General features: G+C 36.7%; 2 protein-coding genes and 2 pseudogenes across 11 annotated transcripts in view; 1 reads left to right on the top strand and 3 right to left on the bottom strand.

Moving 5' to 3' along the window:
- Aldh8a1 (aldehyde dehydrogenase 8 family member A1) overlaps positions 1–13,120 on the bottom strand; it is a 17,691-nt gene extending 4,571 nt beyond the window's left edge. Inside the window, exons 1-5 of the mRNA XM_020160988.2 lie at positions 12,904–13,120; positions 9,441–9,588; positions 7,945–8,100; positions 5,752–5,901; positions 2,279–2,535 (exon numbers count right to left, since the gene is read on the bottom strand). Coding sequence (XP_020016577.2) covers positions 2,279–2,535; positions 5,752–5,901; positions 7,945–8,100; positions 9,441–9,588; positions 12,904–13,041 — 849 coding nt within the window. The 5' untranslated portion in view covers positions 13,042–13,120. The remainder of the gene's footprint in view (positions 1–2,278; positions 2,536–5,751; positions 5,902–7,944; positions 8,101–9,440; positions 9,589–12,903) is intronic.
- Positions 13,121–25,986: 12,866 nt separating this feature from the next.
- Hbs1l (HBS1 like translational GTPase) lies at positions 25,987–109,496 on the bottom strand. Of its 10 annotated transcripts, XM_020160965.2 has the most exons (18): positions 109,291–109,482; positions 105,965–106,030; positions 95,944–96,057; positions 93,387–93,581; positions 60,109–60,217; positions 54,752–55,014; positions 54,179–54,344; positions 50,899–51,016; positions 45,799–45,945; positions 44,256–44,330; positions 43,463–43,580; positions 42,918–42,986; positions 40,281–40,385; positions 36,384–36,474; positions 35,911–36,019; positions 30,755–30,855; positions 27,709–27,853; positions 25,987–26,645 (listed from the first exon to the last, which is right to left on the bottom strand). In XM_020160965.2, the coding sequence occupies exons 1-18, from the start codon at positions 109,331–109,333 to the stop codon at positions 26,634–26,636; spliced, it is 2,046 nt and encodes a 681-aa protein (XP_020016554.1). In that variant the 5' UTR covers positions 109,334–109,482; the 3' UTR covers positions 25,987–26,633. The 10 variants fall into 10 exon arrangements, 9 of the variants coding, with proteins under 9 accessions (XP_020016554.1, XP_073930162.1, XP_073930153.1 ...); XM_074074061.1 differs by lacking the exons at positions 93,387–93,581; positions 95,944–96,057; positions 105,965–106,030; positions 109,291–109,482 and adding an exon at positions 92,156–92,459; XM_074074052.1 differs by lacking the exons at positions 93,387–93,581; positions 95,944–96,057; positions 105,965–106,030; positions 109,291–109,482 and adding an exon at positions 91,947–92,059.
- On the bottom strand, positions 79,494–80,329 carry LOC141423329 (10 kDa heat shock protein, mitochondrial pseudogene; annotated as a pseudogene).
- On the top strand, positions 109,332–140,679 carry LOC109684479 (small ribosomal subunit protein uS2B-like; annotated as a pseudogene).
- Positions 140,680–144,179: the final 3,500 nt, after the last annotated feature.

Genomic DNA, 144,179 nt, shown 5'->3' with positions numbered 1-144,179 from the left:
CACCCAGATAAGTAAAGAAATGGAGCTGCTTTACTTATTTTGGCTGAAATCCATTTGTTGCTTTATATTGATTGTGATCTTTATCCTATTGATACTTTAAAGCATCCCCAAGAGGAACGTTCATGAGTCAATCTCTCTGCAGTTTTGATCACCTACCATGTATCAGGTACTGGTGTAGACAATGTTATCTACTGAAACCAAGACCCCACCATGTGGAGCACACGGTCTCATAAGAAGACAGACAAAAACACAAGTAAACACACAATACATGATACAACTTCAGGCAGTGATCAAGAGAAAACTAGGTAAGGGATGGAAATAGAGACTGATGGGGTGGGGACAGTGACTTTAGTAAAGGAAGTCATGGGAAGTACTTATCTCCACACTCAATGTGAATTTATCTTAATACAGAGAGTTCATCTCAAGTTTGCTTATCTCAATACTCACCCCACAGTTTGTCCCTCTCTTGCTGTCTTGAAGCCATCAAAACACTTGGTTGAATTGTTCATTTGCTTATCCTAACGATTAAGTCAGTTGTAATCAAAACATTCTATTTTCTATTGATTCAAACATCCTCTACTGTTCTAGCCATCTTCTCTAAGAATTACAGTAAGAGACATAATTACATCTATGTCTATCATAAAAATAATAATTTAAAGTAACAATTTTCACTCTACATTCACAAAATCCTGTTAGAAGGCATTACTGTTGTTCAAGTGATTTTACAAGTATGGAAATATAGATTCAAAAGGTAATGTGACATCGATGTTATTTGGGTTAGGAAAATGTAGCTCTCTCTCTTTCTACTCCTCTTCCTTTCTATGGAAGTTCTAATTCTTTGACATAAGTCTTTATCTTCTACTAAAATTAAAATGTCCCTTGGAGCCAGGTTATTCCAGAGGCACCTGCACACCCATGTTTATGCGGCACTATTCACAATAGCCAAGTTATGGAAACAGCCAAGATGCCCCACTACTGATGAATGGATCAAGAAAATGTGGTATCTATACACAATGGAATTTTATGCAGCCATGAAGAAGAACAAAATGTTATCATTCGCTGGTAAATGGATGGAATTGGAGAACATCATTCTGAGTGAGGTTAGCCTGGCCCAAAAGACCAAAAATCGTATGTTCTCCCTCCTATGTGGACATTAGATCAAGGGCAAACACAACAAGGGGATTGGACTTTGATCACATGATAAAAGCGAGAGCACACAAGGGAGGGGTGAGGATAAGTAAGACACCTAAAAAATTAGCTAGCATTTGTTGCCCTCAACGCAGAGAAACTAAAGCAGACACCTTAAAAGCAACTGAGGCCAATAGGAAAAGGGGAACAGGTACTAGAGAAAAGGTTAGATCAAAAAGAATTAACCTAGAAGGTAACACCCACGCACAGGAAATCAATGTGAGTCAATGCCCTGTATAGCTATCCTTATCTCGACCAGCAAAAACCCCTGTTCCTTCCTATTATGGCTTATACTCTCTCTACAACAAAATTAGAAATAAGGGCAAAATAGTTTCTGCTGGGTATTGAGGGGGTAGGGGGGAGAGGGAGGGGGCGGAGTGGGTGGTAAGGGAGGGGGTGGGGGCAGGAGGGAGAAATGACCCAAGCCTTGTATGCACATATGAATAATAAAATTTAAAAAAAGAGAAAAAAAATGTCCCTTGGAGCAAACCATTCAGTGTTTGTGCTCACTGACATCAATGCTAAATTGCTGCAGAAAGACAGGCACTGTTCCCATGTTCCGGAAGCTGCTGTCTGATTGATCTGGTCTAGTGTTCTTAACCCTCTGGGATGCTTCCACCTGGAAGAATCTGACAAAAACTACAGAGCCTATAAGAATATCTGTGATGTAATTTCTGGAGATGAAAAAATGTTCTGAAGTTCTCATGACTCCAAGCTGAGAAAGCTGCTCTGAGATGTTACAGGTAATGGTGTCAGTGCACTGGGGAGTCTCTTGGGGAAAAGAATAAGGTCTACTGGGAACAGCATAAGGGCAACAATATGACAACTGTGTGAATAAAGAAAAAGAAATGCTTAGAGCAGCAAAATCAATTGTTCTGCCCATGACTGGACCCTGATAAAAGTTGTGTAACTGAAGAAGAGAGACTTGATGAACAGAAGCTATGACTCTTTCAGGCCACTGATGGATGGTGAATAACACACTGTACTGATCCTCCTTTCACGAAAATGACAGTATTGAACTACTCACTTCTGGGCTTTGCACTGTAATGAAATAAATCTCAGTTGGCATGGTTATGGGGTTTGACCATACCTGATTAGCAAAGCTGGATCTGATGGTTGTTGGAATACATTCCTCTAGGTTGGCATCCTCAAAGATGATGGCAGGATTCTTGCCTCCCAGCTCCAGGGATAGCTTTTTGCAGTGGGGGGCACTCAGCTGTGTGATCCGTTCAGCTGTGGGCTGGCTCCCAGTAAAGGAGATCAAGGGCACCTCTGGGTGGGACACCAGGGCCTCACCTACCCTGGGTCCTGTTCCAAACACAACATTGACCACCCCTGGTGGGACACCTGGATAAGAAATAGTATCTGTGTAATTCTCCCATCTGTTGAGGACTTCAGGTTACATGGAGACTCTTAGGAGTCTTGAATGAGGGGCGCTTTAGTGGGGGAAGCACTAGATTAGGTGGGTTTTATAACACCTGAAGCTTTTATAGCTGCCTCCAGGTTAATAGTAAAGCAAGGACTGTAGAGTCACCTCTGCTTATAGAGTTTGTCTGGGTGCTTTGGCTTGGTGAGGTGCAGCATAGAATGTATTCTGAGTAATTCATTCCATAATACAGACTAAGTCTTAGGGGCTGAGGATGCAGAGACAGCAAGTGAGAGCACCTGGGTCATGGATTGGGGCAAAGAAGAGTCTGGAAGGACAGCAATTAATGGAAAGAAAACAAGGTCACATTTCCCACCATTCCTGGTTGGGACCCTGCATGTCCATCAAACATGGAGCATCTGTGGGGGCAAATGGGGAGTAAGGAGAGGAGGCAGGGATAGGAGACTTTTGAAATCCTGAAGGCAATAATGAATTGAATCACTTCTAATGTTTATGATGGCATTTTAACAGAGGGTGAGAGAAAACACTGAACCATATACTTCTCACCACAAGAAAATGAGCTTGTTTCAGCAGGCTGATTGCCTCACACACTCTGGATTAACATTTTCATTACATTTCCTTGGACTTTGATGTTAATATGTTAAGAGACGTCTGCTGGCCATGATTTCTTGGTACAGTTTTGCCATTTGATACAGACATTAATGAAATTGTTATAGTGACATCTTCCCTCTAACCCTTAAGAGATTCTGGTTATAAGAGAAGGAAAGCACTTTAATTAGCAGACAGAAATTCAGAAAAATTCAGGGTAGGTGGATAAAAAATAAGTTAGGGACAATGAACAGACAAGAACACAGCATCTCAAATGCTAGGACTTGGCAGAGAGGCATAAAGAAGAATTTTAAGTTTAACTGGAAGAGGAAAAGGGAAAAAACTAATGGAAAAGGGCAAAAACTAAATAAATAAATAAATAAAAAGACAGTGTACACTCCAGGAATGAGAGCAACCACTGGGGGGCCCAACCCCCTCCCCCCCCCCCGCCCAGTGAATACTCTAGAATTCTCAGAGGTATTTTCTGTGTATGATTTTATTTTCAAGGAAGGTCATCTATCAAGTTTGCATGAATACCTGGGACTAGAGCAACCAGCTCTTTAAACACACTGAATGTAGTAGCAGTGTGTTTTCATTTTTTCCCCTTACACTCTTAAAAGTTTCTTTTGCATTGCTGAAAAGTAGAATGTTGTACATGTGATTTACATGTTCAATCCAGGTGGAGAAACCAAGGACTTCAGAGAGGTGCAATTTAAGCAGCATTACACTTGATGCTTGTCAGGAAAATTTAGCAAAGACAGCCCAGGGAAGAAAGAGGAGAAGGGCTGCCTTGGTCTAATAGGCCCATTAGTTCATAAGAAATGAAATCAATGCTGTACAAATGGATGGAAATGGAAAACTCTCACACAGAGAGTTTCCAGATTCTGGGGAGAGTGGTTAGAAAGGAAGACTCAGCATAGATCAAAACCTGTTTGATTTTAGGAGAAAGTGCTCAAGGCAACAAGGCTCCTTGCCTCATCCATGTGTCCCTTCCCTACATAGGATCAAAGTGGAGTGAAAATCCGTACTACAGTTTGGATCTGGAATGTCCTCCTACAGCCCATGTGTTGAAGGCTTAGTCCTCAAGCCATTGTGCTACTAAGAGGTGGTGGAACCGTTAAGAGGTAGGGCCTAGGGGAGGAAGTTAGGTCATTGGGGCTGTGACTTAGAGGGAAAATTGGGACTGTGAACCCTCTTCTTCCCTGGTCTTTGCTTCCTTTCCTGCCATGAAGTGGTCAGCTTCCTCTGCCACATGTACTTCCTCACTATAGGTCCAAAACCAATGAGGCCAACTGACTACACACTGAAACCTCCAAATTTGTATGCCAAAATTATCTTTTCCTCTTTTTTAGACTGATTTACCTCAGGTAACATAAAGCTGACTGACACAGCCCCAATTCTGTCCCACTCTATGAACCTCTCTCTAAGAAATATCTTGCACTCTTGTATACACCAGAGACTCAGTTTTGCAAATAATGGATTAAAATATGGTCACCTATGTAAGGATGGGCTGACAGATTCTGGGACACAGAAGAGGTGGGCAATTGTGTACTATATCCACAAGGCGTAGGGTATCCATAGATGTCATCCCAAAGACCTAGGTTGGGAGGCCTCACTTCTCTGTGGGATACCAGGGTTACAAATCCCAGTGCCCTTCCCTAAACAGGCTCATTTTCAGCCTATCCTCTAAAGAACTGGTCGAACTTCACTTAAAGCTAATGTGTGTGCTTTTGCTTCAAGAACAAATGTATCCGGATTTGCATACTCTTGGATAAGGGAGAGCCCAGCAGAATTTTCTTTGTCAACAGCAGAAGTTAACACAGCCAGAAGGATGATAAGTCTATCCTTATCACCCAGTCATGATTCCCACCCTGGCTGTGGGAGCATGAGCTGGAGGACCTAACAGTAGAGACCTCCCAGGTTACCTGCTGGGCTTTCTACCTGTCACCATCTGAGGCAGGGTCAGGCTGCACCTGTGCAGAGTTAAACCCCCAAACCAATCCAGGAATAGACTCTGAATCTGACCATTAAACTATAACAGAAAGAGGACAGGGAACTAATGTCAGACCCTCGTTATACTGGCAAGGGGCCAAATTCTATCAGCTTCCAAGTAGTGGTCCCAGATGAATGGGAAACAGAGTGTATACTGAAATCTCTTGAAAATGGCTGTGTCCACTGGGTCTTCTGTAAGTGTACAAACTATAGGAATACCTAGCAGTATTTTTCCATCAAGATTAACTGTGGCTCAAATCTAAGATTTAAATTGACTGTCGAAGATACTATCTCGAGTCTTTGACTTGATCAGGGCTATAATCCCTTTGTGCATTTCTGCACTACCAGCTCCTCCTCTGTGGGTAGCACTATTCTGCAGCAGCACTGTTTGGTGTTGAATAGAGGAAGCACTCTGAGAAACACCTTCTGGGGATGAAGGTGATTTCTCAGAAAAGGATCAGAGAGACAAAGCCCAAAGAGGTCACCGGAATGGATTTTACTGCTGAGTTCCACTTCTGTGAAATAGAACTATGCTCCAGCTCTATGCTTCCTCCCCACCCCACCATACACATCCCCAAACCCCAGCACCCAGTTACCTGCTTTATCCAAGAATTTGCACAACATCCATGCAGTCACTGATGTTAGCTCGCTGGGCTTGGCTATTACAGTATTCCCAGCAGCAATGGCTGGAGCTATCTTCCAAGTCAGCAAGTAGAGTGGCAAATTCCAAGGGCTGATCAGACCCGCTAAAGGATGAGAACAAAAGCATCCACATGATGACTTGCCCCCAGAGGCAGACTGGCCCTGGGGTTACTAAGGCAGAACTCCTTCAAGCTGCAGGGAATTTGATTTACTCTTTTTTTGGTGGCACTGGGATTTGAACTCAGGGCCTCACACTTGCTAGGCAGGTGTTCTTACTCCTTGAGCCACTCCACCAGCCTTGATTTACTATTAACCTCCCCCCCAACTTTGTTTATTTATAGACAACTTTTGGGAAATCATTTGAAAATATGTTACAAGTGATTTACCTTTTGAAACAAAATAAAATCAATACCATGTACCCATTCCTTGATGAGTCGTGATTATCACTGTAAACCACTGGCAACATAAGCTGCAAGTAGGCTGTCACCAGGCCATCGCTAAGCTCCAGAATGAAATGTATCTTGAGATTTATAGACTGATCTTTTCTTTAAAAAAATTCTCCCTCCTCAATTTTTAAGTTCTTCAGCTCCTGTTTCATTTATAGTTTCTCCACCTCTGTTTCTAACCTACTGTGGATCGAGAAATAAAAATCCAAGCTTTATAGAATTATTTGTAAAATAGGAACATGCCCCCATCAGTAAAGCCAATGCCTAGCCTGTGAAATCTGCCTTGGTTATTTACAAGATTTTAATATAAAAATTCTCTCTAGATTGTCACCTGACCAATAGGTTTGCAGGATAAGGAACTTATTAAGCATCTAGACTGAGTCTCCACGAGACATTTGAAATTGTCCATGTTGTCAGCCACAGCACACACAAATCTAAAATGTTCTTTATAAATAAAGAAGCTGACTCACTTTATTTTACACTCTGCCCTCAAATGCGTACTATGAATGTAAATATATATATTTAAACTTCCCATAGAAAATTTTGTTCTTTAAAGGATAACAGGATTTTTTCTTTTGCAGCAAAATACTTTAGCATATTTCTTATGAGGAGGATGAGGGTTTCTATGATGGCTTGGAAATAAGACTTCTGGAGGGTTCAAAGAATAAAAGCAGTGAAATGCCTGATTTTCTTTCCTTTTATATTCATAAACTGTGGCTAGTTAGCTTTTCTTCTCAGGGGAACAGTGACATCTAGTGGATATTTTTAGCCATAGCATCTGCTAGTTATATGTTCTTGAAAGGACAAGAGGCAAAGGAATGAATGAGAAGTAGATAGTTGTCAGTCAAGGCGGGTCTACCATGTATCTGGCACTATTCAAAGTGTCCTACACTTATTAATTTATTTAATTCACATATGTTATTAAAACATATGTAAAGATAAAATTAAACTATTATCCCAGAATTGCTTTTCTTTTTGGTGGTATTGGGGGTTGAACTCAGAGTCTTGTGCTTGTTAAGCAGCTGCTTTACCATTTAAGCCACATCCCTGGCCCATTTTTGTTTCAATTATTTTGGGGATAGGGTTTTGCATTTTTGCCTGGACCAAGATCCTCTTATTTAGCTTCCCACATAGCTGGGATAACAGGCACAGAACACAGTGCCCAGCTATTGACTGAGATGAGTCTCTTAAACTTTTTGCCCAGGCTGGCCTCAAACCTCCATTCTCCCTATCTCCACTTCCAGAATAGCTAGGATTACAGGCTTGCGGCACCATGTCTGGCATTATCCAGCTTTTAAGAGAAGATACTGAAGCACACAGATGTTAAGTGACTTCTCTGTGCAATTCTAGAGTTTAAACCACTGCTTTCTCAGGTTTTTTTTCTTTTCTTTTCTTTCCTTTTTGGTGGTACTGAATATATATTATATATTAATATATCTATATATAAATCCTGGTGTGGGAATTTTCTCTTAGCATCATTCTTTTCCCTATGATTTTCCAAGATACTGTTCCAGGAATAAGTAGGAAATTTGACACAAAGACAACAAATTACAAAAAAATTCTTGAGGCCAATGAATTTTCAGCAAAAAGTAGGAAAATGGGCCTTTTTCCTTTTTCTTAGTCTTTCCTTGAGACCAGTGTCCAGAATTGTCTGAGCCTCTCTGCGTGATCCCGATGCAGGCTTTCCCTGGCAGCACCTACCAATTCCCACGGGTGTCCGCACCGTGTAATGCAGACACCCCAGGTGGTCCATTTGTGTGCACTCAGTTGTGTGGTGCAGGATGCAGGAAGCAAAGAACCGGAAGTTCTGTACAGCCCGAGGGATGTCCATAGTTCTTGCCAGCATTAGGGTTTTCCCTGTGGGAAGGAAATGACATAAAGCACTGCCAGGTTGTTTCATGTGGAGTTAGTAGAGACCCTATGACAATCAGCAGTCACTGTGCTCCTATCCACACTCACAGTGGACTAGCCTCAGTTCCTTCCAGCCCTGAGGAACTATTCCTTGACCTCACAGAGCTGACTATGGTTGGATAAAACCAAGAAATAATTAAGTGTGAAGTAACTGGGTTAAAGTTGAGTCAGTTCATTTTTGCTTTGTGGACTGAACATTTCACAGCTTTCATGGTGAATTTGCCAGGTGCTAAAACTTCATCCACATAAGCTCTATTGTGTCACTAGGCTTTGTAAGTACCATGAAGGGGTTGAAATAATGAGTGTTGAGACAGCTGTATTAGTTTATCACCTATGAACATGTGAAGTGCATTAAATGTCCTCCCAACACATGGCAGAGTCATCAGAAGGGCTGGCAGGATCCAGCCACAGCATTCTGTGTGCCACTCAGTCACTCACCCCAGGCCCATGCCTGTCCTGGCTCCAGGATGGAATGGAAGGTGAAGCATGACTTACCTGAGTTACTCCTGAGTGCCCTTAAGTGGTGCAGGGAGACTCAACCAGGAATAGAGCAGAGGAAACCCTTTCTTTTCAAGGGCTTGCACTCAGGGTGCTTTCCCTGGCAACACCAGGAAAACTTGAAGTTGGTTTATAATGTGCATATAATTTTTTAAACACTTGGCTTTTCCTAACAGGTATTAGTGCAAAGCTTTACAAATATTTTCTCCCATTACTCTGACCTCTGGGAAGGAGTGAAAAAAACTGGGAGCTTGTGTTGGAAGTAGACTAGTGACTGCTACATCAGAGACTTTCTAAATAACCTGACTATAACTACTCTTCGGATTGTTTTTACTTTGGAACTCTCTGTGCGGAACAAGTGGAAGATTACATGATTGGGCCTCAGTGCCTCACTTCTCTCTATACCCATGCCCTTCACCATGAATCTTTGCAGTTCCTTCTTCCAAACAACAGAATGCATTTTCTGGTCCATTGATTTTGGATTCAGCCACTGACTTTGCTTTGAATGCGGCAGGAGCCAGCCAGCTGCACCGTTGGCCTTCTAAACCCTTGGTTGGTTTTGCCTCCACCTTTGCCATTGTGTGATGATCCAGGAGGGATTATGGGTAATGACAGGTGTCCTGAGTCCCATCTGCTGTGGATGAGGCAAGAGAAGATCTGCCAAACCAGAACGACAGCTTACCAATATCTGCGTAAAGTGACACCTCTAGTGATAGACATCTGCACTCAAACCCTGGTTTCGCTGGAGAGTATGGAAGATGGACAAAGTCTTCCACAGACACTCTCACCTTGGTCTTTTGATTCTGCCTGGGCCAACTCCTCCAGAGACTGCTCCAGCAAGTCAGCCAGCCGGTTCAGGACCTGAGCACGCTCCTCGGGGCTCCAGGATGACCAGATGGGAAAGGCCTCTCTGGCAGCCTCCACCGCAGCCTCGATCTTTGGGTAGCAAACAGAGGATAGGGTCACCATAGAGCTGTGCTCCTGAGGGGCTTAGACCCAGAGTGCAGGGACCTCCAAGCCTGATTATTTTTTTCTGCCTAATTTCAGTTCTTCAACCTGTCCCTGAGCTACACACAAAGTAGATGCCACGGGTGTTTCTGCCACAAGCAAACAGGGACTCCACAAAAACAAATTAAAACACTCTACCTCAACCAAAGTGTCTAGAATGTGGCAATCGAGTAATTAGAAAGAAGCAATCTGAGTTTTAACAAATGTGCAGTTTCGATCCTTTTCCAAAGAGTAGACCTTTCGGAACACTGTGTGGGAGAGGAAATGCGATCCAGATGTAGAGCTCTTAATCAAAAGCTCTTAATCCACATCTAACATTCTATAGTCCAAAATGTTGTGTGAAGTTGCATCCTTGGGCTGTTATTAGTGCTTGGAATGATGATTCCCATTAGTCATTTGTTGTCTAAATTTTATATCTAAGGAAGTATGGCTAAGTACTTTATATATAAATTATTTAACTGAACCCCTTTAAAATTCTGTACACTGAGGGTTTTTTTGCCTTTTTCACAGGTGAAGAAACTGAGGCACAGACAGACTAAGTAACTTGCCAGCTAATAAGTGACAGAATCACAATTCATACCCAGAACTTTGTGGCTCCAAAGACCACAAGCTGAGCTATGGCATGACCAGCATCCCTGCCCCCTGCTTGACAAAAGAGGCCTCTGTTGGAGAGGAGGAGATCTGGGGAAGAACAGAAAGTCTGAGGATCTAGTTTTGTAATGACAGCCAAAGGAAACAACATTTGAGAGGCCCAGGCAGCCCCAACGCTTGGCCAGAATGAGATGCAGTTGAAATGAATCAAGTGCTTTTCTGCCTTTCTCCTCTTGGCAATGTCTAAGCAGTGCCTTTTCCAGAGATAGTAATTGTACAACCTATGTCTCAACCCCTCTCCTCTCTCCTGCTCATGATGAATAAAATCTCTTCCATATCTGAGCCCTGGCTCAGCTTCACAATCCTACCCCTTTCTTCTGTCATGTGACCTGACTATCCACCCTCCTGAGTCTAGACCAGTCCCTCTCAGAAAACTTCACCTACAATTCTCCTTTGTTTCTTCCAAGAACAAGAAAGTCATTTTCAGCTGAGAATTAAGATTAAGATCCTCATCTTCATTAGAAATTTCTGGAAAGATGACAGCTTTACCTCTTAAGCTGAATCTCATGTGAACCTATAAATAGAATGAGGGAAGAGAGGAGGGCTTGGAAGGAGGGTTCATTGAGATGATAGTCAACATAAGTCGATCTACTAATATTCCCCAAATTGTCTTATGTCACGTGTCTTATGTCCATGTAACAGAGACTATGTATTAGTCTACTATTACAAAAACGTTACTGTGAGCTAATGCTTAAAAAAGCATTTTACTATCTGCCAAGAAATAGGCTGCACATTAATCCATCCAATACTCAGAACAACACTATGAAGTAGGTATCATTAGTATCCTAGTATTATTAATGATGTATTATTAAATGGGGATTCTGAGGCATGAAGAGGTGAAACTCGAAGTCAACGTCATAGACATCACAGGGTGGAGCTGGGCTTTGAAGCTGGGCAGTCTGACTCCAATCTGTGCCTATGGCTACAGCACTACAATGCAAACAAGCTGCAAAAAACGTGTGTGCACCTCACCTACTGACTTGAGTATCGAAGACAAAAGTGTTAGCACACTGTCCTCTGAATACAGATGAAAATAGACTGTAATTTCTAGCTTGTTACATTTCACTCCTTGGGACAATCCCAGGAAAACGGCCTGGTAAATGAGAAGCACATAACTAAAGTTATATAATGGAAGCCACTCATTTTCTGTGAGTGACTATTCTGGAAATTTGCATGTAGCTCATGTGGTCACCATTTTTCAAGACAAATAAATGGGATTTCTGGGATCTAATAGAGTATTTGTGAGTTGGATTTCTGGAAAATAAAAATATACTCGTTACTGTAATAGAAGGTGATGTTTTACATTTCATTCTATTTTCTGAAAAGGTCTGAGCCATTAGCTGCAGAAAATATTCCACCTGAATTTGGCATATTTGTCATTTTTAACTTCACTTTGGAAAACACTGTGAGAAAAGGAGCAGTAAAAAAACAAAACTAGATTTCTCACATCCATCTTGGGTCATTTTGAAGCAAACAAAATTGCAAGTTATAGTTTAACAACAAACCAGTCAATATTTGCAAACATTAATCCACAAGTCTAAAGGTTTTTTTAATGCAAAACAGGCTTGAAATTTTAAAATGGAGAATAGTTGAGTTCTTAAAAAAAAAAAACTTTGCACATAATGCAAATTTATATATGAAAGCTACAGCTATGTTTTAGATAATCTAGTTACTTATCCCTTAAAAAGAATAAATGATCACCTATTAAGAGATGAGCATACATATGTCAGACACATTTTATCACCCCAGATATATTTATATCCTCAGTGCAATAACTGATAGCTAATCAAAAATGTCTCAAATATGAAATTCCCCCAAGTAAAATCGATTCATCACTAACAAAAGAAAAAAATAAAGGGAGGAAAAAAAGGAAGGAAGGGAGGGAGGAGGGAGGGTAATAGAGGTGCAGAGAAGGGAGGGAAGAAAAGAAAAGAAAGAAAATCATTATTTCCTCACTTTTATAGGAGAAAGGGAGGAAGGAGGGAAGAAAATGTAACGGTGTGTGCCATTATTCACTTTCAGTTAAAAAATGTTAAATCTAACTCCAAAAATATATGAGAATTTGATTTTGAGTTTCATCATTCAAATGATTGATCTCATTATACTAGGTCTTTTGAAGTCATGAGGAATTATTACAAGACAATCTGAAATAAAGCCCCAAGGGTTTTGTTGTTGTCCTCCTTGTTTTGGTGAACTGACACATTTTTTTTCTTTTTAGAAATCCATGGCTATAGTGGTAAATCCAGATGAAACTTGTAAAGAAAGAATGCACTTAGTAATAATTGAAGTTCTTAAAATAACACTTTGTACTATATACCTATTAGGGAATATCTAAGAGTTACAAAAATCTACACATAGAGCTGTGTGTGGTTAGCTAGAAAAATGACTTGCTTCTGAATATAGCAACCTAAGATCTGTTTTGTGTTCCATACATGTTCATTTACAAGATAAACCTTCTTACAGCCTTCCTTCTGGCAATGTTCAACAATTCTGCTCCCTCCTCCAATCCCCTTTGCCTTTAGAAAATTAAGTTATCCATAATTTGCCAACGTACTAAAGGCACATAAGTCTTCGCTAAGCAAGTATACTCACCTCTTTTTTTCCACTATCAGGCACTTTGCAGTACACCTCCCCTGTTGATGGGTCGTAAGAATCTAGGTAGGAATCACAAGGTAAAAATTTTCCACCTATGAAGTTTTCCAGCATCAAAAGTCCCTTTGTTCCAGCCATGGTAAGGAAAAATGCTGTCTTTCCCTCTACAATTCTTCACTGGGTTTGTCCTCACATCTTTGCCCCTACTCCTGAGTGAGTCTCCTCTTTCCCAGCCCCTAAATCTTTATCTGCCAATCAGTGTGAGTGGGAGGAGACCTGACACTCAAAAATCATTCCAGCCTCCAAACTCAGGACAAAGAGAGCTCTCTGATGTTTCCAGACTCCCAGGACATTATGAAAAATGGATTATAATGTGTTAAATTAATATCAACTTATGTGTCCATAACCCTTTCAAATCATCAAAGGCACTTGTATGTATGGTTTTATTGGATTCACACAGTAAACAGTTCACTGTTTAAACATTAAGTGCAAAACATGAAGGCAGTCTTTTTCATGAATTCACTTACTCCACACAATAACCCTGTATGAAGTTAATATTATTACCTCCCCTTTTATACAATAAACTGAGCCCCAGCAAGGTTAGACAATGTACCCAAGGTCACATAGTTAAAACAAGTCATAGTCCTTTAGCCTTCAACTCATATACTTTTTCCTCAAATGAGTACCACCTTCACCCTGCAGAAAAGTGACTGAAGACAGACTCCTTCTGTCATTTCTTAAGTTCTTTTTCACCTTGTCTGTCTTCTCTGAAATCTGTCTCCTCATCCCAAAAGTGGGGCTATAACAGCATCTCACATCTTCCCAGAAATGCCATGGAAATGAATATGCAAGCCAAAAAAGTGTGTGTCATACTTAGCAAACTAGGGATTCCTGTCCAGTTCTACAGGCTGATAAGAGAAATGAACAATCCAACAGAAAAGATAAGCAAAGGGTATAATAAAAGCAGTTCAATTGGTTAATGAATACACCAATGAATGCTCAGCCTCATTGTGAATCAAAAAATGTGAAATACGGAGTGGTTCCTTGTTAACCAATCAGACCAGAGAGCATTTCTGAAAATGAATATCCACTTTATGTGAGATGGAAGAAGCACATGTGCTCCCATTCCATCAATTACAGGGTTCACAGAACACTTTTTGGGCAATTTGCCAGCGTCAACATGTTAGTGTGCCTACTTTTGGTCTAGCAATTTTCCTTCAAGGACTATCTCCTACAGAATTACTTCTTCATGGACAAGTAGGTGAGTTGCAAGACATCATTTTGTATGATAATTAAAAAGATGAAAAACTAAATATCTACCAATTGGTGAATTAATTGTTATATCCAAAATAAGTATCACTATTTCCACACTAGAAGGATGCATTGTTGCCAGACACAATGGTGCACATCTATAATCCCAGTTACTTTGGGAGGCTGAGCTCAGGAGTTTAAGGCTAACCTGTACATCATAGCAAGACCCTTATCTCAAAAAAAAAAAAAAAAAGACAGGAAAGAGAAAAGAATGTGTTGGTAAGTGAGAAAAGGAAACTAGAGAATAGTATGTATGGTAAAATCCCTTTTGAGGGAGCAGTTAAAGTTTTCTTCCCCTTTTTCTCTACATATTTTTAAATTGCTTGATTTATGATGAGCCTACATTAACATGCTACTTTTCCATTATAATTTAGCTGAATAATGGATATAAATATTCCTAGGTCGTCAGTCAGAATGGGATATTGGCTGGCTGTGCACCTCCTCAGGCCCTGTCTCCTTCCATCTCCATCTCTCTGTAGATAATCTACAAAATTCTTGTCAATCACTGATGCAAAGCAACATGCAATCTGTCCCCTGTGCAACTAAGCTGCCGGCCTCTCTGGATACTAAAATTACCTATGACTCTGCTGCATGAAGGACCAACTTCCTGTTCCTTTCTCGCTTGCAGTTCAAAACCTCCACAGAAGCTTTGGAAATATTATTTATTTTAGCTAACATACTTACATTCTTGGGAAGCTCTCCATACCCAAAAGAAACAGGAAAGCAGTCTAAAGATGAAAATGTTTCCTCAGCTTAAAATTATTTTGGGGATTATTTCCCCTTTTTTTTTAAAATTAGGATGTAATTAGGGGGACTCATCGTGACAATTCCAAATAGGTTTACATTGGACATTGGCTAGATTGCCCCCTATCTCTTCCCCTTGACCCCTCCCTTATTTTGTTTCTTGAGATAGGGTGTTGCTGTGTAGACTAGGCTGGCTTGGAACATGTGACACTCCTTTTAAGCTAACAATCAGCTTAAAATTTTTTAACATTTCATTTTCCAGGTTACTTGTGTGTGTTTTTTTTAATCTCATATTAATGATTATTGCTCATTTTGCTGTGCTTTTGTTATTGGTCATATAAACATACATGAACAAATAAATATAACAAGAGCATACAATTAGGGTACAATTTGGTAACACAGGAACTGGGGCAGGTTTTTTGAAGTTGAATGTAGGGAGATGTTTGCATAGATGTTGGAGGGCAGGAAGCCCCACAAGGGCTGCTGAGATCTCCCAGACGTTATCAGCTGTGAAACTCAGCCTCCATTCTTTAGATAGGGAGAAAGAAATAAGAGATGGCTTTGGGAACCAGAAGCTTGAAGGAACACACCTGGACCCTACCTCAGTCTGTGCTGGGCTCCTGGTGGCCTGAGTGTGGCTGCAGCTGGAGGCCAAGAGCAGCTCCAGGCTGGAGCAGGAATGTCCCCTGTGGCTTGAGGGACACCAACAGGGACTGGAGCCAGAAGATGGTCTGTTCCCTCACTTTCTCCATCAGGCTTTTTCCTAGGGCCTCCCTCTGGCAGAAAGCCATCTGGAAATGAGAGTGAGAAATACAGTTCACAGGCCCCAGCCTGGCACCCCAGTGCCAAGGAGCCAGGAGTGGGCTTGGAGCTGAGGCAGTGAGTGGATGGACAGCCAACCAGTGAGGATTTTGCAGCCTATTTCTTGGATCTTCCATTCCCAGCTCCTGATGCTCTTTTGGCCTCTTCAGAACCTCTCAGAAGGTTCTTCCAAGTACTTCATGCTCAAAGAGTGCATCCCTCTCCCTTTTTTCAAGCCACTAAATTAAAATTTATCTCATCCAAGCTATAAGGAAAAAACGTATGATATACGACTGGAGCATCTCCAGTGAATGTTGACTGATTAATGGGAATGTTAATTTTATATAGTTCTTAATGAGCCAAAAGATTCCAATTAGAGGTTTATTTCAGGGACTTTCTGCAGAAAAGAACTTTCCCAGAACAGCACGGATGAGTTTCTGGCCATGTTACAACAGAAGAGGGTTAGAAAGGGGACACAATGCTTCTAAACAGCACTTTGTGCTTGTCAGAACTTCCCACCCAGGAATAGGCCGGGTCACTGGGCAGGCGTGGGCACTAATCACAGTGACATCTCCTTGTCTTTTGCTATTGAAGTTAACCCTTACCTGCTTTTTTCATAATGTACTGGTCTTCACCTCATGTGCCCCTCTATCTTGTCAGCCCTTTTCTGACCAAAGTGAAATTGTTTAGCCCATCCTACAGGTCAACCCCAGACCTCACTCTGAAGTCCAGGCTCAGCTGAGGTGGAAGGGAGACTTAGCTTGGAGGACATAGCAGGCCTCATGGAGAGTCTGGCCTACCTCTTATACCTGAGTTCTGGTGTGCTCAGAGCTCTCAGGACTTTCTCTCTAAACTTGATACCAACCTTCCTCTTGTCTGTTCCCCTTGAAGAGACATAAAATCTTGTATCTGGGCCTGGGGGTTGAGACCATACCTCCAGGTAACTCCTTGCCTCACCATACATCTGGGTGTCCTGTTCTCTAGACTGATGTCTCTGCTCTCCAGTCATCTGCTAAAGGTTCATTCATTGTGTCCATGACTTTAGATTATCATTCTTACACACAGATGAAACACATTTCAATTGACAACTACCTCCACATCTCTGGGGGTGTTCCAGTGCCAGGTCCTGCACAGTGAGGAGACTCAAGGTCTTGAGCTCAACTGACAAAAAATTATAAATGTGAGCTGTTAAGTATACTAAGATTCTAAGAGAACCAGTAGAGACAAGGATGAGTAGAGAGCAGGGTGCCTTCATCCACAGAGAAAAATTATTCTCATTGAACAGAGTGAGGAAATCCTGACTTAGGGAGCTCTGAAGTGTTTTAAAGCTCAGAACCTAGGAAGTGCAGTAAGTCTGTTCACTGAACATTTCCTGTATGCCAGGAGCATTCAGAAAGATAAAGGTGACTGATATTGGAAAAACTCTTGTCCTTTTTGGGGAGGCAGAGTGGTGAATAAAATTCACAGTACAGTGGCTTTGTATTGTGCAATGTCAGAGGTGTGAATTAGATTCAGAAGAAACAGGGCAGGGAATTGAGAATCCAACTGAGTGGAAGGAAGTGATCACAGGGTGAAACTTTTGAGACAGACCAGAGAAGATGTTTAAGGAAGGATGGGAAAGAAGTTAAAAGACAGAAAAGATGAAAAAGGCAATTCCAGGTCAAGAAACTACTCCTACACACAGTAGGACTCAATGCAGCAGCCCTAAGCCTAGCTCCCTTACCAAAGAAGGAGGTGAAAGCCCAGTGCCAAGTTCGGGGGAAACTTGAAGCTGTGGCCAGTTAAAAGAAGATAGAGTACCTGTGTGTTCCTCCGCCAGTTCTGAGACAACAAAAATTTAACACAGTTAGTGGAATGTCAAGTTGATACTGCTTTTGCCAGTACTGGAGCCTGAGCTCAGAGCTTTCCACTTGCTAGACACGTACTCTTACCATTTGATCCATGCCCCAGCCCTTTTTTTTTTTTTTGCTTTAGTTATTTTTTTTGAATACAGGCTCACTCTTTTTGCCAGAGAATAGCCTCCCACACAGTGATAATACCCATGCCCCACTACACCCAACTTGTTTGTTGAGATACAGTCTGGCAAATTTTTTTGACTGGGCTAGCCCCAAACAGATTTTTCCATTGTGTCTTCTGAGTAACTGGGGATACAGTTACAAGGTGTCTGTGCCACCATGCCCAGCCCAAAATATTTTTTAAAAAAGAAAGAAAATATTCCAGTCAACATTAAGTACCATGAACAGATGATGGGTGAGGGTAACTTCAACAGTATTTAACAGCAATGTTGTATTTCATTAAGGGATGAGCTCATGGGTTTCTATTGGTTTTGATGCACATATGAATTATCTGCCTTCTTTGCTTTTATCAAATATATAATAAAAATTGAAGAACACCTTGTACAATACTTTTTTCAAAGAACAGTTCTGTATTTTCAGAAACCTTGCACCTAGTTCCCCATTAATACCTTACTAGAGCAGTAGACTTGCCACATTTATTGAATCAGTAGCAACACATTTCTATTAACTAACATCCATAGTTCATTCATATTTCCTTAATTTGGACTGAATGTCTTTCTGCTGCAGGATCCTGACCATGACACCATATCGCACTTGTCCTCTCAGCAATGAGCCTCTAAGATTTTCCTCGTGTTCAGTGACTTTCATGGGTTTGACTATTGTCAAGAATTTTGTAGGATGACCCTCTATTGGAATTTGATTGTTTTTCTGGTAAGTACACTGGTGACAAGAATTTCTGAGAGGAAGGACCACATCATTGCTTACATGGTACTTACCCTCATCCTGCCTTCACTGTTGATGTTAACCATGGTCACCCGGCTGTGGCAGCACCTAACAGGTTACTCCACTATAAAATCCTTCCTGTTCAACCCTTTCCTCTGCTGTACTCTTTGGAAAGAAGCCATCATGCTTAGCCCACATTTAAGAGTGACAGCCGTGTTCATCTTCTTTAGGCGGACTATCTACATAGATTTTGGAATGCCTCGTCAAGGGAGCTCTGGCTGTCCTTCCCCTGCCTTTATTTGAAATTTTATTTGCATAATATAGGCTGTGGATACATTCCTGAAGACTCACTTTCTTTTCTGCATTTTTGTAGAAGTGTTTATTTAGCTAATTTTTCTGTATATCGATAATAAAAATATTTAAGGCTATACTTTGATTCCTTTTGAATATATATAATATATAATGATATGTACATCATAGACTGGTATACACACATACATTTGCATGTGTGTTATATATTACAAGATACATATCCTATATAATGACAGGTATATGTTATGACCATGACTTTTTTCTTTTATTTATATTCTTTTCCATTCACAAATGATGACAGATGACATAAAGAACAGGTGCATACAGATAAACAATAGGTTGTGGAGGTGAGGAAGGACATATTGGGAGGAGTGGAAAATGAGGACTTGCAAACAAGATAAAACCAGGGATACCAATAGTTAGTAAAAGGCTTAATATTAGACTCTGTGCATTTGGGACTGAGCCTCCACTTTGGCTATAAAGCTTCCTAGCAGCTGAAACAAAGAGGGAGCCATTGTGAATATGCAGCTGGCTGAAATTTCAGCAAGTACTGAACTACTGAATAAGTAGTGTCATTTTCATTATTTCTAGATAAATTTAAATTTTCTCTCATTTTAGTTAGCAGTTATTTAAGAGTGTCTTTTAAAGTTCACAAGATTCAGGTATTTTTTAAAACTTACTTTATTCCAATTGTACTACATAGAACCTGTGAATATTATGTCGTTGATAACCTGAGGTTTTCTTCATCACAAAGAATATGTTCCATTTTTGTAAATAGGCATTTCGTAAGGTGTTTAAGGAAATAAACCTAATCCCAAGGAAAATTCCTGAAATTAATGACAGTACACCATCACTTGTAGGGCTCCATCAGATCAATATATTTTGATGAAATTACCTTGGTTCAACATCTGGCTTATGAACTTTGAGGCCTGATTTTGTTAATGCACCAAGAATGGGTCCATTTGCTATGTAATTCCCAATTTATATGCATACTATGAGAAGGAACTATCAGAAATCTAGATTCGTGAGTCATTGCTGGCACATTCTGTTCTCTGATCAAACTATTTGAATTGCCAGAAAAAAATCAAACTTGGAAACTAAATATCCCAAGTTCATTAGCACATTTATTCTCACTAAGCAGAGAAACTTAGGAAGCTCAATCAAAAAGCTGAAGTGTTAACAAGAAGGAGTGTGAAGGGACACTAGACAAATCAAAACTCAATAATATTTGAATCTATTTCAGCTGATACATACATCTTCTCTTTGGGCCTGGCCAAGGCAGACTTTCTTTTCTAGACAGAGTGTTATGGTTTGAATATTTGTGTCCATTCAAAATTCATGTCGAAATTTAATTCTCAGTCCAAGAATATGTAGAGATGGGGCCCTCACAGAGGTGATTATGGCATGAAGGCTCTCCCCTTGTGGGTGGCATTAGTGCCTTTCATAAAGAGGCTTAAGAAAACAAGTTCGTCCTTTTGTCTCTTCTGCCAAAAACAGTGCTATCCCTTTCTGCCCTGTGAGGATGCTATAAGAGGCACCATCTTGGAAGCAAAGAGCCCTCACCAGACACAAATCTGCTAGCAGCACCCTGATCCTGGACTTTCCAGTCTCTAGAAGTCTAAGAAATAAATTTTCTCTAATTATAAATTACCTAGTTTAAGGTATTTTGTTATAGCGACAGAACAGACTGGGACACAAAGTTCTGAATGTAATTAAGTCCTTTAATTTCTAATAAATTTTTATTATGCCTTTTTTGTGGTACTGGTATTAGGGTTTGAATCCAGGGCCTCACACTTGCCAGTCAGATGCTTACTATGTAGCCAGGCTGGCCTCAAACTTGTGATCCTCCTGCTTTGACCTCCTCCCAACTTGATGGAATTACAGATGTACGCCACTTTCACTGTGCCTGGCTTCACTGTGCATTTTGATGCTATTTGGTGCACTGTTTTTCTTTAACTCATTGTGCATTGTACCTCTTACCAATGAGATGTTCTTGATCATACTGTTCGCTTGCTATAAGCTCTTAGTAGGATATTATTACTCCCGATTTGTAGAGGCAGCATAGTGTAGCTAACATGCTCAGTTAGATTTAAATCCAAGATCAAACCAGGCCTCTGTAATTTACTTATCAGTCCCTCTGAGCTTCACTTTTCTACAGACTGAGGTTAATAATACCTGTCTCATGTAACTACACAAATGTCATATTAGATGAACTGTTGTGAAAATTGCCCAACACTTTGTAGATACTAATCATTTATTTTTGTGCCCTTTTTTTCATGAGGTTTTATTTTAGGCTTTTTGTTTTTTTGTAAATAGCATATAATGCATTAGCTTTGCAGTTTCAGTCTACCATTTTAAAAGAAAAATATAAATTTTCAGATTGTTACAATTGCTACTTTTGACTTCATTTAATTAGCTTTGTTATTTTCTGTCTTTTGCTCTACAGACTAAAATTTCTTTGCTTTTGTTTTTTATTTTTTTGGCAGTTCTAGTGTTTTAAACTCAGGGTCCTCACAGTTGCTAGGCAAACATTCTACCTCTTGAGCCATGCTTCCAACCCTTCACTTTTCAAACTATTTTTCAGATAGGGTCTTGCATTTTTGCTGAGAGTTGGCTTCCAACTGTTATCCTTCTACCTATACCTCCTAAGTAGCTGGAATTACAGCTTGCATAACCACGCCCAGCAGTCTTGCTAACCTTTTGCTTAAGCTGGCTTAGGACCATGATCGTCCTAGCTCCACCTCTTGCAGAACTGGGATTATGGTGTGAGCTACAGCACCTGGTCTTTTTACTTTTGTCTTTACCCATGATATTAATAGTTCCATTCATTCCATTAAGTGGTCTCTCTAAAGTCTTAAAAGTTTGGTTTATGTGATTATCAGAATAACAAAACAATGTAGTGCTTTGTGGACTTTATATAATTTAATGCCTTTTCTCCTACCACTTCCTATCTTCATACTTTATTTCATTATTTTCATTGTATTTTACAGCTATATTTACTCTGTTAATTTCTACATACTTAAGTGTTTCAGAATGAAGAAAATGCAACTCCCATAGCTAAGAACTGGCCTGGCACTCGCAGACAAGCCTTGTTGTTCTCCTGTTGAACATTAACAATTCTAAAAGCTCCGACTTCAGATGTGGTCACTCCATGATCTTGCGAAAGGAAACTACTGTGTGATCGTTATCTGTGCAGGCTGTACAGTGACTAAAGGGCTCCCTCTTGTGGCGAACACGAGTGACTGCCGCTTCTTTCCATTACTCTTATCTCCTACATAAAAATTACCCCACTTTCTGACAGCAGCCAATCCAGACACCCTTACTCTGCTGGGCCCCTCCCCAAATTTGCATGTGCTTAAATTCTGTAACAAGCTCCTCCTTGCACCTTCTTACTGAAAAACACCTACAACTCCTGATAGTTTGCAGCACCAGTCTCCACTACACATGTCCTGGTGGTCTTCGATGACACCAGTTACCAGCACCAGCAGTTTGCTGCCAAAGTTCCTATGGCAGCTCCCCAGCCTCAAAGACAAGTGATATCTTTAAGACCCAGGCATTTTTAATCCTCCCCACCCCTTTGCCAAGGCATCTGAGCCTCTCTCGCCTCAGCTGAGTGTGGACTTTGTGAGTTACAATCTTCCTAATCTAAAGTCAAAAAGCCTGAGACTGTTTAATCTAGTTTCCCTGAAGATGACTTTTTAGGCTGTTTTGTGTCCAAGACATTTTATTAATTTGTTTTTTTAAACAGAAAATACAGTTGTAATCCCTTTGAGACTTTTACATAAAATATGGTGCACTCTCTTCATGTGCAATCTTACAGTGGTTTCCAAGGTTAGCTTCTCTACTGATCCAACTTTCTATAACTGTATTTGTATTCTTTACAGCCTCCAATGAGTATATGAATCTAGGATTTAGGTTCACAAGTAGTCTCTTTTATACCAACACTCCTCTCAACCAGGCAACATCCCCTTAAATTAGCCACCAAGTAACAGTTATTTAAAGATGGAGCTCAGTGGTAGAGCACTTGCCTAGTATGTGTAAGGCCCTACATTCCACCCCCTAGCACAGAAAAATAAATGTTTCCTCTGACCAATGACAGTCTGTATGATTAACAAATAAAATACATGCTGATAAAGCCTGAAAGAAGTCTTATTTCTGTGTGCTCAGAACACCTCAAGTACTGCAGATTTTCCCCAGGACTGTTTTATTTCTTATTCACCATTAATTAAAAATATGCCCAAGCCAAGTGTTGGAAAGCATGATGTATAAATCACTCTCAAGCTAGTAGATTCCTGGAGCTGGATGACTGCAGTTTTCCTCCTGGATGCTAGCACACGACTCCTCCATATTTGACAGGGTCAGGCCAGTTGAGGAGACTAAATCGTGGCGTCACTCACTAGGCAGGAGGAAAAACAAAAGTAGCTCTGGAGTTGTTGCTGAGCACCTCATCTTGCTCCTTAACCCACCTGTCAGGCCTGTGTGCTCTGTGGGGCAAAGGCAGCTTCGGTCCCACTGCTCCATTCCCATTAGTGTGGCTCTTCTCATTGGAAGTGGCTAGTCCTAGAGTTCTTTTTACTGTTGATGGGACTTGAAATATTGCTGGTTTGGAGGTCAAAAGTTGCCTGTTACATTATTTCACCAATAATATAAATATAAATATAATATAAAACCTGCTTCTCTTTCTCACCCTGCTGTATTTCTGAATTTGCAGGTGAGGGATTATCCTTTATAAATTATGTTGATTCGGCAGAATCTTATTTATGTGGTTTCACATCAGCATTAATGGCACTTCCTCCTCCCCTGGTCCCTTCTGTATTGTCTTCAGGGAGCATTCCTCTTAGATCCTGCCATATCATTAATTCTCTGTCAGAGTTTACGGTACGGAGAAGCCCTTGGCTGGAATATCAGTCCTGTGAAGATTTGAGCCCAAGCTTTCTCCTAACCAGGTGAGGAAGAACTGAATGTTTTTCTACTTACATATTTCTATGGCTATTTTAGAGATGGAAGATGATGACCCAGTTAGTTTTCATTGGGCTGCTTCTCTATTTTTTAAGATGTATAATCTTGACTAATTTCTATACATCATGGTAATTTTATTTACATAAAAAAACACTATTAATACTACTACTGAAAAATCGTATCATAAAATAAAAACATCCTAACTAATGTTCTGAATAATGTAAAAAAATATGTATCAGAGAAGCAGAACGATGCATCAAAAAGCAAACAGCAGTTATGTTTGGGTGACAGAACTGTGGGTGAATTTTATTCGTTCCTTTTATTTTCTAAATTTTTAAAGTCAATGGCCAAAATTTAACAATGTTAAAATTACTGATTTGCATGTTCATGAGAGAAACAAAGAGAATAGGTCTAGAAACTGTTTTCTAAGACATCTCTCACAATACAGTGCATCAGACAGTGTCACAAATGAATGTGTTTCAATAAAAACAAGCACTAAGTCAAAACATGATTGTGTAATGTTCTCAAGAAAGGCTACCCTAGAGGCAACTGATCAGTATGGTCTCACAAAGAGTAAGGTCAGAGGACAGAGACATATGTCTGAAGAAACAGTGAAACCATAAAAAGGAAGTCAAGACAAGAAAATACCTGAAGCAATATGATGCAAAATTCAGTAGGTACGGACAGAAGTGCTAGGGCGAAGGAGTCAGACCACAAGCATGCTTGGGCACGCCTGAGTACCTCTTGTTGCTAATTAACCCCAACCTACACAGAAACACTCGTTTTCCCACAGTGGGTCTTTTCGGTAACATCACTCCTTTTAACAGCAAACTATTGTAAACATATACAAATAAGAAGATTGCAACACTTATCACAGTTGAAGAAGGAAGAGATGAATAAACATATTCATTTTTATGACTTAGTTTTTTATGCTAAAATTCCAAATTCTACATAGACAGTGGAGGTGTCTTGTTCTTGTTTCCCCTGCAACTGCTTCCCCCCCTTCTTAATAGCACCTGAATTTCAACCCCAACCTCTGCCTCCAACTCCCAGTTCTGTGCTTTGGGTTCTATTCACTTTATAACTCACTATGATGATGTCCCAGGGAAAGAAAATCCAGTCACAGTCAATGATGAGATGGTTGTAGGACTTGTAGAAAAAGACATGCTCTTTTGGCCTGTCCTTGCCCAGGCTGGAGTGTGTGAGAACACAGCATGAAATCACTACATCCTGTCTAAAATCTGGCATTGCAGGGAGATTCTGTGTGGACTCTGAGAGCAAACCAACAGGACAGGGAGAGTGGCGACCTTGTAGACATCGTAAGTGGCCAACCTAGACTAATTCAAAGCTAGGGCTGCCTCTAATTGTTTCAGTTATGTCAATCAAAAACTTTTCTTGCTTGCGTAAATCACTTTATGTTTCCGTCATAGGCATACATTAAATTTCTGGTTAATGTAATTTATAAATAAAACACTTCCTCATCTGAGCAAATTTACTCAAGTGAAAACTACACAAATACTTTTTAGAAAAGAAATATATGGGTATGTTCACTTCATGATATCCAACAAGTGGTACACTTATGATTTGTACACTGTACCACATGGATGTTATTCTTCACTTAAGAACTAAGGTGTGACCGTGCATGCCTGTAAATCCCAGCACTCAGGATGCTGAGGCAGGAAGACTGTGAGTTTGAGGCCAGCCTGGGCTACATATTAAGATGCTGTCTCAAAAGAAGGAGGAATGCTGTTGCACATACTAAGTCACCAATATGCAAATCACATCATTTTCTGATAAAAACGTTTATCGTGAACAGTCCCTCAGATCCAAGTCCCAGACTTAGCTGATTATAAAATATACTCTCAAGTTCCCTGGATGAAGGAGGCAGCCCAACAAGTACATATTAAGTATGTATTTGTCACTGAAACTTTAAAGAAAAATATGAGTCTTTCTCCTAGTGGACCACAATCTATAAGGTATGCAAGACATACAGTTACCATATACAAATTTCTAGAAGCAAGAATGGCAAAACCAAGTTACAGTTAGAAATGGATAAGATTAAATTTGATTCACTGTTAGCATTAGAAAACAAGAATTCATGTAAAAGAGCCAGGAAATTTTCAGGTGAAAAAGATTCCACAAAACTCCCAAGTCATGTTTAGCGATAGTGGTGGAGACTCTATCTCATAAATGTCTAAGGAACACAGCATATTCTGTATTATGTTCACACGAAGGCATTTTATTAGCTGGCTTTTCAACTTAAATAATGTCTTGGTTAACAAAGGAACAACTTCCATTAATTGCAAATTATGGTTTCAGAAGATGACTTGTTGGAGGATGGAAATATTTATGCTCAACACAAAATACCTTTATTATAACCTTCAGCCAATCTTTTCCTAGAGTTAACTAAAAGAAGTGCCCAGGTCAAACATCAATTACTCCCAAAGCCCACTTAGTTACTTTCCCTAAAACATGTGCAGAACAACTGAATGAAAAGGGAAAACTGCAAGTACGCTGTGGTTAGCTGGAGGTAGAATCCATTGCATGACGATTTAAATATTCTGTTACTACTTCTGACACTTGCTGTAAGGCTCACAAAGTAAATCCACTCACTGTCCTTCCAAAGGCAAAGATGCTTTTTAAAATCAAAGTGCAATATTAGCCTTTCATTGTCAGTTGGCAACTTGAAATTTTTGCAGGAGTGGTTATTATTAATTTTTTATAGCTAATTAGAGCTTCACTTTTTTTCTTTCATTTAAAAGAATACCAGCTGCACATTGTCTCTTTAACTGCATAATTGGATTCCTGAAAAACAGCCGTTGGCTATTTCACTGAACTTAGAAATGTAGTAGAAATTCTGACCCATCATTCTTTTATCTGTAAAGAAAAAATAAGACATCTGCTATAGTTTAATCAGTCACATTATAAGAGTAACAACAAAAAGAAAATGACAGCGGAATAATTAAATCAAGAGGAAACTTTTCTTTCCCTACTTTTTTCTCACTTCCCTAGCCATCCTATTTCTAAGATTCACTATAATCTCTCCTTATCTCCCACTCTGTCTTTAGAGTGATCCTTTATAGAGAATGCCTTGACATATTAAACATGATGTTAATGACAATCTTGATGAGCTAGTATTTACTGAATGCAGTGCAATCACCATGCCAAGTGTTCTGTGTGGCGCATTTCGCTTCATAGTAACTGTAGATTCTACTAGCTCATGGCTACAGAAGAGTAAACTGAAGGATAAAGGTACTTGTGGTACTAGCAATCAGTGGAGCAAGACAAAAGTGAGCCCTTTAACTCTGGGCCTGTTCTCTTCACCCTACACTGCTATACACATATATTTTATACAAATGATGTACATAAAGTTACTCGATGGTTTAGAAACTTAAGCACGGGGTTTCACATGATAGAGTAAGCTTTAATGCAACTTAAAGCTCTGTACTCAAAGTATATATCCAATTACATGAACTTAACAGTTTTATGTAGGCAACAATCATATGAAGTAATGAACTACCCTTTAAAATATAATATTCATAAAATTTATGTTAACTGTGATAATGTGAAAGAAAATCAAATTAAATGAAAAAAAATTTAATGAGGGTTCTTCCATTAAACAAAATCACTACATTTAATTCATGTGACTCCTAGTATCTATACTCTCATAATTTGGATTATATTCTTATACAACCTCTTATCAACAGATTTTCTTATATTTTGATCAGTATCAGTGGTGAAGATTATAGTTTAGAAGTTTCACTATGTGAAAGTCCAAAACCAAACATTATCTTCCCATCATTCTTTTAACTTTTAAATGTAAATTTTCACTTCTTATTCCAATACTTTACCCACAATTTTCTTAAGCCATAAAAAGGAAAAAAAAAAAAACCCCCAAGAAAACATGACCACAGATGTATAATCAGTCACTTCAAAGTACCTCGGTGACAACACCAGCTGCTATCGTAGAGCCGCTGTACCGTAGCATAAACCTCCCCAGCTCTTTGAAATCTTTATAGAGCTCCAGAGCTACTGGTCTTTGCGTCTGTAGCTCCACCAATGCATTCTGGCCTTTAGTCAGCAGCCTATTAAGAAAGAGGGGAACAAAAGAATAAATGGATATACCATGATAATATCCTGAGAAAGGAATACTTCACTTTTGATCAAAACATTGTCTTCCAAACACGAAAAGAAAAAGTTGTGGATTTTCTCTCTTTTTTTAAATGAAAATATATGTCTTTGAGTTTTCTGGGTTAGTTAAAAGAAATGAGAACAGTAATTCTAGATTTAAGCGGCTGAGCACATTAGCTTACACGTAGAATTCCAGCTATTCAGGAGGCGGAGATCAGGAGACTCCAAGTTCAAGGCCGGCCCAGGCAAAAGTTAGCAAGACCCCATCTCAACCAACAAGGCAGGCATCGTGGCCTGCCTGTGAGCACATCTGGTCCCAGGCCAGCCTAGGCAAAAAGCAAGACCCTATCTGAAAAATAATCTAAAGCGAAAAGGTCTGGAGGCATACTTCAATTGGTAGCATACTTCCCTGACAAGCACAAGTCCCCAGTACCACCAAAAGAAGAAACATCGGATAGTTCATATATTTATATTTTAGCAATCTTCCAATATAATTCTAAGTCTTAAAGGCCTCCTATAACTTAAAATACTCAGTGCCCATTCTGCTCGATGTTTTTATTTATTCCCCAAAGACATTGAGAAGTTTCAAGACAGTGACAACCAAGTGCTACTAAGGTTTAACATTTTTAAATGCATTGAAGAGGAATACAATGCCTATGTCTTTCCCAATAAAATTATCTTTGTTTTGTGGTTTTTGAGATAGGGTCTCACTATGTAGCCCAGGCTGACCTCAATCTCAAGAGTCTCCTGCTTCCACCTTGAGTGCTGTGATTGTAAGTATGCACCACCATGTCTAGCACCAGTAAAATTAAATTTGCAGAGTGTGTTAGAAAGTTATCGTTACTGATTTGCTTTTTGGGCTGGGAATCCAGCCCAGGCCCTTTCTCATGCGAAGCACAAGCTCTGCCAATGAACTCTACCCCGAGCCTGCAAACTATGTTTAAAGAAGAGCCAAGACTATGCTAACTCAGTCTACTGCATCCAACCCTATCTCTTTCCTCACAGAGGATAATAGTTCAGGACAAAATCACATAAGGAGCTTTTTAACAATACAAGGCTTACAAAAAATGAAGAATAGGGCCTGGGCCAAATTATTTATGGTTCCATACAAATAAGTAAACAAAATCTCTGGGCATAGGCCCCATCCAGACCTAGTGAAAGAGTAGAAACAAAAAATGGACAGTTGGGAAATAATTTGATTGTGATGTACTCTAGAGGACAGAGGACGGAAAACATAAACTCTCCTAAAAGATTAGTCCAGAGACAGTCTAACCAAACAAGTTCTAAAAAAGAAAACACACAAACATTTTCAAATACTGACTTTATAGATAATTTCAGCCCAACCATTAGAAAAGAGATAAACTATTCATGATTTATTCTTAATTTATTTTCTATAAAGTTCAATTCCATTCTGCATAAAATAATCAAGTATACAGGATATGTGAACTAAAATGAAGGCAAAGGCCAAGTGGTGTTAGTGAAATATAAGAAAAGGACAGACTACAAATAGATGGTAGGGAAAACTAAGAGAGAGTATATTGAGCTAGGATTTTATACGGGGTACAAGGAAGGGAAAAGTCAGGATTAGACAGGATGAGCCAACTTCAGGTTGAATATTTTCCAAATCAATTGTCTGGGTCAAACAACTTAGCTCCTGCACAAAATTTTACATAAGCCAACTAAATGGTTTAGAATCTTGCTTCTGTCATTTGCAAACTCTGGGCCACTTTGCTAGCCTCTTCATATGACTGAGAATGTAAATTATGTGAAAGCATTCATGATAGAGCCCATAAAAATGTGGTCCTCAGGAAATGTTAATCTAATGCTTCTGTCCCTTTTCTCAGAACACTATAGTGAACACTCATTCTAAAGGCTAAAGACTCCTGCTAAGAGGAGCCACCTTCAAGAGCAATAGAGTAGCTCTCTCTCCTCAGAAGCAGGCTTGGTAAGATTCTCTCTTCTACCTGCAGCCAACCCATTAACCTGCTCAAAACCTGTGGGCCTCTGACACAGGTGAGGAGTACCCAAGGATAAAAAAGGGGACTTTGGGTGGGTTTCCCCATAGGACTGAAGTTGAGAAAAACCCCAAAACAGAGGCAGACAAGCCAAGCTGTGAAAGCCTTTACTTGAATTAGAGTAAGAAATCTGCATTTTGCAACATCCACTTCTAGCCTTTTTATATTTTGCTTTTATTTACAGTACACTTAGTTTCTTAAATTTTCCTTGAAAAATTCCAAACTTGTCTTAGCCAAAGAGGAACTGAACTGTCCACACACCTAGGCCTGGACACTAAATGGTAATCAAAGGACCAAATTGTGGTGATCACTTCAGCTTAAGGATATATGTGGACTTTGAGCAGAAAAGAAAACTTTCTAGGTGGAAAAAAGCAAGGGGTTACAGAACCTGTATATGACTTTCTTCTTAGCGTAGGGAACAAGATCATTAAGCAGGTGACAAGAAAGATAAAGAAAGCATGAAAATGAAATTTGGAACCAGTAGCTAGACATAATTCATCTCTCAAAATGTAGGGATAGTTTTTGAAATTCCTTTGGTCTTCACATCATTAGCGTCTAGGGCCTGATGCATACATACATATTTTTTTATTTTATATTTTTATTTATTTTTTATTTCCAATTCATACTCCCCCACATGTAATAGTAATCATGTCTACAATTCATAGCTAAATAGGAGCTTAAATTTTTACTTTTATTTTTGTTTTAACTTAGTCATGAAAAATACAATCTCTGGAACAAATAAAAACAGATTTTACTTACCTCTGAAATGGCACATATTGCTATCTGTAAGGAATTTGGCAAAACTGTTAATGCTTGTGATCTCTGCATTAAAACACTCACTTTGGCTTTTTCTTTGTGACTTCACCGGTGCTTTTGCTTAAGACGCTAATCAATCGTTTAATAATGGCAGGTTCACTGACAGTTTGGTAGTGTAACAGCACCTAAAACAGAAAATTGTAACACTAAAAACTGTTTACCATAGCAGCCCTGGCCTTCCCTTGTGGCACTCTCATTCTATTACACTCGACTAGATACTCCTGCATGGAGTGGTTCAGAGTCTCTGGTGGCTGCTTTATGTCCCACCTCTACAAGGGAAAATGGTTCTGAGAGGCAGCAGTTCATTTCTATCCCTGCATGTACTGTTTAAAGTTTACACAGTAAACATCCTGTCTGCTTTCTCCATTGTAAAGGTGAGGACAATCACACCTTAGAGTCAGAACAACTGTCACATTGTTATTATTATTGTCCTTACTATTATTACTATAAGAAGTAGTAAGGAAAGAACCTGGGGTTGAATCCCAACTCTTTCACTATAATCTATCTGTACCTCAGTTTCCTCTGTTGTAAATCAGGGAAGCTTTTACAGCATTATGCAAAGAATTACATAGAATGAGACAGTGCCTATGGCATAGTTATAGATGTTCAACAACTATGAATTGTTTCAGCATAAAAATGAGGGAAGGGGGGGGATCATGTCATATTCAGCAGCAATTAATGTACTCATTATTGGGTAATGAGAAAAAAATACTATAAATATGGAGATAAAGAAGAAAAAATTTTAAGGTCCCCTGAGTACCAAATATTGAGTGACAGAATTTATATGTACTATTTAATCATATTTTTATGGGATTTTAGATAGGATTTGAAGTCCCAAAGATACACAGTCAAATCACTTTCGCTGGGGACAAGTTCTCTTTTTTTATGTAGCTTGTATTTATATTAAGAGCAGCAACAATTCATATATATTACATTTGCTAGGATCACAACTGAACATATGAACACAGAATCAGCTCCACACCATGAATACTGCTGGAAGTGACAATTTAGGATTATCAATTCACTGCTGCCATGTCCGTCACAAGTAAAAACATCATAGAAAAAAATCCCCAAACACACATCTTTCAGTACATAACACTGAAGGCATGCTGGGTAAGCGCACACTGCACACAGTGTTATCAGCAACTTACTACCCAAGATTAAGAGTCTACTCTTAATACAAAGTGGAATGAGAGCATGAAGATACATCCATAATGCAGCCCCACATTTTGTTTGTTTCTGACTTTTTTTTCCTTGAACAATTTGGTAACAATGCACCTTTAGTATAAAAGTATTTTTCAACTTTATTAGTATTCAGGACATTAGGAGTTGAGAACCTCTTTTGGTAACAAATACAGTAGTTAGGAATACACATCCCATTCAGGGTGCATAGCTTTATCCTGAATTCCTTCCAGTTAAAAACAGGGCTGGCTGGCACTGTGAGGAGATATAGATCAAGAATCTACAAAAAATAACATAACATGTTTGTTTTTTTACCTAAGGTTACATCCTCTGTTACAGTCTACTGCTTGAATACTTTATAAATACAAATTAAAAAGTAAGGTAACAACTCCAAACAGTCTAAGTTGTTTGTTCAACTCTTTTGGGGACAAGTTCTTTAACCTGCAAAGTTCCCAGCCTCAGGCTCCTTAGACTAAAATGAGGAAAGTCAGATAATGTCATTTTGAAGTACTGCCTGGCACATGGTAAGCATTCAGGTAATTGATGATCTTATATATTAGATTACAGAACAGCTACTATTATCCATGTTTTACATGTAAAGAAAATATCAAAAAGAGTGGCTATGGTGCCATATGCAAGAGCTGAGTTTTTATGTATAGGTCAGTTGAGGAGCTGTGAATCACAAGATCTCTCTCTACTCAAGCTTATGTAGGGGCCTGTAGAAATCACTTAAATAGAATCGTTCATTTCATAAAATAAACTAAGGCTTGGTCAGATCCTAATCCAAACCAAAATAGTAACAATGACATCCTCATTCAAATAATGTTTCATGTGTACAAGCCATGAAGCCAGGTTCCTTAGTCACTTTTTGAGCTATAGTCCATAGTCTGGGTGTAGTGAAAAAACCAAATTCCCAGGAAGTAGTAAAGATACCAAATTTTAATTGGTTTGCATTTTATAATATTTTTGGTAGGACTGGGGTTTGAATTCAAGGCTTGCACATTCAGAAAACCAAATGAGGCTGGAGGTGTAGCTTAGTGGCAGTTCCCTCTTCCAGCATGACAGAGACCAGGGGTTCCACACCCAGTGCTAAAACAACATAAAGAGAATGAAAGAAAACAGAAACGTAGGGTTAGTTCACGCCTATAATCTCAGCTACTTTGAAGGTGGAGATTAGGATGGTGATTCCAGCTAGGCAGGGGTGGCTATCATCTCACACACCATCTCATACACCAAAACTGGGTATGGTCATACTTCTGAATTTTGAAACATACTGGTCCGAAGGGCTTTAGGGTTAAAACTCTGCTCATGTGGAGTTATGAGAATCAAATTATCTAGTGTTTTATAAACTAGTTTGTTTTGTTAAATCGCTAGGACGTCAGCATTTTAAAAATCTCAATGAATATAAAGTCACTGAAATAAAATACTAAATTGGATTTCTTCAGAATTAAAAACTTTAGTGCATCAAGGGATACTATCAAGAGAATGAGAAAACAACCCCCAGAGTAGGAGAAAATATTTTAAATTATATGTCTAATAAGTGAGTAATACTCTGAACAAATAAAGAATGCCTACAACTGAACAGCAAACAAATAATTCAAAAATGAGGCAAGGACTTCAACAGACATTTCTCCAAAGATATATAAATGGCTAATAAACACATGAGAAGATGCTCAATCATTACCAAAATTCAAATAAAAAACATCAGATACTACTTTATACCCATTAATTTGGCAGTTTTTAAAAAAATTACATTCCTGCTCCAAAAAACGGAAATTAAGTGCCGACAAAAACAAAGAAGTGGAGAAAATGGAAGTCATGTGCATGGCTGATGGGAATATAAAATGGTACAGCCTCTGCAAAATATAACTTAGCAATTCTTCAAAGAGTTGAAAAGAATTACCACAATCCAGCAATTTCACTCCTAGGTTTAGGTCAAAAGAATTGAAAGCAGGGACACAAACAGATATTTGTACACCCATGCATCATTATTCATAATAGACAAAAAATGCCAACAACCCAAATGGTCAACAAGTGATTGCATAAACCAAGTGTGGCACATACACAAAATGGAATGTTATTCAGCCTTAAAAAGGAGTAAAGTTCTGATGCATGCTACAACATGAACGAACCTGGAAAACATTATGCAAACACAAAGGACAAACACAATATGACACAATCACAAAAGAGACCTTGAGCAGGCAAAACTCACAGAGGAATAAAGAAGAGTGGTTACATAGGGATGAGGAAAGGGATAATGGAGTTTACTGATGAATGGGTATAGACTCTGAGTTTAAGATGCTAACGTTTGGCAGACAGAAAGTAGTGATGGTCATACAACATTGTAAATGTCACTGAATTACATAGTTAAAATGGTTAAAATAGTAAGTTTTGTTATGTACAGTTTACCAAATTAAAAAAATCAAATATGAATTCGGTTCAAGTCAAAATCATTTTTCTATTATTTCCTCTTTAAAACATATAGCTTGCCATATAAACTATGGGAAATTCACATATACTTATTACGTAGCATGGAGGAATTAGTGACCTCTTAACCTCTCTACCTCTCCACTGGCAAATATCATTATTTCCGGAGTAAAAACACGCAGCAACCTTCCTTCCTTCTTCCCATAGGACATACTGCTTTCTACGAGTAAGTTCCACTCACTCAAAAGCAATCACTCTGTATTTACTTTCCAATTGATATATGAATTCTGAATAAAAATAAAATATTTTCACTGGGCACCAGTGGCTCATGTCTGTAATCCTACTTGGGAAGCCAAGATCAGGAGGATCAAGGTTCGAGGCCAGCCCCAGCAAATAGTTTACGAGACCCCATTTACAAAATAACCAGAGCAAAATTGACAGGAGGTACAGCTCAAGTGATAGAGCACCTGCTTTGCAAGCACAAAGCCCTGAAATTAAATGCCAGTCACACATACACAAAAAAAATTAATATTCTCAACTATAACAATATTTTGGTGAGATATTTTTACTCCTTTTTTAAGAAATTCAGCATAATTATTAAAGTAGTTAAACAGTATTTTACAAGTATAACATTTACAGGATCAAATTTACATAGAAAAAATTAAAGAATTATAAGCACAGTACAGGATTATCTCAAATGCAGACATGTAATTATAAGATAAAGATGAGATGAGATGAGAAGAAAAGGTCTAACAACAACAACCAAAAAATGCTTGTCTATTAAACTACAAAGGCAAGGCATGCAACTAGAGAGTATGGTCCTAAATCTATGAAAAGATTACATAGAAAACTATTAAACAAGAAATTGGGACTATTCACGAGTAATATCTTTTCTGGATAAGTAACTTAGAGGGTAAGATCCCCCTCTTTCCCTAAACTGTGTCTGTTCAAGGATGCTGGAAAATGATGAGCTGCACACCAGTGCGCATCAAGAAGGGTCTCATTGTGTTGTTTTAGCACAATTAAAATTTATTTATAGAATCTCCATGATATACCTATAAATATCAATATGTACACATACTGGGTAAATAACATGTACATATAAAAATACATCAAAATGTAAAGAGGAGGTATGTATGGATTGTGCAATTATGGAGCACTCTTATTTCCTATATTTTTATAGTTTACAAAATTTTCTTTAATAGTCAGAAACACTGCAAATAAGCATATTAAGCAAAACCAAAAACCAGAAAGACCCAATCTAAAAAATATAAACTTTACTACACAATAAAAATCTACCTACCACTTTCCTCAGATGAATTTTATTATCATCAGTTTGTATCCTACTGATTATGAAATATATTCCCAATTGAGCTGTTTGAAAAATTCCTCAGGCTCAAGAATCAAAATGAAAACCAAAAAACATGATTTTCAAGTTCTAACTTTGTTTTTCTAGATGAGAATGAGATGTCAATTTAACATAAATATAGCATCTAAATATAGCATTCCTTTTCTGGATAAGATTACTCTGAATTTATAAAAAAACAAGAATAAAATATCATGAAACTTACAGGAAATCCTTTAGTGATTGGAATTTCAATATTAAAGATGAGGATTCGGGCTCTGAAACGAGTGCAAGCTTTAATGGGTTCTTTGGGGCCACAAAATATGCAGCCAACACTGTAACGACAGCAACCACAACAACAATGAGGGAAGGCAGATAGGGACAAAAAAATATACATCCAATAGGCATATCTTTAAACCCCTTATTAAACTACAATAATTAAGCAAATTGGAAACTTTTTTTAACTGCTCCCTTCTCAGTTGAAGCCTGGCTTTATACTTCACAGCTTTCATTCCAAGAACATGCCAAGTTTGTGTGCTAATGGGTATTAATTCCAATTTTACATAACATTGGCTAAAAGTACAAGTGTCTATTTTGGGCCAAATAAGACTCTAAATTGAGCTAGTGGATTGCGAAATTCATGTGTTTTGCTGTCCTTTACCCTGAACAATAGTTGCTTAAACTCATTTTCTTACTCACTTGATTTTGATGATATCCATCCCAACTAAAGTAAGACTAACATGATCGCCTGCCGCCGCCCAATCGACAGGTTCATCATGCAGAGTGATTCCTGGAAATGAGTAAGAACCAAAGCATACAGTGAAACACTTCAATACTGAGCCATAACAACCAAGAGAGTTTGGCTGGTTTGTGCTTCATCAGTCACTACTCATCATTTTCAATTTGAATGGCTTGAGAATGAGAAGTGTTAACTGTGAGCGTTGAGGAAAACACACTTCCTCCAGACTTGACTCTTCTAGAACACCACAACATAAAGTGACTTGTATTTGTCCATAAAAGGCTGACTTCTGCTCATTTACACAATGAAACTATTGTCATTAAACAGAACCTATTAAAACATTTGTTATATTAATGTGTATAGGCATAATAAGCAGTTCAAATTATTCCCAATAACATACGAGACAGGACTGGAGAAGGCACCTAGTAGTATTTTATTCTCTTAAGCTTTGCTTTGATGTTTGTGCTATTGTTGTTGTTTAGGAATTTTTTTTTTGTTTTTTTGACACACGATCTCCCTACATAGCCCAAGCTGGCTTGAAACTGGATCCTCTTGCCTCAGCCTCCTGAATGCTAGGATTACAGGTGCGCACCACCACACCTGATGAGCTTTGCTTTTAATTAGACAACTACCCAAACAATATCCTATATTATCCAAGTAATCCATGGGACAACCCTGCTCAGTCAGAATTTCAAAAGATCTACCCAGGAAGCCCCTTAACTATTCATGTCTCAAAGAGAACCTCCTCTCAGAGAGAACTGTACACTGATAAGGGAAAGAGATTAAGGAAGCAGCAATAGGAAAATTGAACTTAAAAACTATCCCAGATGTGGCTATATACAGGGACATGCATTTATTTACCCAGAGACAATTGTGGAGAGAAGTTCACCAGGACTGTGCTCAGTTCCTTTTTCAAAGGCTTTTGAAAGATATCCTTTATTTTCTGATTTTATGGGTTAAATTATTAGTTAAGTTCCTTCCCATTGGAATTTGGGCTTTGTGATGAAGACAGTGCATAGACCTACCACTGTGGAATAGTCACTGACTAACATATATTCAATAAATTATAACTCACCCATATCCTTATGAAAATATACATTTTTCCTATACATCATACTCTTTCTTTTTTTTCCTCGAATGCAGCATACTCTTAAGGGACCAGTTCTGACCTTTAGGGAGCTCAGAAACTAAATCTGCTACAACCAAGTAGAAATTCCAAATCACTTATCAACATATCAAGTCCACAGAGAGTAGTAAAAAAAAAAAAGAGTCTCATTTTGTAATGTCTGACCAATGAGAAAAATCCAGTAAGACAAAAATGGGACAGTGTAACATGGCTGGGGGAAAGAAGAACCAGAAAATAAAATTACCTTTGGAAAGCTTATATTGTTAATTGAACTGGTAATATGAAAGCCTTTCAAAATCTTACTCCAATCTCTATTGCATGTAAATAGCTACCTCTTGTTTTCAATCTCCATATTTCACAGCAAATATCAGATATGACCATTTAAAATTTAATTTACTGATTAAATTTAATTAGTTGACATTTGACAACATGTCTTTTTAAAATTTATTTTTAACGTTTTTCTCATTAAGACAGTCTCATTTTGTAGCCTAGGCTGACTTTGGATTTACTATGTAGTCCAGGCTGACCTTGAACTTGTAATTTCCTGTAACAGCATCCAGACTGTAAGTGCATACCACCACCCCTGACTTGACAAACATTTCTTAATATAATAACAGCTAGCATTTTTGGAGTCAAGAATCTGTTTTTTGTTTTTTTGGTGCGACTGGGGTTTGAACTCAGGTCTCCACACTTTCAAAGCAGGCATTCCACTGGTTGAGCCACACCTCCAGTCCATTTTGTTTGCTCTGGTTATTTGAAGATAGGGTCTCTCAAACTCTTTGCCCAGGCTGGCCTTGGATCGAGATCCATCCAATCTCAACCTCCCAAGTAGCTAAAATTACATTTTGTGAGCCACCAGTTTACTCCTGATGAAAGTTATGCCTTTTCTTTTCAGAGTAATGCTGGTATAAGCAGACATGAAATTTTGTATAATCCAGGAAACTGAGAAAAACCAACTGGGTCAGAACTGAGGACTGAGAACCTCCACTCTGTCAGGAGAGAAGTTCTCAGAAGCAGAGAGCTTCTTTTTGATGCTGCTCCTGGGGCTTCTCTTTTAAGAACCACTGATGAGAGAGGTTCTCTGTGGAGAAGAGTAAAGAATACAGGACTTTCAGAGATGACCAAATAAGGATTTTAGAAGTCACAAGGGAGGCCATCTTAAGATCTGTGATAACTTTGGGATCATGGTCTCAATTCAAAGCTGCTAATTATACTAAAAAATTCTTATTCTCAAAAAAAGCTCATTAGCTTACAGAGGAATCAGTACTTCAAAAGTATTGAAGCTCTTAATTACTTTTAAAAACAAAAACAGAACTGCTCTTGCAAACTATACAACCATGAAAAATGCCTTTTTAAAGTACATATTACTTTTTATCTAAAAAGAAATTTCATGATCCCTAGCAGGTACACAGAAAAAGGTCAAATGGAAATGCTTGTTTTCATTTACTTACTCACTTTTAAATGTAGGTTAAACATACCACATAAACAGATAATCATTAATTTCTTATAATCATGATATTTGGCTGGGTGTGGTAGTAGATGCCTGTTGGAGCCTGAGGCAGGAGGATCATGAGTCTGAGGCCAGCACAGCAATACTCTTTTCTCGAGAAAAACAAGGACTGAGGATATAGTTCAGTGGTAGAGTACTTGCCTAGGAATGTACAGACTCTGGGTTCAATACCCAGCACTATCAAACAAAAAAATCTGCCTTTAAATTGAGCAAATTAAACAAAATGTATATTCAAATTTATAAACTACTCAGGTGCAACACTGGATATGAACTAAACAACAACAGAGGGAAGTACTAAAGAGTTTCATTCAGCTTAATATTGTTACAAATAATACTAACTTCATAGTATAAAACATTATCAGTTTTATATTGATGTCATAGACTTAGTTGGAAGTCAGATTATAAGGATAGAACTGTGAACTTTTTAAACAAAATTAGGAAAAGAACAATACCTACACACATAAAGCTAAATGGTTAGAAGACAGCAATAGTTACTGACCATCATCAAAAAACACACACATAAGATCTCTGTGCAAAAACAGTACTGTGGCAATTTAAACCAGCTCTAGGGCTGGTAGAATGGCTCAAATGGTACACCTCCTGCTTAGCAAGTGTGAGATCCTCAGTTTAAATCACTACGACCAAAAAAAGAAAAAGAAACCAGCTCCATTTCTCTTTTAGAGGTTTTTTAGGTTTTGCTGTGTTTGCATATTACTTAGGTCTTCCAATAATACAGATATAACGTGTGTGTGTGTGTGTGTGTGTGTGTGTGTGTGTGTGTGTGTAAGTACATATACACATAAATGTGACCAAAGCTGCTAACTTATTCTGAAGCACAATTTTCAAAATGACAGATCATCTGCTTTGCCACTGACTGGTAGATTAGATTCAGATTTAGCTTCTTCTACAGAATATGATTTCAAATGTGTTTGTCAGGTGTCTACACACCTGGTTCAGTCCTAACCAGGCTTCTTGAATCAGTGCCAAAAACAGAATACTACCACAGTTAGAATGTTATATGTACATATATACATACAGAGTCACAACTGAAGAAAATCGTTTAATGTTTTTACATTTTAATCTTCAACAGTTAGTATCATTTTGACAGTCAGTTACAATTTCAGTAAGAGGTTATTTACTTTGGAGTTATAACTAAACTACTTTTTAAAAAAATATGCTGTCTCAAGGCTTGTTTAGCAAAAGAACCTTGAAGATGAATACCTTTCGTAGTACAAGTTTCGTTAGGAGGCATTGCTAGCAGTCGGTCACCAGTCTGAATATAACCAGCTTCAATTTTACCAGTCACACAAAATCCAGATCCTTGATCTGCAAAACATACCAAACTCTTGTAGTTTATGTACCAATGTTATCTGATGATTACTACTGGCATATTTAGTCCTGCAGTTATAAAACCAATAATTCAATGAGTATTCTACTAAATATGGCATAACACATTCTAATTGTTTTCTTACAGATAAAATATTCATATTATAGGAAGCAGAGGTTCATTTCTTTTTCAAATATTTATGGAGTGATTACTGAATACTAGGTACACTATTAAACTTTGGGGGATAAGAGATATAAACAGAAATCAATACCTGTAAGAAATTTACACAAGTGAAGAGAAAGACAAAAACAATTACGTTGAACTGAGACAAATGCTACTTAAAATAAGCAGGAAAAGGTGCATCTAATAACTCATGATGGTCTCTGGGGGTGTAACTCAGGAGCAGAGCACTTGTGCAGCATATGCAAGTTCCTGGGTTCTATCCCCAGCACTAACACTAGATAAATAAATTAATTAATTAAATAATCCATGTTGGTTACAATGTACACTTTACCCAGGCATTCTGAAGGAGCAGGAATAGAAATTTAGCAGGTAGTTAGTGTATGGGTTGGGAAAGACTGAAGACTGTTCATCCAGGAAACTTCATGTGCAAAGCCAAAACTGAATGAGGGATGTGCTAAGAGCCATGCATTATTTGGGAGCAGGAAGAGGGGTGGGGTGGATATGAAATAATGAAGGAAAGGGAAGATGTGAGACAAGAGGTGGGCAAGGCAGAAATAATAAAGTGGCATCATAAATGACACTTAAGGTTTGACTTTTATCCGTCAGTAAAGTAATAGAAAGCCAATAAAGAATCGTGAACAGAGGAGTGACATGATGGCATTTCTGTGTTAAGAGTGGATGCTTGATGGAAATGCACAGGGTGAATTCAAATTTTGGGAATGAAGAATAACAAGTTTAGAGTAAAATGTAAGTGAAGGATAGTAGGAAAAGGGAGAGATCCAAGTTGGTGCATTGACTAGGAGACAGAAAATTAAGGAACATGATCCACTCTAGCACTGGCAAATTTCAAGTGTCTATGAAATATAGGCAGCAAAGCTGCATTCCAGAAGTGCCAATCATGCCACATTCCATGAGCACAGCACCCCAGGAGTCCACTCCTTAGGCATAAGTCCAGTAGCAGTAAGGTGTATATGTGTGGAGGGCAGGAGAGCCCTGGGTTGGAGATCAGATTTGGGAAGCATCTCTACCAGCATCAGAGGAATCGCCACCTTTAAGTAGGGTAGAAGTAAGATAGAATGGAAAGTATGTATCAACTCTGGCAAACAGGATGTTACTTGGTGACCTCAGCAGGACTGCACTGAGAGGAGCACAGTAGGCAAAACCCAGAAAGCAGCCTCAAGACAGAGTAAGAGGTGAGAATGTAGTCAGCAGACGTCAGTTAAAAGAAAGTAACTGCCCCTTGCATTTTAACTAGATAATAGGTATTTTGGAAACCATTTCCACATTCCCTCTACCACTAGAATACTGGACGTTAATAATGGTAATGATACACTTCTGTTTCATTCCATCATTTGCCCTCAAGGGGTTCAGATGGAGTAAACAGCACAGAAACAGTAGAGGGATGCCTTGGGGAATATGTGGGTGAGCATGTCAGTTATGAGCTTATTGCTCAGTTCCAATTCCACTTGTCATTGTCTACTCTGTGATGATGGAGATTTGGGGGAACTGACATCTTTACAGTATTGATTATTCCGATACAAATGTTATATCCTCTAATTTACTGAGATCTTTTATTCGATTTCCACTTGATGGTTTTCTAGACAGGATTTTATACACATCGAGTTAGATATGCTTAGGTATTTAACACAATACTTTCTCCAATAGGGTCTGAGCCTCTTCCTGTTTATCCTTCCTCAGCCCTAGGGTACCATATAGGGTTTCTTGATATCATATAGCTACTCTTTTATCAGTTAATAATTCTAGATATTAAATTTCACATTTTATCTATGAGTGATATTTATCTCCCACCTAGACTGTCTCAGATGAGTAGGAAATGGGCAAGTAAAGAGAAAGAATACCTAAACATGGAAACATGGGTTGACATAGCAGCAATACAGGTCCTAGGTTGTTGAGAGACAGTTAATGATCTAGTTTGGCTAGAGGATATGGAAACTGAAGGGATCTAATGGGAAAATAAAAACTATAAAGGATAAGATTTTCTTAGACCTGACAGGTGGAGTATGAGATGAAAAATGGTGAGCAAATTGAAGGGTTTTCTAGATAAGGGAGCTAAGTGATTAGAACTGTGCATTTTAAGATTAATTTGAGGGCTGAGGGTGTAGCTCAGTGGTAGAGCGCTTGCCTGGCATGCATGAGGGGCCCTGGGCCCCATCCCCAGCACAGCAAAAAAGAAAAAAAAAGTTAAGATTACTTTGTCACTGGTCTTTACATTGAAGTGGAAAAGTGAAAATGGGAGATCAGTACAGTAACTTAGTCCAGGAAAGGAAGACAGAAAAAAGGAAAGGAAGGAAGCCAGGGAGAAGACACTCTAAAGAGGCAGCACTTACCTTTGAAGACATCTGACACACATAATCTAAAAGGCTTGTCAATAGATCGCTGAGGAGACTTAAAAGAATCTGGAAGAAAACAGCAAAAGTAAGGTATAATTTAATAAGCGCAGTGGAGGGGTAGCACAGTGGTAGCTTAGCATGTGCAAGACCCTGCGTTCAATTCCTAGCACTTAAAAAAAAGTTTTCACTCACTCCAATGAATCCACCATTATAGCACTACTTCTATAAAATCATTATATTTTATAAATACTAATAAGTAGTAAATGACTGCTATTCATATAATACTTTGCATTTGTAAAATGTATTTCCCACGTTAGCTCACTTAATTTCAACCAGTAGAGCAGGCTTAAGTTTCACTAATTAAGATGAGGAAAACTGACTATTAGTTTAAATATTACACTGATTTCAAAACTGATAACCTACTTCCTCTAACTACAAATCCTATGCTTTCTCATACATATTGAAGTCTCTCATAAAGAACACCAAGTAATTCTTAGTATCGCGTTTATAATGCATGCAAATTAGAATGGCCACATACTTACCAATGTGTTCTAATAAGCATACACCTTTATACCACTCTGTGAGTTCACTTGACTGCGACCTTGTGATTAGATTTTCACCACTGAGACCACTTGTAGGGATAAAAGCTACATCACTCTCCTATTAAAAAAATTGAATATATGAAACTCAGTATAACACTGTTTAAACAAAAAGTTAATATTTATCATTACCATAACTGCAACAAGTTTGCAAAAGTAACAACATACTTTTACAAACAGAAATCTCAGAACTACAGCTCTGAGGTTATCCAATTCAATACTTTCCCATTTTCTTAAGTAATTAATTAATTTATTTATTTCTTTTGCAGTGCTGGGGTTTGAACTCAGGATTTCATGCTTGCAAAGCAGGCACTCTGCTCCTTGAATCACACCCCCAATCCATCAGTTTTTTTGACTTTGTGGGAAACTTGCATAATGACTCCAAAATACTCAAGCATTTTTACCTGGTAATACAGGCATATTACAGATTTTTGCTGGAGAAATTATTTTCTACCAACTGTTCTGTGACCTCCCTAAACTCACACTATCTAGTACAACAGATGTGTGTAGGGGGTGGGGAGACTTTTACTAATATAAAATCCAAGCCAAATATTCAACATATGTAATTTTCTAAAGCGAAGTAATCCAAAGAATATATTCCGTACAAATATCAAGAGGAAATAAAAAGCAAAAAGTGTTAATCATACTTAAGACAAGAATATTAATATACTAGTTTTTTCCTCATATCAGTAAAATGACTTAGAAAAATAACCAAATAAATTTAAAATTATCATACCTTAAAACCTGCTTGCTTAAGAAAGTGCCCAAGTTTTCCAGTAATCTCTTGAAATCTTTCTTGCTGCCAGTTAACCTGATAAAGATCCAATTTATATTTAGAATTACACTTGAAACATGAAATATAAAATTTAAACCTCTGCAATATAATTAAGACTATGTTAAATATAAGTATGAAATCTATTAACAATTAAAACTCAGAGAATATAAGCTCTTACCATTAATATGGCCTAAAATTAATTTTTCCTAAAACAAAAAGTCTACAATCACTAACACATCCAGAACTTTTTATATATGCTAAAAGTAATTTCAAATTTGGGGAGAAAAGTGAGTAATTTATTAAAGTTTGTATCAACTGTTGGAATAAAATAATTGAAACCTACCACAGCCAAACAGACTAAGAAGATATATGTAATATTTGGGTTTCAATGTACTAATGTCTGAAATTTATGTGAAAACACATATCAAATAAGACGGATTAATGACTGATAAAAATGTAGATACACGGAGAAAAATGTGATCAAGGAAGTAGTAGAGTCTTGAGTATTAGGCACAAATATGGGTGTTTACTATAAAATTTTTTCAACTTTCCTCTACATTTAAATTTTTCATATTAAAATGCTAGGGAAAAAGTTAAATTTATATATAATAAGGATACTATAAAAGAACTAACAGAAAATATAGGTAAAAAGAAAACCTAAACACAAAAAAAGAAATATTTATATATCTAAATATATATCCAAATAAAAAATAATCAAGTTATAGAAACAATTTCTAAAGGAAAGACATATTTTAGTATTATTAATATTCATAGAACAATGCAATTTTTAAAAAAGAAAGATCATGGGGTTTTTTTGCTTTTTTTTTTTTTTTTTTTTTTTTTTTTTGGTGGTACTAGGGGCTGAATTCAGGGTTTCATGCTTGCTAGGTGAGCACTCTACCGTTTGACCCATGTGCCCAGTCTAGGAAGATTACATTTTACATGTCAAATTAAAAAATAATTTTTAATAACAGTCTTGATAGGAGTTTGGGAAAGTGCCTAGAGTAATAAACAGAACACTTTCAAAGGCATTTGGATCACGTTCAGCAAGTCTTATAAGATACATGCCTTTAGGCCCAGAAATTTCCACAGAACAAAGCATTTCTAAATACATACACACATACACGTGAACAAGTAGAAATTTTCAAAAGTGGGGGACTGTTTGGGATAAATCATATCACTAAAACAGACTAGAATAAAGCCATAAAAATCTTTGGAAACAAGAATATTGTGAAGAAAAAGATTCTTATCTATAAAAATAAATTGTATGGATGTACAAAATGAGATAGAGTTATAATATAAATGTACATTATTTTGCACTTAAAAATAATTTTTAAGCTTTTAAGTTTTGAAATAAGTTTTTTTGCTTAAAATTACTAATATTAAGTAAAATTTATTTAACATATGGATAGCAAATTTATCTCTAAAAATACATCAACTTAAGTAACAAAATATACACATATACTATGTGGCAAAATAATATCTTAATCAGCACATTACATACCTGATCCATCTTATTGACTGCAACTGCAAGCTGTGTCACTCCAAGAGATCGGACCAGAAGGCCATGCTCTCGTGTTTGTCCACCAGTCTCAAACCCAGCTTCAAACTCTCCCCTGCTGGCATCCACAACTAAAACAGCTACGTCTGCCTGAGGGGGCAAAAAAAATCAAAACTGGAAATAATGCCACACTACTTTAATTCAAAGGACAGATAACTATTTGGTTTAAACACCAAAGCAACTGAAAAAAAAAAAAAGAATCCCAGATGGATTAAAGAGTTTGACTAAAAAATATATACTAGTACATACTCACATGACACCAAAAAATAAAGTCTTAAAGAACAATAAGAAAGTCCATACCTGATTACATAACAATTAAAATATCTAGGCAAAGGGGGAAAATGTGTAATAAAATTAAAACGTAAAGAAAGAGGGACAAACATTCTCAGCATCTAAAGTAAGAGCAATGTAGTCTTTACCAAAAAAAGAAAAAAGAAGAAAAATTAAAAGTCATAGCTCCATAGAATGCTAATTAAGATACAAACAAGCAATTTACTAAATATAAAGGACCAGCCATGAAAAAATTCAATTTATTAGAATCAAAAAGAAAAAGAAAAAGGAAATTAAAAAACACTAACATACTCCCCTGTTCTGTTTTTATAAGTTGATGTGTTAAAGATTTAAAAGACTTTTTTTTTTTTTTAAATACTATAAGCAATGGGCTGAGCACTCTCATACACTTACAGGACTAAGTCCACAATCTTCTTGAGGACATTTTTACAGTAACCCTATAATTATTCACATTTTGTTTCCCATGAATTCCACCTCTAGGAATTTATCCTAGAGAAATAATTATTATTCTACAAAGAAATTAATCAGAATACCATTGATGATACAAACTTACAAATAAATGAATTATCAAAAGACACCACGTTCAACCTCTACAGCTATTGAAAAAGCTTGTACAACAAATTACACAAATTTCTCTCACCTTCATGAACCATTTTGTGAATCAGAAAGACATTTCTCCTCTCATACAGGAGCAAGCTTTTTTCTCTCACTCCTGGTTATTACTGAACCTAACTGGGGCAAACTTGGGGCAACTGGAGATTTGGAAAAGATATAGGATAGACAGACAGACAGAAAGTAGGGTCAGGTGTGTTGGGCACTCTGGTGGAGATGCACAACCCTCATTGCTTCTTTTCTCTACGTTTATTCTTTAAGGCCTTACTCCTTTACAGTTCTTTAAAACCTTGCTTCTAAAGACTTCTTTCAAACCTTGCTTCAAATCTCTTTCCTTAGACTCACCCTGTCCCATGTTTCCTCTTAGCTGTTCTTTAGCATAATCTCTCAAAGACTTTGCCCCCAGAGTTGCACTGTCTCTTTAGCTTTCTTAAAGCCTGGATGCTCAGACTTGCAAACAGCTGCGCCTAAAATCCGCATGTGCATAACTCTTAAAGTCTGGATCCTTAGACTTGCACTATCCCATGTTCTTTCTAACTTTTCTTTAGCTTAGCTTTTCTAAAGCCTATGTGTAAAGTTCTCAGTGCAGACTTGCACTGTCCCATGTTCTCTCTTTAGCTTTCTTAGTCTCAGCCCTCAGGCTTGCTGGCAATTAATTCCCCTTTAGCAATTCTTTTCCCTTCAGCAATTCTTTTCCCTTCCAAAAGCCTCCCACATCAAAAAGCCAAAAGCCCAAACACCTTTTCCATCAAAAACCCAAAAAGCAAAAGCCTTGCATCCTCCTTCAGCAAGTGTTTTATAGCCAGTGGTAAACAGGGTGGAGCATCAGTTCTCCCGGAAGAGCGTGACATTGTAACAAAGACGTTACAACTTAGGCGAACCAGCTGTCTTCTGTGGCTAGGGCTGTGCCTACCTCAGCCTACAGATAAAAGCTGTTGAGCTGCATCTCGCCTTCCTTATACCCAGTTCTCATAGTCTTCTCATAGTCCGTTCTCTACATCATACTTAAATAACATGCCAAAAACATAGGAAGAAAAAAAGCTAATGTTTAGTTAGCTTGTTTTCCTTGTTAGCCTCATTGAAATGAGTTTTGCATGTTCCCCGTTTTTTTGTGTGTGTTGATGGTTCTTTATGTGATTCTACTTGCATCTGGTGGATCAGACTATACAACTTTGCAATAGTTTGTGCAACCATACATGTTCCTCCATGTCCATTCCTATCAAGTATTTCTGTCAAGGCACTGTCAGGACATTTGCAAAAGAATGTTCATGTTCCCTTTCACAGTACATACCTCTTCTCAAAAAACATCTGCTTTTCTAACGGGATGTAGTAGCACACAGCTGTAATCCCAGCTACTCAGGAGAGAGAGACAGGAGGACCAAGAGTTCAAGGCTCACCTGGGCAATGTTAGTAAGATGCTATATCAAAAACAAAATGCAAGCGAAGGAGTTCAGGTGTGGCACAAGTGGCTGAGCACTTGCCCAGCAGATGTGAAGCACAGGTCACAATGACTAAATGCCATTGCATTTCTGTCCTTAGCTATCTCAGACTGAGATAGTTCTCTGATATTCCATCCACATCATTAAGTGCTCCAGCCTCCTGGTCAGAACACAGTTCACAACAGCTTATGTCTCTGTTGCTTCCTCAATGACAGTGTATTTGTTCTACTTAGTTTGTAAAGAATTTCACATACATGATCTCATATGAAATGGTCGCAAAATAAGTAAAGATACTATGCTCTAGCAGAACTTTATGATTTGAATTACAAGCAGCATCTGTATGCTTTGTCTTGTGGGGCAATCTGCAATATTCTTTTTCTTCTTACTCCCAAAAATTCCTTCTGCTTTAATTCTACTCTGAAATGCAGCATTTATTTTTAATCCTTCATGACTTGAGGTGCTGTACTCTAGTTTCAGTAAGATCCAGTTTTTTTGATCAAAGATTCTTAGTGAACAGTATAAACAGGAGCAATTTGAACACTGGCTTCTTCACTCATATTGCAGTCACTAACAGGTCTCATACTTCAGGCAAGTTGCCAATTTTCTCTAGGTTATTAATTCACTTACTTCAAAGAAACAGCAAGCGACTGTGGGGGAAGGAGTAGTTTATATAAAGCACGCATCTCTGAACTTGCAAATCCCATGCTTGATAATAGTAATCTCTTTCTCATCAGGTTTTCTAATAACTACAGAATTTGCCTTCTTAGGTTAAAATGCAAAATTCATTGAAATGGTATTAAGACAACTAATGCTGTAAGTGTTCCACCTAGTCCTCTTTCCTTTTAATCTCCAAAAAATTGCTAGGCAATTTATCTGGCTTTTGGGAGCTCAAAGGTCTATACATTTTCAATACAATGGAATTTTTAGCAATTCAACTATATAATCTCTAAAATATTCTCCTATCCTGATTCCATATGGAGTTTGGAATAAGTGGTCTTTATGACAACTCTGGACTTCCAGGTTCTAGAATTCAAAACCATTTAATTATAACTGATTTTTTTTTCTCACATTTGTCTCTTCCATTAAGCTATGAAAATGTGCTCTGTATGAAATGTGCTCTGTAGTTACTGCATCCCACACTGCCTCCCAGAGTACGTGGCACATAGCAGACATTCAGTAAGTATTCACTGAGTGAAAATTAGAAAAAGAGAGGGAGGCAGGGAGGGAGAAGTTCATAGAAAGAAAGAAAGGAGGAAATTTATACTGTATCCTTTGATAAATGCAATGAGGATAATATACTCCTCATAGGCATATTATGGAGATAGGTATTAAAATAGGGGAAATATAAAATAAAAAAAATAAGGGAAATAAAAAGTAGGTATTAAAATAGAGTTCTTATAAGTGTTATAGTATACTGAATGCATACTTAACACCTAGCATAGTGTCTTGCCAATATTAGGTACTAAGTCAATAGTGGTCAATTATCATATTTCAATCTTTTATAACATTTGGTCCATGAAATCTTAATATGCTAAATTATACATTAGCTTTCTAAAATGGAATCAAATTAATTTCTTATTTATCTTTGAATATGTTCTAATCTATTCGTATAATAGCCCTTTTAGGTTGACAAATGCTCCTATTTCCCATTACCTTTCAATGGGTGGAAACCTGAAAGTGGTAATGTGCTTAAAGTTATTGACATAGCCAAATTTTTTAACTCTTCTCATGTTTTCCAATAATCATCCCTTATGAAAGAAATCAATACCCTATATATGCAGAGCTATTTTCATTGTCGTAATTACTTAAAGTAATACATCCTTGATATTTTTTCAGTATCCTTATTAAGAATCATGTAAGTTTACAAATTGCAATTACTTCTCAATCCTTAAAGAAAGTAAGTAAAACCTGAACTGCCCTCAGTATAGGAGGCAGTTTCAGTTGCCACACCAGTGAGGACTGAGAGCTGTCCATGTGTTAGCGAGTTTCCCAATCCTTACAGGTGAGAAATGGTGGTTGTAGGCCTCTAATTTGCATTTCTTTCTTTTATTAATGACCAAACGTTAACAACAATTTTTAAAAATAAATAAATGGAGCATGAATCCCAAGTTTATTATTTCTGCATAAATTAGGTCTTTTAAAAATATAGGACTTCAATATAGAGTAATAAGGCAGACCTTGAAATAGTCACTTCATCTTGGTAATAAATTAAATATAAGGCTATCCTTAAAGTGCTTTACCATTATTTTTAAACAACAAAAAATTCATAGCTTTTAAACATTTGTTTGTTTGGTTTTTGGCAGTACTGAGCTTTGAACTCCAAACTTCTGGCTTGCTAGGCAAGCTCTACCACTTGAGCCACACCCCCAGCCCTTTATTGCTCTGGTAATTTCTGAGCTAGGGTCTTATCTTCTGCCCAGGCCAGGCTGGACTATGATCCTCTTATTTTGCACTTTCATGGTAGCTGGGATGATGACAGGTGCATGCCACTGCACCCAGCTTTTTCTGTTGAGATGAGGTCTCAAAAACTTTTTTGCCTGGGCTGACCTAGAATCACTATCCTCCCATCTCAGCCTCCCAAAGTAGCTAGAATTACAGGAATGAGCTAAAGTCCTAGAATTAAAACCTCAGCATCAAGAAATTTATGTCAAATCAGGGCTCTCTTTCTCTATATATACATATTTAAGGAAATATCTGGTACCTGGGCTGCTCCTGTAATCATATTTGGAATGAAATCCTTATGGCCTGGAGCATCCATTAATGTAATAACTTTGGTTGTAGTTTCAAACTTTGTCATACCAACATCCATTGTTACTCCCCTTTAAAAAAAAAACAAAATGGTTAGAATGTACTATGTAAACAGACAGTGATATGGGTTAAATTATTTAGTAACAGGCTAAATGACAATGTAAATTCTTTAGCAATAATGGGAACTTTATTATATATTTATTTTTAATAATTAAGCTATCACAATTGGTGCTAGAACGTCTACTATAATAGAATTACAACTGTATGGATTTAAAACATTGTCGATGCAGCAAGAACTCAATCAAAATGATAAATACATATCATTTCCTCAATTTTTTGTAAGAAAGAGTGTAAACTGTAAACAAATAAAGATATACTGAGACTCTAGATGGAAGAAAAATTATGCTGCACATGAAAAAAGGATTAAATGAAAAATGATCACAACCAAAAGGTAGTTTTCCTCATGTTCCATGTTTATGCCTCATTAACTACAGAAATAAATTACAAAACTTTCACTTGCAAAGTTGGTCAGTGTGTTACATTTAGAAAACAGAAGATGTCAGAAGTATCCAACTGTTTAAAAAAAAAAAAAAAAAACAGACAGGGCTGGGCACTGGTGGCTGTACCTAAAATCCTAACTACTTGAGAGGCTGAGACTGGGAGGATGTAGGTTCATAAGACCCCATCTCTAAAAAGTAACCAGAGTAAAATGAACTGAAAGTGTGACTCAAGCAGCAGAGTGCCTGCTTTGCAAGCACAAAGCCCTGAGTTCAAACCCAAGTGAATGAGTGAATGAATGAATAAATAAATCAATGAATAAACTAAAAGAGATAAACAGAAGCTTGCTTCATACTTCATTTCATCCTTCTTGGAGACCAACACAGTACCTTTTTTCAGACACAAAAAGGAACACTCAGATTACAATAAAGCCCAAGAAAGGTCTACAAGAACACTGTCATTCTAGACCTCGGGAATTTAAAAGGTCACATCACATGGGAAACAAACTAGGTTTGCCTCAGGATCACTTAAAGTAATAAATACGAGTCTTAACAATTAGAATGATAAACTAGTTTTACACTAGCAGTAAGATAGCTGTGGGTCTCCTCAGTCAAGCCATTTAAGTTTAATTTGAAGCCATAGCCATTTCAGTACATGAAAGGGACATTTAATTCACTTTAATAATCTCCAACCATAGGCACCTTCAGAATAGTGCAGGTCAAAGACTTATTCTGAGCTCCTCCCCAGACCATTTAATTCAACTGTATTTTTTTGATTCAGCTCTGGTGTGGAACTGTAACCTTAAGGATATTAGAGTGTCACCCAGTTTATTAATTTCTGTTCAACATCTAGGAAGAACAGAAGATTTACAAATATTTGATATGGTGAGGGTAAGCAACATGTTATTTTGTTGAATGCTATTTAGGAACATATAGTGAGATGAGCTAAAACTTCTACTACATATCTAGAAGCTTCTGCTATGTACAGAATAATAGTCTGATAATTATACCAGGGTGAGCAATAGAGAACTAGCAGCAAAATAAAATAAAAATGACAACCAATCAGCAGACATAGTATCCAAAAAATTAAAATGACTGATCATTATAGGAACAAATAGGTTATTAGCTCACTTGTCAGTAAGTAAATTTAAGCAAGACATTCTAATTTAGATTACATTCTTCTCAAACTCTTTATCTACTAGATGACACAAAGAAAACTAAAAGGACATATTCTTTAATAATCTGCTTGTTAAGTGAATAGGTGGAAATTATTTAGTCTTCTAATGTTCATATCATATACAGTTTCAATACACAGTTCCACTGTTTTCCAAAATATGGCAAGTATCCAGCTAATTTTTCTTAGTATGGTAGAAAACAGGTTTGCAATATGATAAAGTTAAAAAGACACAAGGAAATCTAAGGCCACTGATAGAAATTCCTGCTTATTGGAAGAGCTAAGGAATATTGTACCTGATTTACTGAGAATTGCCTTATATATTATGATGTACACTAAGACTGCAAAAAAAATAACTTACACAAAAAAGCATGAAAATTCAGATAGATTCTCTAATCATATTCAGATTAAAAAAGGCATCAGGGAACACGATTTAATCTCTTTGTTAATTCAGAAGGACTTTCACAGGACTTCACAGGTGTTAAGTCCTTATTTTGACACAATTGGTGTATCTGTCATTTCACTTTATTAAGGTGTCCTTTGCTCTCCCATCCCTAAGATGATGATATCACCACTCTAAAGACTTGGCAGAGTGGCTCAAGTGCTAAAAGTGCTGCCTAGCAAGCAACCTGAGTTCAAACTTCAGTACCTCCAAAAAGGAAGGGAGGAAGGGAGGAAGGGAGGAAAGGAGGAAGGGGGGGGGGAAGAGGAGAGGGAGCGGGAGAAGGAGAGAGAGAAAGAGAGAAAAAAAGAAAAGGAAAGAAAGAGAGAGAAAGAGAAAGAGAGAAAAAAAGAAAAGGAAAGAAAGAGAGAAAAAGAAAGAAAGAAAGGTTGTTCTTTAGTCAGAGATATATGAATATCTAGATTCTCCTGCTAGAAACCCTCCACAGTTAGCATTAAACACCAAAACAGACAGAGGAGGAATAAATGACTAGATTCTATCAATATGGTAAGATACAGGTTTAATTCTTTCTTTTTTTTGACTCTTTTATAAAGTATAAAAATGAATTAAGTCTAGTATTCTGGATTCACTGGTCATTCTGAATCTAGATAGAAAAAAATCTATTACAGTTACCTTTCCTTTAAAACCTGATAGGAAGACTCTCACTCATAAGCCACATCTGTCATCCCAGCACTCCAGAGGCTGAGGCAGAAGTATCTCAAGACCATATTGGGCTACATAGCGAGACTGCTTTAAAAAAATCAAAAACAGTAACAAAAAAATCTTACTCATAACCTTTAACTCAAAATCAAGGCAATTTGACACACTCTTAAGGGCAATGATAACCGAAACTCCTCCCAATGAAGCTTTAGGGTACTTCTGCTTCTTTCTGTGTGGTGTTTTCATTTTGTTTTTGATAAACATTCTTTTCATTTATCCTCACAAAATTTAAAAGAGGAAAAAAGTATGTAATTACAATTAGCAAAACAATAAAAATATTTCCTTGATAATTAAAAGCTAGTCTCTAAAGCATTTCATGTTATTTTTACATATTCAATACATATTACATGCTTATTATAAAGGACTGTCATTTCAAACTGAAAATTGAAATATAGACTACCTTTCTCTTTCTTCACCAGTCTCATCCAAGACCCATGCATATGCAAATGAAGCTTTCCCAGCCTTTTTGGACTCCTGCTCATATTTATGCATAGTTCTTTTGTTTACATTACCCAGAAGGTAAAGCAGGTGGCCCATGAGAGTACTTTTCCCAGCATCAACATGACCTAAGGAAAATTGAGTCAGGATTAATACTAGGTTCATTTCCAGACGTGGTTCACAAAGAGGCACTTTGTGAATGTATAATTCAGTAGTTCAGGTCAGTGTTTATAAAATGACAGTTAAAATATCTAAACAGAAAATAAAATATACCTCTTCAGAGGGGTAAAATTTCCTTTATTTTTGAAATACATGCTATTTTCAAAATGTTCACAAAATGAGTATACCACAAACCAGATCTAATGACCTTGGTAACTTGGCATCGTTCACCCAAGGTGTCCTAGAAAGCATTATGATGCAATGCCCCCTTGCTTTATGTCTATTACGCCCACATAGGAACTCAGTTTCCATGCTGCCCCTAGAAGCTGTCAGGCTAAGGCAGACTGACCGAAGCTTCCCAGGACACACAGCTTACCAATGACCACTAGGTTGAGGAGCTGCTTCCCGCCTTGCCGCCTCTCCAATTCCGCTTTTACATCTATCTGCTGTCTCAACTTGCCAGACCTTTTCAGTGGTGTTGGAGTGGAACCTGGTTCTTCTGACACTTGAATGGAGTGAGGAGGAATAGCTGATTTAGAAATGGTTTCAAGAACATCAGAAGAAACAATGCTGGTATCTTCACCAAGAGGTCCTTTTTGAGGTGTGTGGAAACTATGACTATTTTCTTCAGAAGTTATCCTACAGAAAGCAGACAGGAAAGAATTGTTTAAAAGAAACGCAAGTGATGATCTATAGTGTCAGAAGGGCAGAGAATGTCTCCTCATAACCCTTTACTCTCCTAGCCAAAAATGATCTCTGCTAAGTGGCTACCACCTACTATAATAGAAATGATAAGCAGCCAGACCAATCCACACAAACACAGGCTTGAGTACCCACAAAAAAAACTACCAAAAATTAAAATAAAGCCAGACATGGTGGTGCACAACTGAAAACCCAACACTAAGGAGGCTTAGGCAGGAGGATCATGAATTTGAGGCCATCCAGAGCTACATAGACAGATTCTGTATCAAGAAAAAAAAAAAAACTAAGATAAAAATATATCTTGTAAATTAAGTCCAAAGCCCATAATAATTTCAAAGCCAAAGTAAGTTCAAAGTCCAAGTCCACAGCTTTGGCCATGTAACCAATTCTATCAAAATGGATAGCATAAAGAAGATGTTTTTTAAAAAATCATACCAATGTGTTACTGGAGATAAATAACTCAGTATAAAAATTCATTTTACCACAAACAACCTTTGAACAGCACAGACTATGATCTTTTTTGCTCAACTACTAATCTTAAGTGAAATATCTCTAAATATCTACAGTTTCTTTATATTTTTGACAATACAGCCTTAATTTATTATCAACAGGTTTGATTTACTAAAAACTACAACATATCCTAGGCAGTGATGTTGAAAAGAACAAAAAGATATAGAAATGAAATAATTACCTACCATTCCCAAAGGCTATAATTGAGTGAGAGCCTCAGATATAAAGTGGAAACAAGACCACCTCATTTAACTCATCCTCTCTGTGACAATGACAGTGACTCCAAAAGTACTCACTGATCTTAGTGCTCCATGAGCTCTGTGACTACACTGCTAGCCTCATATGGCTATACAGAATGTGACCTAATCAAGCAGATTAGACTCTGCCTTGCGTTACCTTTAACAACTACAAACAAACAGAATTAGGACAAAAAAAGCAGGATAAACTGCGAGTTCTTAAGAATAAAGTCAACTACATAGAACTTAACATAAAGTTGGCAGAAAGGAACTGCAAACACCAATCATCTAAGATTGAAGTGCAGTGGAGATGTGTAAAGAGAGTACATCTATTTCCTTCTTGCCCATTGCTACAAAAATTCAGATCAGTTTTCCCTCTCAGGGCAGCTTTATATTTATGCTCAACATTAACTTTTCACATTGGTACACATTAGTTATATTTACAATTCCCATTAAAAACCTTATATCCACTCCCATTTTAAGGGCTACCTGAAATAGGAAGGGCTTCAGAAAACACAGGTCTGAATTGACCATTTCATTTACAACTCACTTTTAGTTTAATATTCTCTTTGAAGCAAAGCTTCAAAAAGTTGAAAATTAACTCACTAAAACTGTATAGTGTTAGATAAAAGTGACCAAAGTAATTATAAAGCATCCTTAGGAACATCTATACTTAGTAAAAAGAAAAAAAAAAAAAAACTTCTGCATATCATGAAATAAAAGCCAAACTTTTAAGAATTGAAAAATCTCCACAATAAGGCCTACACATGTTCATCCTTGGTTCAGGCCTATAATTACTGACTGGAATGAATAAAAGAATAACTTGGTTACATTTTTTTTTTCAGATGATATCTGGTATAATTTTGTAACCTTATCAAATATAATGACTAGTTTCATCGTTTTCTAAAACAACCTTTCCAAAAGTAGGACTATTCATACATAAATCTAGAGACTTAACTTTCCTCTTGAGACCTGAGAGGTTTAAGTATTCAGTATCTGTTCTATATGTAAAGTTCTAAATATTTTACTTATAATGTTCTCTAGAGATATATTTGCTATTTTTAATATTAATGAAATAAGTCTGTTGCTTCAGTTCCTTTCTAAAAATGCATTATTCTTTTTTTAAAAAAGATACTTATTGGTAGAAAGAGATCTTCAGTGCATACTTTTGTGTTTATGTGAATAAAATTCTACATTCTTTTGAAAGGGTTTTTTCTTTTATTTGGAGGTTTTGGATTCTAAGCACACTTAACACATTATCTACCATTTGATCTATGCCCCTAGCCCTTTTTACTTTGTTATTTTGAGGTAGGGGCTTGCTAACTTTGGCCAGGCTGACCTAGAACTCATGCTTTTCCTGCCTCCACATCCTAAGTAGCTGAGATTATAAGCGTGCACCACCATGTCCAGCTTGAATTTGATTCCTGATAGATTTTTTTCTTAAGATTGCAAAACCAGTTTTGAGAAACCATACATATTATATACCTGATTTAATCCAAAGAATTATTTGAACTTTTAAGTCACAAAAAGGCAGTACTCAAGCAATCTACATGTTCTAATTTTTTCACATTCCATTTATGAAGAAATATTTGTTCAGTATTATATGCATATTCAGTATTATGTATTATATGCATGTACAAATTTTCTTTGAGAAAATTTAGAGAGTCTCACTATATAGCTTTCAACCTGAGCCTCTTGAGTGCTGGATGACAGGTCTACAACTAGTATTATACATTGCCTACTGTCTGTTAAGCATCTCAGAGACATTTCAATAACCTGTTTCAAAAAATTGTATTTTAATTGACTTTTTCTCAGAGATATTATCATACACAGTATTAGCACAAAAGCTTAAATAAGAACGAAGTACCTAAAATATATTTAGCAAACATTGAGCCAAACACGCTCTCAAAGGCTTAAACCCCAATGTCTAAGCCTAGTGCTAAGCCCAAAAGCCAGACATGGTGGTGCACAGCTGTCTCAAAAAAAAAAAAGCACAAAAGTGCTTAGAAACTAGATAAAGTACTTAGATAAAATTACCAAATTAAAACATTCTAAAGGCTGCCTGGTTCTAGCAATATTAACTATTCTTTTTTTTTCTTTTTTTAAATTATCATATTATTATTGTACTGGGGGTACACTGTGACTTTTACAAAAGTAATATGAACTATTCTGTACTTTTTTTAAGACACCATTGGGAATCAAACTACATAGAAACATACAATATGGAAATCTTGACTCAAAGGTGTTTCATTATGTTTCTGTATGCTTTCTTGAGACAAAACCAGAACAGCCTAAGTATTTATCCCTATTGCAAGTCTCAAAATGAAAGCATAGCTTGGCTGCCTTGAGCGCTATTACACATTGCTCAGTAGCTCAATGTCTGATGACTTCTCCCATAGACCACATCAAAATGCTACTTGTTTGTGTTTGTTTTTTACACAATTCCAACCCTATTTTTAAAATAATATATATTTCTCAAAGGACTCTGATCAATAAATATTTAAAATGACTACTGTGTGAAAAGAATGGAATGATGAATATCAATGATCCTTGTCAACATGAAGCACACAGTCTTATAAAACTATGAAAGGCCTGCATTGCATTTACAAGGGTAGGCTTTGAGGACGTATTTGCTTGCACTGAATATATTTCTTGATCATTTGGTCCATTATTTTTACAATTACATGTTTAGAGACTAGGCATTTACTTTTAACATGGTCCATTACTTTGTGCCCATTTACATGTTGCTTTCTAAGACTTCAGGCACCTCCTTCAATAAGACTGTAAAGTTCTGCAGGTATGGTGAGACAAGTTTGTAATCCCACCACTTGGGAGGCAGAAGCAAAATATTCAAGAGTTCCAGACTAGCCAGGGCTACAAAGTGAGTTGAAGGCTACAAAGCAAGACCCTGTCTCAAAACAAACAGACAAACAAACAATTGTAAATTTCTTAGAGCAAGAATTGCATATTCTATTTATTTCCCTCTTAATGGAAATACTCCCATAATAGGATTCAAATGAACTCAAAACCTTAAGGATAAGAAGGGTACTTATGTCAACTCAACCCTAATTAAGAAAGAAAAAGATAGACATTAAGCTTTTATCACTTAATTACAATTTGAAATTATTTCATCAGGTTAAAGTTACTCAAGATAAAAATAAACTTTTTTTCATCCAATCATTGAATTAGTATATATTGACTACTTACTATGTCTTAAATAGGGAGTCTTTTCCTTCACTGAATTTGAAATCAAGTGATTAAGGTCTTTTATAAGAGCCAAAAATTGAACTTGGTGACCACTAAAATTCTTCCCTATCTAAACTCACAATGATCTCATTAAATTTAAAGAATGTTGCAAAGGAGAAATGAAATTTTTGTGGTACTGGGATTTGACATCTGGGTTTCGCTCTTGCCAGGCAGGCAAGGCTCTCTCTTTTCTCCAGGGTGGCCTGGCCTGTGATCCTCCTGTTTATGCTTCCCATGGTAGCTGGATGACTGGCATGTCACTACACCCAGCTTTTTCTGTTGAGACTAGGTCTCAAGTACTTTTTGCCTGGGCTGCCCTGGTATTGCAATTCTCCAGATTTCAGCCTCCTGTATAGCTGGTATGGTAAGCACACACCACTGTACCCTGCTAAGGAGTAAGATAGGTCTGGAGAACTTTTTGCCAGGAGTAACTAGGATTACAGGCATGAGCCACCAGCACCCAGAATTAGGGAACAAAAAATTTCAAAGATTCTAAAGAGGTTTAAAATTAGTATTTTCTAACAGTGCATTTGAGACTTAAGCAACTCACTTCCCTTGTCTCTAAAAACTCCTAAGAGAATTCTAAGCACCATTTTTGAAAAAAAAAAAAATAAAAACTAAGTACTACTAATTTATGATGTATTCCCATTTTTCTCTAGGTATGCTTAATTTTATTTATCATTGCTACAATAATCCATTTTATTCAATATGAGAATCTAAAAGCATTAAATATTTTAGTTATTAAAAATTTAGTGACTCCATGTAACTCCCAAATGCTGCTTACCTATGCCACCTAGTGGTATGAGAATTCTCTAGCTCACAATGCTAGATTTCATAAAAATCAGTTTTTTTATGTTGAAGTAGCTACAGATTTTTTATGCAAGGAAACTGACAGTGAAATTAACTAAGACACACAGATAAGGCTAAAATAAAGACTAATTTCTCATCTCCTTCTCTTTGTACTATGTTATACTGAGAATAAACTAATAGGAGACAATACTGACCTCCCAAAAGCGGGGAGCAAGACTTAAAATCTTACCCAGGCACTTCAAATCCCATAGTTTGCTTCTTTCCAGATACAGTCATTTTAGCAATTTTTGGCACAAGTTCAGATTCACTTCGAGATGACTGAGATCCTACTGATTTTCCTAATGAAAGAATAAAATGTAAAAGGTGAATTAGAGTTAATATCTGGAAATAAATTACATATTACATAAATTATACACTATGTTAATTTGCAAATAATTTATGCCTTTATAAACATATCTTTTCTCTAAACAAATTTAATGAGATCTAAATGCTGAAAAAAATTCTATTACCCTATTCTGGGAAATCCCCTATTGTCAGGACTCTCCTGTGTTTAACCTCTACCAAATCTCTTCCTAATTTTGAACTGACTGTTAAGTTTCAGTATTAAGAGGTCACAAGGTGGTTTCTGCACAGAGCCTTATTCTGACATTATACCTAGACCCTCTACTTACCTCCCCTACCACACCCTTTCACAATACTAAAATTGTTTGGTCAGTTAGCAGATGGCAAAACTATTTTTAATTCTGTGAGATTTATAAACTCATGAACAAGTTGAGAATCTGCTAATTTTGCTGGAACACTGCATGCATTTTACTTGCAGACAACACTAGACTTAGTATGATAGCTGATGTCTACAAAGAATATGAGAAAAGAGGTCAATGTAGAAAAAACTTAATTAAAAACATGAATAAATTATGAGCTAATCAAAAGTAAGACTTCTGCATTTGATCCTTATATGTGGAACTCACTAATTTTTAAAAATGTATCTTCATAATTTTTAAAAGGAATACCAACAGAATTATATATACAAAAAACTATAGAAAATGCATTGCTACACCAGTAAATAAACACATGGAAAATACTGAATAAATCAGGAAAGATAAATTCGTGTATTCATGTACAGAATTCATTCAAATGTTTACTGTTTACCCACTCTATGCCAGGTACTATGCTAAACATACAGTGGTGACCAAGAGCAGATAAAATGCTTGTGCTCAGAGAGCTTACAGACCAATGGGGAAAACACTAGTGTTACAAAGAATTCCTAAGATCTGATGGCAGGGTACATGAATCAGTTTGTCTAGGAAAGTGAGAACTGGAGGTAAGATATGAAAAACAAAGTAGAAATCTGCATGGAAAGGAAGGGCATTCCAAACACATAAGGCCCTGGCGATGAAGGGAGCTAATTAAAGGTATAGAAGTGGACAGGGCCAGACATGCAGGACCTCTGGGCCACACCAAACATGCTAATATTTGTTCTGCCCAAATGGATACCACACCACCACCAAAATGAGATAAGCCAGTGGAAAGAGGGAAAAAAGAAAAGAGAGGGAGGAAAAAGGGACATCTGAAAACAACCAGTTGGGGTGGGAATGACATTAGGATGAGTTAGAAATTTAGACCATCTGAAATCTCTAAAAGAAACATCAAGAAGGCAGTTTGATACACTGGTGAAGCCCAAAGGTGAGGTCTACTGGAACATGTGTTTGTGATTTATGAGTACAAAATTGGTAGTTAAAAACAGACATGTGTGACCACCAAGGCAGAGTACAGATTAAAAAAAAGAAATGATCCTAAAACAAAGCCTTAGAGAAGCCCAGCTTTAAGTGCACCTTCAGCAAGGTGAAGAAGAGCCAGTGCTGGGTGGTATCAAGGCAGCTAAGAGTGTGTTTGATGGAGTTGGCATCAGCAGGATCTGCTGGTCATTCAGCTGAGATGAAGGTTGGTGGAACTGACCACTTTAGATAAAAGTTGCCAGGAGAGTTAGCAAGAGTCATTTGAAAACAATAAAAGCCAAGAATGGGTTGAAAAACAGGAGGCAGGTGAGAAAACAGGCCACTATCTCTTACCTGTAACTTCAAAGTCTACAAGCACTGAAATATTAAAGTTTTTTAAATAACTCATTTGGCTCTTGTTTGATTTTTATTTTTTGTTATGTAGCCCAGGCTGGCCTAGAACTTGTTATGTTGCCCAGTCTGGTCTCCAACTCATGATCCTCCTGACCTCACCTCTGGAGTGCTAGGATTATAGATACATACCAACACACTCAGAGAATAACTCATTTGGAACCAAAATCTGACATGGACTGGCATGAGGCTATTCATCTGTAGTCCTTATTTACCCCACTCAAAGTGAAAAACTACACATTTGGGGGCAGAAATAATAATGTGTTAATAACAGGGTGACCCTGCACAATCCACTGGGCTACTATACCTTACATGCAAATGCTTTTCCAAACTCAAAAAAAAATGTGAATCAACGGGCTTTAGATAAGGGATTGTAGGTGTGTTGGGAAAAAAATTAAGTTTGGCTAGAAAGGGAGGAATGTGGTAGAATGACAGTAAAAGAGAAATGTGGTATCAACCTAATGAAAAAACAAAATTGAGAGGGTTTGGCTGAATACATTAAGATGAGATCACCAATATTTTACATTTTAGTGTTTCTAGGAAGGCAGAAAGGGATGGGATCCAAAGTATAGGTAGAGAGTGAGCTAAGATTGGAAAAACACCCTTTTATTGCAAAAGAAGGTGGGTTTATATGTTTCAAAGCTTAAAGAGGAAAATTCCTAATGGATGGCTTCTATTTTCTACTTATATATTAACTAGCTATCTTCTGAGACTCAGGTTGGACAAGAAAAATAAAAGGATCTGAAAAGTGAGTAAGAGAATGGGCTGAAGCACTAAGGCTAATTTGTGACTTTTTCTAGCACTGTTCAGCCATTCAGGGAAACACATTAATAGTTAGAAGGCATTGACTGCTTCAGGTGGGGTTAAGAGACGAGAAAGCAAAAAGGTGTGGAAGATACTGCTCCCCCCTAAAAAACAATCATGAAATCTAAAAGGGATAAATAAAATGACAAGGGGAGAACACAAATGTACTAAGAGAAAGTAGGGGAGTCTATGGGCCAAGAAAAGGTCATGGTATGGAAAGCACAGTTAGAAGTGATGGTGGTCAGTTGCAATGTAAGTGAATTTTTGATTTTGAAGAAGAAATAATACTGAATTGCTGAGGAGAGGTGCAGTTCACTGCAAATGAGGTCATCATGAGCTGAATGTCCTTGCTTCAACTGGACAGGGTGGTTTTTCCACACAGGTGCACTAGTGAGCTATGATCATAAATTGTAATCCAGCCCAAAGTCTTCAGTGAATAAGGAAAAGCAACCATGTGGTTGTTCAGCAGATGAATGCACAACTGACAAAAGCCCAATTTAGACAAAAGACAAGAACCTCACAGGAGCAGTGGATGGGGGAAGAAAAAAGCATGGAGACATAATGATGTTGGAAGGCAAGAAAGAGAATAAAGTTGACCTCCTACGTTTGAGAAGCTACAAATGAGCAAAACAGGTGGAAAAACACTAGGAAAAAATGACTTATAGAGGTGCTAGCTCTTAGTGGAAAAAAAAAAAGCAGCTCCCAGAGTTCCAGCAAAAATGAAGAGTGAGGAGACAGAGAAGATGGACACTTAGGGCATTATGATGATGAGGGTGGTGGTGTGTATGTGGGAGGTGTTTGTAGAAAGACAAGACAGGGAAGGAGGTAGGGAGGAAGGAAATATCCTGACTGAGTAAAAGAGGGAAAAGAGGTGTGGTAGTTTTTGGCATATATCATAAGAACAGGAATTAAAAATGTAAGAGTCTCTCAATCCAGGCTTTACACTTTCAACTTCCCACTAAGGTTCACTTTTATTATCTCCTATTTTCATGTAAAAACTTTCCTGACCCACTTAATACATTTTTAGCACACTGAAATATTGTAATTTTGACTTTTAAAAGGTCTGTAAGCATAGAGAAAAATCACAATGTGATATCGCAATGTTTCTTGGGATATAAAAATATTAGTTTTCTCTATCACTCTGTGCATGTTTTTGTGATTCTTATCTGTGGGACCCAAGATGCAACAATTCAAACATTTGCTTACGTGAAAATAGATGAAAGAGGCCAGGATTATGAATCCACTCACTAACGCCTTTAACTTTTTTTTTTTTAGGTTAAACATGCCTTTAAAAAGCTAACAAAAACCATACTTCTAATAGAAAAACATACCACACAAATAAAATTCTGCGTATCATCTCAAAGAGTTCAATAAGTCTAGTTATAGAAGAGATAACTTTAACCAAACTATTTTGGAAACAGGTTAATTCAAATTAATAATATTATCCAAGGCCAAAGATTAGAAACATACATTCAGTAAGTTGTCCACTGAGCTGTTGTTACCAGCAGTGTGATACATATTCACTTATCCAACCATATTACAATGTCCTCATAACTAGTATCATGATGGATAGGAGATGAACTCTACAACATAAATCAGAATGAACTAATAACTAAAATAATCAACCACAGATCAATAAGAGATATAATGAAAGTATTCAAATCTAGCACATTAAAAAAACCCTAAAATGTTACTGTGCTCTCTCGTACTTCCAGCCAACTGTATAATAGTCCCACAAAATTGAGTAAATCCCAAAACATGGCAGCAGGAAATGAGTACCAGATGCAAAACAGGGAGCTTGGATTCCCATCCCTGCCTTGCCACTGTTACCTTATAGCTTTGTAACTTCACCTTTCTCTGAAATTTTTGGGAGAGTTTGGGGGTTGTGGTGCTAGAGATCAAACACAGTGTTGTGTTTGTGCCATGCTCCCAGCCCTTCTCTGAAGTTTTATGTGAAGAATCTGAAGTTTCCACCTCATATAATGAAGTGAGTTAAATGATTTCTAGCTCTGTGAATGCATATGTATCTATGACTCCCAAACCACTAAGATGCCCTTTAAGTCAAATAGGCCACATAAGGTAAAAGTAAAAATGTCCCATTCCAAAAGATTCTCAATGTCCTCCCTCAAAGACATGAAAAGTCAGCCCACAAATCATGGTCACATGCACCCTGCGGGTGTGGCTCAAATGGTAAGAGTGCCTGCCTAGCAAGTGCGAGGCCTTGAGTTCAAACTCCACTATCATCAAAAAAAATGAAAGAAGATATGCACTCTGAAGGTTCATATATTAATAACTGGTGTTTAATCTCTAATGGAATACAGAATTTCTCATTTGTTATTGTTCATTTGGACAGTAAGAGTTACTCAGTCAAATCTAGTTTGCTAGTTTTATAGACAAAGAAGTTAAGTGATGTGACTTTAATAGCAGGCTCTGCACCTAAGCCAAATTATCTAGCTGCCTATTCAGTTCGCCTTGCTCATACTCCAGCTGTGTCTGCAAAGCATTAGAAACTGCTGCCTTCTCTACTTGGTAACTTTGATGAACTGCTTCCTCCAGGGCTCCACTGCTTTCTTTCTGGAACTAAAGCCTAGAAGAGTCTAGGTTTTCTCTTGAGCGTGAAATGATCTATGTCTCATATCCTGAAGATTCTTTTTCAATGTATATTCCTTTGTGAAGGATGCACAGCTAGAACTCTCTAGCATCACACAATTACTGACTTGCTAAATTTAATGAAACCCCCCATTTGCATATCCACAAGATTTACTCTTTTCTGACTCATTTCTTTGGTCTCTAAGCACATTCAATATGAGACTACTAGTTCTTTGAGGGCAGAAATTACCTTATATATATGTTCACAAAGTCCACCACAAGTCATACTGCTCTGCCTATAATAAGCTTTCAACTTACAGTTCAATGATTAGCTCCTATGAGTTTAAATAGTAAAACTACCAGTTGAGCTCTATTGTCTTTACAAGTTATCTCCAAACTCTTCTTCAGGCAATATCCTCCACAATTAAGATTCTCACTTACTTCTTGCACCCAGCACCAACCACCTTCTAATGTTTAGATACAGGAACTCTAGAAAGCCAACATGACATTTGCTATGAGTGAAATGCTTTTCTGCCAAGTGTTTCACATGGTCTTTTGCCTTCATAATAACTATAAAAAATAGTTATTATTATTATTATTATTCCTACTTTAGAGAAATTCATGTTCAGACTGGTTGATCTGCCAAGGGCCATACAACCCTGCCCTGTGACACAGCCAGATTTTTTTTTTAAATGTATGAGTCACATAGTGACTATTCTCAAAGAGCCTATAACCCAATCTGAGACAAGTTATAAAAGTTGTGGAGATGAGCTGTAGTGAGGTACAAATACAATATACAAAAGAAATTCAAACTATGTACCTGTGTAATTACAGGAGGCTTAACAAGCAAACAGATAACATCTGACTGAAGAATAAAAAGAGAGGACCAACCGGGCAAAAATTCTGAAAAAGACTCAGTAATGACCAATAAATTTTTTAAGACTATAGAATTGAGGCTTTGGATGAAAGGCCTTCCTAAAAAAGATCTTTTGCAGATTTATGTTCAAGGACTTCTTTTCTCATTTAATAAGTGGAAAGTAAAACAGATGTAGTGTTAAATATTCTTAAGAAGGATAACCACTAAAACAGTTTAGAAATGGGGATGGCTAAATTGAGATTAGGTAAAAGAAAAACCAAAGAAGCTTACCTGTGGTTAAGTGATTTATCCAGAAAATATGTTGCCAGGTTTCATCATTCTATAATTCCTTCACATTCTCCAAACCCATTATAAAAATATTTTCCAAACGTCAGTCCTAGGATCCAATGTAGAGTCTACAGATATCTTCTACCCATGAGCAATCATCTTTAATTGGTCTAGTATGCCTAGAAATCTAAGGCTGTGCCACAGAAAATTCACACCATCAAACATTCTAGAGAATGACTTTATCCCATATGCAAAACGTACCATCTACCACACAGTGAAGTTGTAATGTGCATGACACTTGTGAAAGCTTTAAAAGAATTCTCAAACAAAATTAAAGAACTATATCTTTATTCTACAAACTTATTTCTCCTACAATAATATCCGCAGAAGAAAACTCTTAGATTAAAAATAATTGCTGACGTTTGTGGTCAGTGGGTAGCCTCTTTAGTTTTTAAACCATTTTAGGTGATTATAGGGACAAGAAGTGCTAGGATAAATGCAAGCCATGTCATAGTAACACAAAGTGTCTTACCTGGGCTTGAACCCAGTGTTTTTATTTGGTTAAGTGTCACACAAGAACTTTCAAGAGTATATTACAAAAAAGAATGATCGGGCACTACAAATTCAATGAAACTATTTTGGGGGTTAACGTCAAGTTGAAGTTCATCTAGAAATAAGTGTAAGAAATGTAAGAAAATGACCAATAAAAACAGGAATATTGGCAATTCCCTGGGTGAAAAATTCAGCTTTTTTGTTAAATAAACAAATAATTATCTCTTGATAGAGCTTTCAATATTCTGATAAAGTTCTAAAGGAATGAAAGTGAAGAGGGAATTATAAATGTAAATTCTTTGAGTATGTATTCTATTTTGGGAGGAGGGGTCAATACTGGGGCTTGAATTCAGGGCCACATGCTTGCTAGGCAGAGGCTCTACCATTTGACCACACTTCCAGTCCTTCTTTGCTTTAGTTCTTTTCACATAAGGTCTCATATTTTTGCCCAAGGCTTGCCTCAGACTTTGATTTTCTTACCTATGCCTACCTCCTAACAAGGATTATAGATATACACCAACATGCCTGACTTATTTGTTGAGAGGTAGTTGAGTTAACTTTCCTGCCTGGGCATGCCTCAAACCATGATCCTCTTGATTTCTGCTTCCTGAGCAGCTGAGATTACAGGCACAAGTCACTGCCCCTGGCTGAACATATACTGTCTTATAGATGGGAATTTCAAGATCAGATCTATCATGGACTCATCAGATTGTCCAAAGCAGGATTTTTCAAACTTGGCACTGCTGACATTATGAAAGAAATAATTTGTTGTTAAGGGTAGCTGTCCTCTGAATTGCATATGTTTAACAGTATCCCCAAAATATTTCCAGAAACTGACAAATGATCTTTGTGCATCAAAAGTACCACCATTTGAGAACTACTGCACTTAAGAGTAATTATCAACCAGAGGTATGGCTCAAGATATAGAGCACCTGCTTTGCAAACAGGAAGTCCTGAGTTCAAACCCCAATCCCAACAAAAGATTTAAAAATGCATAGTACATATATTACATAGAGCCAATCACCTCAAATACATACATCATCTCCTAAACCCATCTTGGGCACAAAATCAGCCATCCTTAATATTCTTTTCCTACTTAGCCACTCATGAAACTTTAAGTTTATTTATTTCTAATTTCTCTTCTCAAAATCTTTATATCCAATTAATACTAATTCTATAATGTTTTCTTCATATGTTTCTCAAATACATCCTTTCCTTTCTCACCTTCCAATGACTGTATGTCTTGTAGTGTGTGACATGGTGTCCTCTGCTTTCCATCCCCTAGCACACCAAACCATCCCTTATTTCTGTTCACTAGGATTTTCATTATTATCTCATTCATCTAAAATATACTCAGTGACTCTTTACAGAAAAAAAATCTACTATACATAGTCCTTTGCAATAGGACCCCAAGTGATCAAGACTCATCTTTTCTTTTCTCAGTACTCCCATATACAGCCTGGGTTTTTCTGCTATATGCTATAAATATCTGGTTTCCTCGTATGCATGGCTATGATTCTTATTATTTCTAAATTCTATGCAAATTCCATTACTTCCGTGAAAATTTTAATTTTGTTGCAGAAAGATTAATGATTACTAATGCAAAGAAGCCAATGCTTTTTGATAATGCATGAATCACAAAGGCCAGCTCCAGCATTGTATGAGCAAAGACTGTTGGATTCATTCCACAAAGATTTACTGAGCCTATGAAATAAACATCAGATAATTATTTCCTCTGGGTAACTGGCAACTGAATACAGCACATATAAATTTACATGCTACCCCAGGAAAGCGCTAATAACTATTCCATGTTAAAAGCCTCAATGTCACCAGTCACTTAAAAGGTTAGTAAATTAGATAAAATACAGACTTTGCTAATACGTACCCTGAATTTGAAGCCAGGTCATACATGGTCTCAAGTAAATCTGACTTTTCTGTGATTCACTTCCTCATCAGTAAAATACTAAGACCTACTTAATAAGAATGTTTGAGATTAAATAAGTTAATATATGTGAAGTGTATAGGGAAGGGTCTACCATATACTCAATGTTCACACTACCAAAATAGGAAACACACAACTTGTGTGGCTCTGGTATCACCAAAATATTACACTTCTTTCTCCTTTTCCTCATATGATACCAAGGAACCTACAGACATGATTACTATCTGGCAGTCACAAACTCATTCATGATAGGAAGGAGAATACCACCAACTGTGAGACACTGTACTCCCTGGGATAAATAGATGAAAGAATAAAACATGATTTCAATACTAAAGAAACTCAAGTCTTCTTAAAAACACTATCACATGAACATGTTTTGGGATTCCAATGTGAACTGTAATAATGCAAGCACAATGAGAGTATATGGGAAAAGTGCTAACATACCCACACTGGACGAATCAGGAAAGGTGTTCTTCAAAAGATTCCAAGTAAGTCTTGGAGGAAAAAAATAGATGTGCATGCAGGGGGAGGTGGGGGCAGCTAATGGAGCGTAACAGAAGAAATACAACTATCAGTAGATCACCATGTCTGGGAAATAGGGAAAGAGTTAAGTGCTAAGACATGAAGTTAGACAAGTGGATAACTCATATAGGGCATGTACAACACTTAGAGCATTTGATTTTTAAATATAAGAGACTCTGAAGGAATTTAAGTTCTAAGTGACTTATGTTGCACACTTAAAACTTATTCTAAGCACAGAATAGAAACTGGACTGTGGAGGCAAAATCAAAGGGACAACAGTTAGAAGTTGGTTATACAAATACATGAAAGAAATTCTATGGATTAACCTAAAATAAGAGCAATGGCAATGGGAGAAACAGCTCACAAACGATATTACAAGGTGTAATCAGGTACCTTTGATACTTGGACATAAAGGGAATAAGAGAAAGAACAGATCCCAGATTTTCTGCCATGGAAGAAAGACAGGATGGTAGTGCCAGTAACAAATGTGAAGTAACTTCCAGGGAACTAAGAGAAGTCTGCTGGTCAAGATCTTACTTTTCTTACACTTTCAATTCAGTACAAAATGAACTTATTTTATTAAATACTGCTTAGATACTATCTTGGGTCTTCAAGCTCATCAAGTAAAATTGTAACATGTTCTTGGCACTGAGGACACAAAGATGAGTAACAGTATCTGTTTTCAGGTAGCTTTCATTCTGACAGATGTGCTCAACGCAAGATAAATGAGATGAAAAGAAAATAAAGACAGAGAAATTAAAAGAAGTTTGGAAGAGACCACAAGCATTACAGTTACAACTGAACAAATAAAATAGCATAGAAAATGAATAAGAAGGAACATTAACAGAACATGGTGATGAATCAAATGTTAGAAAGACAAAGGGGGGAAAAAAGGAACTTAAATGACTGCTAAGACTCTAAACCAGATGCTGTTAATGAATACTGCCACAATAGGTCTGAGATTCCTTTAAGGACATATTATGCACAGAAATACACAGAAAATTGCCAGATAATCAGATTTACAGAACAAAGGAAATGTGAACCGCTAAAACACCTGAAACAACTCAAGATCTAGACTGATTACAGAAAATGAAGGATAAGAAAGCAGCCAAGGAAAAGGTTCTAACACTCAATAAAGAGGGCAGCAGAAAATAAGAACTGCTGTTTTGTAGAAAGAATCATGCAATTGAAGAGCTATGTTAGAGGTCATCTGGTCCAATCAATCACTTTACTGAAAACATTAAGTACATGTTCACATAGATGATTAAACTCCTGCTATTCTCTCCAGGTTGCTTCTAAGACAGGATGTATGGAAGCAGTGTTCTCAAAATGACTGAACCACAGTCATTCTGAAGGTAAATGTTCACAAAAAACTGTGACTCAAGCCCCTGTCCAGTGTCCAAATCCTGATTCTGTGAGTTTAGTGAGGCCAATCATAATTAGTATCTGCACAGATGCTTCTGAAACAGTTAATGTTAAAATCAATCATTCTGACTAGGTTTAATGTTTGCACATCAAAATCCCCTAAGAATATACTATATATAGTTAGAGCATAGCAGTTAAAACATTCTGTGCTTAACTAAGGAAGTTTCTGTTAAATACAATTTGAATTTCTAGTGGGAAACTAGAAGGCTAAGCTATTCTTGCTCTAATAACAGATAGATGGATACAATCTTAATCTTCTGCTCATGCTGATTTTTAAGAGGTGGTAAAAGGATATTCAAGTTCTGACATATAATGGCAATGAGATGGCTTAAAGTATAAAAGGCCTTTGTTGCATGTCTTCATGTGCCATATATTGTTTTCTGTCTATATTATAAAATATTAAAATGTTATGTGCTTTATATCTTCAACCAATCTGTGAGCTCCAAAGGTTACCTGATTTTCCGTAACATACAATTCAGTGTCTGCTACATACTACGTAGGCATTTAAATACTTAATAAAATTATGCAATTTTACATATGGAAAAACATAACATGTCTCCTAATCTACTAATTTTGATCTTGGGAGGAGCAGGTGGGCCAAAAGAACAAGGAATCCACGTTCCTCTCTTTGAAAGATCACTGTCACTGGAGACACTGATGCTGCCAAGCACCATTCTATCTTTCAGGTGTCATGACAGGAGAAAAAAAAGGTTGAGAAAAACTAATTTTATAGATGAAGAAGTAAGGCTCATGTAAATTAAACAATTTGCCAATGCCAGCTTAACATTCTTTGCAAATCATAATTACCTGCCTCTTGTTGACTGGTTTTAAGTTTGCAACTAAAAAATTACTTGAAAACCCACCTAAGGTATGGAAGCTAGTTCAGACCACCTTTTAAGTGATTATTTTTAAAAAATAACTACTTAACCTAGTCAGTGAGAAACTCCCACCCACACATGAAGATTAATCTGTAAGTGAAATCAACTGAAAAATGCTTGAACATCTCATGTCATCAACATAAAATATAGAACTATATAATGAAAACTGTTATCTAGGAAATAATGTTCTGAAACCTAATTAAAACAACCAGGCTTGGGGGGGGGGTCAGGGGGGAGAAATGGCCCAAACAATATATGCACACATGAATAAATGAATAAAAATAAATAAATAAACAACCAAAGTGGTTTGTCTTCACACAAAATTCACAACTAAATGTGAGCTGTATTACAGGGGACAATTTGTAAAAGCAAACTTGTAGCATTAAATAATTTCAAATTGGATGGGGCTGGGGTACAGCTCAGTGGCAGGAGAGCTTTGCCAAACATGCATGAAGCCTTGGGTATGATCCCAAGCACTGGAAAAAAAAAAAAACTCAAATTTAAATAGTACAAAATAAAGAAGTGAAGACACTCATATAGAACACTAGTTTTTGCTTTAAATTGAAAATGTCTGCTTTGAAAGTATTCTCTGAATCAAACTGGGCTCTAAAAATTGATTTCATATTTTAAAACACATACCTACAGACATACACACACATATACATACAATCAAAAGGAAAACACAGGATACAAAATTGTTTGTGCATTATTACCTTATCATAAAGAATTAAAAATTTTTTAAAAACCTGAAAGAAAATATGGTAAAACACAAACTAATCAGTGTATTTTCTCATTTTTGTTTTGTTTTTTTAGTTGTTGTTGCTGGTGTTTTGGAGTTTTTTGTTGTTTTTCTTTTTGGCCTTCATTTTTTGAAATAGGGTCTTACTAATGTACCCAAGCTGGCCTCACTCTATGCAACCTGGGCTGGACAGGAGTGTGCCACCATACCGAGCTTCTTTCCCCTTTTTGCTACATTAAGAATGTATTATTTTAACACTGCAAAAGGGTGATTTGAAAGATTTCAAGAAGAAATTATTTTATACTTACATACTTTACATTCAAGAATAAACTCGCAATAAACTCCTTTAATGTGAGACAAATTCTCAATTTAAAGTCATTCAGGTGGGCCATCTGTTATAGCAGGAGCTCTGAAGTGGTCTCACCAGGCGGTGGCTTGTAAGCAGCAGTTGGTCCCTTCTGCCCACAGGGCAGGCTGTAGCTAGGGTCTGTGATAGTGGCTCACTAACCCCGTAGTTTAAACAATATTTTAAGATTTTTTTTAAATTAAAAAAAAAGGTGGGGGGGGTTTCTAGGTAACTACACTTTGGTCATCAATCATTTTTCCCATAAATGGATTTCAATATGCCAATGCATATAGATAACACACAAAAAAGAAAATTTTCAAAGAAATCAATGTTAAATTTTCAAAAGAAAAAGTATTTCAAATAAATCATTTCACTGAATCTGACTAAACATTAAAATTCTAGTTAGCAGATGTACATTCAGAGAGAACTAGGCTACTGAGAATAAACCACTTCCTTCAATAATACAACTGCACTGTGATTTTTTTTGGTATGAATTATTTACTTTAATGCACATTTACAGCATAATTTTCTCATCAAATAAATCATGCAGCATTCATATCCTATTTTGCCAAAGGGGGGAGGTGTTGAAAAAATTCACTGGGAACAGACTTCAATTTTATGTAAATATTCCTGAACCAATTTTTTAAAATAAAAACCTTAAGTAGACTGAAGTCTATCTTAGATTGGATTAAAAACCTTGACAAAATTATAATATAGTACATTAAGTTATGACCATTTTACAGCAGTAAGAATTCCTACTACTTAAAGGGTTGGGAAAGTAAAGGCAATATTGTGATACTAATGATTTTCCTTTAAACAAATTTACGTTTTGGGGCTGGAGGCATATCTCAATTGGTAGCAAATTTAAGATCCTGAGTTCAAACCCCAGGATCACCAAAAGAAAAACAATTGCATTTTATCTGTGAATTACTACCACTGTGACTGAAAATGTTGTGTTACACTAGAAATAAAACAACCTAAAAACAACTGTTCTTCATCATTCTGCCTTAGGCCTTCTGTTTCACTTACTCTAAACTCTGAGACATCTCCTGTATATCCCATATGAATTATCTACTTTCAGCCTTCCCTAACAAGTCATGTTAGCCCTTTTTATTTTAAGTTTAGGCATGATATCACTATGGGCAAAGAAGGTATATTTGAGAAACACCTCAACAGTGCAGAATCCAAATTTAAATGAGTTTCTATTGTATGTCAAGAAATGCTACAATGGCCCAACAGACGTGAGGTCATTTAATATCACAACTACCATAAGGAACAAGAATTGTTAATACCCTACCTTTGCAAAGAAAGGAACTGTGGCACAGTGTTAAGTAATTTGCTTAAGGTCACATAGCTGGCAGTGGGTTCAGCTGGAATTTAAATCCAAGTTGTCTAATACAAAACATAAGTACCTGTGCTCTCCCAAATTACCATGGAAACTGGCAGTAAGCATCAATAACTAGTCATGAAATCAGTAAAACACTGGACATGTGGATGGAGAAAAAGGCTAAGGAAAAATAAAAACCTCATAGTATTCATGGCTGAAAATCAGAATAGGGTTTATAAGAATCTTATTCAAGAAAGAGGTCCAACTAGCAAGAGATGTTAAATGAAAATTAAACTTAGAAGGCATTAAGTTTCATTTACATTGCCTTTATTTAGGTACTATTTTTATACATTAAAATACATATACACAGGCCTTCATGAGTCAATCTAATCCTTTTTTTTTAAGTGCCGGTGACTGAACCCAGAACCTCATGTATGCTGGGCCATCACTCTACCTGTGAGCTACAATCCCCAGCTCTGCCTTTGGGATTTTCAAACCATGACCTTAAAGACAGGGAAAAGCTATTATATTTAGATAATCTTAAACAAATTTAAAATAAAAAATACATACAATAGGTCATTGTATATCTCCAGATACAATATTCTATCTGCAAACACTACCTTAAATTCGCATGTGGAGCCAAAAGTCTTTCCTATATGGTTTAGGAAGATTTGGTAATACCCAGAAATAACTCAACAGTAACAAATGTAATGGGATTTAAAGCAATTAGTAAAGGGAAGGAAAGAGAAACCATATGGAAGATGCTACTGGGCTGAAGGGTAGGAAAATCATTACAATACTAGATAACATTATCTAGACACTAAATGTTATTATACATTACATTAAGTAATACTAGATATTATCACCATTTTAAAGAAGAAACCAAGTCTCCAAAAAGTCAAATAATTTACCAACGTCAGGAACACAGCAAATGACAGAGCTAGGTTGCAAAGTGATAGGGTATTTATCTAATTTCACAGCTAACATTCCCAGTACTATATTATGTGGAAGAACATGTACGAGACTATTAAAAATGGTCAAGTGGGGGGAAAATGCTCCAAAAGCCTATATGATTGAAAAAAAAAAAAAGGAAAACTAAAATATCTAGTGGAGTAACGAGGGCACCTCAATTCATTAGACTTTCTTAGAAATAAGTTCCTTTGTTACGCATTGGGTATTTTCAATTTGCAAGACACTGGACTAGCTGTATCACATGGATTTTCTCATTGAAACTTGTAAGGCAGATTCTTTGTTCTCAAAGATAAATGGTGCTTCTGGCAATGCTAACCTATAATGCTATGCTGAATGCACCTTGGACACAATTTTCAAGGACACACAGGTGACTGGCATCACAACCAGACCAAGAAAAAACTGCATAATTAATCTCAATCTCTCTCTCTCTCCCTTTGAACTTAGGACCACATAATTGCCTCTACTTGAACCACATCCCCCATCCCTTTTAGCTTTTAGTTATTATTCAGGTAGCTTCTCCCAATTTTTGCCTGCAATCCTCCTTCTTATGCCTCCCACAGAGATGGGATAACAAGCACACTACACACACCCAGCTTTTTTGTTGTTGTTGGGATCATAGGGTGTGTGTGGGGGGTGGGTCTCACTAACTTTTTGTTAAGGTAGCTCAAGGGCTACCCTTTAACTGTGATCCTCAGATCTCTACTACCAGGTGAGCCACCATGCCTGGATAGTTCTTTTACTCACTTATTAACAAATGAAAATGTCAATAAAAATATATCCTTTTACCCAGCAATATCAGTCTAGAAACATCTTTTATGAAGTAATTGAGAATGCACAAATGTACAAAAATGTTTACTAATACATTTTATATATAATTAATTGAAAAACTGAAATTTCTCTGATAGATATTTGGTTTTAAAAACACCAAGATAATGAAATATTATGACTCCAAATGTATTGGCATTAAAAGAAGAACTAATACACCCTATATGTGGAAATATAACGTACAAAAATAAGGATGTTAGTATTGAAACACATTGCTCTGAAGGCTGGTTCTACCACTTACTTGTTTTATGACCTTGGGCAAGAAGTTTAACAATTTTTGAGCTTTGGATCCTCCAGCTGTTAATCCAGGATAAAAATAATTCATACCTTATATGATTATTATGGCTGTTGAATCAGACAAGTGGCTGTGAGACTTCAGTACAACATCTGATGTATAGTAAGTATTCACTAACATTCTTTAATGCATCAAAAACCTAAACTGTTCTAAATTCTAGACGATAAGATTAGGATTTCTTGTTTTTGCAGTGCCAGAGATGGAACTCAGGCCTTGCCCACACTAGGCAAGTGCTCTACCACTGAGCTTCACCTCTAGTCCCTCCATTTTCTTATTTTGGTTAGTTTCAATGTTCTAGTTTTTCTCAACACTACTATTGTTGTTTTGTCTCACTATGTCGGCCACGCTGGCCTCAAACTTGAGATCTTCCTGGCCTCAGCTTCCCAAGTGCTAGAATTATATAGGCAGGCACCATCACACATGGCTTCAACACTGTTTTACTTAAGCTTCTGCTTTAAAGTGGCAGCACCAAACTAACAATCATAAAAAATTAAATTATACACTATCTTAAATCAAACAGAACTGTTGTTTTATGCAAGAAATCAAAACCAAAGTGATTTGAAATTTAAATAGACTAGAAAATGGCTTCATTTATTAGGGCTGCTAATTTGCAAGGATTTAGAAATTGATGCAAATGTCTATAAGTGAATAACAAGTCTCTAAGTAGTACTGGCAGAAAATTTTTTTTTAATAATTTTAATACCTCACTAGTAAACAGCGAGTGTTTCAGCAAGGGATCCAATTTTATCCTTAGGATACTATTATCACCAAACAAGGTTAAATTGCTACAAAATAAAATTTTGTGGCAAGAAAGTAATACCTAATGATGAAATGGAGACACAAAGAATTCTGCTCAAATTGTAATTTGCCCCTTAATAATCATGTGAAAAAAGGCCTAAGCCTTTTCCACCTATCTCACAATAACATATACACAAAGTCTGACACATAACTGACAATCGGTACATTAATTTACATCCTGTCTTCCCTTGAGAGGTGACAGCTCCCATAACAGACAAAGGTACATGTAGCCAAGAAAAAGCAGCAGATAACTTACATATTCAAAGTGAAAGTACTTGGTTAGACTTGGTATTTCTTTTAAGTCAGAGACAAACCCTAAGGAAAACAAAGAAACACTGTGTCTTAATTTTATGCCCCCAATGCTAACACATTTTTCTAAGAGGAGTATGTAATAAATGCTGGCCAAACAGAATCTTATTTGTCACCTCCCTCCACCCTATCCCTTGCTAAAGTATTTAGTAATGCTTAACACAGAACAAGCACTCAAAATTACTATCTATTAAAGATTTATAATTGCCTTAAAATGAAATAAGTATATATGAATATACATAATCTAATTATATGCAATTTACAAGGTTTTTAAAAAGCAAGGTAATTAGGATTAAAAGAAAATTCTATATCTAACATTCATGCAATTCATGTATATTAGGTATTCATGAAAAAGTAAGCTGTTTAAATAAGAGTCTAAAGCAGATTATTTTGAAATTAAGTAATTAGTGCTTCAATTTTTCCAGTGTAGGTGTATATACAAAGAGAATCTTAAAATCTATCTGAGAACATTCTGAACTACTTGAGTTTTTTTTACTGAAATCAACCACTTCCTTTCAAAAAGCCCACATAATTTTATGCAGAAAGCCAATTAACTCTAAAGCTATCTTTACAAGAAGTATAAAATTCCTCTAATTGTTTGAATAAAAATACTCAGTGATGGATAAATTAGTGAAATTTTTTTCAAAGAAAATCTACTTTAAAGGGGAAACAAAAAAACTGTACTTAAATGTGTATTTTGGTAACCTTTAAAAATGACTAAAGTAAAAAGAAACACACATTTTAAGTACATTAATAAAAAGTTCATATAGATTTAGAATTTTTCACAGCATCTCTTTTCAATAATCTTTCCTTATAATATGGAGTTTTCAAATTAATGATAGGATTCATTTCTAGGATAAGAAGAAAAGCTCATTATACATTTAACTTAAGAAGGGAAACAAAAAGGCTGAATCTCTTCATAAAAATCTGTGGTTACCATCTCTCTTTTAGTTACTTTAGTGACAGCTAAGAGACAACAGCACAACAAGCAAGGCGAAAAAAATTATCTTGCAAGCATTTACAGCTCAGCTTTATCTTTTCATTTCTTGATTCTTCTCTAGGGAATATTCTGTTGTTAAGACCCAAAAATCTTAAAATCATGACCTAAGTATAATTGTAAATAATATACAGATACTCACATTGAGTACACAGATACATAAAGTCTGTTTAATAGACTATTACTACAAAAATAACGCTGCTACAAAGGAATAACTATAACCTCATAAAATAAAATTAGGATTTATTATCTAAATAAAAGCTTTATGTCAAGGGAAAACTTGATGAAATTCAAAGGGAAAGGAATATGATGTGTAGTAAGCAGACTTCAGCCAATATGAGTAAAGCTGTATTGCTTAAAGCAGACACTCTCAAAACGGTAGTTCAATTATGAGGAACAATATTGAAGTATATTCCTTCAACATCTACAGTGCTTTTAAACACTCAGTTCTCTTAGTGATCTGATTAGTATAAACATTTATCAGCTACTTATTTCTGAGGTAACAGAATGTCAATTTTGAGAGCTATAAAAAACTCTTTAAATCACACATGATTCTTTTTCCAGGTTTATAGACCACCCAGTTTTTCTGAATGTTTATTTGCTTTTAACATCAACAGCTTTTCTAAAAGAACCAAAATAAACCCAAAATAAAAAAAATCTTCACTAGTAATCATACAAAAGAAATCTTTTTTCATTCAGTAATACTATACCCATTCTGGTGAAAACTATCCATTTTTTAGATGGGATGTCAAATTATAAAATTTTAATACATAAAATAGGAGATTTTTGGCCAACATTTCCTTTAAAACAATAATGCTATAAGTATTTTAATTTCTGGATTTTCCTAAGGAAAAAAATTTAAGAGTATGTGTTACTCTACTCATTTTTTTTAGTTTTGAGAGTATTTCTACTCCCTTGATAGGTTTAAAGTAACAAAGAAAATAACATCAGAAAACTAAGATTATCCCATGATTTTATTCCTCAAATGTATGCTCTTTTAGCAATTTATTCATAAGGATATATAACAAAACTATATTATAACCCCATCCTAAAGCTGGTGACTTTCAGTAAATATGTTAACAAAATGAACTATAATGTTACTGGTTTCTTTTGGCAGTACTGGAATTGAATTCAGGGTCATGCTAGGCAGGCACTCTACCACTTGAGCCACTCCACCAGCCTTTTTTTTTTTTTTTTTTCAGTTTAGGTATCATTGGTTTATTATAAAAGGGAGACACATGGAAATTATTTACATGATGAAAGATTTCAGGACGTCAGTGGAATGGGCAGCTTCATGTGATGCCATCTCAGTGATTTATTTCAGTCTACGTACTTTCCAAGAATGGCACCATCTCTAAATAAGAAATAATCCTTGTCATCTAGAACCACTTTGGTGCCTCCATATTCTGGCAGAAGAACTTTATCTCCAACTTGTACACTAACAGGTTGGATCTCTCCATCCTTTCCTTTGGAGCCTGACCCCACAACCACTACTGTTGCTTGCAACACTTTTCCTTGAGATTTTTCTGGAAGCATAATGCCACCTTTAGTCACCGTCTCGGCTGCATTCCTTTCTACCAATACTCGGTCAAACAGCGGAAGAAACTTTCTAAATGCTTTTCCTGCCATGACTCGCGGGCCGCCGCAGCTCGGACTCTGCTCTCGCGCCGCCACCCTCCACCAGCCTTTTTTGTTTGGGTATTTTTCAATAGGGTCTCTCGAACTATTTGCCCCGGGCTGGCTTCGAATCACAATCCTCCTGATCTCTGTCTCCCAAGCAGATGAATTTATAAGACATATTAACATTTAATATACCACTTTAGAAATTAGTGTTCTAATTTTTACTATAAAATGCTAATTTTCACATAAATACTAGAATGCTCTTATTCCAAAATCCTTAAAAAAAAGTAAAAATGTTGAAAAATTCCAAGAAAAATAAATCTCCTTCTAGACTGTTTAGAGCTAAAGTTAATACAGCTAGTAGAATCATTACTCCTAAGTTCCTAAACATTTGGGATAAGGCTTACCACATCACATAACCAGAAACAAATTACTTATAAGCCTCTAATTTCAGAGTTAAAATGCCCTTGAGGAAGAAAAAAAAACCAAAAACAAAAAGACATATAGTTAAAAAGCCAAAACAAAGATATTTCTACATTCCATTCTTCTCTCAAAATGAAAAGTAGAAAAGTCCTAACACCAAAGTACAAACTATGAAGAGAAATTTGGTCCAAAATGACTCCGCAGATTTGGTCCTAAAGGCACAGCTCTCCATAGTTGGAAGTATTTCTCTAAAGCATCCAACAAAAAGTCATCAGTGTGGAGACTGAGGAAGAGGCTCAGAACCCATCCACAGGAAGGACAAGGAAATCCTAAAAACATGCAGACAAGAACATCACTGCTAGCCTTTTAGAGTTGATGCTTTGTCTCCAAGAGAAAAGGAATGCTGAGAAAGCTGTGCAAAACATGACGAAGCACAGGGTATGCAGCAAGATGACACACAATCAATCAACACACTCCCCACATTACTCTTACAGGATGCTGTTGAAACACAAAGCAATAACAACAAAATTCCCTTTTTCAAATATGAGAAATAGTCAAATGGGACAGGAAACAGAGGCCATAGGAAAATACTATACGGCTAAATAACAAAAGAAAATAATTTAAAAGCAGAAAGAATGCACAACATATGAATGAGAAAAGAAAGTTTGTATTATATTATTATATTATACTATCCTATTATCTCTAAGAGAATGAGAAGCTTGAAAGACAGACAAAGATGAAAGAAAAGAAGAGAAAGTCAAAATAAGCCAGCACAGCTCAGGGGAACAGAGTGGGAGTAGGAAACTGCTACAGAAACAAAGCCACACTAGAAACAACAGAATCAGGCTAAGGAGTAACACACAACAGAAGGCAGGAGAGCAACACCTGCAGAGCACCCCAGGAAGAAATGGGGATTCATTAGTGTTTGTCAATCTGTCATGCAAATACAGGCCATAACCAAATCCACATAGAGGCCTACTACTGAGAAATCAGAGAAATTAAAAATAATTATAGTTTAAAAATAAGGAAATTTTAAGTATCGAATACAATGAAAATGCTGTATATCCTGACAATAAATATGACTAAAAATCTTGAAAAGGGGAAAAAACAAGAATGAGAAAATATGTCTATGATGAGTTAATTTCTAAAGCTAGGGCTCATTAAATAGTTATTTTAAGAGTTAACAATTCAAGTAACAAGTTTAACTATATTACAAAAGGTAGAAAGGGGAAAACATTACATAACAATTTAAGTGTTAAGAAAAACTATGAGAAATAAAGACAAGGTGAAATATAAAAAATACTTCATTTTTCATAGTGAGAACAACATACATTGCTTAAAACCAGCAAATTTAAAGAAAGTTATATGTGTTATTATATCATAAGGCATAAAATTTCCAAGTTATCAGAGTATATATATATATATATATATATGATCAAAACAGATATAGAACACACATGAAAATATGTAAATACAGAGCAGAACTTTTTAAAAAAAAAGTTCATCTCAAAAGTGGGAAAAATTCATTTATTAAAACCAAAAGTCTGACAAATCCATGTATCTACAAGTACAGGACATACCACCAAACCAAAGTGACTTGAAACACTGAAAGCAAAAGGATGTACAAGCAAAACTTACATTGGTAACACTATAAGAAAACTAGTAATCATAACAACAACAACAACAACAAAGCAAACAAAACCCCACAACAACCTGGGAGAACTTTTAAATTCTCTCAGACTATTGACTTAAAAAAGAAATCAAGCTTGTGGATTTCCTAGAAAATAGCAATAATCCTGTAAGAACATATAAGCCACAGCAAATAAAGTACTCATAGGAAAAGAGTCACTCGAGAGACATTAAGAGAATGGGTAAGATGTAGATCAACTTTAAAGCAGGAACAAGGAAAAGACGAACCTAGGATTCTAATCTAACTATTTCTTAAAATAGGTATCTGAAGTGTATGTGGCAAAATGTTAGCTTTCGTAAGAACTAAAGGTAGTTACATGGCTGTTTTTTATATTATTTTCTGTATTTTTCTCTTTGAGATTTCATAAATCAAACTAATTTCTATAATTAAAAATTTAAGTATTCTACTTAAAAATAGAAAATAAAAAAGAGGTAAACAGATTGAGTTATAAACCAACTGAAAAAATAAAATCAAGAAACTAATTATTGATCTAGGAGCCAATCTTGCGGTAGTAGGGAAAGACAACTGCAAAGTTACATTCAAGAGAGAAAAAAGTTGGGGTACAAAGGAAGGCGGAGAGAGGAGAGAAAATATTTAAAATAAGAATGGGGAATTAATCACAGGCATAGAAAAATCTTATAGAATAAGACAATGTTTGGTACAATGGACAACAAATTTGTCAACCTGGATGAAACAGTTTTCTAAGAAAATTAAAACTTTCAAAATTTATCCTATTTAGATTGAGGATAAAGAAAAACATACTAAATGTCCTATAAAGCCATCACAAGAAAAACTAAAATCTAAGAAAGAACATGTACACACACACACAGTTGTGAGCTAACCGTAAGAACAGATACGGTCATCTTAAACAAAATTAAAGGGAACAAAATCTACCACATTACAAGAGTAATCACCACAATAAACTCAAGAAGTTTCAATAGTATAAGACCAGATCAATATTAGAACAGTTATTGAGATAATAATAATGTAATGTTTAATGTTACCTGAATAAAGCTTTTGGCAGTTTTTTCCTCCATGATACATGAACATATCCTTGTTCTAAAGCTTAAATTGGAAAAAAGAGCTATTTAAGATAACTCAGGAAAACCATGAAAAAAAAAGTGCGGTGGGGGGGAGGGGAGAAAGACAGCCTAAAAATATTAAAACCTAACCAAAAAAAGCTACAGTAATCTAAAAATTTATTAGTTCACAGTCCCCAATTTAGTTTATGTCACAGATGACATTTCAAAAAAAGAAAGTATAATTTAACAAAAGAGATGGTAATAATAAATCTACCTTTCTGTAAAGATGAAGGATCTTGGTGGGGAAACCAAATTTCTGTGGTACCCCTTAAGATAAGCTGGATCAAATATGCAAAACTCAAAAAGGTATTGTAAGAAAGAATGAATGATTTGAAACAAGTTTTTGGTTAGTTGGTTGTTGGTTTTGGTGGTACTGGGGTTTGAACTCAGGGCCTCATGCTTGCTGGGCAGGCACTCTACCACTTGAACCATTCCACCAGCCCAAAAATGAAGGATTTTATTTGTTAGTTTTTTTGTTTATTTATTTTTGGTAGAACCTAGGTTTGAATTCAGGGCTTCACACTTACAAAGCAGGTACTCTACTGCTTGAGCCATACCTCCAGCCCATTTTGCTTTGGTTACTTTGGAGATGGAGTCTTGCCAACTATTTGTCCGGGCTACCCTTGAAATGTGATCCTTAGCCTCCCAAGTAGCTAGAATTACAGGTGTGAGCACCCAGCTCATGGCATGGGCTATGATTTTATTTTTTAAATCACTTATAGTAAAGGAGAACTTTCAAAAAAAGAAAACAAGAATGACAAATGAATATATAAAAACTCACAAATTCATCTTCTAAAAAATAACCTAAGAAATAGTAAAATAGAAATCAGAAAAGATAACTTCATACATATAACAATTACTATAAAGACTAATTTCCTTACCATATAAATATGTCTAAGAGTTTATGCCATATATATAACATGTAGACACATACCCCTAAAATTCATGAAAGTTAAACCACAAGGAAAAAAAAATAAGCAAAGACTAAGAACAGATAGTTTTCAAGAAAAATATAAATAGCTTTAAATATGAGCAGCCAGGCTCACTCAATAAAAAAGAATGAAAAAAATCCATTCCAAGTATCAGCTTGGCTAAGACCAAAAAGAGTAGCATCCTTATCTGTGAAAAAGTGGGCAGAAACATTGATAATTTGGTAGGAAGGAAATTAGTATAACCTTTGTTAAAGGCAATTAGGCAGTATCCATCAAAAACATGTAAGTACACATTTAATATCTTAAAATTCAGTATGTAGAAATGCAGGATCTTCATTTTGGTATTATTAGCAATAGCAACTAAATAGAGATACTTAAAATGCTCAACAGGCCTGTTTATAGAAATGATGGGACAAACATTACACAATTCTATGCAGCTTATAAAGCGACTGACATTGACTTGTACAGGCCAGTAAAGATCTGAACAATGCTTTATTAAGTGGTACAGACACAGAAAGAAGTGTTATAGTGTACCCTTGCTTATATAAAAGTATACAGATATGTTCACATACTTGTACTATGCAAATGAAGCTCCTGGAAGAATAATGTGTACCATGTATATAGGCATGTATACAATACACCATCAGATGACATGGTGCTGTGAGGAACAATGAAGCAGGGTTACTAGAGACAGTACATGTGGGGGGAAGGATCAGAATTTCACATAGGGTGGTAATAACCAATGGAGTAGTGAACTACAGTGCACATAAAGCTCCCCTTCCCAGTTGGGAGTTAAGTAATATCTGAACTCTTGTCTGAAGAGTGATAAGCTGGGGGAAGGGACAGGGAAGACAAGCACTACAAAGAGGAAGCTCTGGTAGGTGTGCTTGGGTAGGTTTCCATAGAGGGCTTCACAAACAGAAAGTAGTTCTTAATTGGCCTTGGAAATAAACAAGAGAAAATTAGAGCTTCATTTTAGAAAAATTGCTCTGGTTGTAGTATTTTAGGGGGAAATAACCTGAAAAGTCAAGAAATCAGGTTTTTCAGTAATTCTGCCAGTAGCTAAATGCCTTTACAAGAAGAAGGGACAGTAAAGATAGAGAGGTGAAAAATAAAAAACAGGATAGGAAGATCACAGTCTGAGGCTGGCCCCAGGAAAAAAGCATGAAACTTTATGGAAAAAAAAGGGGTTGGGGGAGGCTGAAAAGGGCTGGGGTGTGGCTCAAGTGGTAGAGTGTTTGTTTAACAAGCATGAAGACCTGAGTTCAATCTCCAGTACTGCCAAAAAAAGGAAAAAGATAAAACAACAACAACAACAAAACCAGATGCATAGTAGTGGGCCAAAAAATGTATAGTAGATCCTCATTACCAGTGGGTTTTTTACAAATTTGTAAATCCACATGCTTACTAAATGTGTTTGTAGCCTCAAAATCACTACTCAGTACTTTTGGGGTCACACGCAGATAAGGGCAGAGCAGCAAACAATCTGAGTCACCAGTGTTTGAGTTCTAAGGTGAGGTCAAACAAGGTACTCTTGTCTTTTTTGTTCAGCTCTAATACTGAAAAACAAGTGTAATTTTCATGGTCTATTTAGGGTCACATTTTTCTACTTTTGTGTTTTGTTGGTAATCTGCTATTTAAAATGGCTTGCAAGTGTAGTGGTGAACTGCTACTATCTAATATTCCTAAACACAAGAAGGCTGTGATATGTCTGATGAGAAAAAGATTACATTAGATAAGGTGTTAAGTGCTACTGTCTGTGAGTTTAACATTATGAATCTATGATATGTAATAATATGTATACAATAATGTATCTTTAATAGAGACATACATAAAACAAGGTTAATAGTGTTTGGTTAATGGGTATGTGACCAAAGGCTCACAGGAATCTAATCCTAAAGGAGTAACATCTCAGTATTTGCTAATTCAGTATTTGCAGTGACTTTACAAAACATAACTACCCCAAATAACAATAGTCAGCTCTATATGTATGCTATTTTGCTCACATAAACATTTATTTATAAATTTATAAGGTACAAATAGCGGGAATAGTAATGATAAGCAGAAGGTGAGGAAGAGAAAATCAAGGATGATGCCACGTTTCTGGATTTGGCAACTGAAGAATAATAGTACTGATAATATAATAAAGATAGGAAAAGGAGGAAAGGATGGCAGTTTGAATGAGAAAACCAAAGACATCATCTTTGGAGAGTATACTCCTATACATGCCACGACACACAAAATATAACTCTGCCTTTACATGTACATACCCATCCTTCCTTTGAAGGTAAGAATTATAACTGTGTTCACCTCAATGTATATCCTGCATTTAAAATACTTTACTTTCAGTCATACAATATAAGTCAGGAATGACAAAATCAGAACTGCACCTGTTGAAACTATTCCAGGAACAGAGGGAGGGGGGGATAAAGGAGAATGATGGAGAGGGTGAATTCAACTATGAGATATTGCAAGAACTTTTGTAAATGTCACAATGTACTCTCAGTACACCAATAATATGATAATAAAAAAATGTTAAAAAAAAAAACAAAAAAACCAGAGTGCCTCAGAAATGCACTCTACCAATTCTTTTTCCTTCTATTGTCATCTCTGTAATTGCATGATCAATAGTCACCATAACCTATATGGTAATTAACAGTGCTTTTATGTCAGTCATAAAATGTAAATATACATGTATATATAACTTTACCAACAGAAAATGAGAATTCCAAATGACAAATATTTTGGAAGAAACTCTTCACAACCAGATGGATTGTTTGTCAGTTTGTTTACATAAACATAAAGCAGTACCTTCTGTATAAATTACCAAAATACCATTCTGAAATACCAAATTTACAGAAACTTCTAATGGATAAATTATGTGTTAAAAAAAACCTCAGAATTATAATTTTCTTTCAATGAAACTTTCATAAAATGTACACATACATTCAAAATGTGGCAAGTCTTTTGACAGTCTAAATATTACATAACTGCAGAAACTGAGCCTTATGAAATTATACCATACAGATAAAACTAGTATAGGAATTCATATTAACCCTTCCCTCTCTAGCCAACATTATCTTTGTTTATACACACCCATTATTTAATTAAAAATAGAAAAAAATTTCTGATACTATAAAACTGATTTTATAACCAAATATATACTTTTGTGAACACCAAACACAAAGCTTGCTGATATGCAATTCTTTCTCTATATACAATAATCCAAATATATATTCGAGGTCAATCCAAAAAAGTAAGTAATCTTGTAAGAATTAATTATTTCTTTCCTTATTTCTTTCTTAACCATTCTTAAGTGATTCCTGTTACTTGCAAAGAAAAGCATGTTAGTAGTTTTAGCCTTGGTGTGACCATCAATTCATGATCTCCCACTGAGTAAAATTAAATATAAAACACTGAAAATAGTTATTGTTTCTTCTACGAAAAGAAAAAGCATAAAAGTTTAAAAAAGGAAGATTCAAAGCTAAAGGGAGGAAAAATATATCAGAATACATTAAGTAGGAAAAAGGGAAAACAAAAAGGAAAGTAAGTATTCTGTACAGAAATGAAACCCCAGATCTTAGCAATTAATTGTAAGAAGAATCATATCCAAAAAGCCAACTAAAGAGTTTAGAATATAAAAGGACAAAATATCCAGGAACATCAGATTTTTTAAAGGACAAAGAAAGTGAAAAGCAAAAATAGTAATTTTTGATTGCCTTTTATATCATTCAGAATATAATTATATTTCTACTCCTAAAGTAAAATATTAATGCAGTTGATCACAATGCAAAGAAAAATGGGCTTTGCATCTCAAAACTGATATTTGAGTTAAAAAATGAAATAAACCTAAATACTCCCCACATACCTGAGCTACAAGACAGCAGTCAGTTAATGGCCAGCAACGAGACAGAATAGACTCACTTCATATAAGCAATCATTGTCAAACAGAAGATTCAAGAGCAAGTGGGCACTTGTGTTTTGACCAAGGGCAGGTGGTCAAAGATGGAGTTTTCTTGGGTTCATTCTCTGAGTCTCAGAGACTGTGACATTCCCTTAGTCAACGGGCAAGTACATGTCAGGCCATGAGCCAACATAAGGAAAAGAGGAAGACTAGAAACTAATTTAAAATACTGCGCTTTCCCTTATATATACATCCCTGCAATAAAGGATTATTTTCTCCACATAAGGAATCCTGTAAATGGTATTTTCAATTCTAATCAGTCAATGAAGGGGGACCCAGTTTACTTCACAAAGTTTGCTACCTGGTTTAAAAAATACTGTACCTGCATTTGAAAATTGGTTTCTTATAAACGAAGGTAAAATAATAGTACCACTACTCAACTTTAATGATGTGGGTTAAGTAAGTCTTAAGTTCACGTGCAAAGTAAGTCCTTGTGTATGGAAGAATCTATTGGGAATTATCATCAGTTAAAATCTTAGAATACAGTTCACTTCTTAATCAGACTTCTTACACATAAATCTAGTTGATGAGCCAATACTAACAGTTCATTTACTAAAGTGACCAAAGTTCAAGACTAGAAAAAGTCAGCAATTGGGGGCAATTCAAATTTTAAAATCAATTGTAAAATACAGATTGTGACTTTTATGATCTCCTAAGCATCTGTATTATGTGCACTGAAATATGCAGTTCAAAACAAGGGAAGGAAGGGAAAAAAAGGGAGGGAGGGAGGGAGGGAGGGAGGAAGGAAGGAAGGAAGGAAGGAGACATAATGCCATCTTAATTTTTTCCACAAAAATAATGAATATAAAAATATCTCTCAGAGCTAAAAATATTGGAATGCCATTCTGAAAACAAAGAAAACAGGAAGTAATACAAAAATTATCAAAGACATAGTAAAGTAGCAGCTGCCAGAGAAAAAAATATTTTTACTGAAAAAATCTTCATTGTTCCAGTGCAACCACTATGCCTATAATCCTAGCTATTCAGGTAGAAATAGGGAGAACTGTGGTTCGAGGCCAGCTGAGACCAAAAGTTCCCAAGACTCTCATCTCAGCAACAACAACAACAACAAAAAAAATCTGGGTGTGGCACCCAGCTTCACAGGAGGCATAAATAGGAGGATTGCAGTCTAGGCTGGCCCAGGCATAAATGTGAGAACTCATTCAAAAAATAATGGAAGCAAAAACAGCTGGGGATGTGGCTTAAGTGATAGAGCACATGCCTAGCAAGAACAAGATTTTGAGCTCAAATCTAAGACCATGAAAAAAAAAGAAAAAGAAATATCATGAGATATAGTTTTTGCAAGAAACACTAATATTACCTGTATCATATTATGCAAAACACTAATTCCTAATTTGAAATATTCCTTGGTATTCCTCATTTTTTAGAAATTAAGTTGATCAGATATTTTTGACATGGATAATTCTATACTACTGATTTCTTTCTCTAAGATGTGGTTCCCAAGCAGGTAACAGAATCATCTGGAGATCATCTTGAAAACACATATACCCAAGTGCCATCCCTGAGAGAGTGACTCAGAAAGCCAAGAGCAAAGACACAGTACTGTATTCTGAAAACATCCCCCAGTGATTCTGACTGCTAGGTGACGACCACTGCTGTAAACATGAATCCCATACTTGTTCTCCTAAGTAGAAAGGCTCTCATGGGAAGTGCTGAAATCTTGTCATTGCAGAGCACACAGCTGTCAGGAGCAAAAAGCAAACACTCACTTCATTACTTATGGTAAAGAACATGTTAAAAGGATTTAGTAAAAGGATTTTGTCTATTCAAAAAACATGCAACCATACTTCAAAACACTTTATATATTTATTTTAAAGTGTAACATTGAGGACAAATGGTTTTGAAAACGTATAAAAATAATTTATGTATTAATACAACTTCAATATTTACATGGTCCCTTAGTAGATTTTCATTTTATTATCATCAAAAACGTATTTCAACCATACCCATAGTACTCTCAAAAGTCAAGAATTTCAAGATTTTCTAATAGAAAAGTTTAGTAGTTGCCTGTAGTTGTAAAATAATAAAACTGGGAATGATGGCAATAATATTTTAAAAAATAATCATGTCTCAGCTATGCTATGCCATATATCCTAAGAATCTTTATACTATAATAATTCCAAGTAGTTACATTTTTAAGAAAAAAAGCACAAAAATATTTCAGAGAAGAAAATATTTCATCGTAAAAACTTATAAAGTTGAATGCCAAACAGAAATATCTGAGGTACAACTTCACAATATCAAGTTTCCATATGCATTCTGTAAACATATACTCATTATGGGCTATCAATTCAAATAAAGCCAGTTTTCATTACAAGAAGACAGATTTAAAAAAAAAAGAATTTCAGTGCAAAAATCCCTATCAGTTTATCAACTAACTTAATTTTAATTTTAAAAAATCACAATTTGAATCCCATAATACGCAGTGATCCTACAAAGACCTTAAATTAATTTGAAAGAAAAAGCTCTACAACAGCAACCAAGTTTTCCTTTTGTTACTATTCTCTAGTAAATGCTTTCTTTTGATTAGCTTTTACAATGTCATCAGGAGATGCTGATTTGAAGTCAAATGGTGTTATTGCTATAAGAGGACTTATTTCTTTGTCCTTTACATCTTGAACTTGTCTACTATAAAGAAAAGTCTTATAGAGGTCAAGGGTCCGCCGCTTGCAGCTTTTCAGTGGGTAACGAAGACACAGTGTTGAAGCAAAAGCTGAAGGTCTAGCAGCAAGGGCCTTGGTCCATGACAGAGAAAAAGGTGGCCTCCTAGTCAGAGAGCCTTTATTGTTTTTCTTACTGTCCTTAGCAGAACTGAAATTCCTCCCTAACTTTGAACTTAGAACTTTAGTTCCAGGTGTTGGAGTAACTGATTGGTCAACTATAGGCTTTGGAACAACATCTGGAGTTTTTATCAAGACACTAAGGTCAATATTTGAATCTATTCCAGGAGACCTCATTTCTAATGATCTGAGCTCAAAGGAATCTTTCTTATTCTGAGCGTTATCTACATCAATCGTTTCTGCAATCAAATCAGAAAGTGACAAATTCTCAAGGTCTCTTGTGGGAGAAGCTTTACAAAATGCCAAAGATGATAGGGATCCTGTTAAGTCTGATATTTCAGTAGAAGACTGACAGCGATTTGCTAGTTGCGACAGGGGAAAGGATCCCAAACTTAGACCTGTGAAACTGGCAGTCGACTGATTACAAAGATCAGACAAAGCAAAGCACTGACTTGGATCGTTTCCTTTTTGTTCCTGAAACAGCCCAGTTAAGGATGGACTTTCACACTGGGAAAACTGCAAACTGTCATCTTTTAAAATGCAATTCTTTTGTTCAACTAAGGAAGCATTTCCAATTTCGTTTTTTTTATGAGCATTTAAATAATCAAGAGTCGTATTTTCCAATGAGCTAGTTAAGTGCAAAGGATTATTTAAACTTCCCAAACTGTTTTGTACTGGGATTCTTTGGAAATCAGGTAGTGAACTGTTCTGAATAAATAAAGAATTATTAGCTGTTGTGCTCTCTCTCATTAAGGACTTTAAATCTGGTATTCCTTTAAAAGCAAAATCATCTTTGGAAACACATTCAGATGTACAAGGTCTTAATAAATCAACATCTACATTTTTTGAAGGAAGACTTTCCAGACAATCTGTGGATGATAGTCTGTCTGATGGCTGATTGTTAGGGGAGTCTGTGGGCATATCATGAATTAGGTCAGCTAGTGAAAGCTCTTTTGTTAACTTACATGATTCTAGTTTCTTTTCACTTTTAGGTCTGTCAAGTTTCTTTTTCCTATGAAGTAAATAGTGACTTGGCACAACTGAAGCATACTTTGGTATTGAGCTAGAAAAATCAAAGGATTTGCTACTGCAATCCAAATGATTTTCTGACTGGGGATAAGAACTTTGAACATTATCAGCTGAAACTTCAGAGGATGAAAATAAGACTCCTTACCTTACAAAAGCCATTAATTTTCAGGTGAATGGGTTGACATTTGCAGAAGACAGTCACAGCAACCAAAAGGAAACATGAAATGAGGCATTTAATTACTAAATGGTTTTGATTATGACACGAATAAAGCAGTATTTGATCATTATTTCGCACTAACTGAACATGGTTAAAAAAAAAAACAGTAATAAAGGAACATTACCTTCCTTTAACAATCTAAAGTGACCTTTATAATTTGTTCACTGATATATACCAACATAAGTACCAAGTCAATGTGCTAATTTTCACAAATTTAACAATGTAAGGTTTGATCATAACTAAATTATAGTGATTACCTCAAATTTAAAACTTCTTTTTAAAATAGGGGAAAAATAGATTCCTTTCTTTTCTGTATTTTATATTAAAAAGAAACAAGCAGGCTGGAGATGCAACTCAGTGGTAGAGCACTTGCAAGCACCACTCTGTAGTTTCTACTGTGCTCTGGGACGCACTGTTAATACAGAGGACCTATTATAGATTTATTTCCGTGAGGGTCAGTTAAAAGTGCACATCTGTACACCTTCCCACAAAAAACATTCGTTTCATGGCAAGATTGTGTGCAATTGTGTTATAGTGAAAGGCTAGCCCAGAGATTATAAAACTATTTAATGAAGTTAACAAATTACCATGCTCCTAACAGACCTGTGCTCCCTTCTTATGTCAACTAATTCCAAATTTAATTCCAAATGCTACAAATTTAAAAATCAAAGATCTACTCTTGCTTTTCTTAAGCATTAATCAAGAAATAAAATGTATGAATACTACAATTACGATACTTAATGGTATCAAAATAAAATTATATTTATAGATGATACAAGCGTAGAATTTTTAAACATTAATGTGTACGGCTATTAATTTCTTTCTCTTACCTCATCTCATTGAAGTTAAAAAAAAAACAGTAATTAAAAAGTTCTCTAAGACACTAACAAGAAGGAAAAAAGTTTTCTTTTATTTCCCCCATATTCTGTTAGCTATATCAACAAATAGTGAAACATTTTTTTTAAAAAAACAGGCTATAACAGAGGGAAGAACACTGAGGTTAAAAATTCACAAACTAGAAAGTCAACTGACAATCAAGAATTAATTCAACATGCAAGATTTTAATAGCCCAAATTAAATTTTTTCTTAACAGCTTAAGCAAATTAAAACCTCTCTTTGAACATGTAAAACAACTAAAGGAGAACAAGTAAAGGCATACCTTTTGCTATCCTTCCTGTGGATACTGCTCTCTCACTTTTGTCCTTCAACTTCTGAGTGTTATCTTGTTCCAGAAGCATTGACAAAGCCTTCTGTGCATCAAACTTGTTCTTGAGAATTGCTTCAGTCAGTGCTTCACCTGGCACAGCATCTCCCAGTACCTCTCTCATATGATCAAGGCATGAATGAAGACGAGCTGGGACACAGACAATGATTAAAAGCTAAACTACATGCTGCTATGAAAGAATCCTCCATCTTCAAAATTCATCAATGGATCTAAAACTGAACTCTTGTCCTTGGCAAGATGTATTTACAATTACCATATTTTATATACAATATAGCTACCTTCCTTTATCAGAGAAAACAATTTCATTGAGATCACTGTAATAAATGTCCCTGAATAACACTCAGGTGTGAAAAAAACTGCATACACTAACACCTATTTTTTGGCTGGGAACTGTGGCATAGGCCACAACTTAGTAAGACCCCATCTCAACAAACAAGCTGATATGGTGGCATACAACTATAATCCCAGCTTAGGTAAGGTAAGAGGAAGGCAGGAAATGTAGGTAAGAGAATTAACATCCGAGGCCAACTTCAGGCAAAAATGTGAGCCCCTATCCAAAAAATATCTAAAACAAAGGGCTGAGGGTGTGGCTAAAGTGATAGAGTACCATCTTAGTAGTGTAAACCCTGAGTTCAAACCCCAGTACCACCACAAAAAAGAAAAAAAAAAAAAATCAGTATTTGATGTTTGGTTCATTTTTTAATTATTAAAAATAATTTCATAAAGTGGGCAATTCGGCTTTGTTTCAGAGGAAGATTTACTTTAAAAGGCTAAGAGGCAAGAATGGGAAATAACACCTATTTGATAGATACATGACTTATTGAAACTGGAACAGAATATTTATCATAGAACCTCTCCTAAGTAATTACGAGAACTATTTCCTACACATACATAAAAAGACAGTGGACCAAGGAGATAAAAATGGAGGTTATGGAGTTAGTTTGGCTTAGTTCACATTCTAATGCTACTTACTAGCTGGTGCAAGCTCAGGCAAATCCTTTTCTGCACCTCATTTTCCTCCCCATAACTACCCTACCTGGTAAGAATCTTGTGAAGATAAGTGTATTAATACGTGGCAGCACTTTAAAACAGACCATTTAGTAAAGTGAGTCACAATTACTACTGTCATCCTGCAATTGCTTACATATGTCAACACAGAAAATTAACAAACACAACTGAATCTCATAATTCTTTAATCATTGTCTGAGGCACACAAAGCCGAAAAAGAGCAAGACTTGTACTCTATTCCTATCTTCTAATCCTACGATAGTAACTATAACACTTCCTTTAAAAAGGAATTAAATACTATTGAGGAATTCATACAACAGTGTCTCTACAAACTTTTATTCAGATTTTCAAATGTATTTGAAGAACTGATAAAAATGTTCTATTTCTTCTGTCTCTATTGTTCCTCTCCTGCTTTCTAATTTTGTATATCTATGCCTTCTTTGCATCTATCTTGATTTGGTTAGTAGCTGCTATTTTATTGACTTATCCAAAGATCAGCTCACAGATTCCTGCAATTCTTCTTTCTGTTTCCAAATTAATTATTAACTTTCAACTTAAAAACATTTACAGAAGAGAGTCACAGTACAGAGAAAGAACAAACCAGTACAGCCCTGCTCACTATCAACAGATGGCATTACAGATAAGGTGTGACCATCTCAGTTCTCTACTAACCCACAAGTTGAGGGATGCTTCAAGCAACATCATGGCTGAAAATAATTTATAGAAGAAGGCTAAAATATATATAAACATCTTTGTTAAAATGTTTTAAAGAGTTGAAAATAAGCAAACTCAACCAATGTCATTACCATTTACAACTTCTATCTTGAAACAAGTTACACAGATGTGAACAATCAGGATATGTGTATGGTGTTAGTCTGGTCTTCAATCTGTTTTTGTTAAGCCTCTTGGGACTTACCATTCTTGCTAATAAAGAAATTCCTGCTGGGCACCTGTGGCTCACACCTGTAATCCTAGCTACTCAGGAAGCAGAGATCAGGAGGATCGAGGTTCAAAGCCAGCCCAGACCCTATCTCAAAAAAAACCTATCACCAAAAAAGGGCTGGTGGAGTGGCTCAAGGTGTAGGCTCTGAGTTCAAACCCTAGTACCACAAAAAATAAATAAATAAAAATAAAGGAATTCCTGAAAGCTAATCGTAAGTAACACATAAAGCTCTTGAAACAATAAGTATTTATAAAAGGTTCTTGAGACAAATCACTGGAGTTTCTCTCTTATGGAAAAGATGAAAGAGTGGGATAGCTTGATCAAAATTTCCAGTTAATAAAGAACAGCCACACAATCAATTTTTTAATCCCACAGTTAAATGCACTCCTCACAAAATATACCTAATAAAATATAAAATTTCCTTGAAAATAACATTGTTGTCCAGTCACTATCACAAACAATAAAATTCTGACGTTCTGGTGTATTTGGAGATTAATCATTTTCAAGGAAGAAACACAGATATGGTTCTTTTTACCATACCTTGATCAATTTCACTTAGCGGCTGATTCAAAAGAGAATTAGAAGAATCTTTCAGATCTGCACAATCATATTCTTCTACAGGTTTGTCACGTCGTGAGTAAATAAACTGAGCAGCTAGAATAGAAAATGAAGAATGTTTAATACAGACATTTGCTATTAACTTTTTCTTACAAAAGTTAAAGTAAAAAGTAAAGATTCTGATCTACCACTTAAAACCAGTTATCCACATTCCATAATGGGTAAGAGGAGAAATACGCTAAGATAAAACATATCCTCCCAAACCATCCACTGAACCTACTTTCTAAGGTTTTCAAAAACTGCTTTTCCCAATATCTTATCCTTGCCTACTATTCCTAAAATTTTCTCATTCTTGGTACAAATACTTTAAACCACATATCAAATTTATTTGCTTAATTAAGAAAACACTCAAACCAGGCATGGTGGCTCAAGCCTGTAATCCTAGCTATTCAAGAGGTGGAGATGTACTGCTTATACTCTCTCTTCAACAAAATTAGAGATAAGGGCAGAATAGTTTCTGCCGGGTAGCGAGGGGTAAACGGGAGTAAGGGAGGGAGTGGTGTGTGTGTGTGTGTGTGTGTGTGTGTGTGTGTGTGTGTGTGTGTGTGTGTGTGTAAGGGGGGGGGGGAGAAATGACCCAAATCATGTGTGTGTGTGTGTGTGTGTGTGTGTGTGTGTGTGTGTGTAAGGGGGGGGGGAGAAATGACCCAAATCATGTGTGTGTGTGTGTGTGTGTGTGTGTGTGTGTGTGTAAGGGGGGGGGGGGAGAAATGACCCAAACATTGTATGCACATATGAATAAAATAAAAATTAAAAAAAAAAAAAGGTGGAGATGTGAATATCACAGAAGGAGGCCGGACAGGAAAAGTACACAGGACCCCATCTCAACCAATAAAACACTGGTTATGGTGACATGTGCCTGTCATCTCAACTACATGGGGGAATGTAAATTGGAGGATCATTGTCCAGGCTGACCTGGGCATACAGACCTATGTCAAAAAATAACCAAAGCAAAAGGAATAGAGGGCATACTGCCTAACAACCACAAAGCCCTGAGAGTTCAACCCCCAATACTATCAAAAAGAAAAAAGAAAAGCACTCAAAATTGCATAATTAAGAAATCACAGTTTAAAGCTGCAAGTGGTAATGCACATCTATAACCCCAGAACTCAGAAGGCTAAGAGAGAAGGACTGATAGTTCAAAAGAGTTCTAAGCCAGCTTAGGTTACATAGTAAGACCCTGTCTCAAAAAGCCAAACAAGCACCGGGTGTAGGTGACTCATGCCTGTAATCCTAGCTACTCATGAGGCAGAAATCAGAAGGATCATGGTTCAAAGCCAGCCCAGACAAATAGTTTGAGTCCCTATTTCGAAAAACTCAATATAAAAAAAACAGGACTGGTAGAGTGGCTCAAGTGGTACACTGCCTGCCTAGCAAGCCTAACAACCATGAGGCAATGAGTTCAAGACCCTGTACCACCAAAAAATAAAAAATTTAAAAAGCCAAACAAGGAAAAAAAAAAGAGAGAGAGAGAGAGAGAAAGGAAGAAAAACAAAGAAAATAAACACCAGGTTAATTTTCACTTCCCAAGAATTACTAACTTTGCTAAAATCCAAAAGCTTACCAAAAACGGCCTTACATTTTGAACAACTCATCTTCCAATCATAGTGACACTGTAAACCAGTGACATATATCAAACTTTAGTTTTCAGACATCTGTGTCTTTCTCCACAATAGCAGTAGTATCATCACTTGATGTATAACTGAGTAGCACATATCTCATTAAAGGAAGAAAGTCTTAAAATGCCAATATATGCCTGGGAGCAAAGGAGAAAACTGCCCCTAAGTATGGACACTTCTACCTCAAACAGATGCCCAATGAACTCATTCTTGATTACTATGATCAATTGAGAAGGTATAAAATTAAAGAACATGTTAAGAAGGACAGAAATATAAAGACAGTATTCAAAAGGCAATGTATCATCAGGGCTTTTATATTATTTACCTTTCTGTAAAAACATGTAACATATTAAGCCCACTGCATAGAGTTCTTTCATTTGACTTCTATATGTGTTTTCAGGAAGGCACTATTTATGAAAGAGAAACTACCTCCAAAATTTATAAATAATGCACACAATATAAAAGTGTGGCCTATTTATAATACCTACAAATCAAAGGCCATAAGCCAATTGCCTTATAGATTAGTAAGGAAAAAAAGAAGAAAAGTGTAATACCATATTTTAAAAATCAAATGAGTAACACAGATAACAAATTCTACAAAAGCACAAAAAATTAACCCCTGAAGACTGGAGTGGTCATAATACACGAGGTAAGAACAAAGGAAAAACTGAGGGAAAGGTAGAAGAGATCTTAGACAAGAACAGAAAGCAATATATAGAGAGCAGTTGAGAATTCAATCTATTCTACTATAACATGCTTCCTTACCAGAAATTAGCTCATCCTAATTGGTAACTAAGGGTGTGAGGAGGTTGTAACATTAAAGATGCTTTAACTTAGGAAACTTTCACCCAACATTTCAATGTTTTTATCACCACATAATAGTAGCAGGTGGAAGTCCAATTAACACCAACCAAAAAGGAATGTTGTTTTTTGAGGGGTTTTTTGTTTGTTTTGGTTTTTTTGCGGGGGATGGAGGGAGTGGAATTAAGGTTTGATCTCAGGGCTTCATGCAGCAATGCAAGCACTCTATCACTTGAGCCACACCTTCAGTCCTCCAGTCCATTTGCTCTGGTTATTTTTAGAGATGGGATCTCACAAACTATTCACCCAGGCTGGCCTCCTAATCTCAGCCTGCCAAGTAGCTTGGATTACAAGCATGAGCCACCACCATCCAGCTCCAAAAAGGAATATTCTACTGCACCTGTAATTGTATTACACAATGCCACATAGTCCCAAATTCTCCCTCTTGAGTCGATTTATCCATAAGCTCTATTTGGGAGTCCCTACTGCTAGGCAATCCAAGATCTTTGAGCATTTATTGTCTCTGCAAATTACTCATAAGTTTCAACCCTTTCCTAAATCTCAATCAAAAAAGGTGAAAACCTTTTGTAAAATTTAAGTCCCACATCTATATCTTTTGAAATGTGCAAACATTTTTATTAAGATGATTAATGCTTTTGTTAACATTCTACAAGTTGAGTGATCTGTCCTAATCCTACTTTTTCCCTAAGTTATTTTTAGAATTTAATTTTGAAGATCACACAGTATTTCAGGAATGTACATATTACACTGTGTATAACTCACTCTCGTTTTCCCCCTACTATGCAAGGCGATAACATTTGTATTATAGTTTAGCATGGCTAAATAGAAGAAACACTCATTTCATAAACTCTCTAACATCACTTTTTTCAGTTTAGACAAAGAAAGACACGTCTTCTATTAGAGACTGAAGGACACCTTAGCATTACATAATACTTAGATTGACAGTCTTTTATTTTAAAGTGGCTGGTAAAGTAATAATACGACTTAAAATCCATGACATCTTAGACTTAACATAATGTCAGCAATGCTAGAAAATGTACACAGAACCATTTTGTGCCTGGAGCTTTACAAAAAACTTTCCTGGCTTTAGTAAATTGTGTTCAATTTGGACTAAATTAACAAATGTACTTCGTCCAACTATCTCTCACACCATACCTCTAACTGGAAGAAAATCGTTAAACACAAAACATTAAGTAAGACAAGAAATCAGATGCTTCCCTCAACAAGTTCCACTTAGGAAATATTGATAGGGAACAGAAAGCTCTTAATGTAAAAATGTCTCTACCTCCTACAAGCTATTTTTCCCCCAGGGGCAGCAGCAGGGAAATGAGGGGTGAGGGGTGGGTACTTGAATACAGCAACACTTACCCATATATATAAATTCAACTCACAAACCCACACTATGACCATTGTTTAGGAAGTAGCAATGATTGGATTTGCCAGGGAAGGAGACAGAATAGGATAAATTCCCCAGGAAAATATAGCCAAAAAGCAGTCCAAACCTTTGAAGTTGAAATGAAAGTCAAAAAGGCAACAAATACAAAAGTGCAGAGAAAAGCAATGGTGAGCAAACAATAAACATAAAATGTTACACTTCTCTGAAATTTTAAATCACAAACTTTGATGTGCCTTCTGTAAAAACAGATACCCATAGTGATTTTTTTTTAAATTTAAGACCTTTTGACAACATAAAAGTTCAAAGCATTTAAGTCCTGAAACTACCTAAAATCATTTCCTAATCACCTAATCACTCATTAAAGCTGTAGTTCTCACTGGGCCTGGCTCAGATTTGTAATCCAAGCTACTTGGGAGGCAGAGATGAGGAGGATGGCTGTTCTATTCAGCTAGCCCCCACAGGGAGTTCACAAGATCCCATCTTAACCAATAGGTGGGTGCAGAGATGTGCACCTAATACTCCAAGCTACAAAGGAGGCTGAGCTCCAGACCAGACTGAGCAATAAAAAGACCCCAGCTCGTTCATCTGTCCACCACTATCAGTTAACACTCTTAAAAACCTCCAGTAAGTGGAAACTACAGACACAAAATGAGAGAAACACCTTCTACAATCTGGCTCCTATTTTCTTTCCTAGCTCTCTTTCCTGCTGTGATTTTCATGAATCCTGAGTCTCCAGAAACAACCCTCACTCAGACTCCATGGCTAAAGCAATGCTGTTTCCTCTACTTAGCATGCCACTCTCACACCAAATTTACCAGCCCTGATCCCACCACCTGGCAGAACCTTCCCAGAATTCTGCAGGCAGGATTATGTTCTCTACCTAGCAGACTGTACAAGCAAGCTGCTTAAACAGGCCCTTAAGTGACTGCTTTGAACAAAACTAATTCGTGAACTTATTAGAATAGTTTTTCTTACATATAAATTGATGCCCAATTAAAGGTTTAGAAGTAGAATGGGCCCCTAAAGATTACAGTATCCAACACATGAGCTGAAATGAAATATATACTATTAAAATATAGCTTTATACATGTCTTTTGCTATCCCCTCTCTTTGACACATACTCAATACTCAGCATCAAAATCAATCTTTCTAATGAAAATTTTAAAAACTACAATTAAAAATCACCTTTTCATCAAGACAATTATGTTTAGAATTCAAAACAAAAAATGTGGCAGTAAATTTTAGAAAGAATTTCCTACTGAATTTACCAGAGTTCTTTAGTCCAGGAGTATGCTCATTATTCTGTTGTTAATGTTTTGTTACTTTGAAATTAATCTAGAAACAGAAAGCATCTTGGAGGGGGAGAAGAAAAACACAAAATATGTAGGCAAATTTTGACTTCATGAAGCTTCTCAAACCTTCACTTGTTCATTAATCCCCAAAATGAAAAACACTTCCAAATGACACCATTACAAAGAAGCCAATGAATTCTATTACAGAAAATCCTGCTGCCTCTTTAAGAACAGGAAGTATTCTAAAACTACGCATTTTTCATTGGAAATTACTTGAAAATATACCACACTAAAGAGAGAAGCTACGATTCTGATCTGATGTTAATGCTATTTTGTAAATGTTCTGATTTTCTGGGTTTAGTTTTTGTTTTATTCCTGTGGTGCTGGGGATCAAACTCAGCACATAATCCAAATTCACGCCTCTACTAAAAATACCACTTTGTCAAAGTAGAAAGTCAAAACCATTTAACTATCTCCTGCTTTGATAATGTCAGCTGAACTTTTTTTTTTTTTTTTTAGATATTGGGGATTGAACCTAAGGCCTCAAGGCATGCAAGTGTTCTACCTCAAGCCATGCCCACAGTCCTTTGGTTTTGGTATTTCGTTTCTGAGACAGTGTTTCACCAATTTTGCCAAACTTCAAACACTCAATCCTCCTGTCTCCACCTTCACCTGGGATTATAAAACTGCCCCACCATGCCCAGCTTCAGTTGATTTCTTGATATGTGAGAAGTAACTCTCATAGTCAGACTGTGCAGAATACAAACATGTGCATGAGGCACATGAAGAGCTATGAGTCACACATGCTTCCTGCTGCTTGCCATGTTATGCCCTGAACCACCTCAGTACTCTGCCAGCAAAAATGTCATCACCAGATGCAGCCTTTTGACAGTGGACCAGAACCATGAGCCACAATAAGTCTCTTCATTAACTCTAAAAAAAAAAAAAAACTATGACAGAAGAATAAACTGATGCCATCTTCACAAAGCTAAGCCACAAAGGTGAATCTTAAAAAAAATCACCTTCTGAAAGTCTGACCTTTGTACTATTAGCTCATTACTCAAGATTAAATGTTATTTCTCCAGGTAAGCCTATATCAATGACTGTGCTAACTTGAAATAGTAAGCTGTCTTTCAGTACTCACTCTATGAATGGTTCCACTCCTATACAGCCATATTCTACTAACTTCCAAGGCCTGTAGATCTCAACTCTTGTTAATCTCCTGAATCTGTGTTGAAATCTAAATGCTACTCTTGTCCTAAACAAATAGCTCCCAATATAAACCATAAACACAATCTAGTAGGCCTGTTAAAAACTCACTCTGAGTTTCTGAGTCTTGGATGGGGCCCCCAAACTGCACTTCTTTTTTTTTTTTTTTTTTTTAAAAGGAAAGAAAAAATTTTAATCAAAAATTTCTGAAAATTTTGGGAAAATGGATGTCAGTCATTTCAGCACATATTTGAGGTACTGACATGAGTTTTAGGTTTATATACAGGCAGAATTGTGGTAGGGAGCAAGAAGTAGGCATAATTAAGCAATCTTAGTCATAGTGTACTCCCATTCATTTTTATCTCAGTTCTGGTTCTACAGGAAGACTCTGCAGAAATCATTATCACTTGATGGGACAATCTTGTTCCTCTGAGATTATTATGGGATGACCTCATCTTAGAGTGATCTGTCTGTGACTTTGCTTTTCTGGGAGTCCAAGATGAGTACAGACTTTCAGGTACTTCTTAAGAGTTCTGGAATAGGGCATTAAAAACACTGATGGAAGAATGTTTAATTTCTCTTACCTTTGTGCCTTCATCTGAGAAGGGGTATGAGGTTGGTTAAGTATCATCAGTTTTTAGACAGACAGGCCTTGAATGATCTACATGCCTAGAGTTAAGCAGGAGTCTGACCCAAAGTTCTAACAAAAGGAGACAGATGTAAACTGAAGGCAGGATACCATACTTTTTTTCTTGCTTACTTTGTGGTACCAGGTGAAGAGTCAGTGTTTTTTTTTCTTTTTTTTTTTTTTTCATTTTTCTTTTATTATTCATATGTGCATACAAGGCTTGGTTCATTTCTCCCCCCTGCCCCCACCCCCTCCCTTACCACCCACTCCACCCCCTCCCGCTCCCCCCCCACAATACCCAGCAGAAACTATTTTGCCCTTATCTCTAATTTTGTTGTAGAGAGAGTATAAGCAATAAAAACTGCACTTCTAACAAACTCTCAAGTGATGCTGATGGTGTAGGAACATTTGAGAACATTATCCTAAATATCCTCATCTCTAGATTAGTGTAATAGTCTCCTGAACAAGTCTACCTGCATCCATCCTTGTATCCCTTCAACCCACTATTTGCCACGCAGAAGAGATGTTTCTAAAAACTTGATGCTAACATTACACCCGCAGCATCTTAGTTACGTGACCAACTATGCTCTCTATGCACTAAGAATGTGAGTGATGAGGACAGTGCTACCAAGCAGCAGTTTGTTACCTTTACTAAAACTTTACTTAGCTAGTTATATGTGATACTGAACTGCAGGACCCCAAAAGGGCAAGTGCATGGGGGTTCATGGAAAAAAGTAAAACTTCCTTTATCACTAGATGCCTGTAAAAATGTCTTCCTCTAAATCACTCAATAAAGAGCTCTAGGAATACTAGTTATTAAGCTATCTCTCTTCTTGTAACCCACCATTTACTCAGCTTTGTGATGCTGGGCTTAAAGTCTCTGCAAACCACATTTCTTTCTTGAAAGCTGGCTCCCTTTTAGGATGAGCCAATAAGAAGATGGTTACAGGAGACTAGAAGGCTGCAGGAGGAGGGCACATGCTCTTTCCTTTTTGTTCTCATGCAGAAGCAGCATGTTCTAGTAAACAGCAATTAATATCAGTTTTCAGTTTTCCCCAAATCCCCAGGACCAGCATCAACTTGCCCCCTTCACTCCCCAGCTACCACACCCAGGCAATAGGGTGGAATCCCCTCTTCAAAAGGCTAAATCCCAGCTTCAAAGGCACCAGCATTAGCAAGGCAGTGTCTCTTTCCCCAAAGGTCAGAGTTCCAGCTACACAGTCCCTCCTGCAACAAAGCAGAACCCTCTCCTTCTGGTCTAAGTCCCAGCTCTAAGGAGTCTCACAAGCTTCTAAAAAGTCAGTTTCAGCCTCATCAAATTGTTCCCCTAAGAGCAATTGTAACAATGGTAACTGCTTCCTGAAATTACTACCTTCATGACATTTTGGGTTTCATTTCTGCACTTTTTTTTTTTGGACTGAAATACTTTAACAATTTTTTTATTAAATTTCCTCTGGCAAAGTAACTGATACAATTTTTATCTAACAGAATCTAAGGAAGAGAGGAAAGTACATGGTTAGGTTAAATGTAGAAGTATCTGATCTGAAAAGCAGGCCCACAAATAAAGAGCCAGATGTATTTGAGAGTAACAAGTAACAGGAAAAAGATGACAGGAAGAGTAGAAGTGTTCAAGACAAGTTATAGAGCACATAGGCCTTTTTAAAGAAAAAGGAATGTGTTTGGTCTTCAAAAACTAAAAATGGGATTAAAGCAGTTGGTTTACAGAACAGATCAGCAGACTACAGGATAATTAAGACAAAGAGAATGTCTTAGACTGCTTTGGCTGCTGTAACAAAATACAATATAAACTGCATAGCTTACAAACAGAAACTTATTTCTCACAGTTCTGAAGGCTGGGAAGTCCAAGATCAGGGCAGGTTCTGGCTCAGAGACAGTGTCTACTTGCTGTGTCCTCAAATGGCAGAAGGGCAAAGAAGGGGTCTCTATGACTGTTGTTGTTTTTTTTTAGGATACTAATCCTATTCAGAGGCAGTGTGTCCTCATGACCTAATCACTTCCCAAATGTCCCACCTATAAAAACCATCCCACCTTGGGAATTAGGATTTCAACATATTAATTTTGGGGAGACACAAACATTAAGGTTGTAACAGAGAGCTTTGAAAAGTAATGTTAGCCTTGTGAAAGATGAGTTTTATGAGTTCTACGCATGGCTACACCTAACCACAGGTAAACTGTACCCCCTTTTAATACTACATTAAAATTATATGGGAATTCCTAGGGCATTTTCACCCATTGTGACATGTATATTTGAAGACAAATGCATTGTTAGAGAAATGTATGAAAGAAAGGTAAAAAGCTCAATATTTACTGGAAAGACAGAGCTTTCCTCAAACAAATCTTTCAACAGTGAGACAGAAATGTAGCTAACGTAGAATCATAAGGGAATGTGCACTCTAAGTCTGCATATAGCTCTATCAGAAGTCTGAGCTACACATATTTGTTTGATTTACCAAACCATTTAACAGCAGATAAAGGACAAAGTATTACACTGCACCTTATAACTATGTACAATTATTATAGGCCAATTTAAAAAAACCTAAAGCACCTAAAAAGTCCATAAAAAGGTAGAAGTCTATGCCTAATGCCTCGCTGCTTCTACCACACAAAATATTCTTGCAAAATAAAATTAACTGCTCTCTACTTCCAGAGGTTTTAGAATCTCATTATTGACTGAATCACTATTTTATTCCATCTATTTGTATGGTAAAAAAATTTGAAGAACCAGTCTTCAGAGGTTTCCTCATATTGCTTAAAATGAAAGGATAAAATCAAAACTTTCAATACTAGTCATAGGCAAAGAAATTGTATACATCTTTAAAATTCAGCATTTATGTACCTTTTTAAATGTAACATTTTATAGTCTTATGATACACTCTGGTCCTAGAATAACAACAGTACTTACGTGACCTTTTTAAACACCCAAATCAAGGAACTAAAATTACTTTTAAAAATTCACCTGTTGATGGCGAAATACAGTAATCATCCTCTACAGATTGGCCATAGAGATCATCATCTTCAAAATCTAAAATAAAACAAATGAGATTAGATCATTTAGAAGTTCTTGTCATATTCTTCCTGACTAATGAGGAAGTATCCACATTCTCTCAAAAATAAGTGGCCAAAAATAAAGGAACAGGCAATGCCTACTTCTCCATATATTCCAAGAATTTTACCCATCAAGAAGGTATTTACTGACATTCTAAAGACACTTTAAAAGACATACATGAGTCTGCTTTGCTAATTAAGTCAGTTAAGCTGATTGGTTTTTATTCAATTTTCCCAAGTTTCACCTCAAAAACTAATTATTATTCCATAAGCTATATACTTGAATTGTCTCCAATGTTGACAAAACCTCAAATAAGCCATTCGTTCATTTTTTTCACCAAGTGCTCTGTATAACCAAAGGCCTTTCCACAGAACTGACTAGCATGAGTATACAATCAGATCACAAAAGTAGTTCTTCTTCATCCAGAGCTAGGTAACCTCTACATGAACCAGTTTGTCCCAGTCCCCTTGTGCTCACTTCATTGACAGCTAATTGGTCTTTTCTCCTACACAATGGAATATGGTTTTTGCCCAGATTTTTCCTAAACTTGTTTCATTCTCCTAGTTGAAGTTCCAACTTAAATGTCACCTGTTTGCAGAATCTTCCCTACAAACTCAGGTAGTGTAGCAAGCCTCCTTGCTGCCTTTCCCTCCCAGCCTTCTCGTCCAATTTATTGTTCGAAAATCACCACACCTGTTGCACTTCATGGGCCCATCAGCTCCTTTAGGGCAAGACTTGGTTTAGCCAAGTACCTAGCACACATCTGGCAAAAACTAGTATTTGTTTTTATTATAAGTTAATGAATCAAACTATCTAAAACTAAAAACCCATCAGGAATATAATATATTTACATGAATGTATTCACTCACTGATTCGATAAATACTAACACTGTTTCAGGGATTACTAGAGACACTGTGGTACAATAGCGAACAAGGAGTGGGAGGCTGAGGAAAAATCCCCTGGAATGTAACATCCAAACCAATTCCAAAAGATAGAGCTAGACAATTTTGGGGGGTATTGATGCAGCAAAAACAACATACTCAAAGGCTGAAAGCAAATATTATGGTAGAGAAAAATCACATGAATGCTACCACTGCATAAAATGGTGTAACATTCAATAAATCATAAGATTACAAACCCAAATTAATAACCTATTGGCAAATAAAGGGCCACTCACAAACAAAATATAAATACATATATAGATAAGAAAACAATCTTTCCTACTAGATCGGTTTGTGAATACTGAAATTGATTCTAAATTGCTACAATACAAAAAGATGAAGAAAACTCTTTCCCAAAATCTTTGTAAAGTGGGTCACTCCTTCAACAACATTTAGGGTATTTACTACATGTACGGCATTATGCCAGCTACTGGACTAAATATAAAACTGAAGCAGGACTTTTAAACTAGTAGATGAGACAGTCATGTAAAGTACTGTCCACATTACAGAGAAACACAAAGTGGGAATTAAAAAAGAGTTACCAATATCAGACCACAAAGACTCTAATGAGATTACTTTTGTGAATTTTTAAACTATATTCTGAGAATCCAAAGGAAAACTTAACCAGGAAGAAGAAAAATAAACTGGACACTGAAGATGAGTAAATTTTTAGAAGCAGAAGGGGATGAACCTCCTAGGCTACAGGAACAGCTTGGTTATGATGTCACCAATTGTTCCAAAGAAACAAGACAACCTGACCTCAGGTGGCCAAGGTTAGAAGATATTTAACACAGACTGCCTGAGGCCTAGAAGCTCTTCTACAGGAAACCTGCACACAGAAATCCTGTTTACAGGCCCCCACAACTCAACTGATTTGATGTTCTCTCTTGTGTAGCCTCCTTACCACTCTGTCATTACTTTCTGTAGTATTTCTTACTCTAATCATGTTACTTTTACCATCTCTAATGTCTTAATGTCAACCTTAGAACAGTACTCTAAGCACTCAATTACCATTGGTTGAGGAAATAATAAATTACTATTAAAAAATCTCTCCCAGTCTAAAGTCATTTCTCTGGGCTGGCAGAGTGGCTCAAGTAGTAGAGCACCTTAGGCCCCAAGTTCAAAACCCCTGTACCATCCAAAAAAAAAAAGAAAGTCACTTCTCAGATGACAGTAAGTCCACATGACAACATATACAACCGCTGCAATACTTAAAAGAGGTTCCATTCTAAGTGGACACCAGAAAATTAACACACGCCAGGCAGACTGGGTTATAACCTCCAAAGGGAGCCCAGGGTGTAGCCGTCCTCCCCTGTATATTAATGTTACAGAAAAACCTATCAGGTGCCAAAATCACCACGAATATATTAAGCACTACATGCTCTGCACTTTGCAAAGCAATAAGTCTTGAATCTATTCCTCTTCTGCATTAATTCATACTTGTTTATAGTGCTAGTTTGTATGACGCTCAGTGATGCCTATCATTACCCATTGCATGAAGTGTTCCTCCTAAAAAATACTTTTAATTTCTTTTAAACTCCTAGAGAACATTTATACATACGTTTTCTTTGCTTTTATTTTTTAAATTAATTCCTTTTCAGTGCTCTTTCCTTTCGTACTTTTTATTTCCATTTCCAACACATTTATATTGAGCCCCATCAGCCAGGAACTTAAATATACACCTCGATTATCTGACTTTTTCTTTGTACCTTTTTGATATGAACCTTTTCTACTGTCTCCTACTTTCCCAATTTGAGACCTCATTGAAAAGTAAGTCAGCTCAAGCTAGGTTCTGCACTAAGAACGTATGAACACACAAAAGATTTGCCATGTCAATCTAACAGTTACAACAGGTCAGCTGAACATAAGCACTGAATCAAGCCGTGTTTAACAAATTAGCAATGTTTCATTGACAGTTTTGGAAAGAGGTTCGGGGTGGGGCGGGGGGGAGAGAAATCAGAGCAGGCACGTAAATGCGGAAATGGGAAGAAACAAAGGGACAGGGGATAACGCAAGGTGCCTAGTAACACCGGGTCCCCACCTCGCCAAACCTTCCCATCTGATGCTGTGCGGCACCTCCCCTCCCTAAATAAGATCAATTCCGGGTGGCAGAAATCACGACCTAATTCCATTCACTCGCACTCGGGTGTCCTATGATTTTCCCCAATTGCCCTCCACACATTCAATGTTAGCCCGGCGCCACCGTCTGAGAACTGAGATCGAAATGGATACCAACGGTCTGGGATCCCAGCTGGAACAGCGAAGATGATGTCCCGGCCTAACCCTGCACCTACCTTCATCATAGTTATAGCCTCGGACATTCCGATGCCGGGCCATGGCGGCAGAGAGGGCGTATGCTACAGCCCCTTCCAAAACACCCGGCTCAGATAGTGGTAAAGCACCGACTGCGGCCTGGAGACCACTTAGGCGCCATCTTGGCTTCCGGCAGGCCTCCGTGCCGAGAACATGCGCATGCGCGACGTCGTACCAGGGTCTGCGCGACGGCAGCCGCTCAGGGTCACAGCGCTCCCTGGGGCCGCATGCGCACTCACGCGCTTGGGGGAGGGGAGGGCGTTTTGGCGTGGCCCCGCCCAGGGGCAGGTCGACTAACGTAGAATTGTAAACCCGGAAATTCCGCTACCTCCAATTGATTGGTTGGGAATAAATATGGTGAATGAGGCTCTTTCCCCAAGAGTCTAGATTTTCCAGATTTGGTTTCTGGTCATCTCCTGGAAAAACCGTGATCAATAAGAACTGTTGGGGTTTTTTTGAGACCTAGTTCGGGACACAGTTGACAAACTTCTATCAATGAAGTGTAAAAATTAGTTCAGCCTTTAAAGGGGGAAATCAAGTCTATTTTTAAACAAGCATATATGGTTAAATTTAGAATTTGGCTACAATGACTGACCATGCTTTCCAGTAATTCTGGCTTCAGGCATTGACTCTCTCGGGCATTAATATCTTGATATCTACACAGCTATCTGACCTTAGCTGTGTAGACAATCAGCATCATAAATATTCCATAAACGTTCCTCAAACACATAAATGCATAACACGCTGAGGGGAACGAAGGTTTTTAGACAGCATCAGCCTTATGTGTTAATGACGAATGTTGTGGATACATAAACCCATAACCTACTATTAAATGGCCTCTTGGAACATACTGCTGATGCTATGTAAAACAGGAACCTCATTGTTACACTGAACCAACTGCTGCTTTGTTGCAGCTTGTTTTTAAAATGGTGATACTTCGTATCAAAGGCAAATGTCAAATTCTAGAAACAAATTAGCTTTTTGTTATCCACAAGAGAGAGAAAGAATGAGTAATACAAATTTAATTCATATTGTAAGTGACTTGGAGTGCATTTGTATATGCATGGTTACCAAAAAATTGTTCTTAGCTATCATTGCTGTTTAACATCATCCCAAGACAAATTTTATGCAAGCATAATGATGTTTGCTAATTTCATATGACTTTTAAGTGTTATTTTAAGCATTTAAATAATATTTATGGTGCAGCTTGGCCCTTTGTAAATAGAGATAATAATATTATCTAACTCATAGAGTTGTGAATAGTAATTTATCCATGGAAGAGGATTTAGCACAGGACATAAAAGTTACGAATATTTTTAAATGTTATTAAAATATAAATAAAATATAATTGGCAGTTTCCATTCCACTGTAATTGTCAATGCTGGTTTAAATACAACTCACTGAGGTGACTCAAGAAGGAAGCAAGTTATGAATTGACCACATGAGTAGTACTGAAAAACTGGACACAGTGGCTCACTCCTTTAATCACTCCCTACTCAGGAAGCAGAAATGGGAAGGATCTAGGTTGGAGAAAAGCCCAGGCAAAAAGTTAGCAATTTGACTAGATCCATAGCAATAATTGGATTTGTGGCCTAACCCTTCAGCAAACACTAGAATACTGCAAACTTCAGTCTAGTAAGAATAAAAGTCCTTTAACAAGAATTGGGAGACAAGAAGTGACATTCACTCTAACTTCCAGGTCTCAACCAATAAAAGCTGGTTGTGGTGGCAACTGCCTGTAATCCTAGCTACTTGAGAAGCAAAGGTCAGGAGGACCCAATCAGAAAAATAGCTAAAGCAAAAAGGCTGGGGACATTGCTCAAGTAGGAGAGCACCTGCTGAAACAAGTTCAAGTCCCTGAGTTTAAGTCCTAGTAATTCCAAACAATAAAAAAAAATCATAGTAATGGAGCTGTGAATAAGAAAACAATATTTCTGCCTAGGAGGTAGTAAGTAATTTGCATCTGTGTCATCAATAATGTATTCCCATAAAATTCTAAATACTTGAGGAGAGACTCCAATGAATCCCAAATTGTAGTAGCAATCTGCACAAACTTCTACAGAAAGTATTCGGCATTTTTCTGGTGTCCCAGAGTGCTTTAGGTGTGATTATGGTTTAATTGAAAGTACTATGACATTAACGTCGTACAAACCTGGATTTCGATCCTAGTTTGGCTGTTTTCTGTTTGTTAACTACTTTGGGTTTAATCTCTTCATCTGTTTTTACAGATTTTTACATATGAACATCTATGATTTCTATTTTGTGCAAAGTAAGTGAAGTGATATGTGTGAAAACATAGCTGTTACAAAATAGGTATCCAATAATGCTATTTTTCTACTTCATTAAATCTTTATCTCTCTGACACCCTAATATCTGGCACTGTGAATATTTATTGGATAAATTAATTGATGAAAGAAGAAAAATATAATGGCATGTCTCTTCCAATGGGAAAGTTAACAAATATCATAAATACTATATAAATAATTCATTTTTATATTGGTTTATGAAAAATATAAATGAAACTAGCAAATTATTACGGAAAAAATTTGATAGTTTTACTGAGGTATCATTGAAAACACTAAACTATACATATTTAAAGTGTACAACCTGGTATATTTAGACATACATATACACCAGCAAAACAATCAACCCAATCAAGACAATGAACATATCCAGACTCTCACGTTTCCTCAAATACTTTTTTTATCCAGAATACATAAATCACAAAATATCCAAGGATCCTTTCTGCCCTTACTACCTCCTCTCCAAGGCCCTCATCACTGCAGATTTCTTTTCATTTTCTATAATTTCGTGTAGCTAAAATCATGTAATATGTGTTCCTTTTTTATCTATCTTCACCTACTTGGCAAAATTAGAGTTTCAACCATATCACTATTTGAATCAATAGTTTATTCCCTTTTACTGCAGAGGGAACTCCAATATGTATTGATATATTTTTTCCAATTTTGGCTACTGCAAATAAAACTAATATGAATATCCATGTACAAATATTTGTATGTATATATACTTTTATTTTTGCCTAGGTGGAGAATGGCTGAATGAGATGATAGATCATCTTTTAGTTTGTTTTTTTTTTAAGAACATGCCAGAGGTGAGAATGTAGCATGATGGCAGATCACTTGTTTAACAAGCTTGACTCCCTAGGTTTGACCCCAATCACAGAAAGAGAAAGAGAGAGAGTGAACCAAACTGCTCCCTAAAATGATTGTAACACTATACATTCCCATAAGCAATATAGTTCCGTGTCCTCCACATTCTTCCAACACTTAATATGCTGTGAGATCACTGGACATTCCTGTAGCCTCTTTGCTAAAGTGTTTTTGAATCTTTGATTTTTAATGGAGTGGGTTTTTTCTCTTATTTTTGAATTTGCAGAATATTTTGATATTCTGAGTACAATTTCTTTATCTGCTATATTACTAGTAATATTTCTCCCAGTACTTTTCATTTTTTAACAGTGCCTTTGGAATAGAAGTTTTCATTTTGATGAAGTCCAATTTATCAGATTTTTTCTTAATAGATTGTGCTATTGATTTTGTATCTAAGAAATCTTCACCTGAGACAAGGTAACATAAGTTTTCTCACATTGTTTACTGGTTTTTGCAGTTTGAGGTTTTACATTTAAGTTTATGATACATTTTCACAGTTAAGTTTTGTATTGGGTGCAAGATTTGGATCAAAATTCATTTCTTGAATTATGGATGTTTAATTGTTCCAGCATCATTTGCTGAAAAAAAGTGTTGTTATCCGCTGAATAGCATATGCATCTTTATTAAAAATCATTTGTCCAGCATAGGTCTATTTCTGGATTCTCTGTACTGTTTCATTGATGCAGTGATCTGTTCACTTAGTTTAAGAACAGTTCCTTGCTGACATGTTTACTGTAGATTCATAAATCTTAAAACCAGGTACCATTAGTCTTCCAACTTTGTTCTACTTTTTCAAAGTTGTTTTAACTATTTTAGGTCCTTGACATTTACAAATGAATTTTAAAAGAAGGTTATTAATTACTGCAAGTCCTTCTTCTGGGAGTTTAGCTGGGAGATCCATAGATTTTGCTACATCTATAGATCAATATGGAGAAAACTGGCATTTTTAGCATTGAATCAACACATGCATACATATAGCTCTCCATTTATATAGGTCTTCTTTAATCTTCTCTCAATAATACTTTCTAACTTTTAGTGACTGTTTTTAGGCAACATTTGATTATTTAATTCTAAGTATTCCACATGTATCTTGGTGCAATTGTAAACAATGTTTTTAAATTTTTCAAGGTAGATATGCAATTAAACTATTAAAAATAATAAATTAACTAGAACTACCAATATACAAAAAATAAATACTTTGTATAATTCATAATTTATATACAACTATATATAATTGTATAATTTATAAATGATAGAATAAAACAGAAAAATAAAAATTAACTAGCTACATTGACATAAAAATGCCATCTTAGGATATCTAGTACAAATATAAGGAGCCCTAAACTAAAACTAGAAAACATTCCAGAGAGAAATACATTACACTAAATGAAGAGATATACCATGTCCATGAATTGAAACCCTAGGCACAGAATGGCTGGATCATAGGTTATCTTTTAGCTTTTTAAGAAAATGCAAGGGCTGAGGATATAGGCTGGTGGCAGATGAATTCCTTAGCATGCATGAGGCCCTGGGTTTCATCCCAAGGACCTCAAAACAGGGCGAATGAGAGAGAAAGAGACAGAAACTGCCAAACTGTTAAGTGGAGGCTATGTCAATCCCCCTCACCACCACAATCAACAATTGAATGTTATCCCAATCAAAATTCAAGCAGTTTTTTTTGGTGGAAATAGGCAGTCAGATTCTGAAATTTAATAATTTAGATGCAACATTTCCAGGATAGCCAAGACAATCTGAAAAAAAGAATCAACGTGAATAATTTAGACTATTGCAGATATATAAACACAGCATGAGTCTCACAGACATAGTCTGAGCAAAAGGAGCCAGACCTAGAGTCTCCACTGTTTGGTTCCATCTAGACAAAATTCCAAAGTAGGCAAACCGTTCTTTGGTGACAAAAGGCAGAATGGTGATGTGAACGTTACTTAGGTTGGGGAAAGAAAACTAAAGGGAGTTTTATGAAGGCAAGGCATGGTGGTTCAGGGAGCTCTATGAAGGCAGGCCTGGTGGTTAATATCTATAATGTCAGCACTTGGGAAGTTTCAAACAGGAGGATCACAGCCAACTTGACTACATAGATTCAGTCTCAAAAATAAATAAATAAATTTATAAGTAGTACATGCTTATAAACCCAGCTAGTCAGAAAGTACAGATCAAGAAGATCATGGTTTAAGGTCACCCAGGGCAAAAAGTTCACAAGACCACCAACAAACACGCTGTGCTTGGTGGTACTTGCCTGTAATGCCAGCTATGCAGAAGGCATAGGTAGGAGGATTGCAGTCAAGGCCAGCCCAAGCAAAAAGAGTGAGACTTTATCTGAAAAATAATCAAAAAAGGACTGGAGTATGACTCAAGTGGTAATAAAACACCTGCCTAGCAAGGGTGAGGCCCTTAGTTCAAACCCCAGTGTTGCCAAAAAGAAATTACAATAATAACTAAATTACTACATAAATAAATAGGGAGTTACATGAGGTGCTGGAAATGTTCTATATATTTATTAATCTATTAAAAGGTTTTTTTACATACTTAAAATTTTATTATACTGTGTATTTGAGATTCATTTACCTTCTACTATATAAAATATGTCTCAGTTTTTAAAAATACAGAAAAAAACTTGAGTGGGATTTTTATGCTTATCTTAGGTCTGAATATGTATACATATATTTCAGATGTTTTCTTTGTGCCTCATTGTGTACTGTGTTAAAGAAAAAAATAAAAACTTAGAACTTTGATACTTTTGGGCTAAACTTCATTCAGCAACATTTCAGTATTTCCAAGAGTATGGCTTGTTTTCTGTTTCCATTTTCTATTCTAAATTGAGCAATTACTGATCCATTTAGATTGATTTTAAATGTTTTTGTTGTTCCTGAAGCAGCACTACCCTTGGTAGATTCTTAAATACCTATATGAGTTTTGGTAAATTATAGTGACTTCTGCACTCCATAATTTTAAGATGAAATGAAAGAATTTATCTTTATCATTAAGAAAGGAAGGGGATTCGTAGTAATTAACATTAGACATGGGACATAAGAAAAGTTTTAGAGTTTTGTAACTACATATGTAAGAATGTACACCCTAAACAAACTAGAAGATGTCATGGGGTCCTTTGCAGTTCTGTGGTTGCTTTAGGACTTGTAATTTTATATTAATAACTAAAGTCTACCTATCTTTATTATTGTTGCCAAATATATGTAAAATCTATAAACAAATGATTGTCTTTCCTAGTGATCTTCCATTAGTTCTCTAACTCCTGTCAGAATTAGTGATATTCTTTCCTTCTTCTATGGACTTTTCCTAACTTTCCTCACATATTTATTTTTTCTTTTTCCAACTCCCTCCCACCTTCCTTCTCTTTTTAGAAGTAGAGATCTAGCTGAGTACAAATTGGCAAGGTTCTAAAGTTGTAATACTAAGGCAAAGCTTTGCCCCCAAAGGATGTGAGGCCATCTAAGGATTCCGTGTTCTACAGGAATGCTGACAGCAAAACTAAACAAACACAGAGCTGTTCAAGGAAGCTGAAACAGATCTTCAAAGAAGACTCCATGGGTGATTTTTAATTCCTATGTGGTATTATAGAGCTTAATGCACAACATATCAAACCTTGGAAAGGTAATGGTGGGTCATGAACTTTATCAAGCAGAGTGAGCCCCTGCAAGAACAAAAAAAGAACTTGAGTTCTATATTGAGACGTGAACTACTCAATGGGGAATACCAGCAAAGCAATAACACCTGGTCGAAACCTTCCTCTACAGGAGCTTCTTTCAACCCCCAATCCTAGGCTCTCTGGCTGTCAAGTACATGATCATGAAATATAAAGCTATTTCAGACATTCTTTACAAGATTCACTTTTTCAAAAGTTCATGCTGTTCTCAATGCTCTGTAATAATGAATCTTCTACTTCAAAGGAAAGATTTTAAGTCCAAACCCCTAGAAGGATTTTAAGAGTTCCATTGTGATTTCACAGCTGCCTGGTTTCCCACCTCACCTGTGATCCCTCTACTACCCCACCACAGGCACTCCACACCACAGCTCCTACTTTATGGTTTCAGGTCCTCCATGCTCTTTCTTCCCCAAGGCATTAGCACATGCTTTTCCTTCAGAGGATGATGCCCTTCTACCCCACGTCCTCTTGACTGCTTAGGGCAGTTCCATTAGCATCACACATGTTGTGACATATTCCTTGACTCTGGCAGAATTAAAGTCCCTCATCTATGCCCTCAAAACACCCTGTTTGTCTCTGTTGTAACACATATTAGTAATCTTGTAATTACCTATATTTACTTCTGCCCCTTCCACCTCCCCAACTAGATAGGAGCTCCTTAAAACCAGGGATACTATTTAATTTATCGTCTCTCTATCATCCAGCATAGTGACCAGTACAAAACTGAATTAAATAAATATTGTTGAATGACTATTTATTGTACTTGTAAAGTAAATATGTTCTATAAGATATAAAAAGTTCATAACATTCAAAACATCTATATGAAGAGGATTCCAGAAAAAGAATCTGTAAGGAATGTAAAAGTGAGTAATATAGAAATAAAAACTGTTAAGTAGAAATTTCTAGACTAGAAAAATCTTTTAATGGCTGGGGGCATGGCTCAAGTAGCAGAGTGCTTGCCCAGCAAACCCAAGAAGGGCGCACTTTTATATATAATCCAAAAAATGAAAAGACATGCTCTCATAAAAACTTGCATGTGAATATTCATAACGTCATTATTCACAATAGTCAAAAAGTAAGTCTGAAACTTGTATTAGCTGATGATTAGACAAATAAAATGTAGGATAGTATTTGGGAATGAAAAGGAATGAAGTTCTAATAATGGGTGATGACATGAATAAATCTTGAAAACATTACACTAAGGGAAGTAAGCCAGTTGCCAAAAATCATATATTACATGATTTTATTTATATGAAATGTCCAGCATAGGCAACCCTGTAGAGATGGAAAATAGATTAGTCATTGCTTAGGGCTAGAGAGGTTTAGAGGACAAGGAAGTGACAATTAATGGGCAAAGCTTTCTTTTGTAGGTGATTGAAGTGTTCTAAAATTAAATGTAATGGTGGTTGCACACCTCTGTAAATATACAAAAAACTACTTTAAAAACTGTACACTTCACAAGACCCTGAGTCCAAACCCCAGCACCGCCAAAAAAGAAAAAAAAGGTACACTTAGCTGGGTGACTTTTTGGTGTGTTAATTATGTGTCAATAAAACTGTTATCTTCTTTAAAAGTCTCTTTCAGTGAAGCTTGATAACCAGTCAATTTGAAGGCAGAGAGTTTCCACCACCTGTATGAGTGCAGTGAGAAACATCTGTAATTTCTGTAATTTGGTGGCAGAAGGAGACATATCTCCATTTGCTGTAGTGTTTACACTGAAGCAAAAGTCTCTGTTCCTCCATTTGCAACTGCATAACCTTGGGCCAATTAATTCTCCATTCAATGCCTTTAATCTACACTTTTTTTTTCAGCACTGAGGTTTGAACTCAGGGCCTCCTCCTTGCTATGCAGGTGCTCTACCACTTGAGCCACTCCGTCAGCTCATTGCAGTCATTATGACACTAAGACGAAGCATAGAAATTGAATGCCCTAACAAGTAGTGAAGATTTGGATAGCTTAATTTATGGAAGCATCTAGAGCAGCTTCCAACATGTGGAAAGTGTCCCAACAATGCATGTGTTCTCCATGGTTGGCCCCCTTGCCTTCCAATGCAGTAAACCATCTGATCCTTTAATATTGTGAGGTGAGTCTGGTATGGTATGTTGGTGCTCACATCACCACTGATGCCATTGAACTTTATTCTGCCTCAAAGGTGACACCCCCTAGGAAGCCTCTCCTTCTTAACTGAAGCCTTTTGAAGAACTTAAACCACTTTCCTGCAACTTAGTAAGTGTTACAGTTAATCTTGATTGTCAACTTGAGTGGATTGAGAAGCATGTAGGAGATTAGAAAAGCTCATCTCTGGGTGTGTCTAGGAGGGCATTTCCATAGATGATGATTAGTTAATGAAGACTCTGACCTAATCAATGGTTTAATCCATTGTTGGATTTAAAACTTGAATAGATTATGAGAAGTAGCAGAACTGTGGAAGGTGGGGCTTGATTGGAGGAAATGGGTCATTGGGGACATGCCTTTGAAGGGTATATCATGATCCTGGACCCTCTCTGTTACTCTTCCCTACTCCCTGGCTGCCATGAAGAGAGGAACTATTTCTTTCCACCATGATATTCTGACTCACCATAGGCCCAGAAACATGGAGCCTGCTGACCTGGGACTGAGAAAACGTCTGAAACCATGAACCAAAATAAATCTTTCCTTCACTATACTCTCAGGAATTTGTCACAGCCATGAACAGTCTAATATACTAAGACTGATGATTCTCCAATGTTTTCTCAGCTCTGTGAGGCAACATGTGACACTCAGTGAATCTCCACTCCTTCACTGCTCACAGCTCCTGCCTCGCTATCACCATACCACCCTCCTGCCCAACCCTAACATCAGTTTCTGGACTATGGAAAGTGGGGTGGGTTTTTTTTTTAGAGGGGGGGTACTTTCAGCCTGTCTACACTATGATCAAGATATCAGAGCCTAGTTCCAATATTCCTGAATGTATCCAACCCATCTGGAAATGTTTCTCCTCCTCCTCCTTCTCCTTCTCCTCCTCCTCCTCCTCCTCCTTCTTCTTTTCTCTCTCTCTCTCCTCTTTCCTCTCTCCTCTCTCATCTCTCTCTCTCTCTAAAGATAGTTCAAGAATGCAGGTCTTGAACTCCTGGATTCAAGTGATCCTTGCAACTCGCTTCCCTACAGACAATCACCATTGTGCCCCATTGCATTTGGAAATCTTTAGTATAATAGTTTCCATTCAGGTTGGGAAGAATTGTCCTTTTTGAACATAGTATTCTTTAAGGAAGAAAGTTGCAGAGGAGTATTTCAGAGAAAACATGAAATACTTATTTTCTAGGTTCACCCTGGTCTGAATCCATTCATGACAGACATCCCCTGTTAAAGTATGTACTTTGTCTAAGATCTATAGTGTCCACTATGGGTGTCATCTTGAGTGTTCTCTGTGTGTGTATCACTTAGAGACTCAGAGAAAGCACAAAAAGCTCCAAGGCACCACAAAACATAAGTGAAAAAATCAAGGGGCAAAGCATTTTTAAATCCCAAGGGAAATACAAAGCAAAGAAAATGTGTAAATCAAATTTAAAACAGAAAAAGGCATCAACATAAAAGGTAGGGTTTAAAAAGGTAAAAAGAGACTCTCATTAGAAGTCACTTAGAAAAATGAACTGTTTGAGGAAATTCCCTTCCTTGCTCTGTCATGCTCTGTTTCTTTGAAAAGCAGAAGATGAGGCATACTGTCAGTGTGCTGTTTAGGAGCCTAAATCTAGACAAAGTCTCAGAAGACAAGAATAAAATAACTTAAAACCATTTAAGCAACTGCAGTTGGTTCTTACTAGATTTTCTTAAGAAGGGCAAGTTGGAAATGGGAAAAGCAGAAAGAAAGCATTTTTTTCCCTCCTCATGGGATGGAGGTATTGCTCATTTTGAAAATTAGGACACGGGTCAGTTGTCCAACAATGTTGCCTGTGTACTGGACCACAGATTTTGCAACCAAAAAATCATACCGAAAGAGACTACTTGATACTGATTACATTTTATGTAATTTGACTAGGGATCATTTAGAAGACTTTAGCTCCTAATTTCTTTCAATAAAGGGCTCAATGTAATGAGACATTTTTTTCTTATTTCTTCTTTCCTCTTCTTACTTTGTGACTTTTGATTCTAGAGTGTGATTTAAATAGGCAAGGATTATTTTTTATTCTGGCTGAGATACACATTAATCACAGTGATATAACTAGAATGTTTCTAGCCAAGTTTAAATGAATAGAATAGGCATTAGTCCTTGTCCAGGAAAACAATAAGCAGTAATTAGTCCAATAGATTTCCTGTCACCACTCTAATAGATTGTATTTTCCTAAGATGTTCACCAAGTATATCCCATCCAAAATGCTCTTATCACGTGATGCTGACACTCCTGCATTAAGAGTTGGGGACACTCCTCTAGTGGGATGTAGTTCCTCCTTTTAAAGATGGATAGATCTATGACTATAATGGAGGTGTCAGTATGTGCCTGCTAAGTCTAAGCCATAAAAGATGATATAGTTTCCATCTGATCCTCTTGTGGTGCTCATCCTTGGAACCAAGTCACCATAATCTGAGGAAGCTAAACAGCCACATTGAAAGACTGCATGTACTGTTTCAGCAGTGCCTTAGCTGAGGTCCCGGATGACAGCCAGAGCATCCATGACCAGACATGTATGTGACCAAGGCTTCAGATGTGACTTCAGCACACAGCCCTCCAGATGCCCCAGCTCATGCTGAGTGGAATCATGACAACCTCTTCTCACAAATCCTACCAACATTGCAATCTTAGGAAAAAAAAAAATACCTGTGGTCTCTAAGCCACAAAGTTCTGGAGTGATTTATTATATAGTAATAGATAACTAGAATAATTATCTATTACAAATAAATTTCACAGCCCATAGTAACAAATAACTCCTTCTTTGATAATGAGCTCCATGCCTATAGACTCTCATGCCTATAGTCAGTTTTATGTGGGATTTCCTTTGGTCATTAGCCACAATTCTGAAAACTGCCTTCTAGGTATACCATGAATAGTTACAAAAGATCTTTTTATTCCATTCCATTGAAATGTTATACTAAAATGATTCAGGAAGGCTAATGTAACAAGGACTTGGTTTTATAAGTTGAGAACTCATGTTATGAAATTCTGTAGTGCCCACTCTTTCACATGTTGCTCAACATATTAATTGCCTAAAAGTTTTAAGGAACAGATATTTTATTCAAAGCTTTATGCTTTTAAAAAAAAAAAGGCCACAGCTCAACAATGAAACTTTTGATAAAATGTCCCCTTCTCAAGTCATGTTAATGTGAATCGCTTATGATTTTTTAAAAAATAAATATATAGGGTAATTACATTGCAACTGTGCTGATAATTGATTCAAATTTATTCCACTGGCTATTTGTTCTTTAAGTCGCTATTTGATTAGTGATTGAAAGAGAGAGTAGGAAATTAAATAACATGCAACTAGTCATGTCCCTAGGATAGTCCAGATCAAATCTAATAAACAGAACATTTTTCATAAGAGTGTTTTAAAACTTTTAGTAAAATGCTAAAGAACAAGTTAACCTCTTCCAGGTGTTTTAGACCAAGAGCTGAGAGAGTTTTGTTCCCATATTCAGATCATACTAGTATACATGAATCTATCCATCTATACCTAAATCTATATATTGCTTTATCCCCTAGACTTAGTCTATGAAAAAGGACACAAATAATAAAATGCTTAAGAGGAAAATGACATTGGACATTATGACTTTTTAAACCACAATTTGATTAGTAAGACCAACAGGAATAGCCAAATATAGATTATAATGACTCCTTCTTCTTCTCTGTCCCCAATTCAGAAGTATTGCCTTGATATATTCTGAACTCCATGTATAGAGATTTTACTTTTTGACTTGCTTGTTCTGTTTAGGAAAAAGAACCTTTCAGAGGCATATTGATGTTCAGAAATGGAAGGTCCCAGAAGAGACATGTAAAAGTTTCTTAAATGCCTTAGGATAGATGGTCCAGAGTAACTGGTAAACCAAGAATATGGAAAAAATCTAGATCATTGTGAGTCTATGGTAGGACTAAATTCTGGTGTACTTCATGTCATAGCAAATTTCTAGTATTTAGAATATATCCTAGAGAACCTAAGACTAATACTTCATTTACAAGTATAAGCAGTGACTGAAGAGCTCTTTCTGGCGAAGAAATTATTGGGAAGATTCCTTCATTTTGCCTCTTTTCAGGAGCAATTTAGTGCAAAGAAAAGAATCCCTTACAGTAATTTAGGAGCTCTAGTTCTTCCCCAAGGTGCGAATCAACATCACCTTAAGTCAGGGTAACTTACTTTTGTCTGCCTCTGGTTGGTTATTTGTTTTTAAACAGATTGTAGTATGTGACCTCTAAGTTTCTTCCCAGTTTAACATTTCCATGATTCTCAAATCACAGCAATACCAGCATCTATCATCTTTGAATGTAAAAGCAGAAGGTACATTGTGGTTTAGATATGAAGTTTTCCCAAACATTCCAGAGTTAAAGGCTTGGTCACATAGCAGTATTTAGAGGTGACTGGATCCTGACAGCTCTAGCTAGCATTAGACTGAAATCATGTCCCAAATAAACTTTTCCTCCTTTATGTTTATTTCTTTTATGCATTTTGTCACAGCAATGAAAAGCTGGCTGACACATGCATACATAGGTTCCTTCACACAGAAATCTTTTTAGATTACAGCAAATAATGATGACAGATGATTGATTTCCATGTATAGAAAACTGTTATAAATATCTCTTATCTTGATACCTATCTTGATGATTACTTTAGAACTAAAATTTTTCCTGTTGTCCCCGTCTTTTAATATATGTTATGTGTATTAAATATAAGGGAAAACATATTTCCTGCTGTAAAACTTTTTATAAGCAATATGTACAAATTTGGACATTTTACAAAGTGCAAAATTTAAATTAAATAATCAAATTAATGTTAACATGGAAATAAGTGTTTCCTGGGAAGCCCATGAAAGGAAATGCTCTGCATTGAATGTGTGTGTCCTCCCCAAATTCATGTACTAAAATCCTAATCCTCAGTGTTATGGTATTAGGAGGTAAAGACTTTGTAAGGTAATTATCCCATGAGGGGAGAGGCCTTATAAAAGAGAGCCCAGAGAGCTCTGGAGATCTCCTTCTGTCATGTGAGGACACAAGGAGAAGATGGCTCTCTATGATCTAGTAAGTGAGTTTTCACCAGACACCAAGTCTGCTGGCACCTTGATCTTGAACTCCCCCAGCTTCCAGAATAGTGAGAAATAAATGCTTGTTTAAGCCAACCGTGTATGTTATTTTTGTTAGAACAGCTCAAACAGACTAAGGCAGGAAGCCTTGTGAAACAGAAAGCATGAAAACTGATAGGGAACAAGATAATAGAAGATGATAAATACATTGTTATAGAAAAAATGATTGAAAGCCTTGGAGCTAAGTAGCCCAGGGAAGAGAAGACCAAATGAAGACATGACTACTATAACCAAATATTTTTTAAAGTGTCCTAGAGTGTGGTTAATGATCAATAAAACATGGCCATTCTGGGCCGGGGGTGTAGCTCAATCATATGTAAAGCCATTTGCCAGCACACACAGGCTCTGAGCTGTTGATCCCTAGCACTGGGTGTGGGTAAAAGGGCATTCTAAAGAAGTCTATCTCTATATTTACCCAATGGCTTTGATATTGTAGCAATTTGAATAGGAGAAGACAAGGATGTGGACTAAATCGCTGACCTTTTATTTAATGTAGTTTATGCTAAGGAAATGTGTGGTAAGGGAAGAAGCTGAGAAATTGGAAGAAAAAGGTAGAAAAGGAGAGGTGAGGAGTGGTGTGAAGGTGAGAAAGAGAATTTTACAAAGTCCTATAGCATTTACACAATGTTTTTATGCCATGTTTCTCCTCCATCAAGCAAAAGGAGATCCTTTTCTGAAAACTAAGTAAAATCTGGGTTCTTTACATGTCTGCCCTCATTACAGATTACAACTATTTCAAGGAAAAGGTATGTCAATATCTTCCACATCCTAGTTAAATTTCAAGTCAAACCCATTCTACCTACCAATTCCACTGCTATTTAATTGAGGAAAGCCATATTTTACTTATAGAACATGTCTGGAGATGTTTGTACAGTTACACTATATGGAATAATGTGATTCTTAGATTTGTAAATGTCCACAAAATTTTACATTCCTCAAAAAAAGGTCTCTTTAAATTGTGCTTGTTTGTATTTTTCCCAGCAGTGACACTTTGGATATTTATTGTATAATTAATATGCTTTTATGAAGTATCATGATTAGAGAGTATAATATAATATACTCCTTAAATATAAACATATGATTATTTACATGTACTAATCTTTTCTAAAGTTTGACTGATATAACTTTTCTTGTATTTTCTATTGTTCTCTTTGGGATGCTTGTCAAGCTCCTATAGAAATCCAAGAAAATGTCATCTTCTGTTTGCTTCTTTATTTCACCTCTCAGTTGTCAGTTTTTCTGAATTCTCTTCATATTAAGACAAGACCTAACTTGGAGTGGTTGTTGGAAAATCCTGGCATCCTAGGAGGGTAGAAACTTGGCCTTAATCCAGTAAACTTTCATGATAACTCTCTTTCAGCTTCACTCTGGTGGCTTAATCTGATAACCAGGAAGAAAAGAACTGCTTAGCAATATGTCAGCTTACTATCTAGTTTGGTTCACATGTTGAAAGTACAAAATTCTATCACCCATTACTGGGATGAATGTCATATCATGCAAAGACTAATCTAGTTCAACGGATACACTTTTAAAATGTATAAATCTACTTGAAAACCAATCTGATAACAAAGGCATGCCTGCAGAAGGATGATTCAGTTGTATCAATGTCCTTGTCACTCAGACCTCAACCCCCAAAAAACAATGTGATGGAGGGAGGGTGGGTGTTAAAGTATGCACAGTTTTGATAATAGGAAGTCATTAGCCACAAAATGAAAAAAAGAGAAACTTTGTAAAAGTCCAGGCAAAAATTGTCTAATGAGTTTTTTGAGACTTTATGAAATTAATACAAAGAGACAAACTCTCAACTTACCTGAAAAACTAGTAGGTCCTAAGAAATGTTCAATTTCCTTTGGACATAATCATTATTTTAAAACTGAAATTACACATATTGTCCTGATTCCTTTGCAATGAAATTGGTAATATAACTCTTGAAATTCAAACGGTAATATATCCTTGCTTGAGACATTGCATTTAATTTGTAAGAAGGGGAGTATCTGTTAAATGTACTTACAGAAATTGTAGTTTCTTTTTTTTTTTTTACCATTTCCTACATTCCCTTTATTTTCTTGCCCCAGAGACTTTAGTTACTTGTGAATACAATATATAAGTAATATGATTTTACCTACACAAACCATTGGTCAATTTCAATAGCCTATAAATAAAAATGATTTTTTAAAATATATTCTTTAATACTTTATTAAGGTACTTTAATTTAACTAGGTCTAATTTCACAGGAGAAACTGTTCCTTTGAAATCTAATTAAATAATGCTAAGGTAGGAACATTTCTTAAAATTTCAAACGTCCCATTCTAAGAAGCCACATTTTCCTCATTAATTCAGCCAGTCCCTCCCTACCTCACAGACCAGATCTATGCATGCAGAGTCAAACAAAAGGCTATTAGGTTATCTGATATATTGGTCAGGATAGTCTATGATTCCTGAGATCTAAATTGTTTTTCCCCCCCCTGGTGGGGTTGAAGTTTGAACTCAGGGCAAAGCCAGGTGGTCTACCACTTGGTCCCTGCCTCTAGTCCATTTCACTCTGATTATTTTGAAGATGGACTCTAGAGAACTATTTGCCCAGGCTGTCCTTGAACCATGATCCTCCCAACCTCAGACACCTGAATAGCTAGGACTAAAGCCATGAGCCTCCTGGAGTGGACTAAATCGTTTTGTTTTCAATTGTACTAAGTTAGATCTCTACTTTTACTTCGTGAGTGTATAATTAATTGGTCTTCATTTGACTTTTCTCACCTGTGCCTTACCTTGGGTCGACTTTACCATGATAGTAGGTGGTAGGACTAGAACTATTTTTCCTTTCTTCTTTCAATATGTCAAAGGACAAAATTACAACAATTTAGTTAAAAGATCTTAATTGGCCTTATTTTGGGTTCAGGAATTAGGCAATGCTTTATTCTCTAAAATAGAATTAAGTGTTCTAATGAGCTAAACAAAAGAGGACAGTTTTACAGACCAAAAAAGGCTTAAAAAAGCAAAAACAAAAGGCATATTGATCATTTCAGAGTTGCTTTTCTTGTAGGGTGGGACAGAGAGACAGAGAAATAGGAAAATAACATCAACATCAGATTATTTCGGGTTACTTGTTTTGTGGAAGGATTAAAGCAGAGGGAACTTCACTATTATAACAGGAGTTTTGACTGTTATCTCTCTAATTCTAATTTCTCAGAAGATCAGATAGACAGCTTAGTTTTAGCTTGATAATTGGAACTTAAAGGTGAGTGGTGTGTGACTCCTGATTTTTATTCTGTTGAAACCCAAGGGAAGACCTTAATCCAAAACAATGGCCTCCTGTAGTTTTCATTTTCCTTCCTTCCTTCCTCCCTCCCTATCGTCCTTCTTTCCTTTACATCTCACATCTTTAAGAATTTGTTTTAAAGAATGCATGCATAGACTAATAGATCACATTCCATTCCTATGGCCATTTAAAATGTGAACAAAAATACTAAATAAATTAAATACAATATTTTAAAATCTACTTTAAAGTGAAATCAAGCAAACAATGACTTATAATTAAATATTTTAGGTAAAACTAAAATATCACACCATCTGATTTCCCTTACAGAGGTCTTGAACTTCTAGTGGCTCCATGAACCACTGAAATCTTAGTACTGTCTCAAATTTTTCTATTATTGGCAGCACATGACTCAAAGCATTATTTCTTTGGAGGGCATAAAATCTTTGGACTTTAAATTGGGTTTCCAAGGGCTGGCAGAATGCTCAAATAGTAGGAGTGCTTGCCTAGTAAGTGCAAAACCCTGAGTTCAACTCGTAGTACCACCATAGTTAAATACATAAATAAGTAGAATTTCCAAAAACCAAAATGCTTAGAACTAAAAGTATCAATACTTAGTAGCTGGAATCTCTGTTTCCAGAAAAATCTGTGAGGTTCAATATTTGCCATTTAATATATTTACTGAATACCCACTATGTGAACAAGTTTGTCTTTGAAAATCAGAGATACGAAACTTAAAAGGGAGGGCCAGGTGTTATGGTGTATGTCTATAATCCCAGATATTCATGACATGAGGTGAACACAGGAAGGTGGTGGTTCAAGGCCAGACCTGGGAAAAGTCAGGTACACCCTATTCCAAAAACAAGCAGGGCAGGACTCCAGGTGTTTGCTCAAGTTCCAAAGCACTTGCATAGTGAGGTTCTGAGTTCATGTCCTTGAGCAGCAAAACAAACAAAGAACAAAATAACAAGCCGAGTGTGGTGGTGCACATATGGAATCCCAGCTAGTTGGAAGGCAAATGTGGGAGGATCATGGTCTGAGGCTGTTAGCTTGAAACTCTATCTGACAAAACAAACTAAAAAGTAAAAAAGGGGTAGGGTATGGCTCAAGTGGCAGAACACTTGCCTGGTAATTGTGGAGCCCCGAGAAATAATATAGAAATAGTAAAAAGGAAAAACATACTACAAAAGGAGGTAATAGTCTACAGAAAACATTATAATTTCACATGTACTGTTCCCTATCTGGAACACTCTTCTCGACTCTTCTTTCTCTCAATTCCTTCTCACTTCACTTATGACTGCCCCACATTCCTCTTTCTTCCTGCATTGCCTCCTTTAGGTTTGAACTTAACCCTCACTTTTGCAGGGACACTGTTTCCAATACCACAGACTTGGGTAAATATGCTAGCCATACCTGGCCACTTTTTCATATAACACTTAATAATTTTATTACATTGCTTGCCTACTACCTATCTTTGAGGACAGGAAGTTCTTGATTTTTTTTTGCTACTATATTTCTGATACTTTGCATATTTCCAAGGTATAGTAGGGTCAGTAAGTACTATTTATTCATTTATTTTGTGGGACTGGTGTTTGAACTCAGGGCTTCACACTTGCAAAGCAGTTGTTCTACTTCTTTAGCCACACCTCCAGTCCATTTTGCTCTGGTTATTTTGGAGATGGAATCTCAAGACCTATTTGCCTATTTTGCTCTGGTTACTTTGGAGATGGAGTCTCAAGACTCCAATGATGCAATTTAACATCTATAAAGAAAAACCATATTTAATAAGCAGGTAGAATAAAACAGAAAGTGTTTTCAAAGCAAAGATGAAATACAATAGTATCATGACCCAGTGACATAGCTTCGTGCCCACTGGATAGTCTGTCTGCACTTCCAAGACTGGGCTTCACACCCCTGTTTGTGAAACTGGGGCTAAGACTGCAAAGCACATTTCTCCTTTGTCATCTTGGCTCCCCATTAGGTCCAACCAATAGATCATGTCAGAGGGAGGTAACAATGGACTGGAAGAAAGGACTCACTCCTTCTTACTTATTTTCTTTCTTAGCAAAGTTCTTCCAGCCTGGCAGAGGCCATTGTTCTTGTCTTCTGCCTTTTTCCGCCCACCTCCCAGAGTCAACCTCATGGTGGCCCCACATTGGCACCATCAGGAACTTCACCAGGTATATCAATAAAGACCATCATTATAATGAATGAAAGATTGATCAAGTGATAGGGAACTAAAACATAAGAAAAAAAAACAAAAGAGAATACTGAAGCAACACAGACAAGTAACCCCAGAAAGCAGCTATTGTTGCAGGCCAGTGTCCAGAGTTCTTGCCTTCACAGGCCAAAGGATTGGCTTAGGCAGCAGATTGACTGGTGGGACAACAAGGTCGGCACATGAAGTAGGATTTATTAGAGGAAAAAAAGGCTACAGCTAGAGCAGTGCAGTAGAGCCCAGAAACCGGTGGCTCCCCACTGAGGTGAAGGCTGGGGCTTTAACTCTGGGTTAGGGTAAGGGGTGGATTCCCACCAGCTCCCTACAATGAGCTGGTCTGTTCGCCCCTTATGGGGGGAAACAACCTTGAGAGCGTTTTGTTTATCAGCCCCATAGCAGATTTATGAGACCCTGTATCTCCAACTCAGGGTGCAGGGCTCATGGTACTCCCCATGGGGGATGGGATATTGATTCACCCATCTGTCCTTTAGGTTCCCAGACCCAACACTATCACCTAAAGGCAAAGAGGAAGACAAAGGGCCTGTCAGAACCTAGCAAGCTAGAAGAGGCCTCCAGCATGGCTGGAACTCAGGTGTCTGAGGAGGGGCCCTGCCTGGTCCTGGTCCCAGGAGTTCAGAGGCAGAGGCTCATGGAGCTGAATTCAGACCTTAAGGCAAGAGTGCTGTCTAGCCAGAACAGCTTGTATAGAGGGATCTCAGGCTGAGCCTGAACTATAATTCAGTATTGTGGCTCAGGAAAAGCTGAGCTCTTTTACTGAGACTGTGAGCTTAGTCCAAGAAGAGTCAATGGTTTCAGTTAATATATTTATTTGTTATTCTATTTTTTTTTTTTGTCTATTTGCTTGTTTCTTTGTTTTAGCCCAAGGAGGACTATGTTTTCCCAGCTTAAGGTGGAGGAAATACGTGACCACACACCTGGGGGAAAGATTGGAGAGTAAAGAATATAGTGTGGCATTTAAGAATTTGTGAACATTGTGCACAGTGCCACCTGCAATGCTTAGAATCAGGAAAGGCAAGGATCCAGTAGGGAACTGAGTTAAAGATGTAGCCACAATTGCTAGATCCTTCACTCATTATTCGCTACCATACAAAATTTTTTTTGGTTTTTTTCTTTGTTTTCTTCTAAAAAATGGATTTCGAAGTTATATTTTGATTTCTTGGTAAGGTGTTCATTGGCTGGTTATTGATATTTTCAGCTTCTAATACAAACTCTTTATTGAGGTTCAGAGCCCCTGGTAGGTACTCATTAATAATACATACTACATGAAATTCTGACTCAGTTAAAATATGCAGCGATTGAGTTAGATATTATTTATAGGAAACACAGGTCATAAATATTGAGACTAATTAAATGCTCCTAGTCATGGAATTCCTTGTTTTTCAGAGGACCATTCTTCCACTTAGTCTCTCAAGTAGGGAATTGTGAAAGTCAATGGTTAAGCATATGTTTTGCTCTAAAAAGTGTGCTAAGATATCTAAAAAAGAAACAGAAGTTGTGCCACCAAACTCTAACCATGCATCTTCCTTAAAACCTTTTCATCTTAAATTAGATTAAATATGCCTTTATGGATACTTGTCATAGTGTCTTCAGAAGTTTTATTAATTCTGGAGAACATTAAAGGTCTAATTATGCTTTGCCATGCACACAAAATGACATTGATTGCCATAGAATATTTTTAAATGTTGTGAAATAATGCCAATCCTTATGTTGGGTTACAGTGAATTGTTGCAGGTATGATTTCACTGTAACACTTCTATCTTAACAATGATATTTAAACAGCCTGTCTGCTCAAGATTTCTGTCTGCTCAATTCATACTCCAAGTCTAATGGAAGCCTGACACATTTATTTCTGTGAACAGCAGTACTTTACTGTGGAGAAAAGGTGTTTGTAAGCATTAACACATGGTGCTTAGGATGTCTGTGCATAAAAGAATCATTTTTTGAAATTTTTTTAATTGAAAAAAGACACTGCAAAGTATGAAGAAAAGCAGTGTTGAGTTTTGCTGTCTAAAAATGCCTTTGGGATTTTTACACTGGTTTTTGTTTGACACACAGAAGATATTTACTATATAGTGGAATTCCTTTTCTACATAATAAAAACTCTGAGAGTTAAAAGTGTGCCTCAGTACACTTACTTACACACACAGTCCTTCACCAAAAGGTAAAAGATACTGTTCAAGGCATTAAGGAAATCATTGACCAATAATTAGCTGTCTACTAAGCTATTCAAGCAGAGCTTTCATTGGTCACATACAACAAAAAACAGACTTTATAAAATTAGTTTGGGAAGTCCTTAAGGAGACAAATAGCAGCTATAATAACAAAATCTTGGAGAAAGAAGGAATCTGATTTCCAGAGTTGTCGCATTATACTATTTTGGTTACTCAGTTTTCAACAACAAAAATTACAAGAAGGAAAGAAAGAAAACTGTCATTGAACTCCTGAAACAGCAACAAAATACTTTAAATCAACTATTACAAGAATATTTAAAGAACTAAAGAAAATCCTGTCTGAAGAATTAAGGGAAGATAGGCCTGATAGCATTCCCCTGTGGTCCCCAGTCCAGCCCTTGGGAGGCTGAGGCAGAAGCATCATCAGTTCAAGGCAAGCCTGAGCTGCATCACAAGATGCTGTCTCAAAAGCAAAACAAAACAAAACATTTCCAAATGTGTTAAAAAAAAAAAAAGCACACACACACACACACACACACACACACACACAAAACACTAATTTGCGCATTGGAAAAGCTCGATAAATTCCAAGCAAGGTAAACACAAAGAGATCAACACCTAAATAAATAATCGTCAAATTGTCAAAAGGCAAAGAAGGAATCTTGAAAACAGAAAAGTGACACAATGTGTGCAAGGAATCCTTAACAACAGAAACATTTTGACACCTCATCAGAAACCACAAAGACTGGAAGGGAATGTGATGACATATTCAAAGTGTTGAAAGAAATACTATCGACCAAGAATTCTATTCAGCAAAGCAATCCTTCAAAAATGAAGAATAAATTAAGGCAAACAATGCACAAAACACTAAAGGAAGAAATTCAAACTGAAATGAAGAAACATTTTACAGTAAGTTGACAGCACATGAAAAAATAAAAGCACCAGTGAAGAAAGCTACATAGGTGAATATAGAAGAAAATGTACATGCATTTTTCCTCCTATTTGATTTAAGACAATTGTATAAAGTAAAAATTATATGCTGTGATGATGGATTTGTAATTTATAAAGACGTCATCATTTGTGTAACAATAATATAATGGAAGGAGAGGGAACACATCATATTGGAGCAAAATTTTTGTATAGTTAAGTCACTAGTAATCAAAATAGATTTTTTAAAACTTATGTGCTAATTTATAATGCCTAGGACAGCCATACAAAATGTAGTTTAGTGACTGGGTGTGCAGGTACATGGCTGCAATTCCAATACTCAGGAGGCTTAGGCAGAAGGATCATGAGTTCAAGGCCAGTCTGGATTATGTAGCCAGACTTTGTCTCAAAGAAAAAAATGTAGCTCAGTGGTAAGGCTCTTGCCTAGTATCATATGTGAGGCTCTGGGTTTGTTCCCACAGCACTGCCCCCCTGCCACCACCAAAAGAAAAAACAATGATGGAAGGAAAGAAAGAAGAAAGGGAGGGAGGGAGAGAGGGAGGGAGGGAGGGAGGAAGGAATTAAAATGTAGTATAAGAACATAACAATTTACTTACCACAAAAAATTAAAAAGAGAACATACCAACTTAACACAGCAGGTAACCATCACATTTCATAATCAGTACATTTCCTTTAACATTCTGTCTTAAGGTTGTGAAACTAAGCCAGGAAGTTTTATTACATAGGAACCATATAATTTACTATCCAAAGCAAAGAGGTTTTGATAGTGAGAGGACGTCATTAATGATTTGGTTAGAACAAAAAGCATATTAAAACTGCCCCTTGCTAACCCAGACGTAAGATTGGCCTACTATTTTTTGTTTTTTAGACAGGGTATCCCACAGCCTAGGCTGGACTTGAGCTCAAAATCCTCCTACCTAAGTCTCCGAAGTGCTGGGATTTCAGGTGTGCACCATCATGCCTGGCTAGATTGCCCTGCTTTTAGGAGAACAGTTCAGGTATTCTGAATAATCAATTTATTTTGCATTGTAGCAAACATTGTTTCATATTTACATTTTGCTACTCTCTTCCAGGGCAAATTAGGCACTATGTTTTACCATTCTAATACAAACATTATAAAAAATTCCTCTCAATAATTTAAATCTGGTTACTACCATGTAGTAAATATTTTTTCTGGAATTGCACTAGAGAGTTATCTTTCAGCTTTTGTTACACAGGTCTTGCATGTATATTGTTAAATTTATACTATAGCTTGGATTTCAAATGTTCCCCAGAAGCCCATGTGGCTTGGTCCCCAGGGAGGCACTATTAGGAGATGATGGAACCTTTAAGAGATAGGACCTAGTGGAAGGTCTTGAGGTAATTAGAATGTGCCCTTGAAGGGGACTGTGGTACCAAGCCTCTCTTGCTGTCTGTTTCCACCTTGAGATGAAAGGTTTTACTGCACTGTGTGTGCCTACCATGACATACAGGTCCAAAACAATGGGTCCATCAATCAAGAACTGGAACACCCAAAAGTGTGAGCCAAAGTAAACCTTTTCTCTTTATAAGCTAATTATCTGAGGCATTTTGTTATAGTGACAGAAAGCTGTTAACACAATTTTATCTCCAGCATGTCATGCTTTTCATCCTATTTGAACTTTTTTATTGGTAATGTGACACAATAACATTGATTTTTATATATTGTTCTTATATCCTGCAACCTTGATGGATTCACTTACTAATTATTGCAGTTTTTTAATAGAATTCATCTCTATCAGATAAGACTAAAATTGTAAGTGTTAACACCTACTATTAGTGGGGATGTAAGGAAACTCTATTTGGAAATAAAAATTAACACCTTGTTGGAAAGCATTTTGATAGCAGCTATTTAAGATTTAAATTAACATAAATGTATGTATTTCAGTAGTGGTTATTAAACCCAGGATCTTGCACCCTACCACTGAGATATACCCAAAGCCCCTAAATATATACACATCCACATGCACTGTACATATACATATTCAGCAATTTCACTCCTGGAAGTCTATTTGGTAGCATTAAGAACATTTGTGCAACACAAGGGAGGTGTGAGGATAGGTAAGACACCTAAAAAATTAGCTAGCATTTGTTGCCCTTAATGCAGAGAAACTAAAGCAGATACCTTAAAAGCAACTGAGGCCAATAGGAAAAGGGGGCCAGGAACTAGAGAAAAGGTTAGATCAAAAAGAATTAACCTAGAAGGTAACACATGCACAGAAAATTAATGTGAGTCAACTCCCTGTATAGCTATCCTTATCTCAACTAGCAAAAACCCTTGTTCCTTCCTATTATTGCTTATACTCTCTCTTCAACAAAATTAGAAATAAGGGCAAAATAGTTTCTGCCGGGTATTGAGTGAGTTGGGGGGTAGAGGGAGGGGGCGGAGTGGGTGGTAAGGGAGGGGGTGGGGGCAGGGGGGAGAAATGACCCAAGCATTGTATGCACATATGAATAATAAAACAATAATAAAAAAAAACCCATCAATGACAATGCATGAAATCTTTTTGAGACCTCAATTCATGAACATTTAAGGTTTCTTTGCTAAAATAGCTAATTCTCCTGATACAAGAAATAAAATGAGGATCCTGCCTTTGTTAAAAAAAAAAAAAAATTTGTGCAAAGATGTCAACTGCAATCCTCTGTAATGGCAGAAACCTGGGAATGAAGTGAATGGTCACCAATGGGAGATTGTGAGGTGCTGTGCTGCCCTTTGCTTAAGCTGGCTCGAATGGACTTCTCTGACTAATCGGGAAGACCTTTTTTCAGAAAAGGAATGTGTCGTACATCAGTACTATTTCATTTTCATCACAGGGTTGCTGAAAGCTATAAAAGCTTACAGAGCTATTACTACTGTTCAAGGGAACCTCCACTTTTTTTTCTAAAGCTTTGGTTTGCTGCAAGAAGTATCCACAGTCTGCAAACCAAAGAGGCAGCCACAGTTTGCACCCTCAATTTGTGCCTTCAAAATTTGTTTCTTTAAATAGATATGCAGCAGTGACCACTGAGATTTTTTTCCTTCAGTTGCTAGAGGATTTTACAACTTATTCAACAGAACGCATTCAAATACGGTAATATATTTATTTAAGCTCTACTTGCTTAAAAAAATTATGATATCTATCTCGCCGCTATAATCACTTCCTTTAAAAGCCAAACAAACAAAACATTATTCCGACAGAGGTGATAAGTTATCACGATTTCCTCATATCTCCTTGTCCACATTTTTATGCATACTTTTAGTGTTGGATGCAATCTAAATTATTCATTGTATCACTGCATTGTATTAAATGTCTATTTTTAGTGCTATACAGTATGGACTTTATGTCCTTTAGGAGAAATGCACAAATACTTGTGCCTTAAAAGTAAAAGTAAAAAAAGTAAAGTAAAGCGACACTCTGTTCAGATCTTCTGCAAGGCCATCAACGCTGTACCACAATTCTCTTCCTGGGCTTGACATGTGAGAAGCATGATCTATACCAAGTTCTTAGAACAAGTACTAGCTGGAAGAATAAGAGAGAGGAACAAAATGCAAATATATGAAGAAACTCAAAAAAATAAGCAGTTTTCCAAAGTCATTAACTGCAGAGAATATGGCTTATGCTCTTACAGAGAGTCGTTTAAAACCTCAGATGAAGAGAACAGCCAGAAGCAGCACAGTGCTTCCATTGAGGACTGTGAGCTGGCCTTGTCAGGCTCAGAAAGGAACACACAGCATGCACTGGACAGCAGGCTGGTCATTTAATTCTTTATTTTCCTACTTAAAAAAAAAATCTATAATGAAAACACTTTTTAAAAAATGTCCTTATTCTTCTAAGGTGTCCTGAATTTCTACAGTTGAACTCAGTTCTCAGAAACACATTATTACATTTCTCCTATCTTTTTTCCATGAATTTAAGAGTTCATATAGGAATAAATTACAAATTAATGCTAAGTACATCCTTCAGGAGCCAGTAAATTCTCCTTCAGCAATCTCAGACAAAAAGGTGTTATGATAAGTGCTCAAGATTCCTAAAAATGCCTATTGAGCCAAGACCCAAGGTAACCTTTCAGTCTAATCAAAAATACTAGAGTGAAAGAAATCAATAATTTTATTGAGTGTTATAGACATTCAATTAGTATAGCCAGATGATTTCAATTGGTATTATGGCTTCAAATAAATATTTCCTCAAGCAGTAGAGCACAGGCCTAGCAAGTGTATAAGGTCCTGAGTTCAAACCCCAGTACCAGCAAAAAAAAAAGAAAGAAAGAGATTTAAACACGCAATTTCAAAGGAGTAGTCTGTATGTGTGAGACCTTGGGTCCAGTCCCCAGCTTCACAAAAATTAAATAATTAAAGAAATGGAGTATTCTAAATATATATTAACATTGTACATTTTATTTATAACTACACAAACTACATAACCCTTCACCAATTCAGAAGAAAAGTCCCACATAAATACTTGCTGAAAATCAATATATTTTATCTTTGATGTAATAGCCAGGAAGACAACTGAAATTGAAATAGTGTTTACAGTATTAGTTGCATATAGGAAAGAAAGATGACTGATAGATAGATAGATAGATAGATAGATAGATAGATGATAGATAGATAGTTTCTGAAATTCAACCATGAATCTATCTGATCTGTTGAGAGTGGAATTATGAATACTACAAATTTAAAACAGGGTGACTTTAAAGCCTCCTTTTCCTAAAAAATAAGTACATTAAAAATACTTCACCAAGAAAGTACTAAAAGGAACAAGAATCTGTGTGCTTGGCTTTGGGTTGTCAAAGCAAAGATGGCCCAGGATAAACAAGAGGTAAAGGAGGATGAACACAGCTTATTGTTGAAAACAGCAACATTGGTATAAGTCTTTGAGTCAAACTTAGAACTCCCCTTCTTTCCCAAAACAGACAAGTCAGGCTTTAAAATTTATTCTAACTCATAAAGAAATGGAATCAAATTGCTTTTGAGTGTATGGAAATTTTCTTTTTGAGACAGGGTCTTACTAGGTAGCCCAGGCTGGTCTCAAACTCATGAGTCTCTTGCCTCAGCCTCCTGAGCACTGAAGTTATAGGCATATGCTACCATACCTGGCTCAAGGAATTTTTTTAGTAGATGATCTATATATAAATAAATACATCTGTCTGTAGTCAGTTATTGAAAAGTAGCAACAATGATAGATGTATGTTCATTTCAGTGTTTTAAATACTTCAAAAATAAACTCTTGATTTAGGCCTCAGGGTCCCCAGCCAATATCAGAAGATCTACTTTATTTTCTTTGGGACTAGGGTGGAAGATTCCATGTGCCAAGAACACCTCTTACTGGAGCTATTCATGGATGTAGAAGATGGCAGATCAATATATTGCCACAGATTAACTCTAGGGATGACTTGATCAGAATCAGTTACTTAAGCTGATGCTTTAAAGTGCTCAGCATTACAACCATATTACAGAAAGACAAACTGAATGGCTGTCACTTTGCTTCCATGCAAGGTAATTCTCTTGTGTGTTTTCTATTTTTGTTGATGTAATAATTTCCTCTACATTTACTGCGTTCTATATTTATTATGAATTTGGTAAAGTCTCTGAACTTCGTGTTTCTATATTACACACTTTGTGTCAGCTACTACTGTTGTGGTTATGTATTCTGTATTTTAAAGTCTCAAAGGTAACCATAGTCAGTCATTATCAGAAGTTCTGTTTGACAGGGCATGGTGGCACACACCTGTGATCTCAGCACTCAAGAGGAGAAGGCGGGAGGAGCATGAGTTTGAGGCCAGCCTGGGCTACATAGTGAGACACTGTTACACACATGCACACACATACATCCCATTAGCAGAAACTCAGCAGGAATAAGTATCACTTGAACATCCTAGTTTTTAGAAACTTAACAGACCATTATATCACCTTCCCTTCCATTGTATCATCTTCCTGCTAGAGAGAGAAAAAGAGAGATGATATTGGCATTATTTTGGATTCCTGCTATATCTTTTTTGTTCTTGGCAATATTAGGACCTGAACCTGGGACCTCATGCCTACTAGACTTAGCTAGGCTTCCTAGACAGGCGCCCTACCACTTGAGCTACTCCTCCAGTTCTTTTTGTATTGGGTTTTTTCAAGATAGGGTCTCACGAACTATTTGTCTGGGCTGGCTTAGAACAGTGATCTTCCTGATCTCTGCCTCCCGAGTAGCTAGGATTACAGGCATGAGCCACCAGTGCCTGGCTTCCTGCTGTATCTTAGAGGAAAACAGTGTCTGGAGCCCTTGATGTCCTGTGAATGAAGGAGGAGATGTCAGATTCCTTGCAGCAGAACACACTTATGTGGCACCAACCTTGATTTCCAGATGGAACAGCACACCTACAAAAGGAAAAGTGGTGGCATCTATGGCATACATCTGAAGAGGATCTGTAAGAAGCTTCTGCTGAGCACCCTCTTCAACAAAAACTGCTGGGAAAACTGGTTAGCAGTCTGCAAAAAACTGAAACTAGATCCATGTATATCACCCTATACCAAGATTAACTCAAAATGGATCAAGGATCTTAATATCAGACCACAAACTCTAAAGTTGATACAGGAAAGAGTAGGAAATACCCTGGAATTAGTAGGTATAGGTAAGAACTTTCTCAACGAAACCCCAGCAGCACAGCAACTAAGAGATAGCATAGATAAATGGGACCTCATAAAACTAAAAAGCTTCTGTTCATCAAAAGAAATGGTCTCTAAACTGAAGAGAATACCCACAGAGTGGGAGAAAATATTTGCCAGCTATACATCAGACAAAGGATTGATAACCAGAATATATAGGAAATCTAAAAAACGAAATTCTCCCAAAACTAATGAACCAATAAAGAAATGGGCAAGTGAACTAAACAGAACTTTCTTAAAAGAAGAAATTCAAATGGCCAAAAAACACATGAAAAAATGCTCACCATCTCTAGCAATAAAGGAAATGCAAATTAAAACCACACTAAGATTCCACCTCACCCCTGTTAAAATAGCCATCATTAGCAACACCATCAACAACAGGTGTTGGCGAGGATGCAGGGAAAAAGGAACCCTCTTACACTGTTGGTGGGAATGTAAACTAGTACAACCACTCTGGAAAAAAATTTGGAGGCTACTTAAAAAGCCAAACATTGATCTACCATTTGATCCAGAATACCACTCCTGGGGATATACCCAAAAGACTGTGACACAGGTTACTCCAGAGGCACCTGCACACCCATGTTTATTGCGGCACTATTCACAATAGCCAAGTTATGAAAACAGCCAAGATGCCCCACCACTGACGAATGGATTAAGAAAATGTGGTATCTATACACAATGGAATTTTATGCAGCCATGAAGAAGAACGAAATGTTATCATTCGCTGGTAAATGGATGGAATTGGAGAACATCATTCTGAGTGAGTTAGCCTGGCCCAAAAGACCAAAAATCATATGTTCTCCCTCATATGTGGACATTAGATCAAGGGCAAACACAACAAGGGGATTGGACTTTGAGCACATGATAAAAGTGAGAGCACACAAGGGAGGGGTGAGGATAGGTAAGACACCTAAAAAATTAGCTAGCATTTGTTGCCCTCAACGCAGAGAAACTAAAGCAGATACCTTAAAAGCAACTGAGGCCAATAGGAAAAGGGGAACAGGAACTAGAGAAAAGGTGAGATCAAAAAGAATTAACCTAGAAGGTAACACACACGCACAGGAAATTAATGTGAGTCAACTCCCTGTATAGCTATCCTTATCTCAACCAGCAAAAACCCTTGTTCCTTCCTATTATGGCTTATACTCTCTCTACAACAAAATTAGAAATAAGGGCAAAATAGTTTCTGCTGGGTATTGAGGGGGTGGGGGGGAGAGGGAGGGGGCGGAGTGGGTGGTAAGGGAGGGGGTGGGGGCAGGGGGGAGAAATGACCCAAGCCTTGTATGCACATATGAATAATAAAAAAAAAATAAAGAAGCTTCTGCTGGCAACTGTGCCATTGTTGCCATTGAAAACCCTCCTGATGTCAGAAATCCTGGCCAGTGGGGTATGCCAAAGTTTACTACTGTCACTGGAGCTTCTCTTATTGCTGGTCACTTCACTCCTGGAATCTCCTCTGACAAGATCTCTAGGCAGCTGTCTTTCTGGCAGCCATGTCTTCTGGTAGTAACTGATCACTGGCTTCTCTCAGAGGTGCCTTATACTAACATGCGTACTATTTGTCTGTGTAGCACAGATATTCCTCTGCACTATGTGGACACTGCAATCCTGGGCAACAGCAAGGGAACCCACTCAGTGGGTCTGACATGGTGGATGCTGACCCAGGAAATGCTGCACATCTGTGACACCATCTTCCAGGAAGGTCATTCCCCATCTCTGCTTTTTCAGAGATCCTGAAGAGATTGAAATGGAAGAGCAGGCAAGCTGCTGAAAAAGCTGTGACCCAGGAGGAATTTCAGAGCAAAGTGTCCTCCAGGTCCTGGGTTCCCTGCTACTCAACTTGAAGTTGCAGACTGGTCTGAAGATGGACTGAAGCCCTCTGTGCCCATTCTGCAGGTCCCTGCTGAGGACTGAAGCGCCCATCTGTCGCTGGAGATTGTTTGCAGCTCCCTCCCACTGTTCATCCCTGGAGGGACAGGAATGACTACTGAGTGGTCTTAAGCTGTCCTTCCAGAAAATACAGATAATGTTGATGGAAAATCTTTATATTTAAACAATATGCTTAAAAAATATACCTTTTTCCTTAATTTCAACCACATTTGGAAGAAGATAAGGAAATTTATTCTAGACTCCCTCAATGCAGTTACTTCATTGTTGAAACTGGGGAAGGTAGTCTGACATTTAGAAAGAACACCTGAATAATTTCTCCTAAATTTGTATCCACAATCACTAAACTATGAACAAGAAAAAGCAGAAAACAAACAAAATCCCAGAGAAACAAAAATGCTATTCTAACATAGTAGAAAGGATGCAGGCAGGTATAGACACACAATCCCAGGTTTGTATGTGAATAAGTGCATTGCATTAAGTTACTTAAAATCATTCCACTTCAGTTTCCTTCTCTATAAAATCAAAACAATAGTTCCTTCATGGCATTGTTGTAAGGATTACAGCACGATAAATGAACTATAATACTTGGTAAATGATACACACTTGCTATATAGTCACTATTCAAATTAGGAGGGCCTTCTTTTACTTATATACGGATAGTGGTTAAGTAACAGATCAGGGCATTTATGATGGTGTATTAGTCATTTTCCCATTATGATAACAAAATATATGAGATAATCACTTTAAAAGGAGGATCACAGTTCAGGCGGTTTTAGTTCATGGTTGCTTGGCCCTATTATTATAGGTCCATGGCAGCACAGTACATCATGGTAAAAGCTTGTGGTGAAAGAGGCCAGGAACCAAAGAGATAGAGAATATCTTCTCTGTAGAAATTATAATCTTTCTATGTAGTCATCTACTTAGTTTGGGTCCCAAGTGGCCTGCAAAGGCCCCTGTTTTGAAGGCTTGGTCCCCCAACCCATGGCACGATTGGGAGGTGAGGGCTAAGAGGACAGTGATGGTTGGATTAACACAGTGGGACCACATGGTGCCAGACAGTTGAGGACAACCATCCCCTGTTCCTTCCCAAGGGATAAATTCTACAACTCTGTCCGCCTAGTGTGAGCTTTGCATCTTCTTGCTAGAGATCCCTAGTTTCTTCCACAATGGTTCCTAGATGGTTTTTCCCCAGTGGCTCTCATAGAATCATACTTGTGTCCTGCCTCCCTTCCCATGCCTCTCTGTGCCTTCACCACTCACAAAGAAGCATTTTGACTACATCTATTAGGGTTATATTTTATTGCTCTTAACAAAATGTGCTGACATTCTCCACGCAATTGCATTAGAAACCTAGGTCCACTACTCTAAACATGGTCTTGTGGCTGTGTTAGCTTTCCATTGAGGAAATTTAAGCTCTGCCAACCATACGCAAAAGAGACAAGACCGAACGCAAGCCACAGTATACACATAGGAACAAACATCCAGACATGAGGTTCATAGCGTCACAACAACTCCAGAGGCTGGCAGTTTTGAGCTGCTAAAGTACAATAACATTTTTTTTTCCTCTTAACTAGGCAAACCACAGCCACTTGTGTGGTTGGTGTGTAGTTAAAGGCCATGGCTTTCCTATCATATGATCTCATACAGAGCTGGAGTTCTTCCAGTGAGCAGGTGCTAACGGTCCCTGAAAACCCCTTAAAAGAGGGGTCAAAAAGACATCTTCCATTGTTATCCCAAAGTGATATGCCTTTGAAAAGAAAAGAAACCTGTTTTCCAGGAAATTGCTATCAAAGCAACAGAGATTCCATAGGCAGAACACAATTTACCCGCCATTTATTGTTACTGAATACCTACTGTGTGCCAAGGACGATGTACCTCCACGGCCATCCTGGGGTTCTTCTACATCTCAGGCAGTCAACACTCCCTTTCTTCCCTAAGTTCAATTCTCCTTTTACACATTCAAGTAATGCTACTTATCTTTCCTTCACAGCTCTTAATCAGGGCTGGATTTTACATTATTCATGTTAATTCTTTTAACATCTATCTCCTCCACCAAGCTATAAGCACCATGAATGTAAAGTCTGGACCTGACTTTGATCTCTACTGTATTCACAATGGCTGGAAGGCACTCAGATATTTGTTTACAAATGCAGGTCATTATTTTTCCTGCAGTCTTACATGATGTGGAGACAACAGCTCATCTGACCTGGCTTAGAGTCAGCTGAGATAAAATGGGTAAATATTAGTTGAAGAATAAAGTGTATTTCTTCCTTTCAGAGACATAAATAACCTGTACCAGTGGTAAGCTGGTAAACCAGCTCTCAATTTTATAGAAAAATTTATATATATATATATATATATATATATATGTATGTATGTATATGTGTAATTCTGATTTGTATTATTTGCCAAATTTTGTGGTGCAAATACTCCCACCATATCCAGCTTCAAACTATCAACATGAGTCACTGAACCTGAGTTGGGAGGAAATGCACCCAGTCAGCTCTCATGAGCCACTCTGAACCGGCACTAGCATACCACTGCCTGACACCCACTGATTTTCTTCAATATTGCATGGTTGCCATGGTCGATCATAACTGCAGACAAGAATAGCCTACGACACTTTTTATCCTCTGGTAGCATGTCATTAGAGAGCCCATCAAATAAAGTCTCACATATCTGATTTACCAGGAGAAGTCAGCGTCACTACAAATGGAAAGTTAATTTATTTAATCTGCGCAGGATTGAAATTAGTTAGGATCTTGTCTGATGGAATATAGACTCACATTTGAACTCTGTAGAAAAAAAATGACCTGGGAAAATGAGTTCTCATTTTAGAATCTCACTGATGAATAAAATAAGGTTTATTCTATTCTGTCTAGGCCTCAACAGGTAGCTTAAAAATCAACTTAATGTCTTAAAGAAACAAAAATGTCTTTTTTCAAAAATGAAGGACAGGGAGGTAAAACAGGTCCTGACCGGGGGTTGGTACCAGTGGGAGGGGAGAGGATACAAGGAAAGGGTGAAAGAGGGTGAATGTGGTGGAAGTATTGTGTATTCATGTATGAAAATGGAAAAATGAGACTTGTTGAAATTACTCTGGAATTGGGGGGAGAGGAGATAAAGGAGAGTGATGGACGGGGTGAATTCAACTATGATAAATAGTTGAACTATGAACTTTGATAAATGTCACAATGTACTCTCAGTACAGCAATAATAAAATAATAATAATTAAATTTAATTTAAAAAATCATTAATGGAAAAGAGAAAATACCAGCAACACAGGTCACACACAGTGGTCTCACAGAGAAACCATGTTGTAAAACAAGCAAAAAATATCAAAATAATCTGGAGCTGTATAAATTAGATATTATGAACTTTACATCTCTTTCAGAAAGTTTCTGTTTTACAAATACAGAAGTACAAAATTTTAAAAATTAGATTAATATGTACCCACAAAATGCAGGATTTTCTTTTCTTTGCAGTGCTAGGGATTGATCCCTAGGCTTTGCACATGCTAGCTAAGTGCTCTTAGGTAAGTTACACCTCTGAGCTATACCCTAACCACTCAGGAAGGAAATTTTTTGCCGTAGTCTTTAACCTTGAAATTC

Source organism: Castor canadensis, chromosome 1, assembly GCF_047511655.1.
Source record: "Castor canadensis chromosome 1, mCasCan1.hap1v2, whole genome shotgun sequence".
NCBI lineage: Eukaryota > Metazoa > Chordata > Mammalia > Rodentia > Castoridae > Castor > Castor canadensis.
Note: the sequence above shows the minus strand (reverse complement) of the source record. Positions and strands in the feature narration are given on the sequence as shown.

What these genes read in the sequence shown, in the direction of transcription:
- Hbs1l (XM_020160965.2), bottom strand. Translation starts at nt 109,333, where the DNA reads ATGGCCCGGCATCGGAATGTCCGAGGCTATAACTATGATGAAG. An exon ending in ATGGGATTTGAAGTGCCTGG is followed by an intron (nt 55,015 to 60,108) that starts GTAAGATTTTAA and finishes TGCTTTCTGTAG; the next exon opens with GATAACTTCTGAAGAAAATA. An exon ending in TTAAGCAAGCAGGTTTTAAG is followed by an intron (nt 43,581 to 44,255) that starts GTATGATAATTT and finishes TTTTTTTAATAG; the next exon opens with GAGAGTGATGTAGCTTTTAT.